Below are 142632 nucleotides of genomic sequence, written 5' to 3'. Positions count from 1 at the left end.
TGCCAACGGGGCGTTGGTTCCTGGGGACCTTCACAATACAATGGGAGCGTGGAGAAAAGGCCTGGAGGGGCAGGATCATAGCCGCATGGTCTAGAGGGCAGGATCTGCACAAGGGGCCCGGGTTCTACCCCTGCCTCCCTGGGCACTGCCAGGGATGAGCCCTGAGCCATACTGGGGCCAAGCCCCTTCCCAGAGAAGAACAACCAAATGCTTGAAGGCATTTGTGACTCAGAGAGGCAGTTAAGGGCTGGAGGATCGGCATGGGGCAGCACCCAGCCCTGAATGTCCTCATGAGGCAGGTCGAGCACCCCAGAACCAGCAGGAGACAGGCGCGCTGGGAGCCAGAGGGGTAGAACAGCGGGGAGGGCATTTGCCATGTACCTGGGCTCGATCCCCCAGGTCCCACGGGGTCCCCCTGAACCCTGCCTGGAGTGATCCCTGAGCACAGAGCCAGGAGTAAGCTCTGAGCTGCGCCAAGAGAGTCCCCCTCCCCACCCCACCCCTCAAAAAAGACAAACCCCAGAAAGGCGTGCAGCTCTGTTTTCCTGTATTGCAGCTGTGCGCGGAGACTTGAAGCCCGCTACTGCCTGTACCCAGCTGTAGTCTCAGCAGCGTATCCCTGGCTGCACGGGCTCTGGCACACGGCATGGGGCCTGGACGCCCCACAAAGGGCGAGTCCCAGCAGTGACAGCAACACTGCCCAGGAACTTGGCTGCCCGTGGGAGGAGACGGCCAGCCTATTTCCGACGCCTGATGGGCGCCCGGGGCATCCTGGGCCCTGGCAAAGACGAGGCCAGCGGGGCGCCAGTGCCCAGCGGAAGGGGCAGCCTCTGTCCCCCCGTGCGGGGCCTCAGTTCCTGCTGGGCCGCTGAACGGTCTCATACGGCACCGACCCAGCCCCACAGCCCTCGGGTGCCCAGGGCTCCTCCCGGCTCTCTGCTTGGGCTCCCTCCCCTCCCGGGTATGTCCAGAGGGTGTCCTGGGGGCCAGGGATGGAGTCTGCGCACTTGCCCCCAGCAGAGTGCAGCTCAGCCATGGAGTGTCCACCCTGCTGGGCATCCCCATCTGCACCGCAGCAGGGAAGCATATGCCCCCCCCCCCAAGGTGTCCCAGACCCCGTGGGAGCCTGTCCCTGTTTCCCGTCCCACCTACCCCTCACCCCTCCGAAACCACACACAGACTCAATCCTGTTGTCTAGTAAAGATGTTGGTGAAGTTTTTCCACCTACTTTTCAGGAAACAGCCCACAGCACTCAGCGCCCTAGGGACCTACAGGGTCTTCCTACCCGGCCCTCGGCAGGGCCCTGGCAGCCGTGACACTTGGCTAACCGAGGGCACAGTGAAGACTTCACGTTCGGCTGGGGACCCTCCCGCGACATCCCCATGACCAGCCTGTTCTGTCTTGTCTGACAGGAGTGAAGAAGCCTGGGGTCGCAAGCAGTGGACTCCCGGAGGGAGTTTCTGAGTTTCAGGAGCCCAGCGCTGGCACGAGCTGCCTGAGGTAGGAGCACTGTGTCTCAGAGCTGGGGCCAGGGGCGTGGTGGCACTCGGTGCCCTCTGACGGGCAGGACATGGGAGCTTGGCCACCTGAGGCCCGTGTGTGAGCCCGGGCACGACCAAGGAATCATCGCCATCCCCGTCCCTGTCCCCGTCCCCACCCGTGGGACAGATGCTGCCGCCTACGTGTCCCTGACTCCTTCCCTTTGTGGAAAGCTCCGTCGTCATTAGACCCACATGGCTGCCATGTATATGTAGGGTCTTCCGTGTGCCCTGTGCATACCAAGCATTAGGACATGTGGCATCCATCCAGAGTGCACTTGCAGATCAATGGAGGGGGTCCCAAATGCTTGCAGAGAAGGAGGCCACGGATGGGTGGGCCCCACTCTACCCTCATGGCGCCATGGCTGCTGGCATGGAGAAACGAGGTAGGCATGTACCCGGATAGAGCAAGAACAGAGGCTCCTGGCACACACCCTGCTCTGTTCCCAAAGGGGATGAGGACAGGCTCTGTGGACCGTTGCTCCCGAAATCCCTGCCATGGTCCGTCACCCCTGAAGCCCCTTCCGTGGCTGTCTCTCCCTGACACCGCGCCCCCATTCCCGCCACTGCTAGTCCCAGCACTGAGGGCTCGTAGGCTGGGGAGGCACAGACCCTGTGCAGGGTCGCTGGAGCCGCGGCAGGCGGGCGGACGGCTATGTGTGCGCCGTGGGTGACCTCGGCCCCATGTCACCGCCAGATCCGAGGGTGGTGTTGACACAGATTAAGCCTAATTCTGCTCCGTTTTTCCTGATCCAACCTCAAACGTTTGCAGCCCAGACAGGCCCAGCGGCACAGGGCTGAGTTACACAACACAAATGTGCTGGCCGTGCGCCTGGAGGCCTCCCAGGAGCAAGGGCGGCTGCTGCGCTGCCTTGCCTGCCCAGGGCTGTCCCTGCAAGGCAGCGTCTCCCCGCCTCCTCCGTACAGAGCACAGCTCGACCCCCGGCCCTTGTGTCTGCTCTGGCCCCGTTTCCCACAGGTTCCGTGTCCACTGTCTGTGCTTTTGCGCAGTGACTGCCCTTCCCAATGCGCTCAGTAATGGCGTCGGGAGCGTCCTCAGACAGGAAGGCTGGAGGCGCCGTCGGCAGAGGTGCCGGCCAGGGCATCTGCATCCTCCGGAGCCACCGCCTCTCAGGGTGGCCGAGTTCACACATGTGCTCAGACAAGCACCTCCTAAGGCGGCTTCGCGCTAAGGACATTGAGAGTCCACTGTAGGACCTTGTGTGCATGGGCGTGCTGCTGTACGTGCCTAAGTGTGTGCACGTACAGCCATGTGCATTGTGTAAGTACACATGCGGATGTGTCATGTCCACTTGTGCATGTTATCTGCATAGGTGTAAATATGCATGTGCCCATGCGTGTAAAATATGTGTCCATGCAATGTGTATGTACGCCCCGAGATGCACGATTGTCCAAGTGTGCACAGACATGCACACGTATGCATGTGCTGCACATGTTTGTATAACATGTATTTGCACACATGTGCTACCATGGCCCAGGGATTCTGACTGTCAACGCTCTGTCTGCCTGCCCCGCATGTGCTACGCTGAGTTCCCGGCTTGCTCTGGGGACCACAGCATCCTGGAGCCTGGCCCCTGTGGCTGCTGAGGAGGTGCCCATGGCGCCCCCTGTGGAGGGAGGTCAGTACTGCATCGGGCCCAGTTCCGGTGGCCTGGGCATGTATGTTCTGGGGGCATTCCCGGACCAGGCCGCCTCCCCGTGGTTTGCAAAGTCATCTTGCCATATGCAGATATTTCACATGTATTCGCGTATAGTTTTACATGGCTGTTCGCAGAGTCATTGCAAAGGGAAGGAATCCCATTCCACATGGGCAGAGCCGTGTCCGTGGTCCACACAGACAGGAAGCGCCTCTCCCCGGGCGGGGGGGTGGGGTGGTGACGGGACGGGGGAGCGAGCTGGGAAACGGCAGGCCCACCCCCAGTTCCATGTAACCTCTCCCCCTAAGTGCTCCTCAAATGGAGTCGGCTTAGGGCACAGGTTGAGTGTGTGTTAGTGTCGGGCTGGGGGATAGTCTGGCAGGGAAGGTGCTAGCCTCCTACACGCCAACCCAGGACCGATACCCGACATCCCACAGGGTTCCTGAGCACCGCCAGGAGACATTCCTGAGTGCAGAGCCAGGAGGAAGCCCCGAGTGCCACCGGGGGTCGGGGGATCCCAAAGAAATAAAAAGCAAAAAAGAAAAGAAGAAATAAAATCTGAGGAGATACATTGGGGCAGGGCCGTGGAGCGGGCAGGAGTAAGTCGTGATGCGTCCTCCAGGTGCTTTGGGGGGCTGTGTGTGGTGTAGAGATGAACCTGGAGCAGTCGTGTACAGGCAAACACCCTACTATTTCCCTGCACCTACCCCCACCCCGGTATGTTTATATTTTTATTTTTTTAACCTGTTGCCTTGGCAAGGATTTCAGCAAAGTGTGACTCGTGTCTGTTTCTTAAGAGTGGTTACAGAGTGTACAACTATTCTTGGCAGAATTACAGATTTATGAAGGATACACTGTGATTTGTATTATGTGTTTTTTTTTTTAACTGTATTTCAAACTTGACAGAGCCAGTGCTTTTTGGCTTTGTGATTTGCTTCAGTACATGTTGCAAAAGTAGGCAGAGCAGGCCCTGTAGAAACGAGGGGTCGAGCTGGTGTGTACAGAGTAAGAACGAGTGATACGTGAGGCCGAGCCACAGGACAGCAGGGAGGGCATTGACCTTGCCCGCTGAACCTTGCGGGTTCCATCCTTGGCACCCCACAGGGTGCCCTGAGCACAGAGCTAGAAGTCTGCCCAGAGCGCTGCAGGCGTGGCCCCAAAACAAACCAGAGCAAGCATGCGTGAGCGCTTCACTGTCCTTCCGTGCACGTAGCGAGGGGCCTTTGCAACTGGGTGCCACCACGGTGGGGGGGTGGGGGGGAATGCTATGTCACTCGCAGGTACGACCCGCCCTCTGCAGGTTTGCATCCCCCAGTGTCTGGAAATCTGGAAGCTGGGCTTAGTCTGGGCAGCCACACCAGATGCGGTGGGGGGCGGAGGGGGGGCTTCAGATCTGCCCCAGCCGGTTTGAGAAAAAGAACGTAGTAGTAGCAGACCACCGGGAGGTGACAAGTTACTGCCTTGCACGGGGCCAACCCCAACTCAACCCCGGGCACCGCACAGGGGTCCCTGAGCCCCACTAGGGGTGATCCCTGCCAAGCCCAGAGCCAGGAGTCGGCCCCGAGGTCCCACCATACCACATGGGAAGGAAAGGAGGAAAGGAGGGAAGGGACTAAAAGGTAACCTCTAAGTACCTGTATTGCAAACTATAATATCCCAAGACGAGGGGAAGAAGGAGATCGAGAGAGGGACAGGGAGAGGGACAGAGGGAGGGAGAGACGGAGGAAAGAGAAAGTGCCTGCCATAGAGACAGGCTGGGGCGTGAGAGGGGGGTGGTGGGAGGGAAACTTGGGGACATTGGTGGTGGGAAATGTGCACTGTGAAGGGATGGATGTTGGAGCAGTGTATGCCTGAAACCCGATCGTGAATAGCTTTGTAACTGCATCTCACTGGGATTCAATTTTTAAAAAAGGAAAAGAAAAGATTCCAGGATGGACCAGCTTTTAAAAACTTCTCCCCTGACTCAATGCTGTGTCACGTTCAGCGTCTTCACAGTCATCTTGGGACAGTGCATGACGGCGCCACGGAGACCACCTCTGAGACGGGCCCCAGTTTATTTTCCCCCTGCTCTTGGAAAGCCCAGCTGAGTCTGGAATGAGCGTCTGAGTTCTGGCCTGCAGCCCCCGCTGGAACCACAGTAGAGACTCAGGGCTCAGGCCTTGTGGGGCGAATGGAATGGGAACTTGCGATGGGAAAGGGATGCCATTGTCCCTGCAGAAGCTGGGTGTGGGGGGCGGGGGGGGCGCTCAGCAGGGAGAGGGGCCTTGGCGGGAGATGGTAAACGCGTCGACCCATGACCCTGATGCACACACAGGTCTGCTTTGCCCACAGCCAGCTGGCGCTCTATGGGACCCGCAAAACTGAAAAAAAGCACAGACGTTAGTTTCCTCTGTGGGCTCGGAGCAAGGCTGAGGAGGCAGTGGGGGTTAGCGGCACGTGGCCAGGGGCCACGTGATCTGCCCTGTCATTGGACATCATCGGGGTTGGTTTCTCCAGGAAGGCCAGATGGCGCCCTAAGGGTTTGCCTTGGGGAGTCGCCAGCAGTGCCAGGTCAGCCCCGTAATTTGTCCATCCCTCGGTTACTTTGCTGCGTGATGTAGTCGAGGGCAGCATCACATGGCACCTTGTCACCACTGTGTGCGTGACCCCGTAGTCCTGTGCAGGAGGGGCCCAGGCCCTGGGTGCCCCATGGGGTGCTGCATGTTGGCCTCAGACCTGGTGGTCTGGCACAGGGAGTGAGGCATCGTCCTCTGCCTGGCTTTGTCTTCTGTCTGGCTACACCCTCTGCATGTGATTTGCCCTCTGCCTGGCTTTGTCCTTGGTTCGTGGCTTCGTCCTCTGCACATGGCATTGTTCTCTGCGCATGGTTTGCCCTCTGCGTGGCGTTGTCCTCTGCACGTGGCTTTGTCCTTTGCGTGGTTTGTCCTCTGCACGGCTTCATCCTCCATGTGGCTTTGTCCTCCACGTGATTTTGTGCTCCGCGTGGCTCCATGTCCCCTGTGTGTTTGCTAGCTGGGATCGGCGTCCCCCAGGGTCCCCCTTGGAACGGAAGCATGGGGTTGAACTGCACTAGCCCGGGCGGGTGCAAACACAGTGAGCGTCGGAAGCTGGGTTCAGAACCAGCACCGGGCCTCGCTGACTGCCAGAATGAGCCCCGGGAAGATACATGGCCTGGCAGTGCCGGTCCTGAAGGAAAGCGATCGTCACAGCTGGACGCGTTCATGCAGGTTCCTCAGCAGCGAGTTGCAAAACAGTTTTGCAGTTGTCCTGCCACTTACAGCCATTCTCCATGGTGGCCCTTTGCCTCGACTCTAATTACTTGTTGTTACATTTATCAAAATCTTCCCATTCTTTTTGCGTTGATGTGAATACTTCTGTGCCAAACGTTTCCATAACAGCTGTGTAATAAATGCCACGTTGTGTTTTCACTTACAAATATTCCTGGTTCTGAACTGTTTTCTTTTTTGCATTTTATTTTTTGACTACAGTTTTGACAAAACTTTCAGTATTCTTTACTCCTATTAGGTAACTTGATTGTAAATTTTCCAGGATGCGTGGCCAAGGAAAGAGCCAGCCCACGGCACGATTCCCAGAGCCCGCCGAGTTACCACCCGCGCCCTGCTCACGCGCTCCAACATTCGGCAGCCAGAACTTGTCAGAGTTTTTGCCAAGAAGCGAACTCATACTCGGGTTTCCCTTTCTTCAGCCGTGGGCTTGCAGCCTCCTCATTTGTAAAAAATGAGAATAAGCATGTTTGTGCCTTGACGGAGCCATAGGTGTTGATGCAGTGAGTGAGACGTGGGCGCTGAGGAGCAGATACTCTGAGATGGATGCTCTGGGATGTGGGTGATCACAGTGGGATGTGGATACTGAGCCTGAGGTAGTTTTACTCTGAGATGGATACTCTGATAGGTGGGTACTCTGAGGAGTCGGTACTCAGAGCGAGATGTGGGTCCTCTGGCATGTGGCTGCTGGGAGTGAGACACTGGGAGCTGGACACTCGAGATGTGAATACTCTAGGCGATTCTCTGCGTGAGCCATGGAGGCTCAGAATGAGATCTGGCTAATGTGGCTGAGGGTCTCCCCGGCAGCCTGCAGGCTCCAGCAACCCACCAAGTGTGTGTGTGAGCCCACCTGCTCTGTGCATCCTGCAGCTGTCCACGGTGTGTGTACCACTGTGTGTGTGTGTGTGTGTGTGTGTGTGTGTGAATTCTACCTCTGTCTGTGAACCTGGTATGCAACCACATCCTGTGTGTTCCTCTCACCATGCTCACCTTTCTCCAGACCCATTCTGCTCTCCACAGGGGACGCGTCCTGTTCGTGCAAGCCCCCTGCCCCCCCATCCCAGGCCTGTGGGACCAACACTCACACACTCCTCCGCAGGAAGCGAGGTCGCCCTGTGGGCCCCCGGAGCCAGCTGTGCACACAGACGTGGGGGACACAGAGGGCAGAGCTAGGCCCCTTCCCCAGGGTGGTCGCTGCCCACCTGCTTCCTGCGGGCTGTAAACCCAGGACCACCGATGGAGCAGAGGGTGGCACAGGGGCAGCCCAGAGGGGGTGGTCGACACATGCTGCTGTGCAGCATGAGTGCCGGGGTTCCAAGCAGGTGCGGCCCACGGCCACGGCTCTGATTGTCTTCCCAGCTAGTAGCCGTTTGCACACAGGCAGTGGGGGGCTGTGACTGCATCCCTTCCCATCACAGAGACATGCCTTACCTCAACCCTGGCCTGGGCCCTCTGCCAGGAGCTATCAGCACCCATAGCCTCAGTGCCGCCACCGGCTTCTCTGTCTTGGTGCCGAGTGTGACTGAGTGCAGGCCCCTTGCCGGGAAGCCCGGCTTTTCCCTCACTGATTCATCTCACAGGTAGACGTTCATCGGTGCTGGGAAACAAGTGCACCATCAGCCGCTTTGATTATTCATGCCTTTTCATTTTTTAAGTGGATGGACATGCCTGCATCATTGCTGAGAACGGTTCCCCATGGACGTGGCCAGTCTCTGAGCAGCCGGGCCAGTGTGCTGGGTGTAGGGGGAGCAGCAAGGGCTCTCGGGACCTCTTGCTGGCATCGGCTCTGGAACCATTCCTTGCAGAGACACCCCTGCCTCCTCCCCATTCTGCACATCCCTGGGCTGGTGTCAGGGGCTCCTGGAGGGGCCTCCTGCCCCAGGCCACAGCCGGAGTCTGCGTCTCTGTGAAACCTCACCCCACCCAGGGGCTGGTTTCTGTGCCGGGGAGGAATGCACACGGGAAACCCAATCTTGCCCAGACGTAAAATCATTTTCCGGCCCAAGCTTTAGTGCGTGGGCCACAGAGAGGAACAGCCCGGCCGAGGCAGGAGTAGGAGGAGGGACGGGATGGAAGGGGTGAGATGGAGCCAGAGGGAGAGGAGACGGGAGGTGGGGCTGGGGCTGAGGGCAGCTGCGGGCCCAGATGTGGGTGATCTGTCATAGCGCCGCCTCTGACCTCGAGTCAGGACCAACCTGCTGTGCGGCTCCCACACCCTTCCTATGAATGCGTGCTGCTTTTTATTATTGTCACTGTCACTGTCCTCCCATTGTTCATCGATTTGCTCGAGCGGGCCCAGTAACGTCTCCATTGTGAGACTTGTGACTGTGTTTTGGCATATTGACTATGTCACACGGAGCTTGCCAGGCTTTGCCGTGCAGCTGAGAAACTCTCGGTAGCTTGCCGGGCTCTCTGAAAGGGGCAGAGGAATCGAACCCGGATCTGCCAGGCTGGCTGTGCACAACTCAAATGCCCTACCGCTGTGCTGTCGCTCCACCCTTATTATTATTTATTTTTCAATAAGTATTTTATAAAATACTTAAAAATATTGTATAAAATGTTAATGTAAATGTTTTATTTCATAAAATATTTTATAAAATATTTAAAACTTTTACTTTAAAAGTATTTTTAATACAATTTTTTTCATTTATTTTTATTTCTTTGGTTACTGATTTTTTTTTACTTGCTTGGACGGCCAAACAGTGCGCAGGGCTTCCTCCTGGCTCTGTACTCAGGAATCACTCCTGGCAGGGCTCAGGGCACCTTGCACGGTGCCGAGGACCCAACCCAGGTCTGTCGTGTCCAAGGCAGGCGTCCCTCCCCATGTCCAATCTGCAGCCCTTGGGCAGATTTCCTTATAGATCTATTCTTGGGAGGACGGGGCTTGGTCCTGTGGAGATCTGCGATGACTCTCTCCTCCTCGATCTCTTCATTTTTTTAATGTCCCTCGGCGCTCTCTTTGGATATAGCAACACTTTTATTGCCGTTTGACACACCTCGCTTATTTTGCCTGCCCGGGGTCCTGTGCTCTGTCTCTGGAACGTGAGTTTGCCGCTTGCTTCTGTGCTGCTGGGTGGGGCGGGGCGTAGGCCACGCTTGGGTGAGAGCCCCGCATGAGTCGCTGTGCTTGGGGGTCCGTCCTGGGGCTCAGCCTTTGGTTATGTCCCTGTCTTCGTCTTGTTCTCAGAGTTTCCCCCGACCGTCAGGGTTTCCGGCTTGCATGGTCCAGCTGTGCCGCTTCTCCAGCTGCGTCTGCTTCTTCCATTACCACTTGCTCAAGTTGTTCTGTGGTTTGGGGTTTTTTTCAAACATCTACTTGGCGCACAGTGGGCCGCCTGCAGAGCGGACCTCCGGTGAGAGCGCTGTGGGCTGCGGAGTCGGTTTTCAGAGCCCCGATGGAACGTGGGGCTGGGTGGACACTTGCTCCAGCTGAGACAGCTCGGCCCAGTCGGTCCAGGTTTATCTCTCCCAACTTTTGCACAGAGCATGGGGACATTCTGGGGAGCCCAGGGTGGGGCTCATCAGAGATGCAGACAAAGGGGTGAAGAAGCCTCCAGTGACACCCCCCCACCCCCCGCTTCCCCAGCCAAGGAGAGAGGCTGGTGTCAGAGCTGCCCTCAAGAGGAGAGCAGAGGGCACCATCTCACAGGCTCCTGGCTGTCTCCTCCCGCCCCGCCCCTTCTTGCAGGCTACATTCCCCCACACCCTGGGGCAGCCTCAAGAGGAGAGAGTGGACCAAGAGCAGAACAGGATGAAGGGAGATGGGGGTGCCCATCCCACAGCCCTGAGCACGTCAGGGGACCCTGGACGTCTCCGGCACTCCCCCACCGCCTATACCTGCTCTGCAGATGGCCTTGGCTGGGCCATGTGGCTGGAAACAGCCAGTGTGTCAGTTGGGCCGTCTGCGAGAGAGCAGGGGGCAGGCGTGAAGAGTCAGTGAATGGGATGAGGAGAGCAGAGCCCAGGCCCAGGGTCAGGGCACCCACGGATGGTCACGGTGTTGTTTGAGAACTTGCTCGGCTGGCCACATGGCTCACGAGTCCGAGGGAGGGACTCCACCATGCACTGGCAGGGCTGCGTGTGGGTGCAGACACCCAGGACTTGCCCCAGAGCCCACAAGTCGAGTGCTCAGAAAGTCCATCCCCAAAGGAGCTGGGCTTCTGGACACACACTGGCCCACTGGCCCCGTCCTCCAGTGCCCTGTAGACTGGGGTCAGCTCCCGCCTGAAGCCCAGGCTTGGGAGCATAAGCTCAAGCAGCTCATGAAACGGACGCTCAGCGGAGCTCACTGGGCAAGCGTTTCCCGCTGCACACTGGGTACCACAGCCCTCAGCCCCTCACAACGCCACTGGCAGCTCCCCACCCCCCCGCCGTGGTCCCTGGTTGACATCTAAGCGGCGCTTGCAGTCTTGCACCTGGCCTGGAGGTTTTGCCACCCCCTGGGAGGAGGCGGGGCTGAGGCTTGCTGGTGCCCGTTTGCCCGGCTCTGTCCCATCTCTCCCAGCCGCAGCGGGTTCTGTGCGAATGGGTCCTGGCACGTAGGAGTCTCTGAAGGGGCTTTTATGTTTCTTTTTCGGGGGTCTGGCCCTTCCTGGGGGTGTGTAGCGCTGCATCCTATTTGCACTCAGGGGACTCTGCTCACCCAGTTCTGGGGATCCCACGGGGAACTGGGGATCCATCCAGGGCAGCCGATGCAGCAAAGGTGCCTGGGTGCTTAGGGGCGGTACAGCCCCTTCCAGAATGGACCCCGTGTGCCCTGCAGGGCCAGAACAGCTCCTGATGGAAACACCGCAGCTTGGCCTCTCCCTGGAACCAGCGAACATCAGCTCAGCCCATAGTGGCCAGCCCACTTCTGCCCAGACTGGGACGCCAAGCAGACCTTTGAGCCTGGCACAGATGTGCTCTTTTACAATGCGGCTGTCGTAGGGCAGAGTGCCTCATGGCAGCAGTCTGGGAAAGTTTGGGGGTCCCGTATGAGCGCCTAAGGGGCATCTGTCTTCCTGAAGGAAGCCTGCCCTCTCCCGGGGGCGTCTCTGTCACCTTGTGTGCTAATGAACGGAACCAGGAGGATTCGGGGACTTGATTGAAAGGGGCCCAACTCATGCTTGGAAAGTTGACGACCCAGGTTTGACCCTGCCACTGCGCATCAGCCCCCAGACATGAAGCCAGGAGTCCTCCGACACCCCCTTCCACAGATGCCACCAGGGAGAGTCCTAAAAGTGGAAGGAAAAGGCAGGCAGGGAACACGGTCTGGACCAGGCTCGCTCTCTGGGACAGGACTGAGCCCATTTTCTCTTTCATCTTCTTTTTCTTTCATTTTTTAAATTTGTCTTTTGGGGTCACACCCAGTGATGCAAGGGGTTCCTCCTGGCTCTGCACTCAGCAATCACTCCTGGCGGTGCTCAGGGGACTCAATGGGATGCCAAGAATCGAACCCGGGTTGTGTACGTGCAAGGCAGATGCCCTCCCCACTGGGCTATGCCTGTGGCCCGAACCAGTTTCTGTGAGAGTAAGTCCAGTGACCCTGGATGGCCACTCTGGCTGGCAGAACAGCCCCTAGTTGTCGTGGCGGTACATACACACGTGTGAATAGCGTGAGTAGCATGTGGGACCCTGGGGAGCATGCAGCTTCAGGTCCTGGTCCAGCAAGAGCCTGTCACGAATGCAGAAGTCAGCGTGACAGCACGGCCTGAGCTTCAGCACTAATGAAAACACAGACATAAATATGGTGTGTGTGTGTATGTGTGTGTGTGTGTGTCGTACTTGATCATTCGCGCTTGTACCATCAGGTCCTCGATGGATGCATCTGATGCTAGCATACGTGCATTGAAAGTACAGACGATCATTTTTGTCTTCCTTCGTTGTGGCAGCCTAGGTCGGCCTTGAGATTTTGTCAGCCTCTCCTTTCTCATCCTTCTCAGTGTTGCCATGTCGGTGAAGCCTTCAGGGTCAGGTGAATGAGACCAGTTGTAGTTACTGGTTTTGGCATATCGAATACACAACAGATAGCTTGCCAGGCTCTTCCGTGCGGGCGGAATACTCTCGGTAGCTTGCCAGTCTTCCCGAGAGGGATAGAGGCTTTTGGGGCGACCTCTAATCACCCTTGTAGGTGTTACCATATTTGAATCCTATCAAATATGGTATGAAAATTCCAGAAGATGGGTATTTAGTGTCTTATGATGTGTCGCGCAGCCGCGAACCGGGTCCGGAAAGCGTCCTGGAGTGTGGCGACGGCTGGGTAGTGGAAGTAGTGTCAAAAGACCACGTGGCCACCCACCTACCAGATGGTCAGACTTCTTCGTCAAGATCATGAATGATCGGTTTGAGGCCCTTCATGTTCCCGGAGCGAACAGATGCCACTGGGCTACACTAGCACGCGACAGGGACAAATGGAGACGTTACTGGCGCCCGCTCGAGCAAATCGACGACTAACGGGAAGTTAAGTGATTAAGTGAAGTGTGTGTGTGTGTGTGTGTGTGTGTGTTGGGGTGCAGGGCAAAACCAAAGTGAAAATGAAACCCCCCTTGCTGTATCAACTTGACACGGCTCCAGCCTTGCCGTCAGCTGTGTGAGGAAGTCTCCATTCCTATAAGGAGGGGGTAGCAGGCCAGGAAAGGTGTCTGCCAACCCCCACCCCCAAGGGCCCTCACCGTCAGCCTGGAAGCTGCTCTGAATGCTTGACAGCATGGAACGGTGGAACGGCCAGTGTTCATGCCACGTGATTCTCAGGCACGCTGGAGGAGAGAGAGACAGACAGAAACACACAGAGAGACAAACAGAAACAAGAACCTCATTCTCTTCCAGCTTCTGCGCCGCTAACATATTCAGTGCTCTCACCCTCCCTCCGCGCGTTATTAAATTTCGTTTTAAGTGGAAGACGTTAATATTTTAACTCGGCCCACTTGAAGGCCAGGAATGCTAATGGTGTCTTTGTGCTGTGCAGGGCGTGGGGGTGGGGGAAACACTTCCTGGAGCACAGTTTGGAATCGCCTTGCTTTCTGCCCTGTGCCCAGAGACGCCCGTGAGTGTTTCCATTGCAATGAGGGAGGGGTGAGAGGCAGTGGGGACAGAGAAGGGACCACCAGGACAAAGACAGCTGGAGATGGTGACTCTGGACAAGAGCTGTGTGCTGAAAGGAGGCAAAGGGACAAACAGGATAACTCTCAGTACCTGTATTGCAAACCACAATGCCCAAAGGGGGAAGAGACAGAGACAGAGACAGAGAGGGTGCCTGCCACAATTCAGTAAATAAGAAAGAACATTCAATAAACATTTTTTTTTAAATCTCCAGAGCAATAGAGCAGTGGAGAGGGCATTTGCCTCCCACACAGCCCCGCCAGAATTGATCTCCAAGCACAGAGCCAGGAGTAAGCCCTGAGCATCCCTGGGTATGTCTGCAAAAGACCATCCGGAAAAATCCGAAATAGGAATCCAGATAAAAATGGAATCACTGTATCACTGTCATCCCGTTGATTGGCAAATTACTCAAGCGGGTGCCATTAATGTCTACTCCTCCCAGCCCTGAAATTATAGCAGCCTTTTATGACTGGTCTTTTCCCAACGATTGGAGGCTCTTTCAGGGTCAGGGGAATGAGACCTGTTGTCGTTACTGTATTTGGCATATCGAATATGCCACGGGGAGCTTGCCAGGCTCTGCAGTGCGGGCGGAATACTCTCAGTAGCTTGCCGGGCTCTCCAAGAGGCATAGATTTATATTTTTTTCTATGATTTGTTACCTACTGTCTGAACCCCATCAGATATGGTGTAGTAATTGTGGAAAATGGGTAGGAAGTGTCTTATAATATATTGCGTGGATGCAAAGCGCCCGCACGGTCTGGAAAGCAGCCTGGAGCGTGGTGGTGGTTGGGTAGTAGAGGTCGGCTGCCGGGGCTGGATCCCTTGGGGTAGGGAGGACTCTCACCCGCCCCACAGCCTGGCACGGAGCCCAGTGGCATGATTCTGGGAGTCTTCTTTTATACTCGTGTCTGGGAGGAGCATCCTGAGTTCTGGAGGGTGGCCGATGAGGAGAATATCTGGTGCCAGCAGGATGTGGCTTATGGGTGTGATCCTTGAGTCATCGGAAACTGGGGGAAGCAGGCAGAGAATCTCTGTTCCGGGGTGCCATTGAGTCCAGAGTCCAAGGTCATGAAGTTCCGCATTATCTGGGTTCCGTGGGACTTCATGCGTGAGGCTTGGCTTGAGCGTCCAGAAAGTGTCCAGCCTTCCCTGAATAGAGACGGATCCGTCTTCGGTTGAGGGTATCTGAGTAGCTGCACTCCCCTGCTAGAACCTCCAAACAAGTGCTCTCAAAAATGGAAATTACTAAAAATGTATAAGTATTGTTTATATACGGGCATTTCTTTGAAATGATACGTGGTGGGGTTTTTTAATGATATATTTCTCGCAGAAGGCTTGAAGAGGGGCAGTAAGAGGAAGACAAACATGACCATGATTAATGCTGGAAACAGCAGCATGGTGAGATACCAGAAAGACCGAAGAACTGTATGCACCTTGGTGGGGACATACGTAAGCAAATACCGGAGACAACAGCAGATTTTCTTGGTGGGGTGTGGGGGGGGCAGGGGACAGGCTGATGGCTGCCCCTGTGGGCATTGCCTGAATGTAGAATCAGTGGAGGCATTGAAGGGCAGTGTAGGAGATGCTGTGTTAAAAAATCATGTAAGGCTGGTTAGGAGGGTTACAGCTGGGCCCTGTTTGTGCCTTCAGGGATGGATCATTTCTGTGACAGGTGAACTCTCCCTGGCAACGGGAACTACTGGGACACTGCCCAAGTTTATGAGCTTTGCACATGAACTCATTATAGAGCAGAACCATTGCAAGACACTTGAGAAGTCCGCTATGATTATTGTGTATCGTGAGGCATCAGAGTTCCAGGTGGAGGCCAGGAGACTTGGACCTAGGGCATTTGCTCTACACACAGATTCCACCCCCAGCACCCCCTAGGGTCCCCTGAGTCGTGCCTGGAACACTGCCGATCTAGAGCTCTGCCCCACCCCCGGAAATAAAACAAAACAGGAAAAAACAAATAAATCACAAAAGTTCCAAATAGATGATGAAGCTATAAAATCTTTTTAAAAAATGCAAGAAAACCCGTGGTTTTTAATGCATATGAAAGATCACTGAAGATGTTTGATTATAATGATGTGTTCGCGGACAAAACTTCTTTTAACTATAGATGGTTCCTAATTGTGAGAGATTTTAGGGTAATTAAAAGGAATACTCCAAAAATAATATACACACACACACACACACACACACACACTCACCCCCTCTCCCTCTTTCTCACCCTTTCTCCCTCTTTCTCCCTCCCACTCACTCCCCTCCCTCTCTATCCCGCCTCCCTGACAGTATCTCCCCTTTCTTCCTTTCCCTCTCTGTCTCTCTCCCCCTCCCTCTCCCTTTCCCTCTCCCTCTCTCCACACACACAGCAGTCCTTTTAATCATCCTAATTTATGTGTTGTTTAGACTCATTTTTCTCCAACTGCTTATTTTCCCCTACAACCTTGTTTTGCATCTGCTCATCCTGTCACTTTGGGCCGAGAGAGCTGTTTTCGCACTGAAGGGGGGACAGGGACTATGAGTGGGAGGCGCAGCCGTCAGATCGTCTCTTGGGGACCGCGCAGTGTCCCACCATGGCAGGGTGGCCCGTTGTTCCGCGGGCAGAGGCATAGACCTTCTGGCTGAAGCTGGTGTCAGGCCCGTTTGCTCGCCCAATGGCTTTTCTTCAAATGTTCTGCATCTTGGAAGTCTGCGAAGCTTCACTTCAGGGGACCTGGGGAGTGCTTAGGGCACAGTTGGCCCACCCCCACTGCATCTCTGGCTCCTCAGGGGGCCCCCCAGCCTCACATCCAGCTGGAGCACTGACCACCAGCCACTGGCCTGAGCATTGCAGGGCATCTCCTCCCAGCCTAGCCACTGAGTGCGGACGTTGCTTAATGCAATACAGACTCCTCAGAAGCACTGGAGGAATTGGCCCTTGGGGTGCTGGGTACCTGCACGGAAGTCCGCACCATGAAACCCCAGGTTCTTTGTTCCCCACCGCCCACCACCCCCTGGGGCGGCTGCACCCTGACGCCTAGTGAGCCGTGCGGCAGAGGCGCAGCGCAGGACCCGCAGGGCAGGTGGGCGCAGAAGCCTCCGCTGCCCAGGGTAGCCCACGGCAGTGATTTCCAAGGACCCGGAGCTCACAGGTGCAGAGTGGCGTGCACATGTGCACGCATCTGTGTGAACTATGTGCATGCGGGCATCCTGCGTGCCTGCTGCTTTCCCTGCGTCTGTCGGGTGTGCATCTCTGTGTTAGTGCGTTTTTTCCACGTGTGTCCCTGAGCATGTGCTTCTGAGCGTGCATGCACATGACCGTGCATCTGTGTATCAGGTGTGTGTGTGTGTGTGTGTGTGTCCATGATCGAGTGTAGGTCCTCACTGGTCAACATACATGCGTCTGTTCCTGCATCCGTGTGCAGTTGCCTCAGTGCGTGTCTCTGTGAGTCTCTATGTGCGTGCGTTCGTGTGCGCATGCGTGTATCGAGGCATGCATTTTTCCGTGCATCCCCACACGCTAACGTCAGTGTGTACACGCATCTGTCCTTACATCACTTTGTGCATTGGTGCGAACGTGCAGTCCCTTGCAGGTCTTTGTTCTTGCATGTGTCCTCAAGTCAGCGTGTGCCAGAGTGGGAGTGTGTGCATCTCTGCGTGCATCAGTGTGTGCGTATGTCTGTCCGTGTGTCCTTCAGCGCATGTGTCCATCCATGTGTGCATGCGCCTCTATCGGTGCGGTTGCACATCTGGCCGTGTAGCAGTGTGTGCGTGCATCTGTGCGTCTGTGCATCTGTCTGTATAGTAATGTGTACGCGCAAGTGTCCATGCGTCCACACATCTGTCCACGTAGCAGTGCGTGTGTCTGTCCGTATAGCAGTTTGTGCGCACATGTGTCCATGTATCCATGCGTGTGTGTCTGCCCACATAGCAGTGCATACGTGCAGACCCTCGCAGCCATGGCACCAGGCCAGGCCCCGGGCTGCTTTCAGCCGGTCTGTGCACGGCGTCGGCCCTGACATGGCAGACTCAGATGCCCACTCCATTTCTTTGGTTTTGTGCGGCCGCATGGGAGTGTCGAAGATGGGGTAAGTGCGGGTTGGGTTTTCCGTAGGAAGGTTTCCTGGGGTTCCCTTAGCACCCTGAGGCGGGGGGGGGAACCCTATCAAATCATCTTTATTTGTTTTGGGGGTTGATCTGTCTCAGTAGAATCTGCTTGTTCCTAGGAGCAGGAAACTTAAGCGTCAGTTCTGGAAGGGAGGGAATCCCACTGCACCCCCGACAGCCCAACGTGACCAGACACCCGTGAGAAACAGGATTCAGCACCCAAAGTAAAGGATCCACTTGTGCAATGTTGGGCTGGCTGGATAGGGTGGACCTTGCCCTTTGGTTTCAGAGGATGCTACCAAGGGTTCCCCCAATGAGGTGTGGGCCAAATAGCCACCCCCAACCCTCAGCCAAGAAGCCGAGCCCTGTCAAAGCTCTGTGGAATCTTCCCTGTCCCTTCCTGCAGTAACCACAGCAGCCAGTCCTGTGGCTACCCCCATGCCTCTGGCAGGGTGACCTTGGGTATCCTTGATTCCCTGAGGAAGGTGGGCTTCTGCAGGGTGGGGGCACACATCCAGGAGTCTCCCTTTGCACCCTGACGCAATGAGCCTTACTTAATGTTCTTCCTGCCAACCAGGCATTGGCCTGTGTGCTGCAGGGCGCCAATAGCTTGAGAAGCCACGGAGCGGTGCCACGGGAGCTCGCCCCGCCCACAGATGCAGCCAACATCGGGTTGCCCTGCCAACAGACAGCCCAGGGGGACCCCTACGGAAGCCTGGCTTCCTGCTCCTACGACATTGGTGCTTCCACACAGATCCAACCGCAGCTGATCCCTCTCCTTTTCTCGCTCTCGCTCTCTCTCTCTCTCTCTCTCACACACACACACACACACACATGAAAACACAGTCACAGTCATACACACATTCACACAGTCATACAGTAACACATATACATAGGCACACTAAGCACACACATACACGTCGACACTTTACCTCTACAGTCACACTGACATAAACACACTTATACGTACACTCGCAGCTTACACACTCACACAGGCAGACTCAAAATCACAGACATACACACACCTTCACACTGAATCATACATATGTACACACAGTCACACATACCACTGTATGTGTATTTACATGCAACACATTCACAATCACACTCAGATACACACTTCCTCATACACAACACGCAGACACAGCGACCCAACCAGATACTCATACAGTGCACAGTATCACACACACAATCACAAACACAGGTATACACCATCAATGCCTCACAATCACACGCTCAAACACACGATTCCTCAGTCATAAACCACCTCACACACACAAGACCTCACACTCCATCACACACAAACTCTCACAACAATCACAGACAAACTCAAACACACATAGAATCACAAAGTCACACACAGACACACACATACATGTGGTCCTCAGACCATTGCGGCAGGTGCGAGCATCAGCCCCGAAGGGGCGCACCATTCATGAGGGGCCCCTTTGAGCCCCCACACCTAGGGAGAGTGATATGAGACATCTCAGTGACATGACCCCCTGGGTGGCAGGATCGGAGAGAGTGGCCTTTAGTGTGGCAGGACCACAGCAAACATGAGGGCGTGTCCTGACTCTGGATGTCCCTTTCCCCCCGTGACATTCTGTCCACTCTAAAGAGCTGGGCCCATGCCACTCCCAGGGGTGACTGAGGGGGCATTTGCCCACCACCTGCCAGTCTGACACCCAGATTAGGCGTCCAGGGTCCCCGCTGTGGGACGGCGAGAGCGGGGAGCTTGGCTGAGCTTTAACTCCTGCTGGGGCACGGGGAGCTGGACAGTGGCCACTCGACCCATCCCTTCTGGAAGGTGTGTGTGTGTGCGTGTGTGTGTGTGTGTGTGGTCTGGGACCTGCAGAGAGCCGCAGTCTGAGCACGAGGTGGGGAATGAAGTCAAGTTCTGCTTTCCATGGCCCACAGTGAGGGTTCATTGGCAGTGTTAGAGAAGGCGTCAGTGTCTCACACGCAAACAATAGCCGTGAAGACTGTGGTTTTAACTGTATGCCTTTATTAAGGAACGTAAGGGGCTTCTTTTTCTTTTTAAATACGGGGGTGGGGGGTAAAAAAGGATCTTTGTTCCTCTGAATATTATTGCGGATTATTGAGATTCGTCAAGGGTAAAGCCTGGGTTTCTTTTGTTATTACCTAATATATTCATCAGTGTCTTCTTCCAGTCATAGAAATTAAATTTAAATGACTATGATAGCAAAATTTAGAGATTAAATTTAAATGACTATGATAGCAAAATTTAGAGATTAAATTTAAATGACTATGATAGCAAAATTAGCCGCTCGTAGGAGCTGTTTTACTTTTAAGGGTCCGCATTAGAACATTTAGCCAAACTAGAACTAAGCTTGCTCCGCCTTTGTTCTCTTAAACTTCTGAAACTGTGGGCCAGGAAACATTTGGCAGCTGTTAAGGTTCATGGAGATCCAAAGGGCTCATAAATCCGAGCTGTTTCTGGCAGCACCCCTCCCCCCCCCCGCCCCACGAACTTTCTCGGGCGACAAGGGCGTCACAGGCGGAAAGGGTTTAAGAAACCTCGATCCAGACAAGAGTAGTAAATTTTATAGAATTCAAAGCATAGAATAATTTAATCGGATGGTGTGCCTAGCTGTTGACGCCTGCATTTGAAACTGTGCAGAACATCTCCAGCCTCAAATGGCCCGGCTGCAAGTTCAGCTCGCGGGGTTGCAGATACACACGGTCTACTTTCCTGCACTCCTGGTCACTTCCGACAGGGAGGACACAGCTGGCCAGAGGGAACGTGTGGTTGGTTTCAGAGGACCGCTCCAGGGTGGGGGCTTTGAATAAGAAGCGGTCTCGTGCTCTGCACCCCAAAGGTGCAGTTCCAGGGAGGGGGAACAAGGTGGCCCTCAGCAGCAGCTGGTGTCCGTCCCCTTCGCAAAGCCCGGGTTTCTCTCAGCACCACCCGGCCTGAAGGCTCCGAGCCTACCTCCCACCCTCCCCCGGAATCCCACATGACTTGTGCTGGTATCTCCGCCGTGCACACCCTGCAGCCCTCCCCGGCACTAACGGCAGTGAGAGTAATGGAGCGTGCAGGCGAGTCGCTTCCGTGGGGGCTGGGGGGGGGGGGGGGCGGGCAGAAAGCAGACGCCAGCCAAGACTGGGATTCGCACTGCTTGGGATTCTTCTGTTTCCCGCGGGTTGTGTCAAATTTCTCAGCGTGAAATGGTCATTTCCACTTGGAGGGGGAAACTAGGGAGAGGGGAGGTCGATAAATAAGAGAGCAGGGGGTCACTCCTGTCAGCGGCCGCAGTGCCCAAGGAGACTCCAGGAAAAAGCGTCTGCCCCCGCTGGGAGACTGTAGCCGCCACTTCGCTCGGCCATCGGGGTGCACGGATTTACCCGCTGGTCTCTTGACGGCGTCCACAGGGAGAATTCTCGGACATGGCCCGGATGGGTCCGTCATTGGTGACCTGCTTCGAGCTTCCAGTCACACACGCGTGATCAGAGCCACGGCCTGGGAGGGTCGACTGCCGAGAAAGGGCAGCTGGCCCCCTCACAGCCTGTTTGCCGACAAGGGCCAAAGGCATCTTTCTAAGTTCAGTTTGATGAAGTCAATGTGGCCCGGTGGTGTCGAGGGGTGTCGGGGTGGAGGGGCCGCTGCCTCCTGCTCTCAAGCCGCCAAGTCCCATGCACGTGGACGCCGACTTCGGCGACTCGGGATGGCCGTCTCCTGCCCTCGGTCTTCCCACGAAGTCACGTCGCTGCTGCGGATGCGCTAGTACCTCTCGGGAGGAGGCTTGTAGGGGTGTGGCGGGCGGTGCTTGACATGGTGCCCTGCGGAGAAGGACAGCAGCCTCAGGAGACAGGGGCGGGAGGGCAGCCGAGCAGAGGGGCCCTGCTAGCGTGAGGGCCATCACTCACTCCTCCCTGCCATTCATTCTCCCATCCGTGCGTGTTGTTCCCATTCACGCCTTCCCATTGTCCTTCACGCTCCTCCACTGACTCTCTGTCCCATGTCTTTTCCTTCATCCATTTCATCCTTTTATCCCATCCCCTGCTCGTTCGTTCTCTCATGCATGCCCTTCCCGGTGGATCCGCTTTCACTTATTCTCGCCCCTGTCCTCTGTCACTGTTCCTTCGCATGCGTCTCCCCTCCATTCTTTCCGTCTGCCTCTCCTCGGACCCCTTGCCCATGTGCCCCCCTTCCCTTCGTAAGGCTGCGGCTCATCAGAAACATCCCTGAACCTCCTGGGGTTGACAGGTGGGCTCAGCGCGCACACCAGGCTCCACTCCCTGGCACGCCCTGCGGGGGCTGCCTGACCATGGCACACAGAATGAGCGTGCATGTGTGCGTGCGTGGATGTGTGTGACTCACTGTGTGCTGATGGCGGCAGTGGGTCAGGCGTCCGGAAGGTGCGCACGGTGGCTGGGCCTTCGGCCCCTGTCGTCAGTGCCTGTACCTCCAGGCGGTAGAGGGTGGCTGGCCTTAGATTGGGCACGGTCAGCATGGAGTGGTCCTGGGGAGGTCAAGGAGAGAGGGGGCCACTTCCTGTGAAGAGCAGCCCGCTGCTTCTCGTCAAGGACCCACACTCCCATGTACACCCTGAACTCCCCCCACAGTGGCCTCTGTCTTGGATGCTGGGCACTGCTCTCATGGTATGTGTCACCCCTGGGGTCCCTCGGCCTTCCTGTGGCTTGACATGCTCATCCATACACTGTGTGACATGAGTCAGCAGTGCTGAGGGCCTCCTCATGGCTTTGCACTCAGGAATCACTCCTGCCAGGGCTCAGGGGACCATTTAGACACCAGGGACCAAACCCAGGTCAGCTATGCTCAAAGGCAATGCTTTCGTTTTCTCTCTTTTTTTTTTTTTTTTGCTTTCTTGGTTCATAACCTGACAGTGCTCTGGAGCCACTCCTGACTTTGCACTCAGGAATCACCCCTGGGGGTCCTTGGGGAACCATAAGGGATGCCGGGGATTGAACCCAGGTTGGTACATGCAAGGCAAATGCCCACCCCATCGTCCTGTCACTCCAACCCCACAATATGAATTCTTGAGGAATCCCAGTGCAAGGAACAAACCACCACCAGTGGCCACACCCCCAACTCTCACATCACCCTAGCCCAACAGTGCTCAAGCCAACACAGGGTGGCCACTTGCTGTCCCAGCTCGTGGGCTCCCGTGGGCCTGCAGCACTGGTTCTCTTCCCTCAGGACCCAGCTCGACCAGCCTGTGAGGGCATCTGCAGAGGGTCCAGGCCCTCACGTGGCAAAGTGAAGTCTGCCACCCCAAGCCACGGAATTCAGTGGCCCAACAGCAGACTGGCTACACATGCAGGGTGAGGGGAAGGGGAACAGCAAGGCCTTGAGCTCTTCTCCACCCCCTACCCCCTCCCCTGGAGCTCCAGCCTTCAAATGGGCTCAGTGGTCGGGTGCCACGACTGTGGTGGGGTGTCACGCACCGAAGGCAGGATCTGTGACTGTGAGATGAGGCTGTTGGGTAGGCTGTTGTGCCGGCTCTCTGGGGCTGCCTCAGCCCACGTCACCTGGAAGCCACTGAGGGGCGGGTAGAGGTTGGCTTTGGCCACCTGCCAGGAGAAGTGGCCTGTGACGTTGGCGTCCTGGAGCAGGAAGGACGCAGAGAGGTTCTCAGGCTTGGCGAGCACCTTGGCGAGTGCTGGACCTGGGGGATGCGGGGGGAGACAGGAAACAGGGTTCAGTCTCAGGGCTGCGACTCCCTCCTGCTCAGCTGCGGGAGATGGGTGCTGGCCAGGGAGAGGCCCAGTGGGCTGCAGGGTGCCCAGAGCGGGCTTCGGATTGCAGTCAAGAGGGGTGGCACTCAGAGTGCTGGTCTGGGTGCTAGCGGGAGAGCTGCACGCGCCACACCAAAGGGGTCTACAGCGGGACTACAGCTTACGTGTCAGTGGCTCGTGGAGTGGTGGCCAGTGTCCCCTGGTGGCTACTCTGGTCGCTTGTATGGATCAGCTATATGGTGGTGATTCACGTCAGTGGCCCGTGTGGACTGCAACTCACGTGGCAATGGCCTGTGTGGTCTGGGACTCGTGGCAGTGGCCTGTGTGGACTGTGGCTCACATGGCAATGGCCCGTGTGGACTGGTGGCTCACGTGGCAGTGGCCCGTGTGAACTGGTGGCTCCTTTGTGATCGCTGAAGGGGACTGTTGCCACACATGGCAGGGACGCGCCAGAGCCACACTGGGCTGCAGGTCTGAAGGGGACGCACAGCCAGGCTGGGGCAGGACTCTTGGGGAATGTATCAGCCCCCATCTGGCCACCACAGCCCCGTGGGAGATATGGGAGCCTTTGGCTCTGTGGACACATGGTCCTGGCGCCCGCTGAGTCTGCCCTGTCCTGAGTAACCCACCTGACTCCCCGGGGCAGCGAACAAGTTTGTGGCTCTTGCCCCTGAGTGCAGAGCAGGGTGGGGTGCTGAAGAACACGGTCTCCGGCTTCAGGCGGCCCCAGGCCCGCACGGGCTGCACCGTCACCTTGTACTTGCAGGAAAACGCCAGGTCTGGAAGGATGAGGTAGTTTTCCTAGGGCCAGAGGGCGGCAAACGCAGGCTCCAGGAGCAGCCCCCAGAGAGAGCAAGGGAGAGAGGAGGGCACCCCTTCCCTTCATGAGCCGCCCTGGGACCCCACCCCACACCCAGATGCTCAGGACTCCACACAGCAGGAGCCACTGATTGGCTGTAACCCGGGCCACGCCACAGAGCCTGGGACAGAGCTGTTTGTCTTTCCGTGGGAAGCCCGAGCTGGCCTCGGGCAGTGTGTGTGTGTGTGTGTGTGTGTGTGTGTGTGTGTGTGTGTGTTGCGGGGGCACAGAGACAGGACAGTGAGAAGGGGCTCGCCTTGCTCAGGGCTGACCCGGGTTCCATCTCCCGCTCTCTGTATCCCTGGAGCCCTCCAGGAGGGAGACCTGAGCACAGAAGCAGGAGTAAGGCCTGAGCCCTGCACATGTGGCCCAAACTGCACACAGATGTCTCTGAGAAAGAGCCTGGTCTCCAGAGGAAACCCACCTTTTCTGTCCCCTGCTCTTGGCGTGTCAGGGATCAAGCCTTGGGTGGACCCATAGTTTTCTGAGAAAACGTCAGCCTTACGCTGTGTGGTATGGCCAGCTCGGGTGAGCCCCGGGGACTCTGCACTGTGTCTTGGTCTGGCAAAAGCCCCGAAAAGAAGCCGAGTTGCATCCCACCAGGCTGAGCCCGCACCCGCCACTATGCCCTGAGGTGCCCCGAGCTCTGCCCCTCCCTCCAAAAACTGGCCTAGACACTTTTCACAAAATGGGCTGCATTATTCCAGATTTTTCTGTGGGGGGTCACGGGAGAGTGGCCGCACCTGGCGATGCTCAGAGGCTCCTCCCAGCGGGGTCAGGCACCCAGGGCATGGGGTGGGCGCTCACTCATCACCCTGTCTGCTGTTTTTCCCATGATCCAACTGTGTCATTTCTGGGCAGTGATTCCAGGTTTTGAACAATTTGTAAGTGTTCTGTTTCTACGCAAGTTTATCACCCACGAAGAATTAAAAAAAAAATTCCATTCTCCATTCAGCTGTTAACACTGGGATTCATATTTAGTTTCATCAGCTTTTCCCTGTGTGTAGTCTGTTTGGGTTTGGGCTCATGAAATTTTATTTCTGCGTGTCAGTAAGAAATGTCAGAATGGAACGTGAATAAATTTCAGTTTAGTTCTGTGATCTCAAAATTTAAAAAAAAAAAAACAGTTTCTAAGTCCAGGGTGCTGAGTGAGCACCCCGGCCACGTGTTGTTGCTCTAGCCGTGTTTTATAGACCCGTCAGCCCTCGCTCTTGGGATGGACCCCAAACACTGAATACACCACTTGCTTGTGTCCCAGAACAGGGCACACCAACTGGTCTGTCATCAGGAGCTGTCAGAACGAGCTGACAGCAGAGACTGCTGTGGCCCCGGCAGTGTCCTGTTTCCTGCCCAGGGTGGGACGGAGCAGGCAGCTCACTCTTGACCCCATGTCACTGGCCTCAGTGCACACGGCACTCTGGAGCATGCCTGGTCGTTGGGGAGCTGGAGGGCAGCCACTGACCCGGGTTCAATCCCAGGTGACACAGTCAATCCCCTGAGCACAGAGCCAGAAATAGTTCCTGAGCACCACCAGGTGTGGCCCCAAAGCTCGCTGCCCCGCTCCGCAAAAACAACAGCAAAAGAAAACCAAGACCGGACACATTGTCCTGGCTGATGTAGAATCATTCCCAAGACCAGTGTGGGCGCACAGCGGACACGTCGGGGCCTGTCTTCATGCCCGCCATCCTGGGGGCGTTCTGTGACCTCTGCCTGGCCATGAAATCCCCTCGGCAGGCACTGCAACGTAATGCACTGTGCCCAGAACTTGTCCTGCTAATATGAGGAGTAAAGGGCCACCTGGGTCTGGCCACAGGTCTCAGCTTATGCTGCTTCCTGCTGTGTGTGTGTGTGTGTGTGTGTGTGTGTGTGTGTGTTGGGGATTAGGTGCACAGACACGATGTTGCAGCTGCTCCTCCTGCTTCGGGCCAAGCAGGGACCCTGCGGCTCACCTGGGTGGTCCCGGATGACATCTCGGGCCCCGTGGTCTCATTGTGGGTGCAGACCTCTGGCTGCCACTGCACATGGTAGCGGGTGACACCAGGCTCTGCAAAAGCGGGTGTGGTCAGATCCCAATGGGCACAGCCATGGGTGCCCACCCAGCTCGCAGGAGTGGGGCAGGAGGGGAGAGGAGGGCAGGAGGAAACTGTGTTGAGATGAAGGTCGAGAGACAGACGGGTGGGGGTGCAGATGGAGGTTTGGAAGAGAAGTTGGGCCTTGCCAGTAGAGAGCAGACAACCCTGAGTGGCTGATGCCCCTCACCCTAGCGCCGGTGCCTGCCGACAGCAAGCGTCCCCTCTGCAACTCCATCTGGGTGGCACAGGCTGCCCCCCTGTACACAGCGCCCTGCTCGGGAGTCGCTTTGTGCCCGCATGCATCTCCAAAATTGATCTGAGCCAGCTCTTGCTCCTGTATCTCCAAGCCACGAGCAGGCTGGGAGCGACGCCTCCGGCTGGGCCCTGTCCTCAGGTGGCAGGATGGAGCTTAGCCGTCTCAGACGGGCTCTGGGCAGAGGCTGCAAAGGCAGGGCTGTGGCCGAGAGCCTCTCCATGTCCCCAGGGACAGCCACAGACGGCTGAGGGAATGACTATGAATTAACATGCAAAGCCACACAAGGGGCCACCCGAGCACTGCTGCTTAGAAAGGGGGAAAAAGTTTGTGGGCCAGAACAATAGTCTGGCAGGGAGGATGCTTGCCTTGCACCCAGCCAACCTGGGTTTGATCCCCAGCATCCAATAGGTGTCCCCTGAGAACCACCAAGAGCGATCCCTGAATGCAGCACCAATAGTAAGACCTGAGCATCACCGGGTGTGACCTCAAACCAAGCAAATGAAAAGAAATTGGCAAAAAATATTTTAAAAACAAATTAGAGTACAGCAGGCTGCCTTGCATGCGCCCAACTGGGTTGCATCCCATAGGGTCCCCCGAGTACCACCAGGCGTAATTCCTGAGTGCAGAGCCAGGAGGAACCCCAGAGCATTGCCGGGGGTGACCCAAAAAGAAACATTTGGAAAAAATTGGGGGGGCTGACTCCACAGTATGGCACATACAGCTCTTGCCTTGTACACGGCTGACCCTGGTTCCATCCGTGGCACCCCATAGAGCCCCCCAGGAGCCTTCCCTGAGCACAGCAGTGCGCTCATGTCTTCCCGATCCCCGTGTGTCGGCAGCTTTGGGGAATGTGGCCCCCAGTTTGGAGTCTAAGTTTTCTCTGGGGCTCCGGACCAGAGTCTCACGTTCATTGTTCACTGTGTTCATTTCCTTCTAGATGCCTCGGCAGGCTCACAGCTGCCCAGCTACTGTGGCAGGGGGACAGGAGCTGCTGGTGTCACTCACAGAGCAGGGCCGAGGCGGCTGTGAAGCAGCCACGTGGCCTCCACTACAGTCCCAGCGGTGGGCACCGTGTACAGGGACTATGAAGCCTTACCCAAGGTAGGCGAGTGCCTCTCTTTCATGGCACTGACCCGAGTCTGATTCTGGGTCAGGGATCCACCTGGTGAGTCACCATGGGGGCGACGGGTCACTCGCGAGCACAGAGCCAGGAGCAGCCCTAGAGCACTGCAGGGTGAGCCTCAGACACACCCCCAATAATGAAGGTTGCGAAGATGTACGTTTTCTTGGGGTTGGGGAAGCTGGGGATTCACTTGGTTGTGTGGTCCCTGCATACGAGGCCACTGGAGGAGAGGACGGCATTGGCACCAGGACGTGGCACTCTGAAGCCCCACTGACCAATCGTCTGTGGGCTGTGCTGTGACTACACGCTCCCTCTGTGCTGTCGCCATTTGCGTTTGCCAGAAACTATAGAAAGGGCACTGTGCCGGCCCTTGGGAAAGGCTGCACAGGGAGAAGTGGCTGGTCCATGGCACTGCGTGGCTGGCTCGCAGCGGCCTCAGACACTCCTGGAGGGCAGCTCAGGCTCTCCTCGTCTCTGCAGGGCCCCACACGGGCAGAGCCAGGCACATGGGCCATGGGGTGTGCATGTTCATCAAGACAGAACTCGGACCCCAGGATGCCCCCATGACACGTGACCCGGGGCTTGTCTCTGTGGCGGACCTGGTTGGCTTCTCCTGTTCCCCTCATCACTTGTGTAACGGCCCCTTGGACTCTTAACTCTATGTTCCCCCCTCCTGTGGAACCCCAGATGTACCACCTGCAGCCCCCTGACCTCTACCTAGGCGGCGCCTCAGAAACCAACCCACAAGGCTGACAGCAAGAAATTCCATGTGTTTTAGACAGAAGACCAGCCTGCCACAGAAGGCAGTGGTCATGCCGCATCCCTTCTGGGGCCCTCACAGCGCTGATGGGGCCCCCCACACCCGGGAAGGCGGGACAAGCTTTGGGATTCGGAACAGCAGGATGGGTAAGGGGGTCCCACCCTCCTCCGTACCCTGACTTTACCCAGGAGCCCGAGACCATGAGTGTGCGTGCATGCCCACTGAAGCCAACGCAAAGCCGGCACCCACGAACCTTCAGCCTTTTTCCAGTAGATCTTCACTTGCAGCTGGTGGTCCTGGTAGAAGGGGGCCCCGATCTCCAGCGGCCGCGAGGGGCGCCGGGCGTGGAAGGGCAGCTGCTTCACGGCCGCGCCTTTACGGCCCTTCCCTGGAGTCTCATCTGCGACAAAGCGGCAGCGTCAGTCCCCCACGGGCAGGTCACCTCCCCACGCTCTGGGGCCACGGACACTGGGGGCGGGAGGCATCACGCCGAGGGACACTGGTGAAGGGGTGCTTGCACACTGTGTGCCTAAATTCTGTCTTGAACATCTTTGTATCTAACGTTGATTCAATTTTTAAAAATGTATTGGGGAAAAAGAGGGGCACTGAGCCTCTGACTCCCCACAGACACCTCAGACCTCGTCGATGGACACCCTCAGTTGAAAAGGCAGCCACACCAACAGCTATACAATCAGAACCCTCAGCGCCAAGTCACACCATGCTGGTTGGCGGCTCCCCTCGTTTGCCCCAAAGTTGCTGCTTTCCCAAGAGCAAGGAAGCCATGGGCGAGAGAGGAGAAAGGCAGCAACAGCTGTCCCCGGCAAGGTCACCCGGGGCCCAGCTGCACACACGACCATCCTCCCGGCTCCTCCCAGCTGGCACAGAGCCCCAGAAACGTGGCCTGCGTTGGAAGCCTCAGTGCGAGCAGCGCCACAGCGTCGAGGCCCTGAGATGAGTGAGTGCAGGAGGCACCTCTGTGGGGTGGCTCGGTGCAGGCACGCTCGCCCACACAGAAACAACGCGCAGGGCCCCCTTGGCTGGCTATGGGACGGCAGGACCTCGGAGGCAGCCACACAACCACCATTAAGTGCAGTGGCTCTTGGCGGTGCCACATGGCACAGTGGACAGCTCAACGCCATCTCCACCCGAGATGATCTCATCCCCGAGCAGGTACTGTGCACAGACGGCCCACGGGGGTGACCAGAATGAGATTGGAGGTTCCTGTGAAATCTGTAAAGTGATAGCTAGCCATGTAGGGGCAGGGTGCTAATAAAGACTCCAGAAATCAAAGTGCAGCATGCAGAGTTCATTGCTCCCTCACCACTGTAGGGAGACCCGCCCCCCTGCCCCAGGTGCCCTGGACACTCACGGGGGCTGGCGGCGGCTGTGAAGTGCAGGCCCACCTTGGGGCTCTTGAGGCGCTTCTGTCCCCAGTAGGCCACGGCCTGCAGCTCCACGCTATACTCACAGTCGGGCTGCAGGTGCTCAAGGCTCACGGCGTGCTGCGACTTGGGGGCAAACACACACACACACAGACACATCAATGAGAGGTCCACGGTCCTACCAACAACAAAGCAATCCCTTTAATGACCGACCATGCTGTGGCAGGCACAAGACACGCCAGCACAGAATCTCGCCACAGGGAGGGGCCGGCTGAAGGTCATATCGTAGAGGTGAAAGGCTAAAGCCTGTGTGGAAAGGAACCCACTCACAAGCCTACACAGGCTGTCGGGATTTGAATCCAGATCGGCGTGTGCAGAGCAAGAGATTTAGCCTGCTATACATCACCCCAGCCCCACAGACGCTCAAATCTCTTTCTAACATCTACATGGGATGGACACATGAACTGTCTCAGCTATTGCACATTCTGTCTCTCTGAGTTCTGGAGCTATGGCTGGTGATCACACACGAGGGGGGACGTGCAACATGTTGGCTGTTTCCTGGTGTGTGTGTGTGTGTGTGTGTTCCCTCTGTGTCTCGCCTTGCATGCTCAGGGCTTCCTGGCTCTGCTCCCAGGGATCAGTCTTGGTGGTGCTCAGGGGACCCTGTGGGCTACCGGAATTCAAACCCAGCTTGGCTGTGTGCAAGGCAAGTGTCTTAACTCTTAAGCTATCCCTCTAGCTCCCGAAACCAGCCAGTGTCTTTCTGTGACCTAAATAGGACAGACACAGTGAAGCCTCAGCTGCTGCTCATTCTGATACTGTCTCTGATATTTGGAGCTACAGCTGGTGATTGGACATGAGGGGCTATATTTAACTGCAGAGAGAGAGAGAGAGAGAGAGAGAGAGAGACAGACTTCATTTCTCCCGGTTTCTACTTCAACACTGCTAAAGAGAGAGAGAGAGAGAGAGAGAGAGAGAGAGAGAGAGAGAGCGATGGGTCATGCCTGGCAATGTTCAGGGTTCCTCCTGGCTCTGCCTTCCAGGATCACTCCTGGCGGGCTCAGAGAACCCAGTGGGATGAGTGGATTCGAACCTAGGTTGGGTGTATGTAAGGCACATGTCTTAAGTGTGTGTGTTGGGGGACCCACCCGGAAATGCTCGGGGCTTCCTTCTGGCTTGGCACACAAGGATCACTCCTGGCAGCCTCAGAGGACCCTATGTATGGAATGGAACCCAGGCAGCTTCATGCAAGGCCAGCACCCTCCCTCCCGTCCTAGCCTTTCAACCCTTTGTGGAACCATTCCCACTCCCTATGTTGCCAGTGCACTGCTGGGGTCCTGCGGCCACTTTCTCTGCACATCGGGGCCAGCTCCAGGCGCCGGCTCTCCCTGCCACTCACCCCGCCTGCAGTCTTCCTCCGCTTCTTCCTGGTGGGCACGGCAGACTTGCTACTGCTCGTGGCCCAGCTCCAGAACACTTTATAGTGGTGGACAGGTGTGTCCGGCTCCTCGGGGACGTCCCAGGCAATGGTCACGCTCACAGTGCCGTCATTGTGGCCCGTGGAGTTGACCAGCCGCAGGTTGGCGGGGGCAGGGGGTGCACCCGGATCTGGAAGCATCCGAGAAGGCAAGGACGTAGAGGAGCAGCAGAGCTGGGAGCTGAGCACCGACCCCCGCCCCCGGCTGTGTGATCGTCCCACTTCCATGGCATCCTGAGTGTCTTGAGCATCCCGCGACCATGAGTTTCTGGGGACCCTCCCCCACGGGTGTGTGGCCACACCCACCACGGTGGGCTGACAGTGCTGCTGCATGGACCTGTCATTCACAACCACGAGCTATCAGCAGGGCTGGGCAGGGGGGCTGCCCGCAGGGAAGAGCCTGGTGGGGACGACTTTGGGAAACTCTTCACAAGCCCCTTGCCCACGTGGATTCCTGGACATGCTGCATCCAGGCGGACCCCACGGGACCAGCAAAGTGCTTATCCCTGTGTCCAGGCAGGGCCCAGGGCACAGGCTAAGCAAGAGTCTTGGCCCCGACATTCTTTGTTTTCTGTAAACCCCGGTGGGGATGTGCCCTAGCCCCCGTCCTCCAAAGGCCCTGGATGCACGTGGCCTTTGTCCCCCTCACTATCCACACTCACCCCTGGAGGAGCGGAAGTGCTTGCTGGGTGCTGTGAAGCCACGTGTGCCATGCACGTTGACGGCAGCCACACGAAACTGGTACCATCGGCTGGGCCGCAGGTCCGTCAGCAGCAGCCGCTCATCTGTGGTCTGCGGGGATGGACAGCCCTGAGCCTTGCATGATGCCAGGTCCCCCCAACTCACAACCACGCAACCCACGCCTCTCCCTGCACTGGGCTCCCTGTGGCCACACCCTTACAGGCGGCCCAGTCCCTGGCACCATCCTGGCCAGTATTTGCGGGGGGGGGGGGGGCGCTCCTAACACGGGGAGGGCTGAGACGTGGCAGTAGGAAGAGAGTGTTTCTGGCCGCGTGCACCGTGGGGTATGGACGCTGTGAGGGAGTGCTCCCCAGACCTGAGCAAGGAAGCTCAGGAGTTTCTGGGAGCTCACAGCACCTGAGATGCTCCCTTCTCCCTGGAGTACAGGTGGACATCTGCCAGATGTCCCCACACACAGCTAGACTTGGTCCAGAGTACAGCGAGAACACACACAGCACTGGATGGTTCCCAGTTCTTTTGGACAGTCCTCGGTGTTAAGGAACTGGCCGTCCAGCTGTCACCAGGCTGAGGGGTCGCTACCTGCTTCCGATGCAGCCCTTGGCACAGGGGCAGGTGCCAGCCCCAGCGTCCATGGAGGAAGTGCAGCACCCCCAGATGAGGACGCCTCGTCTCTGCCCACGGCTGCCTCTCATCATGGCTGTGATTGGCCACGGGGTCCCAGGAGGACCAGAAGCCCACCCAGAGCCCAGCCTGCACCTGCCAGCTACAAGCGAAAGCTGATGGTCACACCATACCCATGACAGCACATCATCCAAGAAGGAACCACGGTGTCAACCTGGTAAGGTGCCGCTCACGTCCAGATATATGCTCCCCAAAAAAGGGAAGGATGAGAGAGATGGCCCCAGGTTGGGTGGCGCCTGGGTATATGAATACCACCCACATGTATGAGTCTGTGGATTCCATCTCTGGCACTCTGTTATCCCCCCCAGAGCCCGTGCACAAGCAGTGAGTGTCCCCGGGGGGTGGCCCTAAAGCAAACGTGAGCTCTGGTGGGGAGAGGGGGTGGTTCATGTCTCGGCCAAGAATCTGGAGTCATCACTCTATGCCCTCTGCGGGTGATCCCCTGAAATCTATGGCACGGAAGCAGGTTTGCTTGCGAAAACTAGCCTCAGAGGGGCCAGCGCCCGCTTCCGAGTTCTTGAGATGAAAGGAAATACGTTGTTTTTCTCATCGAGGCCAGTAGAGAGCCAGCAACAGCGCTGAGCTCAGCTCCAGGCCCTCTCCTGCCACTCGTCCCTTTATCTCCAGATGCCTGAACTAATGGGGGGACTCTGGAATGCTTCGATAGTCAAGGATTATGATGCGGTTCCAGAGCCCAGAGTGTCTGGGAGCCTCAGTCTATTCCCCGCAACCACCCCTTCCTCGGCAGGATTATTGCACGGGTACTGAACAGCTGGCCTTCCTGGGGAGCAGGGGCCATGCTGCCTGCCTTCCCTGTTGGCACTCACCTGGGTCACCAGCTGCCAGTGTGTGGCATCATCCTCGCTCGGGTGGATCCCCAGGTTCCACCTCCTCTGAACCACGTAGATGACCGGTTCGATGGACACGTTGAATTTGGAGGACCACCTGACCTCCAGCTGACCTGACGGCAGCTCCGTGAAGCGCAGCTCCTTCCGTGGTTTCAAGGGTACGCCTGCAACAGGACAAACGCCATCGTGAGCTGAGGCCGTGCCAGAAGCCACTTGCTCTGGCTGTCGAGACACCAAGACGGGCCTGGTCTGCCCCTGGCCCCAGAGATAGTCTCACCGAATTCCTAAGTCAAAGCCTGAATCCCTCTCTGTGGCAGTTCCTCTTGTTGGACTGAATTGTAAACGTGGATAGGCCACAGCCCCGAGGTCTGACGGAATTTACACAGGGACCCATCCTGATGAGAGTGGGGCCCCTTCTGCTGAGCATGCCACCCCCTTCTCCAGCCACTGTCCCCTCCCAACGGCCCCGTGTCCACCCACATGCCCCTGCTGCCCTTTCTGGCTCTGTGTGTGGCTGACAACTCACTAGCTGCATCCCGCACAGCCCTCTGGATTCAGCGTCCACACTGCACACCAAGAGAAGTCCCGTGGACACAGAATGAAGAAACAGCAGTGTTCCCGGGCCTGGGTAGCCCCTGCACTGCAATTGTTAGGCCATGCTTGTGATCTTGCAGGAACCCAACGGCCAGGCTGCCCAACGTGACCTTCCGTGCCCGAACCCGCACCCACCACTTCACTGCCCACTCAGGCAGGGATGCCCTCAGGCCTCAGGGACACCCCAAGTGTGGCCTGAGGGCTCGAGCAGGGCAGCTTCCAGCCAAACGCCCAGTGCCCAGTAAGCAGTACCCTCGCCCAAGCCCTGCATGTTGGCCCACCCCGGGACAGGCCAGCCCACAGCAGCTCTGCAGCAAAGGTGATGGAACTGCAAACAGCCCAGCCCCTCCTCCCAAGCTCTCCTTCTTGAACATTCACATCTCAGCGCTCTCCAGGGGACGCCAGCAGCGAGGCCTGGCCGATCAGAGCAGGGGATTCAAGAGTCGTTTGAGTGATGAGGACGCATCTTCTGGTGATTGGCCTGTGACGCTAAGGGCCTGTTTTGCATTAGGGTGCATGGGGGCCCCCCTCAAGCAGGGGTCGGTGCTGTGCCCCATCTCTCACTGGCTCCTAATTGTCTGCAGATGTGCTCAGCCCCCTAACGCAGGCCTCTCTCCCGGCCTTCCACCAGCTCTCTGATGGCAGAACCAGATGTGCCGGCCGGGACCTCCCGGCCGACCTATGCTATGTGAAGCTTTGCCTTTGTGATGGTTTTTGAACAGATCGGTCATCTAAAATCTCAGCTGCGCTGGTACCAGAGAAATGCAGAACTGCTTGGCTGACTGAAACGGCTGCTGTCCCCACTGCCTGCTACTCGTAGAGCCCCCACACCCTACCCAGGCACATGCAGCACCAGACTCTGGGTGACATCAAAGGGGTGCAAAACCAAACAAGAAGGTCGAAAAGAGGCCGGTGAAGTGCTGGCGATGGCCATGCAGAGATGGGCATCCCTTGGTCACTGACTGACCCTGGGAGCTGAGAGAGAGGCCACGTCCCCTGCATCCCTGAGAAGCGGCCCGTGCTCCTGTCCAACTTGGCACCCGGTCCCAGGAAAGCTGTGGAACCATGCCCAGACCCTCAGCGATTGATTTGTGGGGTCAGAGGGTAAGTGCAAGCACTAACACATTGCCTGGCACTCAGCTGACCCAGGTTCAATCCTGGGCACCCCAGAAGGTCTCCAGAGCCCCGCCAGCAGAGAGCACAGGGAAGCCCTGAGACCACCGGATGTAGCCCCAGTAACAAAGAATCGCTTATACAAGGCGGTGACTCTAATCCACCTCTAAAGGCCTAAAATGCCAGAGTTCCCGGAAAGAGGTACCCACCGGAGCCAGTTGGTGAAGGTAAGCCCGGATGAGAATGTTCTGGAAAGAACCAGAGGCAGACAGACTGGATGTGAGTACTTGGCTGAGGGACCCTCGGAAATGTCCAGTGTCTGCAGAACTGTCCCGCACTGTGCTGTGCTCTCTGCTGTGCTCAGGGGGTGGGGAGGCTATAGAAAGAGGCAGGAGGGGAGCACCCCCAGAGCAGAGCTGAAGCCCTGCATGCATGCAGGGAGCGGACCAGGGGCCCCACGTCCTTGAGAAGGGACAGGCTGTGGGACACCAGCTTCTGGCTCTGCGGGGCAGTGGGCTCTGTCCCCAGGGCCCAGCGGCCTGAGGTCTCAGCTCTGGGGGAATGTCACTTTCCTCAGGAAACAGTAATCAGGGTGTTCTGTTCTGCCTTGCGCCTTGCTCACGCTTCTCCCAAAAAGTTTCCTCAGGCTTCTGCTTGGGACAGCTGTTGGGGTGTCACTCGGATTCCGTGCTCACGAACGACCACATGCTTCTGAGAAACTGTTTGCATCACACACATGCTTGGGAAGAGCCAGCGCACGCAGCTTCCCCGGGCAGGCAACCAGGACACTAACCCCAGGTAGGCCAGGGAGCTGTTGTGAGAAGTGGGGTCGAGGTGCAGGCATGGAGGGGCTGAGGCGGGAGAGCTCAGTTCACACTGAGTGGCTCTGTGTGTGGGGGAGTGTGTGAACACATGTGACAGCATGTGTGTAGGATCATGCACGCATGAGAGAATGTGTATGTGCATACGTCTGAGTATGTGAGCATGGGAGCGTGTGTGGGCATGAGTGAGTGTATGTGTGCATTGCGAGAGTATGTCTGAGTGCTTGGGCATGGGTACTTGTGTGAACAGAGTATGTGTGAGCATTATAAGAGTACGTCTGAGTGTGTGAGCATGGGAACATGTGTGGGCATGGGTACTTGTGTGGACATGAGTGTGTGAGAATTGTGAGAGTATGTCTGAGTGTGTGGGCATCAGTGTGTTGAGCACTGTGCAAGTACGTTTGAATGTGTGAGCATGGGTACTTTTGTGGAACCTGAGTATGTGGGAGCAATGTGAGAGTATGTCTGAGTATGTGGGCATGGGTACTTGCCCATGAGTGTGGACATGAGTGTCTGTGAGAGAGCATGGGAGTGTGGCCATGAGAGTGTGTGAGAGTTTGAGCATTGTGAGAATATAAGAGTAGCTGTCCACATAAGCGTGTGAGTATGTATATGTGAGTATTTTTTGAGTGTGATAATGAGAGCATGTGTGGGCATGAGTGTGTGTATGTGAATAGTATAAGACTCTAAGTTTGGAAGCATGTGTGGGCATGAATGTGAGCATGTGTATATGTGAGCATGCATGTGAGAGCGTGTGTGAACATGAGAGCATGTGCAAACATGATCATGTGTTTGTGTGAGCCTGTCGGCATGTGTGTATGAGGATGTCAGTGTGTTGTACATGACCATGTGTGATCCTGTGTCTGAGTGTGTATGAGCATGTCTGTGTGTGTGTGAGCACACGCATGCAGGCGGGCCAGGTGTGAGTCAGCTGGTGGGAGCAGCCACTGTCCGCACCCTAGCCGGAGCTGCCCCTGTGCTCCCAGACCAAGGGCAAGGTGCCCACAGAATTCCTCAGGGGCACAGAGTGGTGCAGACTCAGGCATTTTCAAAGCAAATCCAGCCCGTCCCTATCTTTGTGTAAGGAATCTATGCCACGGACCTCCTTAAACAGTTTCTTTTTTCCCTCCGCCTACTTGAAATGCATCCCAACAGGCTTTTGCATAAAAGACCTATTTTAATTTCTGTTCCCTCTGTAAAATGCCCTACATTTAAGACACAAAGGTTTTACTAATGGGTTTTCAACCTTCATTCTAAAAGCATCCTTAAGGGTAAAATTATCTTCTTTTTTTTCCCTAACAGTAAAAGAGCAAATGGTTCTTAATAACACAAAAGAATTCATCATCTTACTCTTACCAACTCGGTGGCTTTCTATTTTGCAAGTGATTTTATGAGGTTGGTAATAAGAGACAGGAGAACAATGACACTATAAATCCATCATAGGAGCAGTAGTCACCAGAGGGGAGCCCGACTTCTCCTGGAGAGCTACACTGAAGCCAGCTTTGCCAGCGCCCACCTGAGACATCAGGCAGGCACCACATATGGCTTCCCGGGCCACAATGCCAGAAGCCGGACGGGGGTCCGCACTGAGTGAGGGACTCCACACTGACCTGAGACACAGCCCTCCTGGGATGTGGCCTTACGTGTGATCACGACACTGGCCTCGAGGGTTGTGAGCATGTCAGAGTGTGTGTGACTGTGTGTAGGCACTTGTGAGCAGATGTGTGGGAGCATGTGAGTGTGTGAACATAGTTGTGGAGTGTATCAAGCCTGTTTTGAGTGTGTGGGCACGTATATGAGCAGAAGCACGTGTGAGCATGAGTGTGTGAGCAGAAGTCTGTGAACATGTTTGAGTGTATATGTGTGAGAGAATATATGAGCATGTGTGAGTATGTGAGCATGTGTATGTGAGCATGTGTATGACTACGAGCATCTGGGAGCATGACTGTAAGCAAACTATGAGTGTGTGTGGATATGAGTGAATGTGTGTGAGGATATGTGGAGAATGGGATCATATGTATGTGATCATGAGTATGTGAGTGCACAATCATGAGTGTGACTGTGCAAGGGTATATGTGAGCGAGTGTGTGAGAGGAAGTGAACATGAGCGTGAGTATGAATGTCAGCGTGTGTTTGGGTGTGAGTGCATGAATGTGTATGAGCATGCATGTGTGACTATAGTGTCAGCATGACTGTGTGACTAAGCACGTGCGTGAGAGGGTGTGTGAGTGTGTTTATGAGTGTGTGACTGTGCATGACAGTAAAAGCACCTGTGTGGAGTATCTGATGATGCATGTGAGTGAGAGCATGAGTTCATGAGCACGTGTGTGAATATGAACAAGTGTGCAGGTACAAGCATGTGCATATGTGCATGTATGATTATATGAGGGTATGTGAGCATGTTGTATTTGATTGACCTTGTGTGAGAGCATGTGTATGAGTGCAAGCAGGTGTGGGCTTGAGTGTGAGATAATGTTATTAGTCTGTGAGCATATGGAATGGAAGAATGTGTGTGTGAGTGTGAGCATATGTGTATGCCTGAGTGTGTGTGCATGTGAAAGCGAGTGCTCAGCAGGAGAGAGAGAAGCATGTCTTCCCTTCCCCCTGCCAGCCCAGCCCCAAACAGTGGCCGCACAACCTGGCTGGAGCGTCTGGTTCTCACAGAATGAGAGAATGGGGTGTATCAAGGGGATGCTGCACCACCCCCCACACACACACACGCTCACTCCATAACAGCACAATGCCAGGAAACTGCCACAGCTTCCCCAGTGCCAGAGGACAGGGTTCCAGCAGGAGAGGGGAGGTGAAATTCAGGCCTCAAGCTACTCATCAGAATGCCTCGTCTCCCCAGAGCTCTCCCTGGGCCCCAGAGGCCTGCCCCCCTGGGCCTTCAGGGTGCATTTCAACTGCAGCACCAGCCCCTTCCTTCCCAGGCTTTGCACCCACACTTCCACGCAAATCCGGGGACCGAATGAGTCACCAAAGGACATTGTGCACAGTCAGCCCTGGCGGTGCTCTATAACATTCCCCAGGGAATGATGCACTCAGCTCTGCACAACAGGCCCCTACCCTATATGACTTGAATGAGGCTAAATTGCAGCCCTCCCCATCTCTATCCTGGCCTTTCCTGACACTCGACACCCTGGGTTCTCCTTTGTACCTTTGTAGAGAGTCTTGGGCACCTGGCAGGTATGGCCACAACCGTTGAAGCAACATTTCTTCACGCCTGAGCACTCGCCATCTACCTCACAGCTCTCCACGCAGGCAGCCGCGAAGCCACTGGCCTTCTCAGGAGCCGGACAGCCACCCTGCTTCACCGTCAGGATGGACTGCAGGAATGCACAGCTGATCAGGCACTCGTAATTCTTCTTGGGGAACAGAGACTAGGAGAAATCACAGGGAAACATTCCACTCCCAGCTGATAAGCATGTAGAGGGGATCTTAGTCCCCCCCCCATACCCCCCATTCCACCTTCTTAGCAAGGGTCACGATCGAACACCCGTGCCACCTTTGCAACCTAAACCAGCGCAGTCCTGGGGGGAAAAAAACCGGTTGCAGGTAGATAAGGACTACAGACTTGCTCTCATAAACACACACTAAAGCACACTCATGACTACCTGTATGAATTTTGAGAACGCAACACAGTTTGATACCAAACCATCATACCCTAGGAACATGGGGGAAGTCAAAAGAAGAGGATATGGGTTAGGGAAAAAGGTAGAAACTAAGAGAGAAGGAAGGAAAGGAGGAGATGATGAATGAAAAGGATGGAGCAATGTAACAGAAAATGGAAATGGACAAAACACAAAGGACTTAGCAATGGAAGAGAAGAGTAGATGATGAAAAGACGCAGAGGAGAGGGTGGTGGAGGGAAGAAAAGAGGATGATTTCGAGGAGACGTGAGTAGAAGAAAAGAAGACAACACAGAGAAGGTGAGGCAGTGAAAAAGAACCCATCAAGGAAGAGGAGGACCAGGAGGTACCGAGCAGAAAGACTGAAGAGGAAGAGGACGGGGAGGAAGAGAACCGACGGTGGAGGAGGGAACAAGAGATAAGAGGACGATGCAGTTGAGACTGAGAGGTAAGTTGAAGAACTAAAGAGCAGGAGACAATGGAGGCAGAGTGGTGTAAGAGAGAAAAGGACAACGTCAGAACAAGAGGAGGATTTGGAGGCACAGAGCCAAAAGGAGGAGTTGGAGGAAGGGGAGGGAGAAAACAGGCGGAGGAGGAGGTGGTGGCAGGAAGAATAAAAGACAGGGAGTATGAGTTCGTGGACAAGAGGTAAGTAGAAGAATAAGGAGCAGCAGACCGTGCAGGCAGAGTGGTGAAAAAGAAAGGAGGCAACAAGAACAAGAACAAGAAGCGGAATTGGAGGCAAGGAGCCAAAAGGAGGAGTTGGAAGAGGAGGAGGGAGAAAACAGGTGGAGGAGGAGGTGGTGTCAGGAGAAGAAAAGAAGAGGAGGAGGAGTTCGAGAACAAGATGAAATGAGAAGAACTGAAGGGCAGGAGACTCCAGAGGCTAGAGTTAAAAATGGAACACGGACGACATCAGAACAAGAGGAATTTGAGGTACTGAGAAAAGAGAAGGAGATAAAGGAGAAAGAGGAGGAGGGAAGAAGAAGAAAACAGGCGGAGGAGGTGGCAGAGGGGAGAAGCAAAGAAGAGCAGGATGATGACGAGGAGAAAAATGTCAGGAGAAGATAAAGGGGACCTAGAAGAAAGTGTGGGAGTGGATGATTTTCTGAATTTGTGAATGGAATTTGTAAGGGGAGGTACAGGGATGTGTGGCCAGAAGGAGACCCTGGAGGAATAAAAGGCAATGCAGGAGTAGAAGAGGAGATGGAAATGGAGGAAACTCAAATGAGCTAGCATCGGAGAAGGCAAAGGAGCAGAGTAGATGAAGGAAGGAAGCGAGGACGGGGTGATGGAGAGAAGAAGAGTATTCTTTAGAGGAGGTAAGTAGACAAAAAGATGACACAGAGGAGGCGAAGCAGTGAAAACCCACAAGGAAGAGGAAGACTAGGAGGTACTGAGCCAAATGGAGGAGGAAGAGCACAGGGAGGAAAAGGACCAATGGTGAAGGAGGTAGTAGAGGAAGAAAAGAGACGAGGACCATGCATTGGAGAACGAGAGTTAAGTTGAAGAACTGAAGAGCAGGAGACAGTGAAGGCGGAGTGGTGTAAGAGAGAAAAGGATAACGTCAGACAAGAGGAGGATACAGAACCAAAAGGAGGATTTGGAGAAGGAGGAGGGAGAAAAGAGGCAGAAGGGGAGGTAGTGGCAGGAAGAAGAAAAGAAAGGGAGGATGAGTTTGCGAATGAGAGTTAAGTAGAAGTTGAGGGACAGCAGACAGTGGATGCAGAGTGGTGGGGGAAAAAAATGAAGCAACATCCGAACAAGAGACGGAATTGGAGGTACGGAGCCAAAAGGAGGAGTTGGAGGAGGAGGAGGTAGAAAACAGACGGAGGAGGAGGAGGTAGAAAACAGACGGAGGAGGAGGAGGTAGAAAACAGACGGAGGAGGAGGTGGTAGCGGGAGAAGAAAAGAAAAGGGGGACGAGTTTGAGGACCAGTGGTAATGAGAAGAACTGAAGGGCAGGAGACTCCGGAGGCTGGAGTTGAAAATGGAACATGGATGACATCAGAACAAGAGGAATACAAGGTACGAAAAAGAGGAGGAGATGGAGGAGAAAAATGAGGAGGTGTGGCAGGGAGAAGAAAAGAAGAGCAGGGTAACAACAAGGATAAAAATGTCAGAAGATGAAGGGGACCTCAGAAGAAGGTGTGGGTGTGGGAGTAGGTGAATTTGTAAATGGAATATGTTAGGGGAGGGACAAGGAGGTGTGGCCAGAAGGGGGAAAAAGGCAATGCGGGAGTAGAAGAGGAGACGGAAATGGAGGAAACTCAAAGGAGTTAGCATCAAAGAAGGTGGAGGAGCAGAGTAGATGAAGAAAGGAGGTGGAGGACGGGGTGGTGGAGAGAAGAAGAGGATTCTTTAGAGGAGGTAAGTAGAAGAAAAGACGACACAGAGGAGGTGAGGTGAAAAAGAACCCATTAAGGAAGAGGAGGACCAGGAGGTATGTAGCAGAAAGAAGAGTAAGAGGATGGGTAGGAAGAGAACGATGGCAGAGGAGGGGGTGGAGGAAAGAATAGAGAAGAGGATGATACGTTTGAGAATGAGAGGTAACTTCAAGGACTGAAAAACATGAGACAACGGAGGCAGAGTGGTGAAAAAGAAAGGAGGCAACATCTGAACATGAGGAGGAATTGGAAGCTCGGAGCCAAATGGAGGAGTTGGAGGAGGAAGAGGGAGAAAGCAGGCGGAGGAGGAGGTGGTGGCGGGAAGAAGAAAAGAAGGGGAGGAGGAGTTCGTGGACAAGAGGTAAGTAGAAGAATGAGGAGCAGCAGACAGTGCAGGCAGAGTGGTGAAAAAGAAAGGAGGCAACATCCAAACAAGATGCAGAATTGGAGGCAAGGAGCCAAAAGGAGGAGTTGGAAGAGGAGGAGGGAGAAAACAGGTGGAGGAGGAGGTGGTGGTGGGAGAAGAAAAGAAGAGGAGGAGGAGTTCGAGAACAAGAGGAAATGAGAAGAACTGAAGGGCAGGAGACTCCAGAGGCTGGAGTTGAAAATGGAACTTGAAGGATTTCAGAACAAGAGGAATTCGAGGTACGGAGAAAAGAGGAGATGGAGGAGGAGGAAGGGAAGAAGAAAACAGGTATTGGAGGAGGTGGTGGCAGGGAAAAGAAAAGAGCAGGACAATGACGAGGAGAAAAATGTTAGGAGAAGATAAAGGGGACCTCAGAAGTAGTTGTGGGACTGGGTAAATTTGTGAATTTGTGAGGGGGAGTGTCAGGGAGGTATGGCCAGAGGGAGACCCTGGAGGAAAACAAAGCAATGCAGGAGTAGAAGAGACAGAAATGGAGGAAACTCAAAGGAGTTAGCATCGCAGAAGGTGGAGGAGCAGAGCAGATGAAGAAAGGAGGTAGAGGACAGGGTGGTGTAAGGAAGAAGAAAAGAAGATGATTTCAAGCATAGGTAAGTAGAAAAAAAGAAGACCACACAGAGGAGGCGACACAGTTAAAAGGAACCCGTCGAGGAAGACAGTACAACGTGGTACCAAGCTGAAAGGAGGAGGAGGAGGAGGAGAACAGGGAGAAAGAGAACTGGTGGAGGAAGTGGTGGAGGAAAGAAGAGAGATGAGGATGATACGTTTGAGAACAAGAGTAAAGTTGAAGAACTGAAGAGCAGGAGACAATGGAGGCAGTGTGGTGTAAGAAAAAAAGGAACATGTCAGACAAGAGGAGAATTTTGAGGTATGGAGCTAAAAGGAGGAATTGGAGGAGGGAGAAAAGATGCAGAGGAAGAGGAGGTGACAGGAAGAAGAAAAGACGGGGGGATGAGTTCGTGGACGAGAGGTAAGTAGAAGAATGAGGAGCAACAGACAGTGGAGGCAGAGTGGTGAAAAAGAAGAAGCAACATCCAAACAAGATGCAGAATTGGAGGCAAGGAGCCAAAAGGAGGAGTTGGTGGAGGAGGAGGTAGAAAACAGGTTGAGGAGGAGGTGGTAGCGAGAGAAAAATAGAAGAGGAGGAGGAGTTCCAGGACGAGTGGAAATGAGAAGAACTGAAAGGTGGCAGACTCCGGAGGCTGGATTTGTAAATGGACATGGATGATATCAGAACAAGAGGAAATCGAGGTACAGAGAAAAGAGAAGAAGGAGGAGGAGAAGGGAAGAAGAAGTAAACAGGCGGAGCAGGAGAAGGAAAGAAGAGCGGGGTGACTACAAGGAGAAAAATGTCAGAAGAAGATGAAGGGGACCTCAGAAGATGGTGTGGGAGTGAATTTGTGAATGGAATTTGTGAGGGGGGAGGGACAAGATAGCACAGCTGTAGGGCGTTTGCCTTGCACGCAGCCAACCCAGGTTCGATTCCTCTGCCCCTCTTGGAGAGCCCGGCAAGCTGAGAGTATCTCGCCTGCACGGCAGAATCTGGCAAGCTACCCGTGATATATTCAATATGCCAAACACAGTAACAACAAGTCTCAAAATGGAGACGCTACTGGGCCCGCTCGAGCAAATCGATGAATAACGGGAGGACCGTGACCGTGAGGGGGAGGGACAGGGAGGTGTGGCCAGAGGGAGACCCTGGAGGAAAAAAGGTGATGCAGGAGTAGAAGAGGAGATGGAAATGGAGAAACTCAAAGGAGTTAGCATCGAAGAAGGTGGAGGAACAGAGTAGATGAAGAAAGTAGGTCGAGGACAGGGTGGTGGAGGGAAGAAGAAAAAAAGAGGATTCTTTGAGGAGGTAAGTAGAAGAAGACGGCACAGAGGAAGCGAGGCAGTGAAAAAGAACCCATTGAGGAAGAGGAGGACCAGGAGGTACCGAGCAGAAAGAAGAGCAAGAGGATGGGTAGGAAGAAAATGATGGCGGAGGAGGGGGTGGAGGAAAGAATAGAGAAGAGGACGATGCGTTTGAGAATGAGAGGTACGTTTAAGAACTGAAGAGCAGTAGACAATGGAGGCAGAGTGGTGAAAAAGAAAGGCAACATCCGAACACAAGGAGGCTCAGAGCCAAGAGGAAGAGGCAGGAGAAAACAGGCGAAGGAGGAGGTGGTGGTGGAAAGAAGAAAAGAAGGGAAGGATGAGTTCGTGGAAGAGAGGTAAGTAGAAGAATGAGGAGCAGGAGACAGTGGAGGCAGAGTGATAAAAATGAAAGGAGGAATACACGAGCAATGCAGAATTGGAGGTACGGATCCGAAAGGGGGAGGTGGAGGAGAAGAGGGAGAAAACAGGGAGGAGGAGGAGGAGGTGGTGGTGGTGAGAGAAGAAAAGAAGAGGAGGAGTTCAAGGCTGAGAGGAAATGAGAAGAACTGAAAGTTAGGAGTCTCCAGAGGCTGGAATTGAAAATGGAACTCGGACGACACCAGAATAAGAGGAATTTGAAGTACGAAGAAAAGAGGAGGAGATGATGGAGGATGAGGAGTAGGACGAGGAGGAGGGAAGAAGAAAACAGGTGGCCATGGAGGTGGTGGTGGGGAAAGGAAAAGAGCAGGACAACGACGAGGAGAAAAATGTCAGAAAAAGATGAAGGACCTCAGAAAAAGTTGTGTGTGTGGGAGTGGGTAAATTTGTGAATGGAATTTGTGAGGGGAGGGGACAGGGAGGTGTGGACAGAGGGAGACCTTGGAGGGGTAAAGGGCAATCCAGGAGTAGAAGAGGAGACGGAAATGGAGGAAACTCAAAGGAAAGGAGTTAAATCAGAGAAGGTGGAGGATCAGAGTAGTTGAAGAAAAGAGGCAGACGATGGGGTTTTGGAGGGAAGAAGAAAAGAAGAGGATAATTTCTATCAGACATAAGTAGAAGAAAAGAAGATGACACAGAGGAGGTGACACAGTGAAATAGAACCTGTCAAGGAAGAGGACGACCAGGAGATACTAAGCCGAAAGGAGGAGGAGGAGGACAGGGAGAAAGAGAACCAACAGTGGAGGAGTTGATGGAGGAAAGAAGAGAGATGAGGACAATGCGTTTGAGAACAAGAGTTAACTTGAAGATCTGATGAGCAGGAGACAATGGAGGTGGGGTAGTGTAAGAGAGAAAAGGATGACGTCACAACAAGGAGGATTTGGAGGTATGGAGCCAAAAGGAGGAGTTGGAGGAGAAGGAAGGAGAAAACAGAGGACGAGTGGTGGCGGGAAGAAGAAAAGAAGGGGAGGATGATTTCTGGATGAGAGGTAAATAGAAGAACGAGGAGCAGCAGACAGTGGAGGCAAAGTAATGAAAACGGAGGCAACATCTGAACAAGAGACAGAATTGGAGGCATGTAGCCAAAAGGAGGAGTTGGAGGGGGAGGAGGGAGAAAGTAGGGGAAAGAGGAGTTGGCCGCAGGAGAAGAAAAGAGGAAGAGGAGGAGGAGGAGTTTGAGGACGCGGGAAAATGAGAAGAACTGAAAATCAGGAGACTCTGGAGGCTGTATTTGAAAATGGAACATGGATGACATCAGAACAAGAGGAATTTGAGGTATGGAGAAAACAGGAGGAGATGGAGGAAGTCGAGGAGGAGGGAATAAGAAGAAAACAGGCGGAGAAGTATTTGGTCAAGGAAAGAAAAAAGATGAGGACGATGCGTTTTAGAACAAGAGGTAAGTAGAAGAACTGAAGATCAGCAGACAATTTAGGCAGAGTGGTGTAAGAAAAGGACAACTTCAGAAAAAGAGGAGGTATTGGAGATTTGGAGCCAAAAGGAGGAGTTGGAGGAGAAGGAGAAAACAGGAGGAGGAGGTGGTAGCGGGAAGAAGAAAAGGGGAGGATGAGTTTGTGGACAAGAGATGAGTAGAAGAATGCGGAGCAGCAGACAATGGATGCAGAGTGGTGGTGGTGGGGGGGAGGCAACATCCAAACAAGAGGCGGAATTGGAGGCAAGGAGCCAATAGAGGAGAAAGGATAAAACAGAAGGAGAAGGACGAATTCGAGGAAGAGTGGATATGAGATGAACTGACGGGCGTGAGACTTCGGAAGCTGTATTTTGAAATGAAACATGGATGACATCAAAACAAGAGCAATTAGAGGTACTGAGAAAAGAGGAGATGGAGGAGGAGGAGGAGAATGAAAGAAGAAAGCAGGCAGAAGAGGAGGTGGTAGCGGGGAGAAGAAAAGAGCAGGACAAGGACGAGGAGAAAATTGTCAGAAGAAGATGAGGGGGACCTCAGAAGGTGTTGGTGTGGGAGTGGATGAATTTGTGAGTGAGAGGGACAAGGAGGTATGGCCAGAGGGAGACCATGGAGGAAAAAAGGTGATGCGGCAGTAGAAGAGGAGACAGAAATGGAGGGAACTCAAAGGAGTTAACAAGGCAGAAGGTGAAGGAGCAGAGTAGATGAAGAAAGGAGGTGGAGGACGGGATAGTGGAGGGAGAAGAAGAGAAGATGATCCAGAGGAGGCAAGGCAATGAAAAAGAACTATCATGGAAGAGGAGGACCAGGAGGAACAGAGATGAGGAGGAGGAGGAAGAAAACAGTGGCAGTGAAGGTGGTGGAGGAAAGAAGAGAGACGAGGAATATGCATTGGAAAACCAGAGGTAAGTTGAAGAACTGAAGAGCAAGGCAGAGTGGTGTAAGAGAGAAAAGGAAGACGTAAGAACAAGAGGAAGATTTTGAGGTACGGAGCCAAAAGCGGGAGTTGGAGAAGGAGGGCAAAAATAGTCGGAGGAGGAGGTGTCTGGAGAGAGAAGAAAAGATGGGGAGGAGGAGTTCGAGGACGAGAGGTGAGTAGCAGAATGAGGAGCTGCAGACAGTGAAGGCAGAGTGGTGAAAAAGAAAGAAGGCAACATCTGAACAAGAGGCGGAATTGGAGGCATGGAGCCAAAAGCATGAGTTAGAGGAGGTGCTGGAAGAAAAGAGGCAAAGGAGAAGGTAGTGATGGGAGAAGAAAAGAAGAGGAGGAGTTCAAGGATGAGTGGAAATGAGAACTGAAGAGCCGGAGACATCAGAGGCTGGATTTGAAAATGGAACACAGATGACATCAGAACAAGAGGAATTAGAGGTACAGAAAAAAGAGGAGATGAAGGAAGGAGGGGGAGGATGGAAGAAGAAGCAAATAGGCAGAGGAGGAGGTGATGGAGGAGGAAAGAAGAGAGGAGAACGATGCGTTTGCGAACGAGAGTTAAGTTGAAGAACTGAAGAGCAGCAGACAATGGAGGCGCAGTGGTGTAAGAAAAGGACAACGTCAGAAGAAGAGGAGGATTTGGAGGTATGGAGCCAAAAGGAGGAGTTGGAGGAATAGGAAGGAGAAAACAGGCGGAGGAGGAGGTGGTGGCATGAAGAAAAAGAAGAGAAGGATGACTTCGTGGACAAGAGTTAAGTAGAAGAATGAGGAGCAGCAGACAGTGCAGGCAGAGTGGTGAAAAAGAAAGGAAGCAACATCCGAACAAGATGCAGAATTGGAAGCAAGGAGCCAAAAGGAGGAGTTGGAGGAGGAGGAGGTGGTGACGGGAAGAAGAAAAGAAGAACAGGATGACGACGAGGAGAAAAATAGAAGAGAGTGTGGGTGAATTTGTGAGGGAGAGGGACATGGAGGTGTGGCCACAGAGGGAGACCTTGGAGGAAAAAAAGGTCATATGGGAGTAGAAGAGGAGACGGAAATGGAGGAAATTCAAAGGAGCTAGCATTGCAGAAGGTGGAGGAACAAAGTAGTTGAAGAAAGGAGGCGGAGGATGGGGTTGTGGAGGGAAGAAGAAAAGAAGAGAATGATATTGAGGAGGTAAGTAGAAGAAAAAAAGACAACACAGGAGGCGAAGCAGTGAAAACCCGTCAAGGAAGGGGGGGTGAGAAGGTACCGAGCAGAAAGGAGGAGGAGGACGAGGATGGAGAATAACACAACTGCGGTGGAGGAGAGTGTGGAAGAAAGAAGAGATGAGACAATGCCTTTGAGAACGAGAGGTAAATAGAAGAATGAGGAGCAGCAGACAATGGAGGCGGAGTGGTGTAAGAGAGAAAAGGACAAAGTCAGAACAATAGGAGAATTGGGAGGCTCAGTGCCAAAAGGAGGACTTGGAGTAAAAGAGGCCTGGATGGAGATGGCTGCGGAGAGAAGAAAAGAAGGGGAGGAGGAGTTTGAGGACAAGAGGTAAGTAGAACAATGAGGAGCAGCAGAGAGTAGAGGCAGAGTGGTGAAAAAGAAAGCAGGCAACATCTGAACAAGAGGCAGAATTGGAGGCACGGAGCCAAAAGGAGAAGTTAGAGGAGGAGGAGGGAGAAAACAGGAGGAGGTGGTGGCGGGAGAAGAAAAGAAGAGGAGTAGAAGTTCACTGACGAGTGGAAATTAGTAGAACTGAAGAGCAGGAGACTCTGGAGGCTGTATTTGAAAATGGAACATGGATGACATCAGAACAAGCAGTATTCGAGGTATGGAGAGAAAGAGATGGAGGAGGAGGGAAGAAGAAAACAGGCGGCGGAGGAGGTGGTGGCGGGGAAAAGAAAAGGACGACGACGAAAAAAATGTCAAGAAGATGAAGAGGACCTCAAGGTGTGGGGGTGATGGGTGAATTTGTGAATGGAATTTGTGAGGGGGAGGGTAGGGAGGTTTGTCTAGAGGTAGACCCTGGAGGAAAAAAATGCGATGTGGGAGTAGAAGAGATGGAAATGGAGGTAAATCAAAGGAGTTAGCATCCCAGAGGTAGAGGAGCAGAGTAGATGAAGAAAGGAGGTGGAGGACGGGGTGGTGGAGGGAATAAAAAAAGAAGAGAATGATACTGAGTAGGTTAGTAGAAGAAAAAAAGAAAACGCAGAGGAGGCGAAGCAGTGAAAAAGAACCCGTCAAGGAAGAGGAGGATGAGAAGGTACCAAGCAGTAAAAGGAAGAGGAGGAGGATGGGGAGAAAGAGAACGGCAGTCTAGGAGGTGGTAGAGGAAAGAATAGAGAAGAGGATGATACGTTTGAGAATGAGAGGTACCTTGAAGAACTGAAGAGCAGGAGACAATATCGGCAGAGTGCTGAAAAAGAAAGGAGGCAACATCCAAACAAGAGGCAGAACTGGAGGCATGGAGATAAAAAGAGGAGGAGGAGGGAGAAAACAGGCGAAGGAGGTGGTGGCAGGAAGAAGAAAAGAAGGGGAGGATGAGTTCGTGGACGAAAGTAGAAGAATGAGGAGCAGCAGACAGTGGGGGCAGAGTGGTGAAAAAGAAAGCAGGCAATGTCCAAACAAGATGCAGACTATGAGGCAAAGAGCCAAAAGGAGGAGTTGGAGGAGGAGGGAGAAAACAGGGGGAGGAGGAGGTGGTGGCGGGAGGGAGAAGAAAAGTGGAGGAAGAGTTCGAGGACGAGAGGAAATGAGAACTGAAGGGCAGGAAACTCCGGAGACTGGATTTGGAAATGGAACACGGATGACATCAGAATACGAGGAACTCAAGGTACAGAGAAAAGAGGAGGAGGGAAGAAGAAAACAGGGAGATGAGGGGGTGTGGCAGTGAGAAGAAAAGAAGCGTAGGGTAATGACAAGGAGAAAAATGTCAGAATAAGATGAAGGGGACCTAAGTAGGAGGTGTGGAAGTGGGTAAATTTGTGAATTTGTGAATGGAATTTATTAGGGGGAGGGACAGGGAGGTGTGGCCAGAGGGAGACCCTGGAGAGAAAAAAGATGATGCAGGAGTAGAAGAGGACCTGGAAATGGAGGAAACTCAAAGGAGTTAGCATTGCAGAAGGTGGAGGAGAATAGTAGATGAAGAAAGGAGGTGGAGGATGGGATGGTGGAGGGAAGAAGTAAAGAAGAGGATAATTTCGAGCAGAGATAAGTAGAAGAAAAGAAGACACAGGAGGCGACATGGTGGAAAAGAACCCACCAAAGAAGAGGAGGACCAGGAGGTACTGAGCAAAAAGGAGGAGGAGGAGGATGGGGAGAAAGAACCGACAGTGGAGGAGGTGAAGGAGGAAAGAAGACGAGGGTGATGCGTTTGAGAACGAGAGTAAAGTTGAACTGAAGAGCAGGAGACAATGGAGGCGGAGTGGTGTAAGAGAAAAGGAACACGTCAGACGAGGGGAAATTGGATGTACGGAGCTAAAAGGAGGAGGAGAAGGAGGGAGAAAATAGGCGGAGGAAGAGGAGGTGGCGGGAAGAAGAATAGCAGGGGAGGATGAGTTCGTGGACGAGAGGTAGAAGAATGAGGAGCAGCAGACAGTGGAGGCAGAGTGGTGAAAAAGGAATCAGGCAGCATCTGAACAAGAGGTGGAATTGGAGGCATGGAGCCAGAAGGAGGAGGTGGTGGTAGGAGAAGAAGGGGAGGAGGAGTTCGTTGACTAGTGGAAATTAGTAGAACTGAAGTGCAGGAGACTCCGAGGCTGGATTTGAAAATGAAACACGGATGACATCAGAACAAGCGGTATTGGAGGTACGGAGAAAGGAGGAAGAGGTGATGGCAGGGAGAAGAAAAGAAGAGCAGGACGACTATGAGGAGAAAAAAGTCAGAAGAAGATGAAGGGGATCTCAGAAGAAGGTGCTGGTGAAATTCTGAATGGAATTTGTGAGGGGGGTAGGGAGTAGAAGAGGGGACGGAAATGGAGAAACTCAAAGGAGTTAGCATCGCAGAAGGTGGCGGAGCAGAGTAGATGAAGAAAGGAGGACGGTGTGATTGAGGGAAGAAGGAAAAAAGAGGATTCTTTCAAGGAGGTAAGTAGAAGAAAAGAAGCCAGCACAGGGGAGGCGAGGCAGTGATAAAGAACCCATTAAGGAAGAGGAGGACCAGGAGGTACGTAGCAGAAAGTAGAGATAGAGAAAAGAATAGAGAAGACAACGATGCATTTGAAAATGAGAGGTAAGTTGAAGAACTGAAGAGCAGGAGACAATGGAGGCAGAGTGGTGAAACAGAAAGGAGGCAATATCCTAACAAGAGGCAGAATTGTATCTATGGAGCATAAAGGAGGCTTTCGAGGTAGAAGTGAAGAAAATAGAGAAGGAGGTGGTGAAGCGTAGAAGAAAAGAAAGCAGGATGATGATCAGGAGATGTTAGAAGAAGATGAAGTGGATGTCAGAAGAAGACCTGCATGGGGTATGAGGAGGTACATGGTATGTTTGAGGGGGAGGGACAGTGAGTTGTGGCGAGAGGGAGACCCTTTGAGGGAAAAAAAGATGATGCAGTATTATAAGTGGAGACGGAAATGGAGGAGTTGGAGGAGGATGAAACTCAAAAGAAGTTGAGTCGAAGCAGTTGAAATTTAATAGTATTAGGATAAAATCAGGTGGATATCAGGGTAGTGAATGGGGAAAAAAAAGCCAGGGTGATTTTTCCGTGGTTATATTAAGTACAAGATATAAAGAGTACACATAACAGGTGGAGCACTGCAAAACAAAGAACTCGTCAAAGAAGAGTAGGATGATGAAGTATTGTGTAAAAAGGAGGAAGAGAAGATGAAAACAGGTGGATGAGAATATGTTGGTGGGAAGAAGAGAATACGAGGAGGATGATTTCATGGACAAGAGGTAAATAGAAGAACAGGAAACAGTGGAGGTGGAGTGGTGTAACAGAAAGGTAACATCAGAACAGAAGAGAAAGTTTGAGGTGATAATGATAAATGATAAAATGATAATTTGGAGGAGGGATGAGAACAGACAGAGGAATAGGTGGTGGAGGTAAGAAGAAAAGAAGAGGAAGATGAATTCCAAGAGGAGTTGTAAGTAGAAGAAATTAGCAGGACACAGAGTAAGCAGACTTTTGAAACAAAATAACTCATCAAAAGAAGAATAGTACGAGGAGGTACCGAGAACCAGTTGGAGATGAGGGAAGAAGTAAAGAAGAGCAGGAGGAGTTTTCGAGGAGTAAGACATAAATAGCAAAAATGAAGAGCAGGAGTTAAGGGTGAAGACTGGTAAAAAGGAAAAGTGAAGTACAACATCAGAAGAATAGGATGACTTGGAGGCACAAAGAAGAGAGTAGTTGGCGGAGGTGCAAGAAGGTATAAAAAGAGTTTAGTATTTAAGAACAAGAAAATAGGTAGATGAATTCAAGGAAGGTAGAAGAATAAAAGGAGGATGATGAAGAATAGGAGTAGAAAAGAAGAAGAAAGGATAGAAGAGTATTGGATGGGGAGGCATTATGAAAGCAGGAAGAGGATAAGGAACTTTAGTAGGAGAAGTAGGTGGTATGAAGAAGAAAAGATGAGTAAGAGGGATGCAAGATGATGAGGTAGTGGAGGGAGAAGAAAAGTCGAGAAAGTAAGAGGAGGTAGAGAAGGAATTGGAAGAGGGAAGAAGAAAAGAAGTGGACAGGAGGATAAGTTAAGGAGGATAGAAAACGAGGTTGAGGACGAGATGAAGAAGGGAAGAAAGAAACTTGACAGCCATGCAAAGTATCGTGAATGCTCAAGCTTAATTTCACAGTTCATTTGCTGGGAGCTGCTCGATGCCATTTCCTTCACTGGCTTTTGAAGCTCTAATTTTAGATCCAAACCTACATTAGTCATCGCAGAAGTATGTGAGGGGATCTGGGAGGATTAGGCAATGTCTGCCAACTCTCTTCTTTAGACAAAATGTATACATTTCAGGCAACGAAAGCAAATACTGCCTTCCCAGGGGCCAGAGTGATCATACAGTGGGGAGGGCACATACCTTCCACTGGGCCAGCCTGGGTTCAACCCATGGCATCCCATAGGATCCGCTGAGCACCACCGACTCTGTTTCTGAGTGCAGAGCTAGGAGCCAGCCCTTAGCATTACTGATACTCAAGGTGTTCCCTTGCTCACACTGGGGTAGAAGCAAATCCACTCAAACTTCCTCCTCTTGGAGCACAAGGGATGTCTCAGCATCCGCTGGGTCAGAAGGGCCATCACACACAACAAAGGCTATGGATCTCCCTCCATGCCCAGTGCCACCCACCCAGACCCGGAGGAGCTAGAAGACACAGACAGATTCTCTGCATCTAAATAACACAGCCCATTAACGGGCAGAGCTAAACACTGGCACTCAGGTGGGGAGTGTTTGTGGTCAACCAACCAGTCAGAAGCTGGGGCCCTAATGAGCCCCCTCATTCATATCGTCACAGAGGTAAGTGTGGCTGGTGCATGCGCTCAGCAACTCTGGCTTGGGGGGAATGATGAAGGATGTATTTTTTTAAAACGTGATGGAGAGGCTAGAGTAATAGCACAGCATGGACGGCAGTTGCCTTGCACGTGGCTGATGTAGGTTCAATCTGTCGCATCCATAAGGTCACCCCGAGCACCACCAGGAGTAATTCCTGAGTGCAGAGCCAGGAATAACCCCTGAGCATCACCGGGTGTGGTCCAGAAATAGAACAAAAAACAGATCCCTCCAGGACAACTCTGGAGAAAGCAGACAGCACAAGCCCGCAGTACTAGGGCAACTGAAGAGAGAAGACAGTGGGGAGGGTGCTCACCTGGCCCAGGGCCAAGCTGGGCTCAGTCCCAAGCATCCACAAGTGATACCTTAGTGCAGAGCCAGGAATAATCCCGAAGCATAGTTGGGTGTGTCCCTCAAAATATTCTAAACTGGACATGGCTGGAGACAGACATTCGTCCTGACCCCTATGCAGTGTCCAGGGCCAGCGACTCACCAGGAAGACTTGAGGAACACAGTGTAAAGTAGGAACGGTGAGAGAACACAGGTCAGCAGACAAGAAAGGTGCATACTGCAGGAGTAGGGGTAGGGGAGCCCACCACAATTCACACAACAGGCTGCACATTCCCGCCAGGATGGGGAAATCTTAGAGCACTGTCGGTCCCGGAAATCCAGTGGTCCCACAGAAACTGTAGACTTTCAGAAGCTTCTAGAGCCTGGAGGAGGGAGAGCAGGCATGCCATGCCATCTCGCCATGCCCTCCCCATCTCCTGCACAGTACCTGGCACACGGGGGAAAGGATTAGCCCACATAGTCATTTCTAATCAGCTCCTAAGCAAGAAACCGGTCTTATGGATATGGGGGTGCCTGCCGAGGCATGGGGCAGATTAGGGGCCCTTCGTGCCAGCACAAACTGCTCTGCTCCCTTGACCAAGGTGTGGAAGGTCATGACGTATACATGAGTGCAGGCTCAGGAGGGAAGGAAGGCAAATGGAGTCAAGAAAGGAGAAAGTGAGTTTCCGAGAGAGGCCATCAGCACCCCAAAAGGAGAGGTGGATAACAGTGATGATGTGGAGGGCAGGGAATATTCCAGAAAGAATATTCTTTGTGTGGACAGGGCAGGGAACTGGAACCTACACAGCCCGCCTATCTGGACATGACCAATGCATCAGCCAGGGGAGAGCAACAGGTTTTGGTGGCAAGTAACCTCCCCCGCAGCTTGCAGGTGACTCTCGATTCATCAAAAGGAAAGGAAAGCTAGTAATTAGGATTTTTGCTAAACATAACCCAAAGCATTAACTCTATAAAACAGCTGGCACAAAATAAGGTGAGTTCTGTGCCCGACAAGAATATCTCTATCAGAAAGGCTGTGCCAGAAATACTACATAAAATAGAACAATGCAGATTCATTTTAAATGTCTAAGACCCTTAAAGCGCACCTTTTGTTTTGTTTTCCAGGCCAGACCCAACTGTGCTCCTGACGCTTACTCCTGGTGCTGTGCTCAGGGATCACTCCTGGTGGTCTCAGGGGACCTATTGGGTGCCGGGAATAGAACCCGGGCTGGCCTTGTGGAAAGCAAATGCTCTCCCCACTGTCCTATCATTCCAGCCCCACAATTTCTTTTCAAGCGAGTCATGCTCCAATTTTTCAGTACCTGTATTGCGAACCAGAGTGCTCAAGGGGAAGGGAGAGAGAGAGAATGAGAGAGAGAGAGGTGCCTGCCATAGAGGCAGGCTGGGAGGGGGGGTGATGGGAGGGAAACTGGGGACATTGGTGCTAGGAAATGTACACTGGTGGAGGGATGGATGTTGGAACACTGTATGTCTGAAAGCTAATCATGAATAGCTCTGTAAGGGTCTGTCTCATAATGATTCAATAAAAAGAGAGACAGAGAAAAGCACCCGCCATTGAGGCAGGCTGTCGGGGATGAGGGGCTGATGGGAGGGAAACTGGAGACATTGGTGCTGGGAAATGCACACTGGTGGAGGGATGGGTGTTGGATTACTCTATGACTGAATCCTAATCAATCACATAAAACTTTGTAACTGTGTACCTCACTGTGATTCAATTTAAAAAAAAAAATCAACCTGTGAAAAGTAAGGCAAGGAGATAAGCAGACAGACCAATGGCTCAAAGACTTATGTGGCCATTGTGTCTTGGTCTCAGGGAATGTCAACCTGAATAAGCACGAGAGTATGTCATGGGCCACTGGCAGGTGTCACGAAGGCTGGCAACAAGCCAGGCTGTGGGGGGCTGCAGCAGACAAGGAGCCCTCTCTCTCCCTGTGACTGGAATGCCATCTGGTCCAACCTCAATGGAAGAGGCACAGAGGCATCAAATCAGCAATACAGCGGCCACGGGAACCACGAAGGCCAGTTCTCTGCATCTCCCCCCAAGAACATGAACTTGCACTTCGTGGCCATGCCAAGGACAGCAGGCAGGCTATGCCCAAAATTCAAATGTCACATGACAGATGAGTGGATCAAGCAGCTGTGATGAGCGGGATCCATAGTACAGCTGAGCAGGCTCACACTTATCCTACCCAGGTTCGATCCCGGCATCCCTGAGTGCCAAGCCAGGAGGAAGCTCTGAGCGTCACTGGGTGCAACCAAAAATAATAATAAAAGACCGTGCAAAGTTTCCCTAGGGTACTGCTCTGGGGACAAAACCCGGGTCGCCTGCTCACAAAGCCTTGAAGAACCATCAGGGTTTATATTCTGTATTGTATTTTTAAATCTCTTTTTTCTTCCTATCTCTGTTGCTTCTGCTTCTGTCGTGCACATCCATGAATACGCACACGTGCACATGCGCATGTCCCCACGTCCCAAGGCCACGTGAGATGGGACAGTCGAGGCCATAGCACTTACCTCGCAGAAGCTCTGGCACTGCTGCTTGGTCAGATCCCATGAATCCCTGCATGGCTCCAGGCACTGTGGGTGAGAACCACGACACACCAATGAGTCACACCCCAGAAACGAGCCCCAGCCTGGACACAGAGGCAGACACTGCAGAGCTTGGGCAGGAGGGGTCAGGGCCCACACATCCAGGAAAACACTCTGAGTTTTCTGGTCCGGTTTTGGGGCACCCAGGGGTCCGGGATACCATGTGAACCACAAGGTCAATTCCAGGTCAGTTGCATTTGAAGCAACTGCCTTACCTTGGTTCTTTATCTTGCACCCCTAAATGCCACTTCTCTTTCAACAATATTTCCAGAAAATTCTGAGATTCAAGAACTTAAAAAAAAAGACATGTTTTCTGTGGGAAACATTTTGGGAAGAGTGGGATCACTCTTGGTGGTACTCAGCAGTTGCTCAGTGCTCTGGGCTCACTTCTGGCCATGCTCTGTGGACCAGACACCGTGCTGGCGATGGAAGTGTGGTTGGCTGCGTGTGAAACGAGCATCTCACCGCTGTGGCAAGCACCAAGCAGTAGATGAGTGCGTGTGTTAGATCCTCACACAGTCCATTGTCAAGATGCAGTGCCTGCTACATGGGTTTTATTGAATTTGGTGGCAGCAAAGAGCAAGAAAGGAACGGGGTGCATGCAAGATATTTTTTGGCGGGGGCATTGTTTCTTGCTTTATCTACATCCCCGTTTCTCTTTCATAGGACAGCTTTGAGGTGGCATGCTCCAGTTTCGCTTTCACTGCTTTTAAAAGCGGGAGCTCTCCAAATGTTTCGTTTTGCTGCAGCCGGCATGACACTGTGGCCAGTTTACTAGCATGTATTTCTCTCAAGCACGTTTTGAAAAAAATCTCACAAGATATGGGTCCCGATGGCTCCCTCACACCTGTGCTCTCCAATACTGCTTCTGTGATTTCTCCCTCTGTGCATGGGAATGCAACGGTAAACAACCACGGCTCAAGAACCTTGTCCGTCACATATCCTGGGCAATTTCTGAAGTAGCAGAGTCCCACCCTTTCACATCAGTGCGCTGGAGAAAAATAAATAACTCTGCCTGATGCTAAGGCAGAATAGAGAGGCCGTGGGGCAGGGTTTCAAGTCGCATGGCACAAAACACAAGTGAGTTGCTTAGAAAACCATGTATGCTGGACAGACACACATATGTGATGGCAGTGGAGTGGCAGCTACTAGGGATAGTGGCAACTACTAGGGGTGAGGGTTGGCCAGGAAGCCGTGGGCCACAGGGACTGGCACTGGGGCTTACACTTTCTTACAGACCAGCCACTTAGCTACTTTGAAGTGTGACCCTCGTGTCCTAAACCAAAGCTGACCCCTTTCAAGTCCTCCAGTGTTGGCTATTAGCTCCTCAAAGGCGCAGTAGACAGCACGGCAGGCCTGATTTACCTTCTCCAGGCCAAAGCAAGAGCTCAACAGCACTCCTTCCTTGCAGGGCCCAGCACAGTGGCACAACTGGACAAGCTGGAGAAACTGGCCTTTGGGTATTGGGAAAACACTCCTGAGATCTGAGATGGGAGTGTGGCTCATGTCCCCATACCCCCAGTTCAGCCCCAACATCATGCATGAAACATGTATTTCTCCAAAGTGAAACAACCTGTCATGTACCTTGCAGCACCTCAGAATCCAGAAGAAGTTCTTGCAGACTGTCCCTGCAAGCAGTGCCCACTTTGAACATAGGCTGACACAAAGCCCTCAGTGCTTGAACTAGCCCCACCTAAGGCCACGGGGACTGAGCCTGAACAGTTCCTGGAATAAATGCCATTGACGACACAATGGGCCTCTTGCCAAAGTGGGCACATTTCTGCAACGCTAATGAAAGCAATCCATAACCCACCTGTCCACGTTCTTCACCAGACTTTTCCATGTCAGGCATTGGCGTCATTCCTACAAGGCTCCAGCTAAGTGCACATCGGCCCCATTTCCAGGAACAACTCATCAGCAATGTCTAAACATACATCCGGAGACCTTCCTACTGGCGGCAACATTCTCTGCAGACTCCTCTGTGGAGTCTGTCTGGCACTCAACTAAACTCAGCTTCTCTGAGGAACGCAGCATAGCTCAGTATGCCAACCCTCAAGGGTGTTTGAGCAGGGCGAATGGTTTTGGCACAACTGAAAGAGGAAACTAAAAAATGGAAGTCACTGGCACAGATCAAGCAATGAGGAAGAAAGAAAGAAAGAGCAGGAGGAAGAGAGGAAGGAAGGAACGAAAGAAAGAAGAGTTTTTTTCCCCAGCTGGGGTGGGGGAGGGAGTTGGGGATGGCGGGAGGGAAAGTGGGGACATTGATGGTGGGAAATGTGCACTGGTGAAGGGACAGGTGTTGGAACACTGTATGACTGAAACCCAATTATGAACAGCTTTGTAATTGTATCTTATGATGATTCAATTAAAAATTTTTTAAAAATACAAATGACAGTATTGTCGGTGGGTGGGAATCATTTCCTCCAGGCGATGCCATTAAATGTGATGAAGAAGTGGGGTATGTGGCTGCCGACAGATCAACCTGTATCTGTTGGGCGAGTGCTTCAGCAGCCTGATGGTGCCTTCAGGTTTCCTGATACCCCAAAATTGCCGCTGTGCCTTTGGCTAGAGCCCAACAACTTGGACCAAGTTTACCAAGAAATTAAACGGCCAAAAGTTAGGTATGTGGAGGGCACACCCACAAACCACCTCCAGTTCAACTATACAAGCTCATTTAGTGGCTTTATTTCAGAAACCCATAGATAAATCTCGGAAAAGATTAAAAGCCACAGTTAATCTCAGACCCATGCATGGCTGAACAGACATGGATAAATGGGAGGGGGGCGGGTTGGCTTGGTGGCCTTCCCAAGCAGAGCCCCCAGCAGTCACTTGCTTCCATAAACCAAAATCACTGCCATACTTCCATCCTGATGGACCTCACCAAGATATAATCTGCTGAAAATTTTGTAATGTGGATCTTTAGCGCACCAACAGCCCTGGCCCAGAGACACAGAGTCAAGTCCCGGAAGACACCACAGCGCCAGAGATCTCTCTGGGCCCCATACTGAGCCAATTTCACTGGGGCACCCCAGATGGAGCAGGTGCAGTCTCCCCGCCTACTCCAGATGGAATCCTGGTGACCAAGAGCTTCTATAAGCAAGGCCCAGGTATGCGGGTTCCAGAACTAAATATCCCGGCCACATGGCGGCAGAGGACCCAACCTGTGCCTCCCTGGGTCCCTGCCCACCCAGAAGACTGGCTATTACTCCCACAATTTGCCTCTGGGCGCCATCTTGGCACACCAACTCCTCTGGCCCAGAGACACAGCAGCAAGTCCCAGATGACACCACAGTGCCGGAGATCTCTCTGGGCCCCATACCGAGCCGATATCACCAGGGCACCCCAGATGGAGCAGGTGCAGTCTCCCCGCCTACTCCAGATAGAATTCCAGTGATCAAGAGCTTCTACAAGCAAGGCCCAGGTATGCGGGTTCCAGGACAAAATCTCCAGGTCGCATGGTGGCAGAGGATCCCCACAATTTGCCTCTGGGCACCATCTTAGCACTCCAACAGCCCTGGCTCAGAGGCTCCCAATTGAATCCCAAAATGGATTAGTGCCATACAGAGATGTCTCTGGAACCAAACCATTTACAATCTAGAAATTTACATTTACAATTGAGGCCACACGAGCTCTCATGATACTCAAAATGCGCAATGAAAAATAAATTATCTAGCGTCTGCCCCTGGCAGGTAGGCTTGAATGGTTACTGTCACTGTCATCCCATTAATCTTTGATTTACTCGAGCGGGTGCCAGTAACATCTCTATTCCTCCCAGCCCTGAGATTTTAGCAGTCTCTTCTTACTCTTTTCCCAACGACTGGAGGCTCTTTCAGGGTCAGGGGAATTAGACCTATTGTTGTTACTGTATTTGGCATACTGAATATGCCATGGGGAGCTTACCAGGCTCTGCCCGTGCAGGCGGGATACTCTCAGTAGCTTGCCGGGCTCTCCGAGAGGCATAAATGGGTAGGAAGTATTTTATAATCTGTTGGCTGCACAATCCGGAAAGTGGCCGGGAGCATGGCGGTGGTTGGGCAGTGGAGGTCGGCTGCCAGGGCGGGATCCCTTGGGGTAGAGAGGGCTCTCACCTGTCCCACAGCCTAGTGCAGAGTTCCTTGAATGATAGGCTTGAGTGGCAGTGGGGAAATCTGAGCAAAATATAATGCCCCAAATTAGAGAGAAATGGGGGAAATTGTCTGTCATAGAGGTAGGGTGAGGACTGGGATGTCGGGGGGGCAGGGATACTTGGGACATCGGTGGCAGAAAATGTGCACTGGTAGAGGGATGGGATTCCATCATTGTATGGCTGAATCTCAAACTTGAAAGCTTTGTAACTATCTCATGATGATACAATAAAACAAAAGGTAATGTGGAATTTTTTTTCTTTTCTTGCCTTTTGGGTCACACCTGGCGATGCACAGGGGTTACTCCTGGTTCATGCACTTAGGTATTACTCCTGGCGGTGCTCAAAGGGACCATATGGGATGCTGGGAATTGAACCTAGGTTGGCCGCATGCAAGACAAACACCCTACCCGCTGTGCTATCACTCCAGCCCGAAAAAGAAATTTTTTTTTTAAATAAATGTGATGAAGAAAAACTTCCAGTTTCAGAGAAACGGACGTTTTGGCACGGAGTTACACTGAGAAACTCCGAACTGCCTACAGCTCACGAGACTGCATTGGCACCAGAGCGTTTTCGTTTCACCAGCCCTGCTTCAACCTCCTGCTCCTCAAGGTCCCGCCAAGCACAGAATCAGGAGAGCCCCTGAGCACGGCAAACTGAAAAGGCTGAGCATGCACCATGCACAGAGGGGGCTGTAGAGTGCAGGGAGGGAGTTCCTCCATTGCTGCTGGAACCAGAGGTCTAGAAAATCCATGTGCACTATCCCTTGCCTTGATGAGCACTGTATACCAACCTCCTGTCTCCACGGGCACCGTCTGTTCACAACGCGGATGGTGAGAGATGGCGCTGCCTCTTGGGTGTGTGCAAGAGCACGCTCCTGGCACCCAGCACCAGCTACTTAAACACGCCCCCATGCACTTGTTGGAAGCATCAATGACCATGCAACCACCACCCACTAAGGGTGGCGTCTCCTGACTTCTGGGGGCACGGCAAGGAAGTCCCCAGGTTTGGGTTAGCTGGAGGGAATGAAGGCTGGATGAAGTGGCCAAGGGTGGACACAGCTGCTTGTCTGTGCCTCCCACTGGGGCACAGAATTCTTGGGCAGCATGGACTTCCCAGGGAAACCAGGACGGTGGACTTGAAGGCAAGCCTGCCTGCATTCAGCAGCACCCACAGGCCCCTGCAAACACACATACACACACACACACACACACACACACACACACACACACACACAGAGTCCCTCACTGACACACCCTAAAGAAGAGGCTCTGAATGGGCTTTGTTCTGCATCCAGTCCCCCAAGAAAATTCTGGAGATTTTCAGACTTGGGGACACAGACAGAGCCTGGGCTGTTGGGGTGGGAGCAGGTCTCCATCATTCTCTGCCCTTCTGCATGGCAGAAGTGGTGCACCTCACCCACCTGGCTCTAGGTGGGCAAAAGAATCCAAACACATTCTTTCACGGAGATGAAATGACAAAATTCTCATGGTCTCAGGACCAGTAGCCCTGATCCACTGAGGCTGGGCATGTCGTCTGTGTCCGCCTCTCTGTAAAGCAACCTGAAAATCTCTCCAAAAGATAAGAACGGATCTCCCATACAACTCAGTGAGATGGCCACTGAACATTGATTCCCAAACACAAAGACACAAATTGGAAAGGCCACGGGCACACTTCTGTCCATCACTGAATCGAGTCTGAGAGCCGGGAGAGGGGGACAGCCCAAATGCCCAACTGTGGATGAATGAAGCAAGAAGGTGGGGTCCCAGCTGGAAGCTTGCCACCAGGGTGTGGGGTGGGGGGCAGAGGGTAGTTAGGATAGAGAAGGGATCACTGGGACAATGGGAGTTGGAAATGATCACTCTGGACAAGAAGAACTGAGTGCTTAAAGAAGGGAGAGACAGACAGACAGACAGAGTGAGAGAAAGAGACAGGGGGAGAGGGAGAGAGACAGAGAAAAGGAAAGTGCCTGCCATACAGACAGCTGGGAAGAGGAGGGAGGGAAACTGGTGATTGGTGATGGGAACTGTATACACTGGTGAAGGGCTGGGTGCTGGAACAATGTATGACTAAAACCCAATCAGGAACAGTTTTATAACTGAAAAAGGAATAAAGATAATTGAAGTTAAAAAAAGAAAGAGGAGGTATAGTGTATAGACACCACGGAATCCGACGCAGCTCTGAGAAAGAACCAAATCTTGTGCTTTGCAGCCACATGGAGGGAAGCAGAAGGGAGGATGGCGAGTGGGGTCAGGCAGAGGGAGAGGGGCAGACAGAAGGAGCTTGCATAGCTGGGGCTTCAAGATACACAGCCTGGGAGCAACCAAGACAACAAAGCGGGAGAAATGATGCATACCACTGAGCTGCCGTGGGGGCAGTCTTCAAAAGGACAAGCACTGGGTTCTTGAGGGAGAGAGTGGGTATACCCATGATGGGCTTGGTGCTGGGATCATTATCCATGTGAAGCCATCATGAGCAGGACTATTAATCACAGAAGCTCAGTCTATTTTTTTTAAGTTAAAGAAATAGAAAATAAACAAGCAGACTCAGAGATAATCCAGGGGTTAGGACACAGGTCTTGCACATGACCTGGCTTCCATCCCAGCACCCCATATGGTCCCCCCGAGCCCTGCCAGGAGGGATCCCTGAGCACAGAGCCAGGGTGTGGCCCCCAAACAACGCAAAAGCAAAAATAAAAGGAATCTCAAAGAAAAACACTCTTACTTGGGACCAGGGAAGCTCACATCGGGGTCCCAATGGGCATTCAGCATTCCTGAGAGTGGGCATAAGGCCAAGAGAAGGGAAATAACTTTTCTCCTCCGTGGGTGAGTGTGTGAAGAGAAAGGAAATGTATGTGCATTGTTGCTGTCACCTAGATGGGGAACTGTTTGGACTTTTTTTTTTTTTCGCTTTTTTGGGTCATACCCGGTGATGCACAGGGGTTACCCCTGGATCATGCACTCAGGAATCACTCCTGGCAGTGCTCAGAGGACCATATGGGATGCTGGGAGTCGAATCTGGGTCAGCTGCATGCAAGGCAAATGCCCTACCTGCTGTGCTATCACTCCAGCCCCATGGACATTTATTCTTAAAAAAACGTTTTTAAATGGAAATTCCAGGTGGGCCCGCAGCCTTTCCCCATAAGACAGGGAAATACTCCGGTTACCTACAGCTCAGTGCAGGCGAGACAATTAGGAACCAAACCATAAGGAAAGCTGACTGCCTACCAAGAGAGGGCTGGGGGGGAGAAGCAGGGCCAGAATATTCAGAAGATCCAACAGAAAATGATTCTGCCACAAAGAAAACTAAAGTTATGAAATCCTGCTTTTGAGGGCAAAAATAAACTTGAGGCAATTATGGAGAGTAAGATCATTACAATCCAATGCCACCTTGGATGGGAATGAGAGCTGGCAAGGAAAACAAGAGCAACAACGTGGAGTTCATGCCCAATTCAATCAGCCTAATCAGTGGCTGAGTAAATAGCAGTACTCCTACATTTAAAAAAAAAAAAACAGCGCAACAACAACAAAACTGAATCCAAAGCTCAGTGAAAGGTAGGGTGGATCCCGGGAAACCTAGAAAACTAGGGCAGAGATGAAAGTAAGGGGCCATGGTGTGGGGGGGGGGGGGGGGGGGAGAAGGGTGTTGGGGTAAGGTGCGAGGACATGGATATGTTGCTGATGAGAGGGGTGACAACTACACAGAGATAGACATAACAGAAACCATCCATCGGTGATAAGTCAACATGTTTTCAATGCTGTGGATTCGCTTCACCTCCATCCCTGTGAAACAGGACTTTTTTAAGCCAAGGTCTCCCCAATCAGATCGGCTGTGATGATCATAAAGCTGAAAGTGTTTTGGCTGTAGCCTGAAAACATCTGGTCGCTAAGCCGCCCATAGAGACCCACAGGCACCACTTGTGGAGAAGCAATCATTTCCTTGGTGTTTGCACAAAAACAAGCTCTGTTGACTTGCACTGTTCTAAGTATGTCCATTAAAGAGAAGAGCCTGACCTCCTCTTTCAGTTCTGCACCCGAACAATCAACAGGTCAGTGGAGCGGAAATCACCGAGCATCCCTCTCAGACGCCAGGCAAGAATGTTCCCACTTGGTGCCGGAGTGATAGTACTGCACGTGGGGAATTTGCCTTGCATGCATCCAACCCAAGTTTAATCCCCGGCATCCCATAGGGTCCCCCAAGCACTGCCAAGAGTAATCCCTGAGTGCAGAGCCAGGAGTAGCCACTGAGCACCACTGGGTATGCCCCAAAATAAGAGAGAGAGCATTCCCACTTCACCTTGACTCACTGAAATGACTCCTGCAGATGGGACATGCCCAAGAACCTTCCCGAAACCCTGTGGAATGAGCTGGGGTGTGCAGGCAGCTATGAGAAGATGACAGGGCAAGGCTGTGGTCTCTGGGGCACCGCAGCCAGCACAGGAAGGACGGAGATCCTGGGTCTCAGCCCCAACTCTGCCAGGGAGTGATTCCCCTCACAAGGGAGCGGGGGAGAATGCAGAAGAAGAATCCTGCACCTCACTTGGCACTTTCCAAGCGTGCCAGACCACCCCTTTGCAGGTTATCTCTAGGTGTGAAAGGGAGCCAGAGCTCTAAGAGATCTGAGCAGTGCTGGAAAAGAGCCCACACACGCAACCTGGGAGTGAAGCGTCCACAGGGGTAGGGGTGGGGGGTGAGGATGTTGACGGTTGTTTTCTCTGCATCTTAGCATGTGCGGGGGTGGGGTGGGGGTTGTGGCTGAGACCAGCTGTGAAATTCATGTGGCAGTGAGCAGGCTGCGGGCCTAAGTGTTGGCACGCTCACCCAAGTTTATTTCCCTCCACTCATTCTGTCCTCTTGATGCCCTGTGCTTACACGGCTTCTGAGATAACGCCGCGAAAGGGCATCTGGAGGCCTCAAAGTGCTCTGCAAATGGAGCAGATTAGGACGATGATCCAAAGCAGAAAATATTCAGGTCACCCAGAATGCGCCAGACGGCTCAGATTCCAAGGTATTCATGTCATCCCCACTGATAGCGCTCAGGCTTTTACATCGCCCACAAAGGCATCCAACACATTTTGAGCCAAAGGATAAAGAAAGAGGGGAAATTACTGATACAGCTTTGCCGGGCTACCATCTGGACAGAGGAGCAGAAAATTCCATGCCCTACATTTCACCACTTTCATTAAGGCATGTAAGGGGAACAGTGCCTCAAGAGGAATGCCAATGAAGTCAGAAGGAAATACAGATATATTTATACATATACAGTTATGCTACATCTATGTATATGTACACATACCTTTATACATACACATGTCAAGTTTATATGTACATATACACATACTTGCCATGTCTATACACATTTATACACATTTATACACATACACATTTATACATACACATAGGTCATGTTTAAGTGTACATATATTTGCCATGTCTACCTGCATATATACATTTATGTACACAAATGTACATTCAAGGAGGTGCTGAGTTGCAGACTAGCTGCAGCCTGACTCTGAGGGGGCGGGGGCAAGGGTGGGAAAGGCACCTCTGATTTCAGCCACGTGGAAGGAACCAAGGCTGCGTGCTGGGCCACAGGGAACCCCGACTCTCCCCTCCTCCACCCCACGCATGGCCTCTCCGGGTTCTTCTGAGGCTGGACAAGCAAATCAATCACCACCTGGCACAGACCAGTGGGAGAGAAAAGACGCCATTGCACACAGATGAGGGGAGGAGAGACATGGCCAGGAACAGCAATGGGAACTTTTATTTCCTGTGTGCAGGGGCCCCCAACAGGGGGACAGCAGGACAAGGAAGGGAGTCTCATGTGGATGCCATGGAACCTGATCAGCACTGTGGGCGTCGGCTCTGCCTGGAGACCCAATCGCTGGTGAGAAGCTTCTCTCTGCGCACGGCAGTCACCCTGGGACGCCCTCACTCTGGGTGTCTGTGGACATGGCCCCTGATTCTTAGCCACCTTCACAGGCCACGTTCTCCCAAGGCTCCCGCAGTCGCTGTGGACCCAGCCACTGCAGGCATGGTGAGGGTGGCCGGGCTGTGCATTCTGGGGAAACAGCACAGAGGCAAGACACACTGAATCGACGCCTTGGAGCCTCATGCCACCCTGGTTCTGACACGAGGGCACACGGGCTGTCTCGTGGCTGCTAAGAAAGGGCAGCTGCTCCCCAGACCATCTGCACCGCTGAACACTGCTCCCGGGAGCGCCTCGAGGGTCTTGGCCCTTTTCCGCTGAGTCACCCACGTGTTCACTTCCCAGAGCTTCAGTCATTCACTCCTTCTGGCAGCAGTTTCCTCAGCTCACCCTGAGCGAGGAGCAGGCTGGTCTATGAACCTCACGAAAACCTACTTCAAGACTGTGTGGACCAGAAAGGCGTCACCCGTGAACTCCAGAAGACTAGGGCAGACAATGGAGTGATCGTGCAGCAGGGAGGGCACCTGCCTGGTATGTGGCTGACCCAGCTTGGATACCCGGCACCACATCAGGTCCCCCTGAGAGCCACAAGGAGTGACCCCTGAGCACAGGTGTCAGCCCAGAGCACAGCCAAGCGTGGTCCCCAAAATAATAATGACGGGGGATTCACAGAAGAGGAAGCACAGATACAAGGTGGAAAATGATGCATCCATCCTAGCAGCTCTTTTCGGGGTTCCTGCTTACCAACACAATGCGAGATGTCACCAATTCAGCAGTGAGCCCTGAGAGCTGTCACAGCTCAGGAAAACGGCTTGCCCTTGAGAGCTTGGCCTCGCTTTCTGTCCTCCCTCCCGAGGGCACTGCCAGGCACAAATTCAGGGAACAAGATGCCATCCCAAAGCGGGGAGTGTGGGCTGGCCAAAGGGAGCAGATGAGAGACGCAGGAGACTTGGGGGAGCTTCCATTCACCAACGTCACGGACAATATGATGGGGTGATGCACAGAGGCTGCAAGCTAGAGAGAGCTGAGGAAAGGACATGCCCGGCTAAGCTCTAACCCCACTTGGAAGCTAAAATGTCTTCCTGGTGGGGCAGTCAGACTCCAGGGTGTCACCTGTGGCTGGACATCAAGGGCCTTGTGACTTAGCTGTCTGGCTTACAGGGAGTTGGGTGTGAATGTGGTGAGAATGAGCCACTGAGTGGACAAGGAAGCTTCTGTTTGCAATTCTGGTGGCTTGGGAGGTCTTGAGGGGACACAAGATGGATCAGAAGGGGCCCGAACCATAGGAAAGCAGGGAGGGCACTTGCCTTGCATACAGCCAACCTGGGTTCTATCCCTAGTATCTCACAGGGGCAATGCAAGCACCACCAGGAGTGATGTCTAACTGCAGAGTCAGGAGTAACCCCTGAGCATCGCTGGGTGTGACCCAAAAACCAAAAAAAAAAAAAAAAGGATGGGTGAGAGATGCAAGAAATGTCAGCATGTGACCCCAGCTGGGTCAAGGTACAAGAGAAAAGACACGGAAAGCCGTGCCCATTCTCCACCCCCAGGGTTCTGGTTCATCAGAGATTTGCAATTTTTTAAATATCTTCGATTTGAGGACCATATCAAGTGGTGCTCAGGACTGACTTCTGGCTCTGCACTCAGGGATCACTTCTGGTAGGGTGCAGGTGACAATATGGGGAGCGGGGATCGAACCCATGTCAACTGTGTGCAAGGCAAGCTCCCTACCCTCTATACTATGACTCGGCCCCTGCGGAACTTTATTGCCCAGGAGGATTCTCTTGGCATGAGAACAGCCAAAGAGGAAAGATGCAGAGTGGATGCCCTGAGATTCCGTTTTCCTTCCTTTTCTCTCCAGGATGCCAGTCAGGAGAATTCATCTGAACTCTTCCCTATTTATTCGGTGCCGACTTTTTTTTCCATTTCACTGGAGAAGAAAGCAGACTTTTTTAAAGCCCCACCCCCCTTTAGTTCCAGTCTCTCAAGCAGATGCCAATAAAGGCTTGCAAAGTGTCAGGTCACTGCCAGATTCCCAGGGCGCTGGGCAGGCGCGGCCGAGTCTTTCCTGTGTGAGGCCACAAGAGGCCATGGAGAGAGCGACACCCACGTCCAGGAGTGTGGGCAGCCTCAGGCACAGCTGTGCTTTCACAGGTTTCCGTGGAATCATTTTTATTTTATTCTTTTTTTTTTTAAATCCAAGTCATGGCTTTTATGTAATTTTTGTTTCAATTGCTGCCTGGGTGTTGAGAATCAGGCTGGGGGTCCTTGGTGGGTAAAACCAACCAGTCAACCCCTCCACCCAGCTTTTCTTTCAGTCAGATCTCTACCCTGAGCACGGAACACTAGTGCTTGAAATCTCTGAGCCATCCACATCTGCGCTGTCCAGGCAGGCAGCAAGTGTTGCCAGGAAACCACCCAGCTTTGTTTGTGACGACATGGGGTTCGGTTTGTAGCACGCTTCCAATGCAACGTGCACCCAACTGTGTTTGGAGGCATTCCTGGAAACCTCCTCCCCCCCCCCACCGCCCCCTCCAGCCTTAAATCGGTGTAGAAACAGTTACGACCCTGGGTGTCGAAAAGTGCGCCGTGTCCTGCCAAAAGAATGAAATCTCTTGGCTGCCGGCCTGTGCAACTACAGCTGCACAATCCTCGGGGTCGGCCACAAAGGATCAGCGTGCCAGTGCCGTCCAGTGGTGTCACGCCTCCGACATTTCATATCGCAAATCCACTCCCTGTGAGGCCATCAGGGGATCATTACTCCCCACCGCGGGCTCGGCAAGAAAGCCGGGATGAGGGAAGCCGAAACGACAGTGGCTCTCTGCCGAGGTGGTTCCAACGAGGGTGTTTGGAAACAAACAGCATCACAACAGGGAGGAGGCCTGCCTCACACGTAGTCGACCCAGGATCAATCCCCGGCTCCCATGTGGCTCCCCTGACAACCCCCCCACCCAGTCCCACCATGCATAACAGCGGAGCCGAGAGTCTGGAGTAAACACTGAGCACTTCCACGTGTGGCTGCAGGACAAAAAAAAACAGAAACAAGCAAAGCCCCAAATGGGACAAGAACAGGGATGGAGGGACGTGGAGGGACGTGGAGGGGCCGGATTTCCGTGGCAACTGGCACTAGGGTGCAAGCTCGGGCCTTGGGCTCTCGTATCTCTGTAGAGGAACAGTCACAGATGGGAGCTTCCCCGGGCACCAATCCTGCCATCTCTGATGTGACTTCTCTCTGATGATCTCTCCCATCAAAAAGGGATTTGCTTCTGAGAGAGCAGCCAACTGTGGTCGAGAAGGACCCCGCCCCATGAAGGAGACAACACGCGGGGCGGGGGAAGCCCACCTCGTGGGAGCCCCATGACGTAGGCATGCAGTGAGTAGACAGAGTGCAGGGGTGGCCAGTCCAGCGTCACCGCCCCCCCCCCCCCGCCGAGAGCTGCCCCTGCAAGTCCAGCTGGAAGCCCCTTCCACTCTGATCCCCAATGCCAGCACTGTAGCACTGTCCTCCCATTGTTCATCGATTTGCTTGAGCAGGCACCAGTAACGTCTCCATTGTGAGACTTGTTATTACTGTTTTTGGCATATCGATCACACCACGGGGAGTTTGCCAGGCGGGATACTCTTGGTAGCTTGCCAGGCTCTCTGAGAGGGACAGAGAAATCAACCCTGGTTGCCTGTGTGCAAGGCAAATGCCCTACCAATAACGATAGCTATGTTATCGCTCCAGCCCAATGCCAGACTTACTTAAATATATATATATATATAAATATATATATATATATATATATATATCGCCATAGTGAGAAGCAGAACTGGGGAGGCGGGGATGGAGAGAATGAGAGCAAGGAGTCCGAGGCAAGCTGAGCTCTGTTCGTGCAGGTGTGCAGGAGCCGACAGCCTGACCTCAGCACATTCCACACCTGCTCTGACATCCGCGGTAAGCCCCGAGGCTGGGATCCCACATGGGGCCGAGATGCGCAGGGAAACGGTTCCGGGAGGGGGGGATCTCTCTCTTTGTCATCTTCTTTTTAAGTCTACTTGCCCTGGGTGTTTTTGGGGGCTGCTTCTGGCCCTGTGCTCTGGGGCTCACTCCAGGTGGTGTTCAGGGCACTGGGCGATGCCAGGAACAGATTCCAAGTTTCTTCCTCCCACCCCTGAAGATGACTTTTACTTATTCAAACTTTGCCATCAGCATGATGGTAGAGTAGGCAGAACACGTGCCTTGTGCGCGGCTGACACAGGGTCCAACTGTAGCACCCCCTGTGGTCCCCTAGGAGGGATCCCTGAACACAGAGCTAGGAGTAATACCTGAGCACCACCACAGGGTGTAGCCACAAAGCCCAGCAACACAAAAAGGGAGGGTGGACAGAGAACTGTGGGCAAAGAGATGACCAGCAAAGCCTCGGTGGCAATGAGTCTTCAGGAAGCAGTGGAGATTTGTGGGGGGGGGGGGGGCACATTGTCAGGCATGTGCCCACAACAGGACTGTGTGGACTGTGGTGTATGGAGTTGCCCAGCCAGCAGGAAGCCTGGAGAACAGCTGTGTGTCATGTAGCCGTTGACAGCTGTTTGTAGCTGTAACATCCCTCTTCCCAACCCAGGCATCTGCCAAAACGAGCACTGTTCTGTGCCCACTCAACCTCCCTTCTCAAGAGACAGGGTTTTGCAAGATCCTCCAGGGACAAAGGATGCGAGGGATCGAACCCCAAGCCTCCTGCTCACACCACATTCTCCTGAGCAAGCTGTGAGGCTCCCAGCACAACTGTCGAGTGTGCCAGGGCCAAGAGCTGATGCAGGGAACTCCCAGTGTGAATCACTCCCTCATGGACTGCATGAGAGGGGGTATTCGCTGTTCTCCGACAGTAGTCATGAATACCAAGTTCTCTAGAGTTGGATAGATGCCCCCAATCTCGTGCTCTGGATGTCTGCAGTGGCCGTTTGGGCCCCTCAAGGAAATGATAGCAGCCATGGGTGCTCTTGTGGGTCCCAACTCTCGTGGCCATATATATATGACACTATCACGTGGCCGCATTCCCAAACAAACCAATTCCTCCCGGTATCTTGGTGCAGTCATGACGGTCCCTATGTCCCAGGTGCTGGGAAGAACTGTCCCATGTTCTGGGGTGGGGCTGTTCTGAGAGAACCTGTTCCTCTACTGCAAACACAAAACTCACTTGGGAGGGATGTCACTTCTTCAGACTTCACCCACAAAAAGTGATAGTGATGCTCGAGTGGCCACTAGGATGGTGGGATAGTAGCCAGTGACTCAAGCAATGTTTGACCACTCCCCTACATCCCGCATTCCCTGCCCTTTGAGGTAAGAATAAAGCCGTATTCCATGATTCTGTCTCTCCAGGTCTCAAGACGCCCAGGGCACCAGTGCAGACACAGGTATGTGGCAGGGCCCTCCCTCTCTCCCCATGGCCTCAAACACACAAGGAACAACCAGTCAGAGACATCCTTCACTAGACATCCTTCACTACATTTCCCAGAAGACTTTGCCACAGGAGTCATGTTTCCCAAAAGACCTTGCCACTAGACCCATGTTCCCAGTAGACCTTGCCACAAGAGCCTCATTTCCCAAAAGACCTTGCCACAAGAACCATGTTTCTCCAAAAAGTCCTTGCCATGAGAGCCACATTTCCCAGTAGATGCCACAACAGTCACATTTCCCAGATGATCTTGCCAAAAGAGTCACAATTCCCAGTAGATCTTGTCATGAGAGTCACATTTCCCAATAGACCTGCCACAGAGCCACATTTCCCAGAAGACCTTGCCACAATAACCATGTTCCAAATCGACTTTGATATAAGAGCCACATTTCAAAATAAAGTCCCTGCCACAAGAGCCACAATTTCCAGTAGACCTTGCCACATGAGCCACATTTCCCAGTAGACCTGCCACAATAGCCGTATTTCCCAGATGACCTTGCCACAAGAGCCATATTCCCAGTAGACCTTGCCATAAGCATCTCATTTCCCAAGATACCTTGCCACGAGAGCCACATTTCCCAGTAGACCTGCCACAGCAGCCACATTTCCCAGTAGACCTGCCACAGCAGCCACATTTCCCAGATGACCTTGCCACAAGAGCCATATTCCCAGTAGACCTACCACAAGAGGCACATTTCCCAGCTGACCTTGCCACAAGAGCCACATTTCCCAGCAGATCTTGCTTCCAATGGCTGACAATGACAAGCACCTCAGTAGCTCACTCTTAGCTGCACCTTAATTGCCACAGATCGCAGCACCAGTATCTACATATTCATGAATATGTGCTACATTTCAAGGCAGGAAGGAAGCCGAGAACATCTCCTATCCCATCCCCTGTTTGTGGCTGCTTCCAAGTGCAGGAAGCATCATGCAGCTTTTGGTGGGAAGTTTCAGAGGCAGCGCAGACAGACCGCACTGCCACACTTAACAGCACAGCCGGCAGAGCAAGCATGCAAGGAAAAGCCCAGAGCATTTCTTCACTCACGGTCTTCTCAAATCATTCAACTGCAGACTGCAAGTCAAGCGGTGAAGAGTGACCTCTCCCCCCATCCCCGAATTCTCCCACCCTTGCCCCGCCGCCTGAATCCACAGAATTAAGGCACTCTGTTGATGGTTGTGAAGGTAGCCATGAGGCAGAGCCTTCATTCTTCCAGTCGCACCATGCTGGGGTCTGGGGAAAGAAATGCTTCTCTACTCAGTCCTTAATGCATTAAAGCTACTTCCACCTGACACCTCTATGAGAAACACTTCCCTTGAGCTTTGGGCTGTTAGAGACGCTTACAACTCTGCAAAAGTTTTGCATTTATGAGGACACTTGGCCACAGAGAAGTGCTAAGAGGGACACTTGGCCATGGATAAGTGTCTCTGTGATAGTTTTGGCTTTGGTACATCCTGTCCTTCCCCTGGCTCTCCTGCTTCTCAGGGGAGGCCTACTTGCCTGGTAGTTTGCTAATGAAGCGAAACCAAAGCCCAAACCAAAGCCCCCCGCCAAGATCCCCCCTGTGGCGGCCATCTCCTCCCCACCCACCCAGAGAAACAGGCAACACACCAGGCCAACAAAATGCTCTTGTGACTGGCCAGGCAGAGTTTTCTAGACCACCTAACAATCAAAGGTGGGGGGGGGGGGGGTTGCTGGGACTTTGTCCTCCTGGGCTCTTCGCTTTCCTCCCACTGTCCCCAGCCCTGTCTCCTGCATGGCTAAACAGCCCCTGGCCAGGCCTTTTCACTGGGAATTTCACGGCAGGATGAAATGCAGGCCCGGCTCCCAGAGGACCTGAAAGCCGGCCTTTGTGAGCCCCAGGGTCGGGTTAAGTCCTGAATTCTGGCAGCACGCATGTGTTTGTCTTCATGCTGGGCTCTCCTGGCTGAGGGAGGGGGCACAAAGAGGGGGAGGGAGAGGGAGAGAGAGAGAGGGAGGGAGAGAGAGAGGAAGAGAAATGAGGGGGAGAGGTGGAGAGTGAGGGGAGAGAAAGAGGGAGAGGGAGACATGGAGAGGGGGAGAAAGAGAGGAGAGAGAGGTAACAGAGAGAGGGAGGAGGGAGGAAGAAAGAAAGGGAGAGGGAGTGAGAGAAGGAGGGGAGAGAGAAAGAAAGACAGAGAGAGGAAGAGAGAGGGAGAAAGAGAGAGGGAGAGAGATGAAAAGAAAAAGGAAGAGAGCAGAGAGGGAGAGAGAGGGGGAAGGAGGGAGAGAGGTAGGAAAGGAGAAAGAGAGAAACAGAGGGAGTGAGAGAGGGAGGGGAGAGAGAAAGAAGAAGAGAGAGGAAGAGAATGAGAGGGAGAGAGAAGGAGAGACGGAGAGAGACGGAGAGAGAGGAAGAGAAAGAGGAAGAGAGGAGAGAGGGAGAAGAAGAGAGAGGAGAGAGAGGGAAAGGAATAAAAAAGGGAGGGAAGGAGGGAGGGAGGGAGGAGCTGTTAACTTTTTCCCTGGCAGCTCCAAGCTCTCACTTGCTCTAAGCAGAAAGCCTTTGGCTAGGTCCTTCCGGTAGCAGGAAGAAGCTAGCCAAGCCTGGCAGTGCTGGAACCCTTGACCCTGTGGGCATTGCGCCTTCTTTTACTGCGAGCAAGTTCCTCACTGATCCGCTTGATGAGCCTAAATCTCGTCAGGGGCCAAGCAGTGAATAGAATCTGCTCCCTGGCGCTCAGAAATGTGTCCCCTGCCTGGTGGCCAGTGTCCACAAAGGACAATATTGCTCCTGATGACAACACCGATGAGCTCTACTGTGTCAGGGGCACGACTTCCACTGCAGAAAGAACACGATGCCGAGAAGCGTGTTTCCCCAAAACCTGCAAGTTCAAAGAAACAATCACAGGAGCTGGAGTGGGAGTAAGATGGGAAGGCTCTTGCCTTGTTGTGACTGACCCAGGGGCATCTCCACCACCCCAGAGGCCCCCAGTCTGCCAGGAGCGATCCCTGAGTCCAGAGTCAGCCCTGAGCGCTGCAGGCAGCAGCTCAAAGCTCATAATGAACCCTGCAGTGCCGTCTCCGGGTGACAGCCTCTCTGAGCTCAGAGACGTGCTGCCAATGTCTGGACCACACACGCGGCCACGGGAACACGTGGAGATTACAGAAAGCCTGAGGGCTATGTTGGTTAGTGCGGAATGTCCCAGGGAGCTACAGGGCTGGGGCGGGTCATGTAGGAAAGAAGAAATATTCGAGGAGCTCAGAGTGTCCTTAGGCACATCATGGGAACGTGATCAGACATACGTGTATGCACACGTTATCCTCCACTCAGAGACAGAAGGCAAGAGAACTGCCCCATCAGTCATGCCCATCGCTGGGAATGAGGGAAGGGCCCGTGCCCCCTCCCCCAGCCTCTTCTCCTTAAACTCCCAGTCTCTTCTTTATTTATTTTTTCTCACCACAGGATGAATTGGATTCTCCCCCCACCTCCTGCACCCTCCCTGCTCTAGACTGTCTCTATGGCAGACACTTTCCTTCTCTGTCTCTCTGTCTCTGTCTCTCTTGTTGCTGTTGTTGCTCGAGGCCAAACCCATCATCACGTGCAGCTCGTCAGCAACTGCTCACCTGGGAGCCTCGGAGCGTTACAAGGAGACTGGGCTGCCTGGGAAAGTCAGGACACACGCAAGCTCATGGCCTGCATCCTTTTTTTTTTTTTAAATGTAAGAGCACTGCTATTTATTCAGCCACTGATTAGGCTGATTGAATTGGACATGAACTTCACCTTACTTTTTTTTTCATTTTTTATAACTTTATTGAATCACCATGAGAGCAGTTACAAAGCTTTCGGGTTTAAGTCTCGGTCTTACAATGAAACACCTGTACCTTCACCAGTGCCCATTCTCCACCCCCCAAAACCCAAGTATACCCCCATCCGATACCCTCTACCTGTGGGGCAGATGATTTCCACATTACTCTCTCTCTACTTGGATTACATTCAATATTTTGACACCAGACCCACCACCATTATTTGGGATTTTACCCCAACACTCAGATCTGCCGAAAAGCAACAGTATAGAATTTGTTTTCTATTGCTGGTTATGAATAAAATATGATGTCGCACAGCTGCAGTAGTGGCTGCGCAATTTTGAAATTCCTAAATTTTAACAATTAAATCTGGAGGGATTTCTGCCAAAACCTGCTGGGTTCCAAGATTTGTTTCTGAGTCTCTGGGATTATGGCCATAAAGTGGCTTGATCAGGAGCCAGAGAGGCCATTCATGGGTGGCGACTTGGGGTCTCACTGGGACTGAGAGGAAAGGACCGGCTCCACCCCCATCCCATGAGGCCCCACATGTCTTGTCACTGTGGGCCCAAACCTGACTGTCCAATGGCCTCTGGAGAATGATGGCAGCTACCAAGGGGGAGCAGGTGAAAGGACAGCACCCTTTCCCCCCTGAGGTGGCCTGGTGACAGTAATCTACTGCACGGTCTGGATGCATTTCTGCCAAAAGCTGCTGGGTTTCGAGATTTGTTTCTGAGTCTCTGGGATCAAGGCCGTTAAGCAGCTTGATCAGGAGCCAAAGAGGCTGTTTGTGGGCAACGACTCTGGCTCTCGTTGAGACGAGGAGGAAAGGGCCGGCTCCCCACCCATCCTGTGTGAGACCCCATATGTCTCGTCACTGAGGGTCCAAACCTGACTATCCAGTAGTTTCTGGAGGATGACGGCCACCGGGTACCAGGAGAAACAGGCTAAGGCACGAAACCTATTCCCACCTGGGGTGGCCTGGCGCTGGTAACCTATTGCAGGGACTGGACGCATTTCTGCCAAAAGCTGTTAGGTTTCAAGATTTGTTTCTGAGTCTCTGGGATCATGGCTGTTAAGCAGTTCGATCAGGAACCAGAGAGGCCATACCTCCACTTATATAGCTGAGATGAAGGTGGTTGGTGGGTGTGTCTCCCACATACCTAACTTTTGGCCATTTACTTTCTTGGTAAACTTTGCCCCAAGTTTTTGGGATCTGGCCAAAGGCACAGCAGCAATTTGGGGGTATCTGGAAGTCTAAAGGTGCCATCAGGCTGCTGATGCACTCGCCTCACAGTTACAGATTGACCTGCTGGCGGCACCATATCCCCTAGCCTGCATCCTCCCTGGAGTGCAGGCCTGCAAAGGGCTAGGCTGGCATGCTCACTGGGGCCTCCTCTACGGATGTTCCTTCCCTCAGGGGCCCAATGGAGCCCACAGACAACCGCCCCTGTGTGTCCCAGTGAGCGACGGACCACAGCGGGAGCCAGCAGCAGGAGAGGAGCTGGTGGCTTGAAGTTTGGAAGGGCCCAGCACCAGCACCCCCACCCCCACCCCCAGCACCAGGAGAGATCTCTGAGTGCAGAGCCAGGAGGAAGTCAGAACTCAGTCCACACACGGCGGGGGAAGGGGGACCCAGACCCCAAGAGAAAAGCAAACCCGTGCCCGGATTCACAGGATTCCACCCTCACACCAAACACCAAACCTCGGGGTTGCCACGGCAGCCTTGGGACCCAGAACGTGCATGCAAGGTCCGTGACTGCATTTTTCCCATAGTGGTTTCCGAGGCACTGGTGAAGTGCCAGCCGGTGAGGAAGCCACGTGGGATTCAAAGCACCAGGGAACAGGATGTGACCCAAGAGGAGAGCGGGAGAAGCGTGTGCGGGTCCTGATGTGTGAAAAAAGCAGAGCTTGGTAAGGTCAGAGACCCACCAAAGTCACCTGCTTTTGAGCGGAAAAGCTTACAACGTGGCAGCACACAGGGGCAGGACAGCAAAGGACAGAGGACTGGAGCAACAGGTCAGGAGCCAGACGGCAGCTGGGCTGAAGATGTTCCCCAGGGGCTGGAAAGAGAGACAAGCAGCCTTGCGTGCAGGGACCCCATGGACACACCTCTGAGAGCGAAAGTGTGGGGCTGTGAGCCGCAGCTCATGGGGTGAACGTGGAAAATACCCCCTTCCCCAGCTCCTCCCTGATTCTACCACAATGCTAAATGCAAGGCATGCATATGAGCAACAGTGCCCACAAGCAACGGGGCTGACCGTGCGGTCCCCAGTCTCTAGCACAGAGCTGAATGTCCTTCTGGCCACCCCCTGGCACTGGGTTACACAAACTCAGGAAAACACACCGGCATCAATCATGGTGACGCCCGACATCTTAGGGTCAGGATACCAATGACGTGTTTGCATCTGTGCATTTCTGCATGCCTATGTCCACATCCATGCAGATGTGCACCTGTGTGTGTTCAGAGGGGAGCATGCACGCATGCTGGGCAGGACACCATTTGTGGGTCAGGGGGAGGACTGGGTGGAAATCCCGCCCAGAAGGAGTCCAGCTTCCAGCACTAGTTCATCAATGAAAGGCACTTTCAAAGCCCTGAGGGAAAGAAAGGAAGAAATCATCACAGCCCACCATGAATGAATGGCCTGTGGATTCTCATGCAAATGCTCCCTGGGTGGCTTTGAGAAGCACTGACAGCTGAAGGAATGCAGTGTCTCCCCCACCCCCACTGGAGAGGACGGAAGAAGGACAAGGCCAGCCTGCCTGCCTGATCCACACTGGAGCAAAGGCCTAGGCCAGGGATAACCCAGAGACTGCTGAGCCAGCGCTGGGTGGCACCACCCTTCCAAACTTCAACACCACCCCCCCAACCCCAGCCCTGCGTACACACAGCCTCCCAGAACTCAGGAAAAGACGGGGACAGCCTCCAAGGGCTAACCCAAAGAGGCAGGGTGGGATGGGGGGGATAGAGGGGTGGGAGGGATACTGGGATCCATGGTGGTGAAAAATGAGCACTGGTGGAGGGATGGATATTTGATCATTGTATAACTGAAATCCAAGCACAAAAATTTGTAAGTCTACAAATGTACCTCATGGTGTTTCACTAATAAAAAATTTTTTTAAAAAGTGTGAGAGGGACGCATAGAGCAGCCACACTCCATGGCACTCATCAACTGTGGGGTGGAAGGACGAGGATGTTCAGAGCTATTGTCTCGCCCCAGGGAACAAAGCTTCCCCCCAGTCACGGGGGAAAGCCTGTGAGGACTCAGCTGCTAACTGGGCTGAGTGCCAGGGACAGACATTAGCAGGGATATGCTCAAGGAGCTTTGATGCAGCATCAAATGGAGAAACTGAGGCATCCCTGCGGGAGAGTACAAGGAGGAGGTAGGCAGCTTCCCTCTGAATCTGTGCATCAAGCTCGCCTACATCTGGGTCCCCAAGCTCAGACCTCACCGTGGCCCCAAAGTCTCCTCTGTCCCGCACTGGCCTGTGCATGCAGTTTCCACAGTGTGGTACATTTCACAGGGCCACACGGGGAGTGTGGACACACCTGCCCACAGCACGCCACATCTTTGGGTTTTGTTTGGAGGAGGGACCATAAAGGACAGACATCAGAAAGTCGACCAACCGGAGTGCCTAGCACCAATGGTTGGCAGCAATGCCTCCCTAGGGATAAAAGCCCTCTCAGCTCCATTCACCACCAAGGTGACCAGAGCATGGGATCTGTGGCAGCATACACGAATGGCCAGCAAATATCTGTGGGTAGCAGTTAGCCCCAATGCAAGGCCAAGCAAGAATTTTCCATGCAAGGTCAGAGAGCACCTGTTCGAGTGAGCCATGGGAGATGTGGGCTTTCAGCCATGTGACAAGTGTGACTTCAGCCATGGGAGAAGCATGCTTCCAGCCACCTGAGAAGTGTTGCTCCAGCCATGGTCACAGTCACGGTCATGGTCCTCCTGTTGTTCATCGATTTGCTCGAGTGGGCCCAGTAACGTCTCCATCATGAGACTTCTTGTTACTGTGTTTGGCATATCGAATACATCACGGGTAACTTGCCAGGCTCTGCTGTGTGGGCGAGATACTCTCGGTAGCTTGCCGGGCTCTCCAAGAGGGGCGGAGGAATCGAACTCGGGTCGGCCATGTTGGCTGCGTGCAAGGCAAACGCCCTACCGCTGTTCTATCACTCCAGCCACAAGGATGGGATAGAAGAATGGAGGGTGGGAGGGATATTGGGACCCGTGGTGGTGGAAAATGGGCACTGGTGGAGGGTTGGGTATTTGATCATTGTATAATTGAAACCCAAGCGCAGAGATTTGTAGGTCTACAACTGTACCTCATGGTGTTTCACTAATAAAAATTAAAAAAAAAAAAAAGAAGAAGCATGCTTTCAACCACCTGACAAGTGTGGTTTTAGCCACGGGAGGATGCTTTCTACCATGTGACGCATGTGGCATCAGCCATGGGAGAAGCTGGCTTTCATCCACATAACAAGTGTGGCTTCAGTCACAGGAGACATGTTCTTTCAGCCACGTGGCAAGCATGACTGTAGCCATGGGAGAAGCTTTCTCCCAACCACACCGTCGAGGGGCCTGTTTCCAGGCATGTCTCCCCAGAGGCCAGAATTCCACCAGCCAAAGTCCACTCCACGGTCTCCGTGACTCTGTGGGGAGTCACAATGCTGATCCCTGGGCCACAGCTTTGGAACTGTCCTCTGTCCCCAACCCTTCCCCCAGCCACTCAGGTTTGCCCCTGGGTAGTGCCCTGCACAGTGCCAATGGGCTGTCCCCTGGGCCAGGAGTCCAGGGCAGACAGGAGCCTGCACTCTGGCCTTGCTTGAGGGGCTGCTCGCCCCTGCATGGAGCGCTGGGTGTACCCCTCCCACTCTCCATGGACACCTGGCCCCTGCGCAGTACCTTCGTGCCACCTCACCTCCACCTGCACCCTGAGAAGTACCCCTGCACCCTGGGGTGCTGTAACTGGCAGGAGGGCCTGGGCCATTCCTGCAGGGTTCCAGGACCTCATGTGTGATGAGCCCAGGGACTAACAGGGGGATCCAGGGGGCATGTGAGCTGGGCACAAGAGGGAGGTGTCCCGGAACTGGCACGTGTCCTCTCCACCACATGCAGGGAAACTGGAACGTCTTTGGATGCCGAGGGGCATTTTCATGACATGGGGTAAGCAGACATGGGCGCGCGAGGACTGTGAGGAGGCCTCGCAGACCCCCATCCCCAGAGTCCCTTCCCTATACTGCCCCTTTAGTGGAGCAAGACTGTGTCCATGCCACAGCTTCTGCCTTCTGGGGAACAACGAACCCTGACGTCCATGGCTTCTCCCTTCTGGTGAGCAATGAAGCTTGAAACCCACAACACCTGATTTCAGGGAGTGACAGAACCCAAAGTCCACAGCTGGTCTTCTGGGGGGTGATGGACCATGAGCCCAGGACTTGCAGCTTCTGAGAAACGATGCAGCCCGTCACTTCACTAACCCTGGGATTCAGCCAAGCATCCCTCGACCCTCTCATCTCGCTTGCCTGCATAGGCACTTCCGACCTTTCTTCCTGCTCCTACCGCCCCACCCCCGCCACTCCAGCCCTGTCTTAGACCCATGCCTTGCCCACACGTGGATGCTATTTTCCCCTGAGGCCACTATGAAGCATCCGGGAAACTCTGTGTGGGGGAGTGAGAGTCCCCAGCTGAGAACCGCCACCTTCAGCTCACCCTGGGCACAGCTGTCAGTGTGTCCTGAGACGCCCATCCCTGGGGGCAGGGAGGTGGGGGGCAGAGGGAGGGGAGGGGTGTACATTTGCACTGGAGGTCTGAAGGTCACCCCCCCCCAGAGTCCGTGCTCCAAGATCCAAGACGCGGGGACCCCTGGACACGGCTCCTCCAACAGATGGCAGGGAAACCAGGCAGCCCTGCCCATCTCCCAGCCCAGCTGCAGGGGCTACTGCAGGGCATAGAATCCAGCCTCCTGGCCTTCCCTGCACTGAGGCTCCCCCCACAGGGCCAGGTTTCCTGAGTGTGGGCAGAGCCAGCAGGGGTTCCCTCTCCTCCAGCATGAATAAAGACTATTGTAGAGCGAGTTTCCGAGGACTGGGTGGCTGCTTTGTGGGCAGAAGGCCTGGGTTTGCTCCTGCATTGTATGCACCCCCACCCCAACAGTCCTGGGAATGAATTCCCACTGAGAACATAGTGGGAGAAGCGCCTAAGAACCAGCAGCATGGCCCCCCGAATCCAAAACTATCAAATGTCAGCAATAAATTGCACTGGCACTCAAGTGACGCCCCCAGTGGCAAGGATAGGCACCTGCATGGCCATATACACACATACACACACACACACACACACACACACACACACACACACACGCATGCACTCACGCACACACACATATGCACACACACACACACACACACACACACACACACACACACACCCCTGCAAAATGCTGCTGTTCCTGTTCTGTTGGTGGGAATGCCCATTAGTCCAGCCTTTCTGGAAAACAATATGGACAGTCCTTCAAAAACTAGAAATTGAGCTTCCATATGACCCTGCAATACCACTCTGGGAATATATCCCGAGGATGCAAAAAAGCACAGTAGAGGGCTGGAGCAATAGCACAGCAGGTAGGGCATTTGCCTTGCACGCAGCCAACCCGGGTTGATTCCCAGCATCCCGTATGGTCCCCTGAGCACTGCCAGGGGTTAATTCCTGAGTGCAGAGCCAGGAGTAACCCCTGTGCATCACCAGGTGTGACCCAAAAAGCAAAAAAAAAAAACCAGCAGAAATAACATCTGTACCTATATGTTCATTGCAGCACTGTTCACAGTCGCGGTCACGGTCCTCCCATTGTTCATCGATTTGCTCGAGCGGGCCCAGTAACATCTCCATCATGAGACTTGTTACTGTGTTTGGCATATCGAGTACGTCATGGGTAGCTTTCCAGGCTCTGCCAACACTGTTCATAATAGCTAAAATCTGGAAACAACCCAAGTGCCCTAGAACAGAAGACTGGTTAAAGAAACTTTGGTACTTCTACACAATGGAATACTATGCAGCTGTCAGGAGAGATGAAGTCATGAACTTTGCTTATAAATGGATAGACATGGAAAGTATCATGATAAGTGAAATGAGTCAGAAAGAGAGGGACAGACATAGAAGGATTGCACTCATTGGTGGAGTATAAAACAACATAACATGAGGCTGACATCTAAGGATAGTAGATACACTGGACAGGAAGATTGCTTCATAGCTGGAAGCCTGCTTCAAGGGCAAAGGGGAGAAGGCAGCTGGAATAGAGAAGGAATCACTAAGAAAATGATGGCTTGAGAAACCGGTTGGGATGGGAGATGTGTGCTGAAAGTAGATAATGGATCAAACATGATAACATCTCAGTATCTGCATTGCAAACCATAATGCCCAAAAGTAAAGAGAGATTATGGGGAATCGTGTCTGCCATAGAGGCAGGGGGAGGGTGGGAAAGGGGGGGGGGTATACCAGGGATATTGGTGGTGGGGAATGTGCACTGGTGGAGGGATGGGTGTTTGATCATTGTGTGATTGTAACCCAAACATGAAAGCCTGTAACTATCTCATGGTGATTCAATAAAATTTAAAAAAAATGCTGCTGTTCTCTGGGCCAAGGTGCTGAGGTGTTGTGTGGGTGTTGCTCCACGTTGGGGCAGGAGGAATGTGCGAGATGGGGCTGGAATGGGCATTGGGTGCTCCTAAGGGCAAATCCTCCACATTCCTGGGACTGGCCAGGAGGCGGGAGGTGCTCGGCTGGATTCTGTGCAGAGCTGGCCACTGATGGCCTGGACGGGATGGCCCTGGCAGGCACTGAGACATGCAAAACCCAACTGATGGCGGGAACAAGCACCACGAAGACCCTGTGGCCCATGACGTCCCCGAAGGCTGGGGGCAGCCGCTCTCTGTGGGTGAGTGGAGAAGCCTGCATGCTGAAGGCCAGCAGGGCAGGAGGTGAGGGAAAGCAGAGCCCCCAGGGGCGTGCCGGGAGCCAGGCCTCGGGGCCTGTGGGGCACTCTGAGAAGGGGCCGCTGTCCATCCTACAAAGGCAGAGTACCAGGTCTCTCCATGGCCACAAAGGAAAGGCTGAACCACAGTGTGGCAGGGAAATCAAAGGCCCAATGCACTGGGAGGTGACAGAGATCCTCGACAGAACCCCCGGGGGAAGGCAGAAGGGCAGTGGCCGAGGACGCCAGGGACACAGCAGGCACCATGGGCTGCCAGGAAGGGTGAAGATGTGTGGTGACAGAATCAGGAACTGGCCTACAGTCACGGCCTTCCACCATGACAGAGGCAGCTCAGAAATGGTGCTACAGGCGCCCGGTATACAATGGAGGGAAGTGGTTGTGGGGAGGGAGTGAACGGTGCTCCCTGATTCTGCTCAATTCTCATTCTTCTGTTTTGTGTGGGACCCTCTGCAGCCTTATTAGAATGGCCTCAAGGCCGCAAAGCTACCTCAATGAGCTGTCCACATTAGCTTCAACCTACAGCACCACCGGGGCACCAAAGTACCACTGGGATTGACCCCTTAGCACCCAAGCCAGAAAGAACCCCAGAACACAGCTGGTGTGGCCCCCAAACAAAAACAAATAAAGGACCAATTTTTGGACAAAGGAAACAAACTTCATGAGCCTTGATGGTGTTCCAGTGGATACACACACACACACACACACACACACACACACACACACACACACACCATTCTAGGTTGCATGTAGGAGAGCATGAATGCAAAGAAATCCAGTGACACAAATTTTCTCAAGGCATTTAAAAAATTAGCCCCCCTCCAAGAAAGAAGATGTAAATGCACAGGTGCACACGTGCGCACATGCACACACATACACACGCAGTCTAGTACACAGCTCCCTTAATGACACAGAACGAAGGCTTGAGCTGTACGCGCCACACCTGGGAAAATCTACAAACAGCCTACGTGTGGGGAAAATGCGGCCAGGTTCTCTGGGCCATCTGTCAAGTGTCTGTAGAATCTTCCAGAGAGCCAGCCTACTACTCCCGCATGCCCTGGTCACCCCCATCTGCCACAGGAGCCTGACTAAGTCTGAGCAGGAGGTAGTGCGGAGCTGATCTCAGCCAGCCCATCTGGATCAGTGGGCCAGAGGCTGCTGTTCTAATCCTTGTGGAGGCCTGGGGGTTCTGGGGGCGGCGTGTTCCCCACTAACAAGATCCGTATCTGTGTCTGAGTGAACGGCACACAGGGTGATCTCCCCAGCGAGGAAAGTGCACTGACCACCTCTCCATCTGCAGCTTGGAGAGTGAGTTTATTCACCGCAGGGAGTCTTCATTCTGCAAGCCGCGGCTGATTCCCATCCATGGGAGATCATGGACCCACAGGCTGGCAGAGCAGCAGCACATTATGTCCTCCTTCAGAGAAACCAAATGCATCCCCAAGAAAGAGGCCTTTCTGAACCCCACAGGAGAAAAGCACCCAGTCAGGGAAGGTCCCCACTCAGGGATTATTTTGCATAGGGACAGTTCCACGCAGGCACTGCACTCTGCTGCACGAATGCGACCCCCACATACAGGCCCCATGCCATGTGTCACTCCGTTCTGGCCCGGGTGCAGTCCATGAGGATGCAGAGAGACATGCTATTTTGTCCTGAACATCAGTAGCTACTCAAGGCATCTTCTACTTAAAAATAAACACTAACCAAATAAAATATGGTTTTCATAAGAGATGCACACTTTCAAAGGCCGACTATGCCTTTGTCGGCCATCCACCTTTAGGCATTCATTTGGCAACCGCAGAGGGAATAATGTTCCAAGCCCATGGTTCCTGAAAGGCTACACTATCACTAATTGCCCATCTTTTAGAAAGTATGAGACTAACACACAAGGACAGTAGAGACAAGGGCCAAGAGGCCTGACATAAGCACTGGGGGAGGACACACAAACAAATCTCGGACCTGAACAACTTGCTGCATAGATGGATTTGGACTTTGCAATAGGCCTTTGTGCTGGGCCACTCCAGTTGGGGGCAGGTGCTGTCCTTCCACCTTCCCTCTAGGAACCCTGGAGGCCACCATCTTCTAGAACTCAGCAAAAAGTTCCAGGTACCAGTGGCGGTGACAGGAAATGCCAGGCTTCACTGGATAAGGGAGGAATCGGTCCTTCCCCTTTTCCCCTGGCCCCATGAGACTCTGAGAATACGCCCACACATGGCCACCATCTACTTAAACTCCCACACGGCCATGATCCAGAGACACACAAATGATTCTCAGACCCAAGCAACTCACTGCAGTGATCTCTCCAGACCCTAATTATTAAAATTTTAGAATTGCTAGAGTGTGCGGCCACAATAGCGGCCATGCGACATTATACTGTATCCATAACAAGCAATACAAAACACAGTGTCTAGCATTGCATTTTCGGCAGGTATGAGTGGTGGTGGGACGACTGGACACAAATATCGAAGGTAACCAAAGTAGAGAAAGAGAGTTTTGTGCAAATTGTCGCATACCCCACACAGGCAGGGGTAGGTGTGGAAGGGGGGGTGTTGGTGGGGGGATACTGGGAACTTTGGTACTGGAAAACGTGCACTGGTGAAGGGATGGGTGTTTGATGATTGTATGATCGAAGCTCAAACATGAAAGCTTTGTTACTGTACCTCACGGTGAATCAATAAAGAAAAAAAAGAGAGGAAGAGGGCAGCTGGGTTAGAGAAGGAACCTCTATGGCAAGGATAGTTGGAGGAATTGCTCGGGATGGGAGATGTGTGCTGAAAGGGGGTAAAGGACCCAACGTGATGACTCTCGGTGTCTGTATTGCAAACCATAATGCCCATAGGGGAGGTGGGGAGAGACGGACAGACAGAGACAGACAGAGAGACAGAGAAGAAAAGTGCCTGCCATAGAGGCAGGCTGGGGCAGAGTGGGGGTGGCAGGAGGGAAGGAAGCTGAGGACACTGGTGAAGGGACGGGTGTTGGAGAACGGTATGACTGAAACCTGATCATGAACAGCTTTGTAACTGTACCTCATGGTGATTCAACCAAACAATAAAAAAATTTAAAATAAAACACAATGACATTGGGCCTGGAGCAACAGTCCAGCAGGGATAACAATTGCCATGCGTGTGGCTGCTCTGGGTTTAATTCCCAGCACCCAGCAAGTTTCCCCAATCCTCGCCCACAGTGGCCCCTGAGTGTAGAACCAGGAGTAAACCCTGAACAACACCGGGTGTGGCCTCCAGCAAAACTGGCATGTTGGGGCCGAGAGGGACGGTGCAGGGCCTAAAGCGGACACCCTGCCCATGGATGCCTCCCGATTCAGTCTCGGGCTTCTCGTGGTCCCCGAGCATCACAGCGACTCTGTTCCACGCTTCAATGCCAGGGCTGGTACCCTCTTGGCTCCCACGGGAGTATGAAACACAAATCACAGCACCGGCGTCACATGCTTAGGACGAACACAGCTGCAAAGCTGGTAGCGAGAGGCACTCTCTGCTCCCACCAAATCCCGAGCCATACCCAGATGCCCCCCCGCCCCCCCCCCAAAGCGCGAGAGCCCCAGCAGCCATGACGCAGCCGCGGCACATGAGACCTTCCGTGCTTCCCTGTCTGTCTCCCCACACAGATAAGAAAGGTGCGGGTGTGCCCCAAGGGATGCTGAGAAGTAGAGTCCTGTGGCCTGGTCGCCACCGCCTGGCACAGACATGTCTGGAAGAGCCGAGCCCGGCTGTGTCCAGACGCAGGCTCCTTTCCAGAAGGGCAGCAGGCACAAGCGAGCTGCCATGTCCCCTGCCTGGATGCAGCCTGTGCTTGGCCAGCGCCGTGTGTGCCTGCTCCCGGGACAGGGCATTGTGGGCCACAGTGTGCTGCTTGCCACTGTCTGGGCAAAGGTGTGCCTCTCCAAGATTGCCCACTGGAAGTCAGTATCAGCAGCTGTGCCTGAGAGGACAGCTACGCAACAGCCGGGTCAGTGCGGAAGGAGGGCGGGGGGCAGGCCTGACCCGAGGCGCTCCCAGCTCAGCGCCCTGCGACCTCCTGGCTCTCTGCACACTTCTCGGCCTGCTCAGTGACTTACTTTCAGCTTTGGGCCCACATCTGGACGTGCTCAGGGCTTCTTTCTGGCTCTGCACTCAGGGATCCCTCCTGGCTGGGCTTGGGGGACCCTCCAGTGGCAGGGATCAAACCCAAATGGGCTGCATGCAAGGCAAGCGCCCGCCCCACTGTGCTAATATTTCTCTGGTCCTGTGTGTGTTTAGAAACAGCCAAGGAGGTTCTCAACAGTCCGCCTTGCTCAGCTCGCCAAAGGCTGGACTGACGGGTTTGATCTTTCTCTGTTTAACTCAAACGGCAGAGAAGCCGGTGTGGAAAGCCCCCCTCATTGGATCTGCTAGAACGTATAGATTTGCTTTCCTCTGCACAGTCGCGATAAGCAGCAGCCACGAGCACAGCAGTGAGCTCTGACTGACGTCTGAGCTAAAGGTCGCTAAAGCACACGTGCTTCTCGGGCCTGGGCCTGGGTCTGCACGAGTAGGACTGCTTGGGATATCCTCGAGACATGCCGCTTTCTGGGAGGGGCGGGTGGGGCACGCGAGCAATGCTCAGGCTCGACCCCAAGAATCCTGCAGGGAAACAAATGCAGGAACGTGTGGGTGTGAGCCATGCCTGCCACGCTCATGTGACCTCTTCTGTGCTTTGGAAGTGGGGGTTCGGGGGTGAGGAGGAGTCTCTTCCAAAAGGTGTTCCAGCAAAAATGCACTTTCTGAGAATCTGCTCTGGCGTTTGGGGAGGTGCACCATCTCCCTCTGGCTGACCTATGACACATTGGTGAGAAAAGAGAGCCCCATTTTCTCTGGCCCCTCATTTCCTTCCCAGACGTGGGCATGGAAGATGGGAGGGGGAGGCCACTTGCACTGTGATGAGCTGGCCAGCCCGTCACAGCCGCAACTCGGGTCACGACTGTGACACTGCCAGGAACCCTCACATGTGCTGTGGGACTAAGAGCATGGCCACTCACAGCAAGGCAGAAGAAAAGGACAAAAGTCCTCTCCCAAGGGGCACATCTATGGGGCTAGAGATAGTCCAGTGGATAGGGCCCTGGGCCAGCACACGGTCAACCAGAGTTATACCCCCAGTCCCCCACTGGGTCCCTCAAGCCCTGTTAGGAAGAATCTCTGAGCACAGAGACTGGAGCAATGCTGGATGTGACCCAAAACCAAAAATAAATCCATAAAGAGGCACAGCAGTGTGTGTGCATCTGCGTGAGTGTGAGAGCGAGTGTGCATGCATGCATGTGAGCACACCTGTGTGTGCATGCCTGTTTGCAGCTCTGTGTGGAGACTGCACATTGAGCAAGTGTGACTGTCTGTGTGTGAGCTTGTGTGCATGTGAGTTGACATGAGTGCATGGCTGAGCAAGTGTGTGCATGTGTGAATGTGGGTGTGTGAGTGTGTGTGTCTGTGTGAGCATGTGTGCATGTGAGTTGGTGTATGTATGCATGTGTGAACATGTGAATGTGTGTGTGTCTGGGAGTGTGTAGCTGTGTCTGTTTGTGCATGTGTTTCTATATGTGTGTGACAGTCCATATGAGCATGTGTGAATGTGTGTGTGCATATGTGTGACTGACTGTATGTGAGCACATCTGTCTGTGTGTAAGTGCATGCATGAACATGCATGAATTCATGTGAGTTTGAGTGTGTGTGCGTGTGGGTGTCTGTGTTTGTGCATGTGTGTGTGTATATGCATGCATGTGCGTGAGAATGTGTGTTTCTGTGTGTACGTTTGTGCATGTGTATATGCATGCCTGTGTGAGCATGTGAATGTGTGTGAGTGTGTGGGTGGGGTTGTGTGTCTGTGCGTGTGTGTCTCTCTGTGTAATAATCCATGTGAGCATGTGTGAGTGTCTGGGAGCATGTGTGTTTGTGTGTGCACACATGTGTATACCCTGGGAGCTGAAACAAAACCCATCGACCGTGACATCCAGTAGCAAAGAGACAGCCCAGGGAACCATCCTGGCTGCTTCTGTGGGGTCCACCTGCCCACCACCTCTCTGGCACTGCAGATCATTCCTGGGCAGCCCCCCCACCCCGTTGCACTCATTCCCCCAACGCCCCCCCCCCCAGGTAAGGGATCCCCCAGTGCCCGGGCAATCAGGACAGACTGCTGTTCCATGCGGGGGGACAAAGGCTTCTCTGTCCCAGGGAGGCGCCATGCCAAGGGAGGAAGTGCAGGAAATGACTCCAGCGGCCCGGGTCAGCGGGGACACGGCATTGCACAGCTGAGCGCCCTGGGAACTGCCCAGTGATGGGAGCCCAAGTGCCCCCGGGAGCCTGAGACTGTCTTCCTCTGCAGATGTGCATCTGGAGAGAAGCAGGCGGGCCCAGTGCCTGTGAGAAACAAAGCTGGGATGCATCAGAGAAATCATCAGAGTCTGTCTCGGCCGGCAGGGATGCATGAGGCCCGACAAGGACACAAAGAAGAAGAATGCAGATACCAGGACCTGAGCATCCTGTGGCCAGAAGCCAGAGCTGTAACTTACTGCGCATAAGCTTTCTCCATAAGGAAACATTTTCTTGGCTTCCTGAAAACAACCAGGAACGTTCTAGCACCTTCCCTGAGTTTCTACCCCAAGCCAGGCTCAGAGGCTTGGACTGGAAGCCTGGGATGGGGACCTGTGTCTATCAGCTCCAGGGCACGCTCATCACTAGCAGAAACAGACAGAGAAACGTGGGTGCCGGGCAATCCCACTCCTGGAAATGTACCCCAAAGCCCCAAAGCACACACAGAAAAGATGCCTGCACAGTGGTCCCCACTGAGATACGACTCAGAGAAGGCAAGATATGGAAACAGCCCAAGTGCCCACGAACTTGCTGGGTGCAGAAGCTCAGGCCCACACAGTGGACAATGACTCGGCCATCAGGAAAGATGAAGTCATCGATTTGCTGCTCCGTGGATGGCTCTGGGGAGCTAAGTGTTGTCGTCAGATGGAGAGGGACAGACAGAACTCGGATGTGGGGTAGAAAGAAGGTGTAAGGGAACAACGAATGCCTGGAATAGAAATGCAGAACAGAACTGGTCTTCTAGAGGCAACTTGCCACGGGGTGGGGGTAGGAGGGGCTCAGTTAGGGAAGGGGACTCAGGACAACGGTCAGTCCCTAACACAGAGGCAGCCTGCGGGGTGGGGAAGGCAGAGTGACACTGGGGACATGGGTGGAGGGTCGTGGACCCTGGCGACAGGACGGGTGTTGGAACAGAGCATGCTTCAAGCTTAACCGTGAATACCGTGGAAACAAGGCAGTTCATGGTGAGTCAATGAAATAAAAGCAAAGCAAAGAAACGCGGGTCCAAAGCCAGAGAGAGGAAAGACTCCCCTGGAGGGGAAATAAAGCAGAACACGCCACTTAGGGAACGAGCAACCAAGGGAGATGGAGCGGCTGAGAGACAGCCACAAGCTCCCCTTCATCCCCAGCAGGTGACGAAGCTGGTGGGGCTCCATCCCTGCGGGTAGGGATGAGAGGATGCTTCAGCCCCCGCTGCCCACCCACCCTGCCTGCTTTCAGGTCATGGAGAATGAGGGACACAATCCACAAGGGGGAGACACGCAAAAGTGTCCCTTGCAGGAGCCACAAGCCGAGGGCACTCAAACCCAGACACAGAACATCTGTCTGAAGGCTGGGTGGAGGTAGTGTGGTTCAGGGGACAGTTCCCGCAGGGAGCAGGAGGCTGTGCTGGAGGAAGACCATGGGGTGGCCCAGACAGGGACCTGCCAAGAGATAGCCCGGTGGTGGGAAGGAAACGCCACCATCCTCTATATCACCGGGCTCCGTGATGCTGTCTACCATTCGCTATCCACCCCTGGTCCTTGCCACCCTCAGTGCTTTTGGGAATTCCAGATGGGCTGGAGCACAGCGAGCACCCTGCCTGCACAGTGGGAAGGGTGTGTGCCCGGTGTGGTGCTGACTCCGGGGCCATGCCCAGCATCCTATAGTGTCCCGAGCACTGCTGTAGGATAACACTGGTATGTCCTTTCTCCCTTGCCATAGGGAGCTCAAGTTTGTTGGCTTACACCCATCATAGTGCTCCCGAGACACTCCCATTTCTTTGTTTACTGGAATATGGCTCTGAATATTTTTAGGTTTAACATTGGTTTGTCCTTTCTCCCTGGCCACAGGGAGTTTAGGTTTACTGAGTAATACTCATCACAGTGCTCCCGAGGCACTCCCATCCCTCTATGTTTATCTGTAACCTCTTTCTGTGTGCTCTGCTTCCCCAACTGGTCAACCACCTGTATTCCCTAATCAGACTCTGTTAACTCGTAAGGTCAGATCCTTCTAAGGACTCTGGATTTGTATTTGTAAGTGAAACACTGCTTTTCTCTTCTCCTTGGTCGAAGATGCCATTGTTGACAACATTGACGAGGAATACGATAGACTGGTTCAGCACCTCCATGATTGTGCGAGGAACGCCAAGAGAGAGATAGCCACAAAAAAACGCCTGTCTTCGAAAACTCTTGAGCTTATTCGCCAACGTGGTTTGGCGCATGCCTCAGGCAACCGCAAGCTAACGCCCGAGCTCGCAAAGCAGTGCAGAGATGCGATCAAGGAAGACCTCAAAGAGAGAAGAGCAGAAGTGCAGGTAGATGCGGCAGAAGCCGGGAAAAGTATTCGTAACGCCAGCCTGTCCTTCGCCAACTACAAGACCAAGATGACTGCCCTCCGACATCCTGATGGATCCATCACATCCTCCAGAACGGCAATGGAGATTATCCATGACTTCTACTCAAATCTCTTCAATAGCCATGTCCACTTGCCAACATACCAAATTCCACAGGATGAATATGTCGTTCCCAATGTTCTCCCTTCCAAAATCCGACACGCCATTTCGTCGGTAAAGAAACAAACAGCACCCGGCCCAGACAAGGTCAGACCTGAATACCTGAAGAACCTGCTGTCAGTACTCATCAATACACTGGCTCGGCTCTTCACATGCTACCTGTCTGAATGCAAGGTTCCGTCCCAATGGAAAACCAGCAGGACCGTACTACTGTTCAAGAAGGGAGACATCCATGACATTGGCAACTCTCGCCCAATCTGCCTATTGTCTGTCATCTACAAGTTGTTCACTCGAGTCGCAGAACACTAGATGAAGGACAACCATGCGAGCAAGCCGGGTTCCACAAAGGATTCAGCACCATCGACCTTATCCACACGATAAACAAGCTCATTGAGGTTTCTCGGGAGTTCAAGATGCCACTCTGTTTAACGTTCATTGATTTAAAGAAGGCCTTTGATTCTGTTGAGACAGAAGTGGCCATTGAAGCCCTAGCCAATGAGGGCATTCAAGCCCAATACATCAAGATCCTCCGTGAGCTGTATTGCGGATTCACTACCAGGATCTCACCATTCTACAAAGAAGTAATCATTGATGTCAAGAGAGGGGTTCGGCAGGGTGCTACCATTTCACCAAAACTCTTCAGTGCCACCCTCGAGAACATCATGCGACGACTGCAATGGGAAGGAATGGGAGTGAAGATAGATGGTCGGCAACTACACCACCTCCGCTTTGCTGATGACATTGTTTTAATAACACCAAACATCAGCCAAGCAGCACAAATGCTGGCCGACTTTGACCGTGAGTGTGGAAAGGTAGGACTACAGCTGAATCTTACGAAGACAATGTTTATGAGAAACAGCCTCGTTCCTGATGCCCCATTCGCTCTCAACGGAACGACCATCTCCGAATGCAACAGCTATGTGTACCTAGGTCGAGAAGTCAACATGACAAATGACCTGGCACCCGAGCTGCGCAGGAGGAAGAGAGCGGCTTGGAACGCCTTCAAGAACATCAAAGAAATAGCTAAGAGGACGAAGAACCTCCGGCTCCGGGCACAACTCTTTGATTCCACTGTTCTTCCTGCATTAACATATGCCTCAGAGACCTGGGCCCTACGTAAACAGGATGAGAATGCTATTCAGGTCTCCCAAAGAGGAATTGAAAGAGCTATGCTTGGAATATCACGTTTCACTCAAATGAGAGAAAGAATCCGGAGTTCTGTCATCCATCGACGATCAAGAATCAGGGACGCTGTCTCGTTTGCCAAGGTGTCAAAAATCAGATGGGATAGTCACGTAATGAGATTTAAAGACGACCGCTGGACTAGAGCTGTTACCGACTGGATCCCACGGGATGTCAAAAGACCGCGTGGCCGCCCACCTACCAGATGGTCAGACTTCTTTGTCAAGATCATGAACGATCGGTTTGAGGCTCTTCATGTTCCCAGAGCAAACAGATGCCATTGGGCTACACTGGCACGCGACAGGGACGAATGGAGACGTTACTGGCGCCCGCTCGAGCAAATCAACAACTAACGGGAAGTTAAGTGATTAAGTGATTAAGTCTCTTCTCCTTATGTCCTTTTGCATAGTTTATTTTAGAGCAATGTCCTTTTTGTATAGACACAGGAAGACAGTCAATGCTACGCTTTTGTAACTTGAGAGTTAATTGACTCCAAATGCTATTCACTCCTGGCCATCTGTTTTCTTGATTTAAACCTCAGCTGCCCTTAGCTCCTAACACCCCAAAATCAGGGTCCTGATGAGGGGTTGGGTGACCCCAGGGCAAGCTGTGAGCTACCCTGGCATCGAAATGGGCCAGGCCAAATGCCATAATACTTAACTCTAAGTTAAGAGCATGGTCATGGACAAATTCTGTTATAATCCAAAAAGTAACAACTAGGTTAAGACCTTGCTAGTATGAGATCTATAGCAAGATGCCCCCCAGGAAAGCCATCCTATAAGCTTAATGTATCTCTTACTGTGTCCGCACAATATGACTAATACTATTAAGGAGTAGAATTAAGATGAATGCTACACTAAGGAAAGGAGAACCACACCCATTGATGGCATTTTGCCCGTAGGCGGGTCATCTTGCTGAATGAGAATTTGTCCTAGAAGAAGCTGCCCCTGAGGGAAGAACTTTACCTCTGTTGATGGCATGACTTCACCTATGCGTAATTATTACCCCAACCCCTCATGATTTGGGATATAACTAAGGCTGTGAGAATGGGCAGAGGGAGGAGGAAGAGGAATGCAGAGGAGATTAAAAGAAACTGCAATTGGTACCAACCAGTCTGACCCTCGTTCCCTCTTCGTTGGCCCATCACCACCGGCCATCCCAGAGTGGGAGAAACAGCCCAAAACCACCGAACATAGCCGGCAAGACAGAATGCTCAGCCTTCCGTATTTATTTTTTGAATACACACACTGAGTGAAGACCCAGGAGTGATCCCTGAGCAGTGCCAGGTGTGTTCCTGAGATAAAAGAAAGGAACATCCTCCCTGGTGGGCCGGAAGGCAGCAGGAGTGAGTGCTGGCCAGAGACGGATGCCGGCAGAGGGCAGGGGCTGGGTGTGTCCCTCACACAGCACGGGGACCTGGTCCTTCCTGCAGATGCGAGGTTCACAGGATCCTCAGGGGATGCCAGGGATCCAATTTAGGTTGGCGGAGCGCAAGGCAAGGGCCTATCTCTCTAACCCCCGGAAGACACTATTTGATACCCCTAAAAATGAAAAATATGTTAGGTCCCTAGGGACCCTGAGGGAGATTCCAGAGTTAAAACTCTATAGATTAGTAACTCTCCCTTTCCTGCCCCCTCCCTAGCAGAGCTTTAGAGAGAAACTCTTCCCTGTTGGAATGTAAATTCAGGAACCATTTGTTGGGCCCTCCTTATCTGTTACCTCCCTTAGGAACTCTTCCCTTATCCACCTCCACCTGAATGCAGGGCTGAGAATCAAAGGAAGCCAGGTGATAACCAAATGTCCCAGTTACCAGATACCCACTAGCCACAATGCCTATGTACGTAAATGCTGATCTTCGAATCTATAGTCTAAGGAGTGATGAACTTTTAAATGGATTGGTTAAGAAAGTATATGTTGTTACAAATCTATTGGCTATGAAATGTGCGGGCTTTGCTGTAATGGCCAGTGAAGGCCTATATAAGCGCCCCTTTGAAGAAGTTCGGGGTCTTGCCTCACCTAACTGACCTGCGTGTCTGTGTAGGCGGCTTGACCCTGGCTAGCCAGTCTTACAATAAACCTTGCTTGCTGTTTGCAGTCTCTGGAGTTTCTTTGTCATTAAAGGGAGATCACGATCCGCGCCTTAACAGATAAAGAGCATAGTGCCATCCCTGGTAGAGACCTCAAGAGCAGTCTCGAAATGGGGGGGATAGGTTCCTACCTCCTGAAGTCCCAGAAGCCGCACTCACATCCCAACAGTGGCCACCCATGACCAGACGCCACCAACTCATGACTGAGCTCCACAGAGATGCCAAGATGCCCACAATTTCAGGTCCACTGGTTGTTATTCTGGGGGTTGGGGCTGAAATCTCTGCGATTTCTCAGACGGGGGGAGGTGCCCTTCCTGCCACTTGCCCCAGTACTTCTGAAAGCCCTGGTAGCCACACCCACACCCTGACAGCCACACCACACCCCACCATCATTGCCATGCCAGCTCCCTGCCCAGGTCAGTGGTTGGCACTCCCTCCAGTGCACGCCATCTCCACAATCTGCAAAACTGACATCCCTGGAGAAGCACATCAGACAGGATGGGAATGTCACACAGAAGCCAAGGAAGCGAAACTAAACGTCAACACAGAAGCTCATAAGGCAAAAAGCTCAACAGCAGCTTAGTGGGCCCTCAGACCAGTACCTACCTGCCCCGCGATGAGAAGCAACCATTCTCACAAATGTTCTCTCACGGAAGTATTTTTTGATCCTTCAGCCATAACAAGCACGAACATAAATGACAGTGGGGCTGTTGTGGCGGCCGGCTCCAAAGGCGGTTGTGAAAATGTGGGCAAGAGCAGAGGGAAGGGGACAGCAGTGGGGGGGACTGGGGCAGGAGTATTGAACCCCGGTACAAATCATCACCAACAACTCTGTCAAGCACTGTGTTTAAATAACGTGGGGGATATAGTGTGCCACTAGGTCTGTCCCACAGGCGCCTGCCTCCACCCCGTGCATGCACAGCGTCCACACCCTTGCACAAATGCACAGGGCAACACAGCCCACCTCCCTCATCTTCCCTCACAGGCAGGCCAACCCCAAGTGATGCACAGGGCCAAGACCCCGACCTGGCTGAGGAGGAGAGTGTGCCCTGATGAGAGGCAGGCGGAGGTTCCACTGCTGGGCAGTCGAGCGCACAATCCCCTCTCAGCTCCGCACACACCTGCCAATATGGAAGAAACCTCCACTGGAGAGCAGTGTCCCCCTCTGTCTGTTGTCTGTCGTGCCTAATGGTGCTCTGGGAGCCAACGGGGTGCCCAGAGGGAAAGCTGTGCACAGGCCCTGGCCCGCTGACAACTCCCTCAAGCAGGATCCAAATGCAAACTTGTGGCGTGCAGACACTAATTCCCACCAGCAACGACATTTCCGCCCACCCAGCACAACAGCCAGCCCCGGGCCTCAGCTGCCAGCTGCTCCCAGCACACTTCCTTCTGTTCCGGGGCTTGCTGTCTGCAGTGCAGTGGGGGCACCAACTTCCTGCCTCACACCACTTCCTCCTGGTATGACTCTCAGGGAGGAATCGGGGCAAGCTGGCCCTCGCCTGCGTATCCACACAAAGGACATTCCCACTGCGCACACAGGGTCCAGACAGCATGCACACAGCTGGGCTCACACTCCCCGAGGGCAGGTCCCACAATCCCTCAAGTGCAGGGGTGCAGAGCAAGCACCCGCCTTGCAAGCGTGTGGTCATGAGTTCAGAACCCAGCTCCCCCACGTGCTGGAAAGTTCCAAGGCCTGCCCATCCAGAGCCAGAGGTCATTCCTGGGTATACCAGAGACCAGGGTGGCTAAGCAGGATGGGTGCAGCCGTGGGCAGGTCCTGCAATGGAAAGAGGGTGTTTTCAGGCTCTGGGTTCTACAAGGGGAACAGAAAAGGAAACAGGGCAGGGAGAGAGCACAAGTGTCCACATGTGTATATACACATTTATCAGCATATCAACCATAAGTATCATACAGATACATACATGTCCACAAATACATATATATATGCATTGATAATACATGCACATACATATACACGTGTGTATATACCAACACACCAACATATACACGTATACATACCTATGGTGCATATATACATCACTGTCATCCCATTGTTCATCGATTTCCTCGAGCAGGCACCAGGAATGTCTCCATTCATCCTAACCCTGAGATTTTAGCAAGTGCCACATTGGAAGCTCTTTCAGGGTCAGGGGAATGAGACCCATCATTGTTACTGGGTTTTGGCATATTGAATACACCACGGGGAGCTTGCCAGACTGCTGTGTGGGAAGGATACTCACGGTAGCCTGCTGGGTTCTCTGAGAGTGAGAACTAGACAATAAGCTTGAACTAGACAAGTTTCCGGGAGCTTGGTTTTATAGTCTCTGGATCTTGGCCATTGATGGGATTGCACGGCGCCAGGGGAAGTTGGTGGGTGTAATCCCTAGCTACTGGAAAATGGGGGATCTGGGTGGAGAAGGCCCAGTCCTGATCCAAGGAGCCTTGGAGATCTCAGCCCCGGGTGCCACACACCTGGGTTCCTTTGCCAGTTCCTTCATGCATGAGGCTCATCTGAGCATGTGGAGAGTGGTCTTAAGCAAGGCTATGGCTGGGTTCTGGAGGTCTTCAGCTGCCAGGGCTCTGCTCAGGGCGGGGAGGGAAACTCAACCCGCCCCCATCCAAGGGGCTCTGGTGAGGGCAGCCAGGCGGGAGCAAGAGATTCTGCCTGAGGGTGATCACTATATCACTGTAATCCCATTGTTCCTGGATTTTCTTGAGCGGGTGCCAGTAATGTCTCTATTCATCCCAGTCCTGATATTTTACCAGCCTCTCCGAACTTGTCTTTCCCAAGGATTGGAGGCTCTTTCAGGGCCAGGGGAATGAGACCTGTTATAGTTACTGCTTTTGGCACACTGAACACGCCACAGGGAGCTTGCCAGTCTCTATGCAGGCGGGACACTAGAGAGTGTAGCCTGCCGGACTCTCCGAGAGGCATATATATTTTTTCTCTAAATTTCTCTCATATATACGTAAGCATGCATATATACATATGCACGCATGCAGACACACACACACACACACACACACACACACACACACATGCACATTACACACATTCAAGGTTCCCTGACTTTGAAAGGAATGTGGGACAGCAGACGAGATATTTCTGCCTGGCTACACCTCGGGCATGACGCCAACAAACCAAGCAGAATAACAGGCAAAATGACTTAAAATTGTAATAGCTAAGAAGGCGATCTTGAGCAGAGCATTAAGGAACGCATCTACGGGTGGTGAATAAAAGTCATGGAAAGAAGCTGCCCTGAAGGACCCACATCAAAGTGCCTTGAGTGTCTGGCGCAGTGCAGTTGGCAAGGGCCAGGCTCGCCCCAGAGTGGTTTCCTGGTACCCAATCCCCCAGGGCACCAAGGCCCCAGGGCTGGGCACAGGAGGATGGCCATGGTAGCTCTCCCCAGCTACGGCCCTTGTTCAATCCCTGTCCCTACAATGCCACAAGCAAGCACCTGGCTTCAGCCAACAGTGGGGACAGGACAGGTCATGAGGTCGGCTCAGGGGGTGGTGGATACCGCGGAGTCGGGGCAAGTTAACCTGTTTGCTCAAAGAAAACATCCACAGCCCTCTCTCTGCCTCTCACAGCGCTACTTTCAGCAAATTAAGCCGTGCAAAGGGCACAGAAAGCGTTTGCTTCTCATCTAAAATTCTGCTGTACCTAAGTAGCAGATGAAGAGTCTCTGGTTGCTTACGGACCTTGATGGGGAGCAAAAATATGCACCCCAAAACATATATCTGGTAGGGAAAATGGTGGTTTCATGACAGGAGGCTGGAAGTGTCCCTTAAGAGAATCTCCTGGGGCAGAGGGGGAGATGAACTCAATGCAGAAGAAAAGAACACCACAGACAGGAAGAGAGAAGTATCAAGTCCACAGGTAACTGCAAACCAAGTGCAAGGAAATGTCAGAGGCGTGCCCTGCATCTTAGTCAGCAGGGAAATGCCAGTCAGAACAACTGGGCAATCACCTCACCCCATGAGTTCCACACATCACAATCACTGGAAACTGTCCTAGCCAGCAGGGACAGAGATATGGGGAGAAAGGACCCCTCAATTGCTGAGGGTGGGAACTACAGAAAACAGCATGTAGACATGGCAAACAAGCATCCAGCCACCCTATACCTCGGCAATTCTACTTCTAGCTTTTGATCACAAAAGACCCCAAATAATGCTTTGAAAATACCTGCGCTCCCCTGATCACTGCAGCACCGTAGCTAAGGTCTGGCAACAACCCCAGTACCCATGAACAGATGAGCGGATAAAGGAAATCGGATGCTGTATACAGAAATGCTATTTCCTGCCTGGCTCTAAGGAATCATGCAATTTGTTACAGTATGGATGCAGCACAAGTGACAATTACCCCACCAGTGCAAGCCAGCATTCAGAAATCAATTCAGAGGGCCAGGAAGGTGGCCCAATGGGTAGAGCACATGCTCAGCAAGTTTGAGACCCCCTAATTTGAGAGCCGGTACCACACAGTCCCCCCACCCCCACGTACTTCCAGGATTAACTCTGGTGGTCCTGAGCACTGCTGGGAGTGGAGCCTATAAAAATAATCAGTTAAGGATGCCCAGGGATGTGGCTCAGAGGCAAAGCAGCTTTCTTGAAGGCATGCATTTATTTTCTGGCACACTCTTTGTGACCCCAGGAGCTCCGAGCAAGCTATATATACACCCCACCATATATGCAAGACACTCCACCAAGTCTCCAGGGCCCGTACACTGCAGCACCAATCAGAACAAGGCGGACGCAGAGGAGAATCTCAGTTTACTATCTCCTAGCAGCAGGGCGCTGGAAGGAGAGCTCTCCAGAGACGCGCCATAAAAAGCATTTCATGGAAAGCAGTACTCATTCATACTAGAACCCTGAAAGCTGACAGCAAGTCTCTGCACCCACAAGTACCTACCAAAAATAAACCAACCAAAACCCCTGTAGAGCCACGATGCTGTATTTTATGTGGGGACGTGGAGCTGATTATGGAAATGTCTGTGAGTCAGCCAGCTGCGGACACTGGCCAATACGCTCATGGTGCTGCGAATTGCTGTCCTAGGAGTCAAGAGCTGGGGGGGAAAAAAAAAGCTGAGACAAGGGAGTGGGGCACCGAGGGCGGCAGGGCTGGGGGCTAATCCAGGTCAGGGCTGCCGATCATGAATCCTGGCAGTGTGCAGTGACTAGTTCCTCAGAGGTAAACGTGATACTTCTGCAGAGGCAGGGAGACGAGAGCATGCATGTGGACTGTCAGCAGACTCGCCCAGGGGACTGCATGGTCCTGGTTTTAATTAAGGTGAAGAATCCAGAAGGAGAGAAGGGTGGGGGTGAGGAAGAAAGGGGTTGGGTGGGGGTCAGACAGAGAAGCCAAGGCAGCCAATGGTGCTCACACACACTTCTGATGGCAAGAGCCAAAGAAACGGGTTTGGATCAGAGCACAGGGGGCTGGGGGAACAGTGCAGCGGGGAAAGTGCTTGCCTTGCAGTGGCTGGCCAGAGTTTGGTCACCAACACCCCATAGGGTCCCCCAAGCTTCACTAGTAGGGATCCATGAACACAGCTCCAGGAGCAAGACCTGAGCACCCCTAGGTATGGCTTAAAAAAACAGAAAGAAAGCGTGAAAAAAACCCAAAGTAGTGCGACTGCAAGGGTAGAACTGGGTCACATGCAGAAACTAGCACCCACGAACCAGGTCTAAAGGGCAAGACCCAAACGCCATGGACGCATACACGTCCCTGTGCTTCTCTGCGTGCGTGAGTGCCTGCACGTGTCTGTGCATCCCTGGGTGGGCATGCACGTACGTGCCCTTGCATCCCCCTGCGAGCTCATCTATGCGTCCCGTGGGTACGTGCGTGCCCTTGTGTCCCTGCACACATGCAGCTGGGTTGCCCTGCATGCATCCCTGCCCCTGCAGCCTCGGTTCTGTGTCCCTCATGTGCTTGTGCATGAATGCATTCAGGGCCCTGTGTGCACACGCTGTGCACTTGTGTCCCTGCATAAATGCATCCATGCGTCCCACATGCGCTTGCACATGAATGCTCACATCCCTGCATACATGCATCGTGCGCTCCTGTGTGCGTGGGCATCACTTATGCCCCGGCCTCATATCCGTGTGCCCCTGCGATTCATGCACATCCTTGCCTCCATGGATTCACTTCCGTGAATTCCTGAGTATGTGCACATCCCTGCCCCCACGCTCTCGCAGCTATGTGTCCCTACATTCGTGCACATGAGTGCACGCACACGTATGCATCCCCGCCCCAGTGGCCTCACTTCCGTTCCACCCCAGTCCCTGCCCCCACGGTCTAGCATACGTGTGTTCCTGCGTCCTTGCATGCTGCGTGCACATCCCTGCCCCCAGGATCTTCATTCGTGCACCCCTGCATGCGTGCTGATCCCGCCCCCACAGCCTCATATCTGTGCAATGCTGCGTGCATGCACATCCCCTACCCTGCGTGCGTGTACATCCATGCATCCCTGTGCATGTGCGTGCATGCATCGTGTGTGTGCATACCCCTGTCCTTGCAACCTCGCATTCGTGCACCCCTGCGTGCATGCACATCCCTGCCCCTGCATGCGTGAGCATCCCTGCCCCTGAGTGTGTGCACATCCCTGCCCCTGCATGCGTGCACATCCCTGCCCCCCAGCCTCACTTTCTTGCATTCATGCGTGTATGAACACCCCTGCCCCCACAGTCCCGCATCCGTGCCTCCCTGTGTGTGTGCGGGCCTAGGCATTCCTGCCCCAGCAGCCTCACTTCCATTCTCCGCATCCCTGCCCCAACTGTCTCGCATCTGTGCGTCCCTGCGTGCTGCGTGTGCATCCCTACCACCTTGACCTCGCATCCATGCACCCCTGCGTGCGTGCGGATCCCTGCTCCCACAGAGTCGCATCTGTGTGTCCCTTTGTGTGCACGCATCCCTGCGCCCGAGGCCTCGCACCTGAGCATCCTACGTGCGAAAAAATGTCTGTGGTAGTGTGTCCACACAGGAAACGACACCCAAAAGAAGAAAGAGACCAAGAGGAAGAGACATTTCGCCATCATCCAGCGAGTTCTATTTGTAACCATCCAAGGATCAATGTACACGTGTTCCATGCCACTTGCACTAGATTCGCTGGGTGTTAATGGTGAGGCATCAAGTGCATGGGTCAGGGATCTCCGAGCCCCATGGATGGGGCTGTGGGTGAGAGGCTCCCCACTTCTCGCATGCACAGAGAAGGCAGTAGGCAGGCATGGGATGGGGGGTCCCAGTAGGAGGAGCAGTGGGACCTGCAGCAGGCATGGAGCCACAGCACTGCCCACTCCAGCCAGGAATTCTCTGGGTGCCAGAGAGCGGCGGCTGTGGCCGGCCCGGGCAGACCCGCATGGAACTGAGCGGGAGAGGCTCAAAATGCACTCACTGGGCCATGCGTGCATTCCCAGTGCCTGTGCCTTAACATTCTGCTGGCGTGCGCGCCTCCTCATAATGTTCTCCATTACCAGTTGGAAAACAAAAGTTCTAAGGGGTATGGTCGTCTTTTTGTCTTAGAGTGACAAAGAAACAAAACAGGGAAACAAACACGGGGTGTGTGGGATGGAGAGCAGAGGGTGGGTGGAGAAGAAGGCAGGTCTAGGAGCTTGCTTGCAAAGAGCGCAAATGCGCCGGCCGGTCCCAGATGGCCACGGCCCCTGGAAAGCCGTCTGCGCGAGCGGGGACTCGAGCCACGGAGGTGCGGCCATGCAACCCCATGCAATATTTCCGAGATGTGGAGGTGTGCAGTTAATTAGCCTGCAGAGTTGCGTGGCTCTCTCAAAAGATTCTAGCAAGGGATTATTTCTGCACCCAGAGCGGAGGAGAATAGAGGCGGCCGCGCTGGCCCGTAATGGGAATTCCGCGGACACCGTGCTCAGTGAACCAGAGAAAGCGAAGTTAAAGAAGCATTTAGGGTTTCAGAATGCCAGCCCTGGCAAGGATCTTTTTTGTAGAAGGATTTAGGAGGAGGGGAAGGGTGAGCCTCAGTGCAGGCATTATTTCCTCATACAAAAAGGGAAAATGTGCATACAGTTGGTTGTAAAAAGGCAAAACTCCCCAGTCCCCTCGCCCCGCCCTCAGGACAGGCGGCTGAAACACTCGGCAGCATGAATCTTCCCGGCTGCAGACCCCCGAGATCATTGTGTGCCTCCTCTTGGGAACAGCCCCTACCCTCTTCATCGGCTCATTCATGTGCGTCCCCCACCCCCTAAGTTCAACCTCAAGGCTGTGAGAACCAGGAAGGGGAGGGGGCGGTACCCGGCCATCCCAAGGCCACCTCCAGCAGGCGCAGACCTGGGGGGGAGGCATAGGGGTGAGCTGCCGGCCCCTTTTTCTGCCAGCCATACCCTCCCCCTCACGAGGGCCCGAGAGCAGAGCCTGCTGAAGATGCACTCGGTGCTCACAGCCGGACCAGACACTCAGTGGTAGGTGAGGCCAGCACAGATCTCCACACTGCAGGCCTGCTGGGAACCGCTTTGGCCCTGCTCACAGAGGAATGCGCACATCAGCTCCTAAGGCCAGCCCACACGGGCCCAGGTTCCCACTTCTGCCCTACCATGCCCCCCAACTTGCCCTCAGGCACGCACCTGCGTTGACCTGCAATCCTCCCGGGAAAATCAGCTGCTCCCCAGTTTCGAAAAAGCACAAAACCACCTCTGTGGCCCAGAAGATGCATGCTGGTTGGTTTGGGGGTGCCTGCAATGTCTCTTAATCCAGGTGGAGATGGGTAAAGGCATTTCCATGTGGCTGGCCACAGATTAATCCCTGCCACTACATGTGGCTCATACATGCACAAACACATACACACACATACACACACATGCACACACAGGCACACACACATGTACACACATGCATATACATATGCACACACAGGCACATGCAGGCACATGCACAGACAGGCACAAACAGGAACACATAGGCACACACATGCACACACTCATGCACACACACACATGCAAACATAGGCACACACAGGCACAACACAGTCACACACAGGCACATACAGGCACATGCACACACATGCACGCACACGTACACACAGGTACACACATGCACAAATGGGCACACACAGGCACAACACAGCTACACAACACAGCCACATACACATGCACACACATGCACACACACATGCATACACACTAGCACCAACAACAACCCTTGCAGGAGTCACCCACGATGTCCCCCAATTTTTATTGTACGTGCAGATCCGCATCACCGAAGGGGGCCTGAGAGTTCCCTTGGTACACATCAGCACAAATGTGGCACAAGGGATCATGGGGGGTGGGGAGTGAGATTGGCCTCTGCACCCCGGCCAGGCGCGCGCTCATTCTCCACCACAACAAACCGCAAATGAACTCATCCAATGAACTCATCCACACTTCACACTTCGCTCTGAAAAGGCGCAGTGGAGAGCCGGCCTCCTTCATTGTGTCGCTTCCAGACTATTCTTTGACCTCTGCTCTTTGTGACGTAAGGGCAAAACCCCTTTGGCTGCGTGGCTTCTGTGTCCACGTCTGCCCCCCTCCCACACTCCTTCCCTCATTTCCCATCGGGACCAGGACTGGCTGCATTGGAAGCACCCCACATCTTTCTACCCACTCTGTGGCCACAGCTTCCTGGACTGGGGGTCAGTTTGGCTCCTTCCAACCATGCTGGGGCAGTGGCCTCACTGGCCCGGGCTCCTGCACCATGCACCGCTGCTTCCTCTCAGAGTGGCAGGAAACAGTGAACAAAACACACGTGGCCATTGGCAGCCACAGCACTCTTGCTTAATGATTGTACTTATCTCCCCCCAACCTTTTTTTTCTAACATACATGCCTCTGTCTGGAGGCTTTGACACTAATAAAAACATGGACACAGAAAACAAGCTTGTTCCCACATCTGTGTGACAAAAAAAAAAAAAAAGATGACCAGGTGACCTGACATGCTGTTCTTTCTTTTCTTCCTTGTGACATTCCACTACTCGGGGTCCCCTTCCAACCATACTCCCCTGGTTATGTGGTGATTTTCCCTGGCAATATAATGCTGCTAAAGGCTGGAGACACGCTCCACTCCTCGGGGTCAACTCCTGCAGTGCTCAGGGTGCTAAGTGAGTGTTAAGGATGGAACCCAAGACCTTTCACAGCTACTTGATTTGAATCTAAATGAGCATATATTCTAGTGGTCTTTATGGCCACTTCTAAGTCCAGGAGACATTAGTTTCCAATGCCCATGGAGTCCATAGACTAAGAAGCTCTCCAACAGACCAACACCCAAGGACAGTAGAGACAAGGGCTAGGAGGATTGGACCACGGTTTGGAAGCCAGACTCACATGCTGGGGGTCAAGGCTGCTGGGATAGAGAAGGGACCACTAAGTAAATGAGGTTGGAGGGATCGCTTGGGAAGGGAGATGCATGCTGAAAGTAGACTAAGGACCAAACATAATAGCCTCTTAGTACATGTATTTCAAATCATAACACCCAAAGGGAGAGAAAGAGTAGGAGGAAATGTGCCTGCCACAGAGGCAGGGGTTGGGAAGGGGTGGGGGATCACTGGGGGTGGAAAATGGGCACTGGTGGAGGGATGAGTACTAGAACATTGTATGACCGAAACGTAATCATGAAAGTTTGTAAGTCTGTACCTATATCTCACGGTGATTAGATTAAAAAAAAAGAAAAAGACGGTCTCAACACCTAAGAGAATAACAACTGTAATGGAACACAGAAATAAATCAGAAAAAAAAGGCAAAACACTGTGCACTGTGTACCCAGGTCCAGGGGGCCAGGGGAGAGGGAGAGGGAGAGAGAGATGGAGAGGGAGAGGGAGAGAAGGAGTGCCTGTCACAGAGGCAGAGTAGGGGGTGGCAGGCAGGAGGCAAACTGGGGACACTGAAATGTGCCCTGGTGGAGGGATGGGAGTTGGAACACTGTATGACTGAAACCCAATCATGAACAACTTTGTGAGGGTCCATCTCACAGTGATTCAATAAAAAAAGATTGTAAAAATAAAATGATGTTGGTTAGGGCTGGAATGAAAGCCCAAGGGGTAAGAGGTGTCCTAGACTCCCCTCTAAATTCCTGAATTTTGTACCCGAGCATTGCCAGGAGAGATATCTGAGCAGTGCTAAGCCGGCCTAGGCACAGCCGCTTGTGGCCCTCAAGCCCCGTCATAAAAGCAGGTGACATGTTCACACTGCATTATTGTTTTCACAGGTTCTCCATTGGGAACCAGCTCACCATTTGAATGTCTGGTGTGTGTAAACTGGACCCGGGCAAGCCAACCGTGCAAGCAGTTGGGTCATGACTAACCATTATTTAATACATCCATGTTTGTCCAAATGATACCCACACTGTCCTCCCTTCATACTAGGGACAATAACAGAGTGGGCTGACCTTGTTGCCAATAAATACAAATAGGGTCAACTCGTATTATTCGACGGGAGGGACCCCAACTGGATGCAAACAAAACTCCCAGGCCCATGCGGTGCACCCTTCAGCAGCATCTCAGGCCTGGAGTCCCTGCCTGGTCCCCACCTCCCCCGATGCACCCCGAGTCTCCATTGCGCCCCGTTCCCATTGGGCCTCACCCACACCCCGACCTCCGAGCGGGTGGGGCGCTCTAGGGAGGCTCGATTCTGCGGGACCCTGTGCCCGGGCGTTCCATGGACGCGCACAAGCCCACGCGCCCTCCACTCCCTGCACCCGACAGTTCCATGCGCGCACATGGGGGAACGCAGGGAGGTTCCACCGCACGGGACCCCCAAACCCCGAGTTATGAGGCCACACGCCACGTCACTAAGGGTATCCTGGAAAGAATGCTGGTTCCTAAGGATGCGTTACACCGTCACACTCCCGCTGGGACGCTAGTCGCCAGCACAGGACATGAATTCCTGCGGCAGACCAGGCCCAGCTTGGTGCCCAGCACCTAGCATTGCCTGATGGCTGTTTCGCCTCAGACCCGCCACCCACCCGCAGCTTGATCACTCCCTTTCCAACCCCTCCGCCCACGGTGAGTGCCCACGAGGGGGTGGCAGAGATCTGCTGCAGCGGGAATGGGGACCCCAGGATACAGGGAGGGGGACCAGGGGTCAGGGAAACGGGGTGAGCTGGAGGGAGGGAGGGAGGAAGGAAGGGAGGGAGGGAGGGAGGGAGGGAGGGAGGGAGGGAGGGAGGGAGGGAGGAAGGGAGGCCCAAGGGGGGCGTGGCAGCCCAGGGGAGGGGGTGTGGCAGCCCCAGGACAGAAAGAGGGGGACATTAAACCATATCAGGACCCACAGAGATCCCTCTATGCTGCGGTCCCCTGAGTATCTCCGCTCAAACCCAGCCCCAAATCCTAAGAGGGAATCCAAGGGACCTTACTTCGAGGACTAGTGTCTTAAATACACACATCCCTTGGGCGCACCCTGCATTGCTCGGAGGATGCCCAAGAGTGCGCAGAGGCAGCCGCAGAGCGCCAGGGCACAAAGTTCTGAGTTGGGGGGGTGGTTAGGGGTGAAGGCCCGGCACGTGCAGGATCAACGGGACAAAGCCTGACCCGGTACCAGGCGCGTGAGGCTACCGGGGAGCTTCAAATTCTGCAGGACCCCACGCCCAGGCACTCCTTGGATGCACCCAAGCCCACACGCCCTCCACTCTGTGCTCCCGACGGTCCCATGCACGCACATGGGGGGGCACGGGGAAGTTCCAACACGCGGGACCCCCAAACTCCGAGTTCTGAGGCCACGGACCACGTCACTAAGGGTATCCCGGAAGGAACGCTGGTTCCTAGGGACGCACCCTACCAGCACACTCCCACTGGGATGCTGGTCGCCAACACGGGAAGTGAATTCCCACGACAGACTAGGCCCAGCTTGGTGCCCAGCACCTGGGCCTGCCCGCTGACTGTTCCGCAATAGACCCGCACCTGCCCACAGCTCGATCACCCCCTTTGTGACCCTTCTGCCCACAGTGAGTGCCCAACAGGGGGACAGAGACTTGGGGCTGCGGGGATGGGGGACCAGGGGTCAGGGAAACGGGGCCAGCCCAAGGGAGGGAAGCCCCAGGGGAGGGTGTGTGGCAGCCCCTGGACAGGAGGGGGGACCCCAAGGGAGGAGGGTGGGGAGCCACAAGGGAGGAGGGTGGGAAGCCCCTAGGAAAATGATGGGACTCCCCAGGGAGAATGGGGAATAGCTAGGGAAGAGGTTAAGAGTCTCCAGGGAGTAGTGTGGGGAGCACCTAGGGAGGAGGGTGAGAGTCACTAGGAAGGAGGGTGGGAATCCCCAGGGAAGACGGCTGGGAGTCGCTAGGGAGGAGAGTGGGAGTCCTAAGGGAGGAGGGAGGGGAGCCCCTAGAGTGGGATGGGAGTCCCCAGAGAGGAGGTTGGGAGTCCAGATGGAGGTGTCCAGGGAGCCCCTAGGGAACAGGGAGGGAGTCGCCAGGGAGGAGGGTGGGAGACCAGAGGGAGGACTCCAAGGAGTCCCTAGGGAGGAGAGTGGGAGTCTCGAGGGAGAAGGGAGGGAAACCCCAGGGTAGGAAGGTGGGAGTCCAGAGGGGAGAGTCCAAGGAGCCGCTAGGAAGGAGGTTGAGAGTCCGAGGGAGGAGGGAGTGAAGCCCCTAGGAAGGAGGGCGGGAGTCCAGAGGGAAGACTCCAAGGAGTCCCTAGGGAGGAGGGTGGGAGTCTAAGAGGGGGGTAGAGAAGCCTGTGGGGAGGAGAGTGGGAGTCCCCAGGGAGGAGGGAGGGAAATCCCAAGGGAGGAGGGTGGGAGCCCAGAGGGAGGAGTCCAGGGAGCACCTAGGGAGGAGGATGGGAGTCCCCGCATAGGAGGTCTCTTCTGGATTGACAGTACTTGACTTGCATGACCCAAACTCGCTCCCGGGCTCCAGAGATGGGCCCCCAGACACACCAGGAGGGACCCCTGAGGCTGTCCTGGAGTCAGCCCTGGGCACCATGGGGCATAGCCCCAAAGTCGACCAAAAAATAAAATGGTTTTTATGTGACCCCCGGGGAACCCAAAGGTGGAGGAAGGGCCCGACTGGCAGGGAAGGGGTGTGCGTCTCTGGGCTGCGAGGGTCTGAGTGTGGCCTCTGATCTGCAGAGCCCTGACCCAGGATGACGCGGAGACAGTCCGACATGTGGTTCCACCAGGACCTGGGGACGCTGCGACCAGCCCAGGCGCCATGCACACGGGGCTACTGTGGGCCCAGCTCTCCGGGGCAGCCTCAGCCCCATGCCCCTTATCACTACAACCCGGGGCCTTACCTCCACGGCCCACCAACTTTCTACCCACAGACGGGGCCCAGTGGCCAGCCCACGGGGGCCTATGGGCAGGGGCCTGTCTCCCATAGCCAGCTAGGCCTGTGCTCTGGCCAGGGCCACTATGGCCAGCGGGCTCGCCCCCAGGCTCCGCAGTCAGTCCCCTCTGACCAGCACGGATGGCCCATTCGCCAGGAGGAGGACTGGGGCGAGGCAGTGGTCTACTGTCCACGGAAAGCCCCCTGCTTCCAGAGGGGCACGCATCACTGTCAGGCCCTGCTAGGCCAGAAGACCCCTCATGGCCAGGCGGTGACCCCCGCCCCAGCCCAGAAGGGGGCCCCAGCGCCCCAGAAGGAGGCCCCTCTGCCTCCACCCCCAGCGGCAGTGCCCGCCCCAGCTGCACCCGCAGCCATAGGGGGGCCACAAGCCCCTGACGATGGCCAGGTTGTGTCCATCAAGGACACGCAGGCCTGTCTTAGTGATGTGGAATCAATGGAGGTTGTGTCCTGTGGGAGCAGCATTCAGTCCATGGATGCTGAACCCCAAGGGGAACCACTCAGCGACATGGAGGTGGATCCACCCAGTGTCCCCATGACCCAGCCATACGCCGTGGTGGCTGCACCCTAGGGCCAGGCGACCTGCGTCCAGGCTGCAGGGATATCGCGGCAGTCCTCGAAGAGGAAGAGAAACAACCATGCGAAGCTGCAAGGCCCACAAAGTAAGAGACACCAGCTGGGCGCTGGACCAGGCCCAAATGGCACCCAGGGCGCCCCTGTGCATGTGCCTGCCATGCAGCTCCCTTCGGCGCCGCAGCCCGTGCCCCCCAATGTGCCGGGACCAAGTGGCACCCAAGGTGCCCCTGTGCCCATGCCAGACTTTCAATTCGCACCTCCGCGGCAGCTCGGGCCTCCCAACATGCTGGGGCTAAGTGGTCCCCAGGGCGGGCCAGCCTTCCAGTTTGCACCCCCGAGGCAGCTCGTGCCTCCCAAGGCACCAGGGCCAAGCGGTACCCAGTGGGCACCTGTGCCTGCACCAGCCACCCAGATTCCACAGTTGCCGCACCCTGTGCCCTGCCATGTGCCTGCACCGCAGCAGGGCTTGAAAAGTGGTGCCACCCAGCAGGGCAGGTACCAGCGGCCACTTGTGGTTCCTGCTACTCTGAAGCAGCCTGTGCCCGCAGCCCAGCAGGGCTCAGCCAGTGGTGCCACCCGGCTGATGTGGTACCAGCAGCCACTTGTGGCTGCCCCCAACCAGGTCCCACCTGCATGGCATCCTGTCCCCCCTATGTGCCCGCAACCCTACAGGGTTCGACAAGGAGTGCCACCCAACACGCATTGTACCAGCAGCCACTTATCAAGCATGCCAACCAGGTCCCACCTGCGTGGCACCGTGTGCCCCCACACGTGACCCAGCAGGGCTCGAGTGGTGGTGCCACCCAGCTGGTGTGGCACCAGAGGGCATTTATTGCCCCCTATGGGCAGCAGGGTCAGGGTGCCCCAGCCCGGAAGTTTAGGCGCTAGGGGGCCCAGGGCTCAGGGGCTGCTGTCCTATGGGGCCCTTCTGGCCCGAGGCATCACGGTCAGACACCCGCACTCGGACACCCTGGGCCCCCCCAATCTGAAAGGTTTCTCAGCACCTCCCTTTTTTCCATTCATATTGATCCAGAAATGTCTCCCCATGACCATCTAGTACCTATCCATGTTGCCCACCATGGACATGTGCTTTGCCCAACACCATCTGGGCACCCACCCTGCCCTCCCGACACACCTCCCCGCTGCCCCAGAGTTTTCTCCCCTGGTTAACATTGGAACATTGGTCCTACAGTCACCAGAAGGGTGCTGGGACTGTCATCACCATAAGGTCAATAGCTGATGATACCCAGTTACCTTAGATCAACTCCTCTGTATGATTCACACGATGAAATGTTTGCCAATAGTTTAACTTAGAAAATATGATAGCATAATGTTTGTTCTATACTAAAGTTGTTGCAACCTGCGTGGAGCCTGCACGGTGCTTTTCTCTCCAAGCAGGTGAGCGGGCATGGCCCCGTCGGGGTTAGGGAGGGCAGGGAGGAGCCGGGTGCTCTGCAGTGCTCCCCATGCTGAGCGCTGAGATGCTCGGTGTGGCTCCCCTCCCCTCCATGCTGAGGGCCCTTGCCCATCGGTGGAACCCTCAGCTCCACTCAGCCCAGTCTCAGGCCAGGCCCCTCCCCCATCCGAAGCACCACTGTGCCCTCCAGCCAAACAGCAGAATGGCTGAGGACCAGGGGAATAGATGGGGCAGGGGGCTCGGCGGGGACCACCGCATGACAGAGACAGCCCTGGGCTCGCTCCCCGTGAGGCCAAACTCCAAACACCTCCAACACTGGGATTGAGACATCAGGGTGCGGGGGCAGACCCCGAGGACAGTCAGTGGGCATTGGCCTAGCAAAGGCCCACCCGGGTTCCATCTGCGGCATCCCGTACCTGCTCCCAGCCCCCAGGAGTAACTCCCGAGAGCAGAGTCAAATGTGACCCTGAGAACCACCGGGGTTGGTGCCAAACTTGAAAGTACTTCGATCAACTCATATGGGAGGGGGTGGAGGGATCAGTAGCTGTTTTAAAGCCTCTAGGCCACAGGCAGCAGACCCCAGGGCTGCCTGCCTCTCCCTGAGGACTGCACAGATTATTGCCCGTTGGTCAGCAGCCCACACTGCAGGAGCCGGGCTGACTGGGACCCAGGGGCCAGGGGCTGGAGTCGGTGTGGAGAAATCAAACCCAGGTGCTGGGAGGGACTCAAGGGGGTGATTGTGAGCGTGGCACAGCCACAGCTCATCCTGACCCCGACGGAACAGTCGCCTCCTCCTGATGCGGTCTGCTGCTCCGGGACAAGCAGCCAGTGGACCACGGTCCTGCCCTCTGGAACCCAGGCAGGGACACGGCTCTGAGGTGGGGTCACACGGGAAGTGACATGGACTCAGACATGGAGTCACACAGGCAGGAACACAGCACTCTGAGCAGGTGTCGCACAGGGAGGAACACCGCACTCTGAGGTGTGGTCACACATCCAGCTGAGGTGGGATCACACAGGCAGAGACACAGGACTATGAGGTGGGGTCACAGAGGCAGTGGGGTCACACGGAAAGGGACATAGGACTCTGAGGTGGAGTCACAAAGGCAGGAATATGGGCTCTATCAAGGTATCAAGGGGTCACACAATTAGGGACATGGGCCTCTGAGGTGGAATCACACAGGCAGAGACATGGGCTCTGTCATGGGGTCACACAAACAGGGACACAGGGTTCTGAGGTGGGGATCACACAGGCAGGAAGACAGGACTCTGAGGTGGAGTCACACAGAGACACAGCTCTGAAGTAGGATCACACAAGTAGAGACACAAGACTCAGGTGGAGTCACAGAGGCAGGGAAAGGGCTCTGAGGTGGGGTAACACAAACAGGAGCACAGAACTCTGAGGTGGGGTCACACAGGCAGGGACACGGATGCTGAGGTTAGGTCACAGAAGAGGTGAGTCACTTAAGCTGGGACATGGGATTGTGAGGTGGGGACCTTTGGATAGGGCAGAATGGTTCCTGAGGCCTTGCAACGAATTGGAAAGGTCTTCTCCAGGGTCACACAAGTAGAAACAAGGGCACTGAGGTGGGTCACACAAGCAGGGACAGGTGTCTGAGGTGGGTCTCATGGACAGAGATGGAGTTCTCTGTGGAATCACGCAGGCAGAGATGGGGCTGTGAGGTGGCATCACACAGATAGAGACCAGCAGCTGTAAAGAAGCTCTGAAGAGGCTGGGACAGGAAGCGCCAGGCAGAAGTCACAAAGGGAGGACAGGGGCTCTCCGCTGAGGTCACACAGGGACCACAGGGGCTGTGAGCTGAGGTCACAGAGGCAGGGATGGGGCTGTGGGGTGAGGACACACGGGGCTCTGTGGTGAATCAAACGGTGAGGAAGAGGGGCCCCTGACTTGAGGTCATAAAAAGATATAAGGTCCCTGAGGTGACGTCATAATGGCCAGAAGCTGGGCTCCTTGAAGAGAGTCCCACAGGCAGGGATAGGGTCCTCGAGAGTCACACAGTCAGGTACAGAGCACCTGAGGAGAGGTCACACAGGCAGGTATAGGGGTCCCTGAGGTGGGGTCACACAGGCAGTATAGAGATCCCTGAGGTGAGGTTACACAGGCAGGTGCAGAGCTCCTGAGGAGAGGTCACACAGACAGGTATTGGGGTCTCTGAGGTGAGGTCACACAAGCAGGTATAAGGATCTCTGAGGTGGGTCACACAGAGAAGTATAGAGCACCTGAGGTGAGGTCACACAGGCAGGTATAAGGATCTCTGAGGTGAGGTCACACAGAGATGTATAGAGCACCTGAGGTGAGGTCACACAGGCAGGTATAGGGATCTCTGAGGCGAGGTCACACAGGCAGGTATAGGGGTCCCTGAGGTGAGGTCACACAGGCAGCTTTAGGGATCTCCGAGGTGAGGTCACACAGGCAGGTATAGGGATCTCTGAGGTGAGGTCACATAGGCAGGTATAGGGATCCCTGAGGTGAGGTCACACAAGCAGTACAGGGGTCCCTAAGGAGAGCCATACAGGCTGGTCTAGGGGTCCCTGAGGTGAGTCGCACAGGCACATATAGGGTCCCCTGAGGTGAATCACACTGGCAGGTAGAGAGGTACTAGCATTTGGCACCCTCACGGCCAGTGAGTTCTGTTTCCCTTTACAGCCAGTACCACGTGGATCCTAGGAAGCGTAGAACACAAACCAGAAACCTTCCACGCTCCATTTGGTTGTGTTTCAGAGGGTTGACCCTCATCCAACAAATTTCACAGATGTCAAATGAAGATGGCCAGATGTTCACACAAACAAAACCAATTTTCCTCACCTCTAAATTTGGCTCTGAATACACCCAGAAAATGAGGAAGAATTCATAGCCATAGCCCTCCTAATACCCAGACGCCCACTGAGATCAAAGCAGCATGCAAGGCCAAGATAGGCCCCGAATCACCCCCGTTCCCACACGCAGCCTCGAGACCAAATGGGAAACAAGTGTCCAGGGAGGGAGTTCTCACACCCAGAGGCGGAAGGGCAAGTGTCCTGAGGGCGGTTGCTTCACAGAGACATGCTGGGGAAGGTAATGGGATGCGGGTCTCTCTGAGGGGCAACGCACAGCTCACACACAAATGTACTTAGTCAGGCACCAGAAGGAAGAAGCTCAAAGACAACAGACACAGGGAGATACTGAAAGCAGGGGACGGGGAAGACAACGGACATGCAGAGTCTTCCTTCCCCTGAGCGGACCTCATTTCATTTTGACCAGCTCTAATCATCAGATTTTTAACTTTCAGAAATGAACGGTGACTGCGGTGATATTTTTCTCATCAATGTCAACCATTCATTCATTCAGAACATCTTCCCAAGACAGTGCAGAGCATACAGTAAAGGTAAGGTAAAGGCCCTCCCGTTGATCGTCGATTTGCTCGAGCGGGCCCAGTAACGTCTCCATTGGAGACTTTGTTGTTACTGTGTCTGGCATATCAAATACTCTCGGTAGCTTGCTGGGCTCTCCGAGAGGGGCGGACGAATCGAACTCGGGTTGGCCATGTTGGCCGCTTGTAAGGCGAACGCCCTACCGCTGTGCTATCGCTCCAGCCCAGCGGCAGTTTCCGTAGTGTAGAGCATACAGTAAGGGAGGAAAACTATCTGGTTTTTTGTGGGGGAGGGTCACAACTAGCGGTTCTGCACTCAGGAATTACCCCTGGCGGTGCTCAGGGGACCATATGAGATGCTGGGAATCGAACCCGGGTCAGCCGTGTGCAAGGCAAACACCCTACACACTGTGCTATTGCTCCAGCCCCACCATCCGGTTTTGAGCACATGGAAAGGGCTGTTTCTTTGGACAGAAGAATGCAAAGGAATAGTTGGAATTTAGGTTGGTTTTGCATACGTGAGTGTCACGGCGTAGACAAGAGATTCACAAAGGACCACAGAGAATTCCACCTGGAAACTCTCTTGCTAGATCTGGGAAGCTAAGAATGATTCTGACTTCATTTTTTAAGAGTTGGGGGGGAAAATAGAATTTATGAAAGGAAGATGATGTCATGGACCCATATTAGTGACCATAAAAAAGTTTCCTTACAATGATGGAAAGGCTTATATGTTGTCTATCACTGACTCGGTGGGAGCTGGGGATCCGATGGGTGACAGGAAAATATCCACTCTCAGGCCTTGGTGAGAAATTGCCAGCTGGCCCCTCATTTACAAGGGCCGTGCTAACGGAAAGGCAAAGTGAAAAGGACCCCCACTCAGAAAAGGGATCTCTGTCAAAAACTATCCTTCATGAAAAAGAACTCAACGCTGGCCACAAGCTCTATAAACTGCTTTGGTGGCATAAACTCAATGTAAAATTTGATGCCATTCTGAAGGTAGAGTACTGTGTGTGTGTGTGTGTGTGTGTGTGTGTGTATTTTGTTGGAGATTTGGACAAACACATAATGTAGTCCAATCTACACAAGATGCATAGGACACGTGTGATGTCTGGAATACGTGCATCAGAAAAGGCATGACTTGTTTGAAAATCAAATTACTGGGATGGAGAGATAGTACAGTGGGTGGGACACCTGCCTGGCACACGGCTGACCCCAGTTCTATCCACGGAATCCACAGAGTCTCCTGGGCACTGCCAGGAGTCATTCCTGAGTGCGGACCCAGGAGTGATCCCTGAGCATCACCAGTGTGGCCTCAAAACCAAAGGAAACAAGAATTCCTCTGCAGATAGAGCTCCTACTCTATACACGTCAGTTCCAGGGTAGAGCGCTAGTAGAGCACACGGGGCGTCTGCCTGCCACACAGCTGACCGGGGTTGATCCCCAGCACCCCACAGACTCCCCAGAGCCCCGCAGGAGCGATTCCTGAGCACAGAGCCAGGAGTCAGGCCCAAACACTGCTGAGTGTGGACACAAAAGAAACCAATCAACCTGTATCGATGAGAAGGCCAGGGCATGGCATCAGGGTGGTGGCTGGGGGCCAACCAGTAGGACAAAGAGCCACAGGACAGAAACAAGATGCCAAAGGGACGTGAAACCCTGGCTAGAGCGAGAGACTGTGTGTCATCACTGCGGATGTGACCCCACATGTATGTGACAACACAGCGCCGTCTCCACAGCTGACCCCAGGGGCTCACAACACACATGCTCCCAGACGGGCCAGAGCAGCACCAGGGACTGCGTCCAGCCCTCCTCCCTCCTCCCTCCTCCCTCCCTCCCTCCCTCCCTCCCTCCCGCTCTCCCTCCTTCTCTCTCCTCTCCTCTCCCTCTCTTCCTCTCTGTCTCTCCTCTCTCTCCCCTTCCCTCTCTCCTTTCTCTCTCCCTCTCTCTCTTGTCTCTCCTCCCATCTTTCCCATCTCTCCCTTCTCTCTCCACCTCTCTCTTTCCTCTCTCTCTTCTCTCTCCCCCACCCCCCCATTATCCCACACTTTTAGGAACCTGCATGCAGTATGAGGCCACGTACCTTAGAACACTGCTTGTGATTCTGGCACCACACCAGGGAGCTGTTGTTCTGCAAGAAAAAACAAACAGGGGCTCAGCACACCATCCACCCTGGGGAACACAGGGTCAGGACACCCTTCGCTTGGGGAACACGGGGTCAGAGCACCCCCCCCGCCCCAGAAACACAGGGTTAGCACCCCCCACCCCGAGAACACGGTGTCAGGACACCCCCTAACCAGGGAACACGGGGTCAGGACACCCCCAACACTGGGAACACGGGGTCAGAACACCCCCACCTGGGGGACATGGGGTCAGGACAACTTCCCACCCGAGGGGCACGAAGTCAAGACACCCCCACCAGGGGGACATAGGGTCAGGACACCCCCCCGCCCAGGGGACACAGGATCAGGACACCCCCACCCGGGGAACAGTGGCCCTGGGCCTTCTCAGAGCATTGAGAGGGGGCAGGGACAGGGTGCAGAGTGGGCATCTGGACACTTCACACCAACACCGACTAAGCACTATGGCCATGGGCGTCCATCTCACGGGCAAGCCCTGCTCAGTCCCTTTCACTGGATGTGATGGACAAGGGCAGGGGAGGGGGGGATTAGCCACCCCAGGCCTCAGTTTACCCGTAGAAGAAACCTCATGGGGAGGGGGCATGCCCAGAACCCTTTGGAAGGGCTGGACGGCCAGTGCCCATGGAGAGCACATGGGTCTGGGAGTGACCGCCTGCCGCCTGGAGGCCTCGTATCACAGGACGGCCCCGAGCATGACCCTTGATGGCCCTGCTAGGCCTAGACAGATGCCACTGCCCAAACCCCTGCACGTGGACACTGAATTCTCTGCAGTCCACAGCTGGGGTAGGAAGCAGCTGGACCCAGCTGCCCTCGGAATGATACCCCCAGCTACCCCCAGCTCCCCTCGCAGCTCTGGGCCAGGACCCGTCCTCCGGTGCAGGACCCTGTGCTCTGAGGGTAGGGATCGGGCTGGGGAGCCCAAGCTGCCCTTCTTGGCCGAGTCTGTGTTCCCAGTGTCCGGAGTGGCGCAATTTCCCTGCCCTTCCTACTCTGGCTGGCCCGGGCACCACTGGGCATCATCTGTCACGTCGACCCCAGCTGCCACCAGACTCCACAGGCTGTGGAGAAGTTCTGGGGCATTACGGTTGGTCTTTGGGAATCACACACGGACTCACGTTCATAGAAAGCTTCTGAGATGTCCCAGACACGAGCATGGACACGCCCAGCAGCACAGAGATGCTCCCCCCACCCGCCCACCCCCCAAAAGTGTCTATTTCCACTTGGCTTTGGGGTTTCCTGTTTGTCTTAAAACAAATCTCCCCCATCAAAGCTTTCCAGCCGCCCCTCCGCGCTTCGGCCTGCATCCATTGGCGTCTGACGTCTGATTTATTGCCACAAAGAGCTTCTAAGAAACTTGGCTGCTGCCATGAGGGAGTCTTGGGTGGGGAGAAGGGCAGGGGGCATCCTCAGCTGCAGCCCCACCCCTGAGTCTCGGCCAGGTGTGCGCTGCTGCTCTGCCAGATGCTGCCTGGTCCCGCGAACCCCGAGCGCTGCAAAGCCTCTGAGAAACCAGCCCGTCCGTCTCGGCGTCCTGCCTGGGGGAGGTCTCGGCACTGACAATAGCCTTCACCGTTGAGGCGCACAACAGAAGTGAAGTCGGGCGTTTGTCCCGAGCCTGCTGCTGGCGCCCTGCCAGCTGAGATAAAGCCTCAAGTCATCAGAGCAAAGACGCCCTTTCCTCGCGCGGATCACGGACCTAACCTGCAGGCAGGTTCAGGCACCAGGACTCTGGTAATTACGAAAGATTACATCCTGTATTTTATTGGGTTAACCAGATCAAACACAAGCCGAGGTTCAAAGAGTATATACGTTCGACCCGCTACACCCACATGTTCTTTCAATGGCATGTTCAAAGTCTGTCCATTTCCAATCTTTTGATTCTTTTTTTCTCCTTTGAGAAAAAAAAAATTCTTCAAAAGCCTCGAGTAAAGAAAACACATCATTCATTCCGAGACAAGCCACCCACGGGAAGGATAAAGACGAATGACCGTCTATTTCTATTATTTAAAGAAATAAGAGATTGGAAACACAACGTGTGCGTGTGTGTGTGTGTGTGTGTGTGTGTGTGTGTGTGTGCCCACGCGTGCATTAATATAGCCAGGTGTCGTGAGGGGTGACTACACAAAGAGGAGTAAGTTCCCTGTTTGCTGCTGCATCTCCCAGAAACACTGGGGGCCGTGAAGCACCAGGAATAGCACCCAGATCCCCAAGCGGCCCTTGGCGCCTTCTCCCCAGCCCCTCCATGGGCGGTGTGGAGACACAACACCAAACACACAGAAGCTCCCTCCAAACCCACCACAGCCCTAAACATTCCCGTCATCCCCGGAACAGAGACAAAACAAACTCTATATGACACTCAAGGGAGCACGTGCCTTCCTGTGACAAGTCTTTATGGGTCGTTTGGGCTGTGCTCGGGACTTACTCCTGGCTCTGTGCTCAGGGGACCAAGTGTGCGGGGCGCAAGTGCCCTGCGTGCTGTACTATCTGTCCAAGTACATCCTGTGAAGTGCTTTATACCCAAAGATGTAGTGATTCATTTGCATCCTATTTCCCAAGTACTTGGGAACCTGGGAGTCCAGGTGACTTCACTACTACCTATAGCCATGAATGCATGTAAGTGCATACATACATAATGCATAATGCATTTAATGCATACCCAAACCAACACTAACCCTAACCCCAAACCCTAACACTAACCCTAACCCCACTCTAACCCTAACCCTACTCTAACCCAACCCTAACCCTAACTCCTAACCCCTAACCTATACCCTAACCCAACCTAACCTAACCCAACCCTAAGCCTAACCCTAATACTCCCCTAAACCAACCAACACAATCCAACCTTAATCCTAACCCTAGCCTACCCTAACGCAACCCCTAACCACTAACCTCTAACCCTACCCCTACCCGAGCAGCTCCAATCCCCAAATGGTGGCAGCTAGCAGAGCTGCAAAATTCTCTCTGTCCCTCAGCAGAGCTCCCTGAGACATCTCCCTGCAGGGAGGGAGGATGCCGAGAGTGACATGGGCAAGACGCAGCCCCAGATTACAAAGAGAAGCCTGGGAAAGCCACGCAGAGCGCCGCCACGGGCAGTGGGCAAAGACTGAAGTCCTGAAGACCCGGACAGAACCCCAAACAGAGCGTGTTTAACGTGTTTAACCGGCCCAGGGAAACCGTGGAACGGACCAGCAACAGAACACAAGAGAATATGAAAGCAGAAATGGGAAAACAGCACACAGAAAAGTCAGAATGGAAAAACAAACCCTGGTGGGCGAAACGGAAAACCAGAGTAACGGCTGCTGAGGGCAGAATCTGGGAGATCCAGGATGAGGTGCAGAAAACCTCAGACGACAGCAGAAGATCGGGGGAAGAGCCTGAAAAGAAGCAAAGAGGCGAGAAGAGAACTTGGGGGCTGCGTTCAAGAGGGGCAGCGTAAGAATCAGCGGGGTCCCAGAGGGCCGGGCAGGCAACGCTGATGAAGAAGCAACGGTCAAGAATCACCAGGCGCTGGAACCAGCATCTGGATGGGATGCTGAAACTGGCAGGAAGTGAATATCTGCTTGACGCTGCTGAGACCACAGCTCCATGCACAGGGCCCCGATCCGGGAGAGAGTGGACGGCAGCATCTGTGGGATGAGGCTGGTGTGGATGGGTGTAAGGGGAAGTGGGATGATGGGGTCCGAGCCAGCCACAGTCTGCACAGTGCCAGGTGGCGAGTCCCAAGGGGAGCCAGGAGGGGGGCACATGTGGTCCCAAGGGCAGGAACAGTGTGTGTTCGGTTTGTCCCCGGTCACCCACACCCCCGACCCAAACCAGCTTCCCTGCAGCATCTGAGGGGACTGAGAGCAGACACCGCGAATGTGGACCTGCAGAGTGCGGGGAGCCACGGGCCACTAGGTCTGGGAAGACACTCAGCAACAGTGATGGTGGGCACTGAGGCACCTGGGACCAAGCCCTGTCAGGTTAAGGCTCGGGGGTCTCTGAAGGTCTGTGGGGTGCGGGCTCTGGCACCCCAACTGCTGCTCCCACTAGCCCCCAAGAGCCCCCCTGACACAACAGCACGACAACCCGCAAGAACCACCTGCTGGCATTCACGCTCAGCACAACGCACCCCCTCAGCACCATGCCAGTGTCCTGGGACGTCCCAGGGACACAATACAGATCCTTGGGACCCAAGGTCCCCACACTACAGAGCCGGCAGGGACCACCCATCGGGTTCGACACTCAGTGCAAGGCAACGAGCTCCTCCCGCTGAGACAGCGTTTCCGTGGTGGGCAGCTGCCCTGGGGCCTGGGACGTGGGGAGCATGATGGAGCGAGCTGGGTAAACTCAGCAGTGCTGCCACTGTGAAGGCGGGCAGAGGTGGCCTCTGCACCGAGAGGTGGGGCGGATGGGGGCGCCATTCCGACTCCACTGGGAACGCAGCAAGGCTCGGCCACGCCCGGACAGGCTACCCAGTGCACGTGGAAAGTTCCGTCCACGGCCAGGCACATAGGAGCGTCAGGCGCCCAACTGGAAGCTACGAGAAGCTGTGCTCAGAGGCTGCGTCCAAGGACTCGCCTCTGTTTCAACTTGCTCTGTGAGGCAAGTTTCCCTCCGGCCTTGGAAAGGAAACTAGAGAGGGAGTCTGCTTCGGCCCAGCAAGGGAAAGGAACAATAGATGTGTTTCGGGGGTTGGTTTTTTGTTTTTTTGTTTTTTTTTTTTTTTGGTAAAAATGTGTCAGCGCCTTTGTAAAGTTCCTGTGAAAACTCCATTATCAAAGGAGGAAAAAATGCAAGACCCACGGAGGGGGCGGTGGTGAGGGGAGAAAAGTACTTTGAAAACAAACTTTACAGGGCTCTTAATTACATCCCCTGCGGGAACAGCAAAGGGGCGACCTGCGCAGACATATGTGTGGCTCCGGCTCGGTCGGTGGCTGAGCTCCGGCTGGCTGCCGCTGCACTTCTAGCACCTTGTTGGGTCTTTTGTTTTGTTTCACTGTTTTCTGTGGTTTCATTTCATTTTATGAACGAGTCAGGAAAAATCTTCACAATGATCCAAGGCGCAAGGCTCCCTCCAGAGACTGAATCAACGACTCACTGCTGCACCTTGCTGCAGAAGGGACTGGAACCGCTTCCTTGCTTCCTGTTCTTTCTTTTATTTTTTTAGGGGCCAGGGGTGGCATGATGCAGCCCCTCCTGCCGGGACTCAGTACAAAGTCTAGATCTGGGGGTCTGCAGGCTGGACCGAGGGCCTCCTGCATACAAACCACGCGCTCAGCCCTTTCCACCTCCCTCTGGCCCTGAAGCCCTTTGGGTCCTGAGGGAGTCAGCAGGAGGCTCTCCAGACTCCACCCTCCCTCCGGGGCAGCACTGAGAATGAGTCCTGGTCACAGCCCCCTCGGCATGAAGCCTCTGCCTCCCGGAGCACTTCTGTACCTCGTGTCCCCCAGGAGGTCTAAGCAGAGAGGGCTCGCTCACAGCAGATAACCAGACAAGGAAGGGGGCCAGGATGCCAGGCAGGAGGCAGCCACCATGTTCGAATGTGGGGGATTTCCACGTCAGACGATACCCGGTTATTTGCAGTCAAAGAAGATGCGCCAGGACCCACATCATCCCAATTTCTTGCTGAAAACAAAGGAAACGGCACTCACGAATGACATGCAATAGCCTTGCAGTTCGGGGTGGGAGAGGCAACTTTCCAAAGGAAACTGTGACGCGCCCCAGGAGCTCTCTTCTGCCCGCGGAATCCACTCTGCAGAAAGGCCGGTTTCACCCAGGAAGAAACCAACAGGCCCGGGCCGACATTCAGAGTTCCTGCCTCCTGCTACTGCGTCCTCTCGTGAAGCAAATTCGCTATCACTGTGTGCAAAGTGTGTGGAAAAGGGCAAGTGCAAGGTTGGAGAAATGGACCAGACGGCTGAGCGCAGAGTCTGCAGGCATGAGGCGTGGTGGACGCTGGTAATTATAAGAGTAGCCGCTAAGCACCACTTGGGGTGACCAAAAACAATTTTAAAAAGAGGACAGAAGTCTGGGACAAGATGAGAAAGGCAGCACACAGGACGTATTCTACCTCCAGAGTCCACAAGAAGCTTCATCAGGACAAACACCAAAAATCAAACATCCCGTGACACCCAAGAGAGCAGATCAGGAAGGCAGAGACGCACGAGCCCGAGACAGGCGTGGCAGGAGGAGGCAGGAGACCAGCTCCCCGGAGCTGGGCAAGAGAGGGGACGAGAAGCAGCCTGCGACCAGGACGCCCCCCAGGGGATGGAGCCACACAGTCTACGCTCTGTCACATACGTGGACTCCGGACAGCCACCAGCAGCGCTGGCAGTACAAGACCTAAGCAAAGTTTTGGAGGAGCGTTTCCCCGAGGACACGGGAGCTGCTTAGGGTCCATGAGCACAGCTGGGGGGAGCCGGAGGCTGAGCTGAGAGGAAACGCCAGCATCGAGACACGAGGGACGCAGACAGCCTCCCCAGCGGCCAGCCAACGTCTGCGCATGCCTTCCTCCCTCTCCAGACCCGGCATGCCCAGTTTCTCTGGGAGCCACACCCAGCGGTGCTCAGGGCTTCCTCCTGGCTCTGCACTCAGGGATCATTCCGAGAGGTGCTCGGGGGACCCTACGGAATGGAGGGGTCGACCCGAGTTGCAGGACCGAGGTCAATGCCCTCCCCGCCATCCTGTCGCTCCCTACCATCCCCTTCTGTCCCGCACCTCCCCTGCTGCCGGGCTGACCACTGACCCCTCCTGCTTTGTAAGTTTTCAGGCGTGGACGCTGTCCCCAGGAGCCAGACGAGCAGAATGTGCCTGCACAGAGGAAGGGGGGCTCTGACCACCCACCCGTGCGCCAGGCGGATCAGGTGCCCTCAGTGATGTGCGGGCACAGAGCTACTGAATGAGTTAAACCTCAACACACGGCACGGACCCCGGCCGGAAAGGAGTCAAGGGAGGTACTTGGGGGGAATGTGGGCACCTGGGGGATGGGGCGGTGGCACAGTGGGTAGGGGCACTGCACACAGGGGACCTGGGTTCCATCCCCGGCACCCCGAGCCTTGCCAGGAGTGATTCCTGAGTGCAGCGCCAGGAGTCAGCCCTGAGCACCTTCAGGTGTGACCCCAAACCAAAAAGCAACAACAGTGAAGCGGCTCCAGGACGTGGTGACTGGCTGGGTGGGCTCGGCGGGGAGTGCTCACGGCTCACCCCTTCCTCTGCTCACCGCTGGGAAGGTGCTCTCTGCTGTTAAAGCACTAAAGAGTGACAGTAACTGCAGGGACACTTGGAACCTGTTGCTCATACCATGTCAACCATTCAAGACACGTGTGTAGATTCCCTTGAGGGCCGTGGGGAGAGCTCGGAGGGCAGGTACAGTGGGAGCAGCCCTTGGCACCACCAGCTGTGGCTCAAAACCCAAAGGAGAGAAACATTCTAGCAAGACAGGGGAGCTGACAACAAGCCAGGGGCCTGGATTTCATCCCCAGCACCACACAGTTCCCGGGGCACGAGCCAGGGAAAGCCTCACCCTGCATCAAGCCTGGCCCCGACCAAACAAAACTTCATAAAAATACACAGTGACCCCGTCAATAAAACCCATCGCTCTGGCTGCGTCCTGACAGGGTACTTGAAGCCGACGCACTTTGGAACACTCTATAAATCCAGGGTCACCTCGTCTGAGGCTTGAAGCTCAATCTATCACCTTTCCATCCAGAGAGGTTGGCAGAAAGGGGATGAGGTGAACTGAGCTCTATTTGTAGAGGGGGAAAAAAGGAAGGGAGGGAAAAAAAGGATGAGTAGCAATAAAGGCTCTCATCTTTGCAACATTGTTTTCCTGCGGTCTAGGCTCTCCATTGTAATGGTTCTTACGTGCTACTTCTGAGAGAGTGCAGGATTCATCATCTCACAAAGACAGCCTGCCAGTCTACCCACCCAGACTTAAGGAGAAGAAGCCAGTTCACCAGGCTTCCGGGATGCTCAATTCTGAGCTCCAGAAGGTGGCATGCTCGCAGGAGAGATGCGGGAACAAGTGGAATGCCGGAGGAATGGCCATCACCCCTGGGGGAAAAGAAACACCTCACTTAAAAAGGGGGGGAGGCTGGAGTGATAGCACAGCGGGTAGGGCGTTTGCCCTGCACACAGCCGAGCCAGGTTCGAATCCCAGCATCCCATATGGTCCCCTGAGCACCACCAGAATTAATTCCTGAGTGCAAAGCCAGGACTAACCCCAGAACATCTCTGGGTAGGATCCAAAAAGCAAAAAAAAAAAAAAAAAAAAAAAAAAAGAGAGAGAGAGAGAGATTAATCCCCAGATAAATGTGTTCTCTGCAGAATTTTAACCCCTGGGAGCCCGGGAGAGAGAGACATGTGTTTTCTGAAGCAGATGACCCCGAATTCACAGGTCCCTTCTCCTCTCCATCCAGGAATTAATCTTCATTAAAGCTTTGATGAAGCTGTTCCTGTGGCATCAGAGGGTCCTCCTTAACATTTTGGATAATTTGAGGCTGGAGAGAGAGTAGAGCAGGAAGGACACTTATGTTGCACGCAGTGGACCTGGGTTCCAGCCCCAGCATCCCACAGAGTTCCCTGAGGCTTGCCAGGAGCCATTCCTGATGGCAGAGGCAGGAATAAGCCCTGAGCATCGCTGAGGGTAGCCCACAAACAAATCCAAAAGCCGGACGATTTTGTTCATGGAGGGCATGCTCAGCAGTGCCCTGGGCCTGGCGAGGCATTTGGGACTCACCAGGGCCACGCCCAGAGGACTCGAGCCCACAGGGAGCACAGTGGGGGGCTCACAAGTCCCGCTCCAACCCAGAAGCCAAGGCGTTTCCGAGACACAAAGAGAACACACTCATTCTACACCTCCAACACGGTCCCCGAAAAGCAGCTGCGACGGGAAGCTCTTATGGGAAAGAAACCGAGGCCCCTTCGAGAGCACTGCCAGGCAATGTTTGTTTTTCCCACCAACCGGTGTGGACAGGTGTGTGGACCATGGCCGGCGGCTCCTCGTCACCACCAGGGACCACTCAGGGGTGCAGACGGATGGCCTCACCATCACCCCACAGGGCTGAATCGGAGCTTCCCCCAGTGCAGGGCCCACCCACACCCGAACCCAGGGCCACTGCTCACCTGCTCGCACCACTGCTGGTCTTTCCAGAACAGTCCGTGGGCTTCTCTCCCTCTCCCTCTCTTCCTCTCCCTCTCCCCTCTCTCCCCCACCCCCCTCTCTCCCCCTCTCCCTCATCTTTTCCAGAACATCTCACTCTCACTCTCTACTCTTGCTCTCTGCTCTGACTCTTTTCCTCTCCTTTTTCTTTCTCATTGTTTCCAGAACAATAATGGTCTCTCTTTTGCCCTCCTTTGTTTATTTAAGAACATTTCATATACACACACACTCTCTTTCCCCCTCCCCCCCGTCTTTTCCAGAACATTACATGGCAGATCTGTGTGTGTGTGTGTGTGCATGTGTGTGTGTGTGCATGTGTGTGTGAGTGTGGGTGGGTGGGTGGGTGGGTGTCGCTCCCACCAGCCCCCATCACATCTCCCATCTTTTCCCGAACATCCCATGGTCTCTGTCTCTGTCTCTGTGTGTCTCTCTCCCCCTCCTTCCCTCCATCTCCCCTCCCCTTCCCCTCCCTCTCTCATCTTTTCCAGAACATCCCATACCTGAACTCTGCCCTTCTCTCTGTCTGTCTGTCTGTCTGTCTGTCTGTCTGTCTGTCTCTCTCTCTCTCACACACACACACACACACACACACACACACACACACACATCCCGATGGCTGTGGCCAGAGCAGCCACTGGTGTGAGCACAGGGAGAGGCCACGATCTACCCACCCTGGCTCTCAGTGTGAGCCCCGCTCTCTCCCAAGCGGCTCCATCCTCCTGCACCCCCACCTCAAGGCAGCATCAGTCCTGGTCCCTCACGTTCTCACAGGTGCTGTGCTGTCCCGGGAGGCTCTCCCGTGCTGGTGTCCACGGAGGGAGGCCACGGCCCCAGGGCGCCCAGCACAGCTCTCCCTGCTGGCTTCGCTCTCAGCCGCCTTGCCTGTTGCTATCCTGGGTCCATGTTTCAGTGTGACCCTAGGTCTGACCTGTGGAAAAGCGCTCAGGACCCTTGACCCCACTTCTCCCTCATCCTGAGAGGTCCAGCTTTGGGCACTTAGGCTACAGGACCCGCTATGCTCGGGGGACCCTCCCAGGGCACCCCACAAAGTACCTGCACTACCTCTCGTGTGTGTGGAAAACAGCATGTGCAAAGAACACTTTCCCATCCCGCCAGCCACCGCCACAAAACAATAGCTCAGATTCAGTCAAAAGGGACAGCAGTGTGTTTGCAAGAAGTTCCACAGAAATCAGACGCCAGCACCCACCCACCAAATTCTGTTTGCAAGAAGCCACGGCAGCCGCAGAACCAACTTCCCACCCTATGGGCCTGGAGGCAGTTGCTGCAGTCCCGGGAAGCCGTCCACAGACGTTGAGGCTGCTTGGAAACCCGTCCTGCCAAGGGCACGGCACCCCTCTCGCTTCCCTCCTGGGCACAAACAATGCGCTTTCCCAACTGCACAGCCTAGAGACTGAAGCCTCATTCTTTCCGACATTCGCCAATGGAGACGGACGCGGACACCTTTTCCCCAGCCCGGAGCTGCCCGTGAGAGGGGACACTGTGGGTCCAGGCCGGCTCAGGGCTCACGTGGATGGCTCTTCCTTCAGCGGGGAGAATCAGGCAGGTCACAAGGGAATTGGACATGTGCACGCATGCCATCGCGGACACCAGCACAGCCCACCATGGCCCCACAGCCCCTCCCTGGGCCCTCAGCATATGCCAAGGGAACAGGTGCCAATCACAGCAGCGAGGGGCTTGGGCTGAGACAGGGGTCCCAGATGGGAAGGGGTGGTGGGACACAGGAAGGAAACAAGATCACCAGGGTCCACAGCTGAGAAACACGGATGGACACAACAGATAACTCTGAAGATGTGTGTGTATGCATCCGTGTGCGCATGTGTTTCGGTGTGTACATATGTCTGTGTGCATGTGTGTGTGTCTGTGTACATGTGTCATGGATGTGTGTGGCTTGTGTGTATGTGCATGTGTATTTGTGTATGATGTATGTCTGTCTGTGTGTGCATGTGCATGCATGAATACGTGTGTCTGTATGTGTGTTTTTATGAGTACATGTGTCTGTGTATTTCTGTATGTTTGTGTGCATGCATGTGTGTGCATCGGTATGTATCTGTGTATCTGCACGTCTGTATGTGCATGGCGTCTGTGTATGTGTGTCTGCATGTGTGCGGATGCATGCGCATGTCTGTGTGTCTGTATGTGCATGTGTACACATGCCTGTGTATATGTATCTGAGTATGTGTGTGCATGTGTGCATGCATATGTGTGCATGTCTGCGTGTGTGCATGTATGTCTGGGTGTCTGTGTGTATGTGCATGTCATGTGTGCCATACAGTGTGTAGGCAAACCAAAAAGACCCAGAGTGTACAGACAACTTAAGACCAGTCGAAGCATGGGTCTCCTCAACAGTTGTCCCTGATGTCAATGGCGATGACTGGAGCCAGCTGGGGAGGAGGAGGTGTGGGAAGGGAGGACACAGCTGGAAGCAGCGTGAGGAGGCCAAAGATGCTCCCCCCATGGGCACACGTGCGCGCATGCACACAGACAGACACAAAGACACACACACACACACACACACACACACACACACGGTGCCTGAGCACTCAGCCCACGACCAGCACAGAGAAAACTCCAGCCCAAACGCCAATTGTGCGGCCACCACACAAGGCTCAAGCAGGTGCATCAGTCCCTGTGGGCAGGGCCCAGAGAAACCCACGGAACTGGACGTCAGCTAGAAGCTCCCGCAGTTTCTCGTGCTCTGCCTCTCCTCTTTCTCAAACGTGAGGTGATCCACAGATGCGGGCACCCTGGCCCAGTGCCAGACGCCGCCCAAACCTACCTTCTGGAAAAGAGCGAGACCCACCTTCGCCGTGCACATGGCCCGCTCCTCTCCAACTCCAGACACGCCTCGCTACACTCGGGATGACCCTGAGCATGGGAACAGACCCTGTCCAGGACTTCCCTGTCTTTGCAGCTGTGAGGACAATTATCTCATAACTGCGGATGCAGAAACAAAAAAAGGAAAAGAACAAATGTTGTCTACTTAAAAAATAAAATTCTGTGCCAATGGGAAAAGAATTTGACAGATGCAGAACATGTCTGGTGTGCTCACTGCTGCCTTTGCAATGGTGGCGAGCCAAAGGGGCAGATAGAGGCGGGCACCGGGGGAGGGAGGAGAAAGGGGCAGAGGGTGAGAGAGAGGCGGAGGGGAATGGGGTGACAGGGCGCCAGGAAACTGCCAAAAAGGCTGGGGCTGGGGAGTACAGTGGGCAGAGCACTTCCCTTGCACACGGCCCGGGTTCTGCCCTTGACCCCACATGTAACCATCCTCCCACCCCGTCAGGAGGGACCCCTGAGCACAGGCCCAGCAGGAAGCCCTGAGCCCTGTCCAGCGCAATCCCTGAAAACCAAGCAACCACCCAAGTCAAAGGGAACGAGCCAGGACATCTGTGCCGAGATCGACGGAGATTCAGAGAAGGAGGACGCCTGGGGCGCGTGGATGGGGTTCCCCTGTCACGGCCAGGGCACATCCGGGCCCCCATTGACCCCGGGATGTGCCAAGGAGCTCACAGGTGGAAATCGTGCCAGACGGGGGACTGAAGCAGGGGTCACTCAGTAGGAGGCGGCAGGCCCAGCAAGGAAACAAGGTCAGAATGGGCTCAGGGTCGGGAAAAGGCCAAGGAGCACTGATGTATGAGCAGGAGTTTCTTGGTCAAGGATCTAGGGCCGGAGAGATACGATAGTGCAGTGGGGAGGGCGCTGGCCTTGCACTGACTCGGGTTTGATCCCCGGCTCTGTGTAGGGTCCTCCCAGCCCTGCCAGGGGTGATCCCTGAGCACAGAGCCAGGAGTCAGCCCTGAGCACTGCCAGGTGTGGCTCCAAAACCAAGAGGGGAAAAAAACAAACCGAGGATAATGCCGAGACATGAGAGCTTCTCTCCCCATTTCAGTTCCTTGCAGGTGTTCCCCGGCAGACCTCCAGGGTGAAGAGTAGCCTGAGCCCCGGCCCCCACTAGTGTCCTTGCCTCCAAACCCAGAGGGTCTCGCTACTTCCTCTCAGCCTCAGTAGCGAGAGACGCCTTTGGCATAAACATCGGGACTCAAACACACAGAGCTGGCCTCCGCGAGTGCCGTCTCCTAACCAGGACCGAGGCTTCCTGATGTCTCAGAGAGAAACATCACCGTCAGCCCCATGCGTGCTCTGAAGGCCCAGGAGGGCAGTAGGTGGAGAGTGTGCGTCAGCCTGCCAGCCCCCACGGACCACGGATTCCATCCACCCCGGGACCAGCTCATGGGCCCCTGGCATTCAGTTCACCCCGTCAAACTCCGGAGGAGGGGGCTTCTGAGGCCCAGTGGAGGGGGCAGGAGAGGCTGCATCTGAACTCATTTGGGCAGCTTCTAGGGGTGCTGTCGGGAGCCCCTGGGACAACGGGAAAGGGATCATTTCCACCAGGAGCCTCTGGAGACCCGCCACAGAGGGCAGTTTTGCAGCGTGCACGTGCTGGAGGCTGGAATACTCTGGCTCTCACGGAGTCCCCAGGATCCTCAACCCGAGGGCACAATTCCTGCACCGAGAAGCCGCAGGGGCTGAGATCCCAAACCACTGACTCAGACCCAGTCCCAGAGCCTGGATTGATCCCAGCCCCCCACCGCGTGGACTCGATCCCAAACCCGCTGTGTGGACTCGATCCTAGCCCCCACTGTGTGGACTCTATCCCAGCCCTGAGCCAGCACGGAGGAGCTGTGACGTGGGCAGCAATGAGCCAGGAAAGCCGCGTGGCTATTTCCCAGGGATCCACCTCTGACTGGGAGTGGGACAGATAATATAAAGTTATATGAGTTTTAATACATAAGTTCTTTTTACTATATACACTAAAATGCTGTGTATTTCTATTTTATGCACCTGTACAAGTAAATATATATACATATGTCCACATATCTAGCTTCTAAAGGCATATAAAAACACACCAGCCACCAAACGTTTCTCCTGACATGCTTCTTAAATACTGGGTGTACGTCCAGGCAGACAGGCTGTGGGTCCTAGCCCCAGGTAAGCTCTGACAGCCAGGAAAGCAGAGGGTGGGGACCATGGAATGCACAGCTCACTCGCAGGACACCTGAGCGTGCCCGTCCCTGCATGTTCCCGACCACTGCCAGCTGGCCCCCAGAATAGACCTGTGAAGATGTTCCCTGCTGGGGCAGCCCAAGGGTCCAGACCAAACTCCTTAGCAGCGAGGCCGTCTGCGCCAGCACAGACCCAGCAACCAGTACCCACAGGCTCCCTGCAGGAGGGACCCTGCCAGCAAGGGCGCCCAGCACAAAGTGCCCTGCAGACTGCAACGCAGGGGCTGAGCAGGAAGGAGCATCCCCCTGTGGTGCAGGCACTGACCCTGCAGCCTTGAGCACAACTAGATACCCCATCTCCCCCCTCACCCTCCAATAAAAACCCACAAGGACTCTGCCCAGAGCCTGACAGCCCGGGGCTGCTTTGAGGGCTGGGAGTCACTAATTGTTTGTTGACTTTTTCCCAGAGGAGAGGCTGGCTCTCAGAGCAGTGAGCTAATCACCAGCTTACTGCTCTCCTTGCCAAAACAAACATCTTCCAGTGAGTGCTGGGGGGTCTCTGATCCCTGAGGGCTACCTAAAGGAGCCTGGCCCCCTGCTTGAGATGGTGACAAATGTCCCCTCTGGCTGTGCTCTCAGCAGAGCACTCTGGAGCCAGCTGCCTGTGGAGCATGCCACCCCCTAGCCCCCTGTCCACGCAGCGCCTCAATGCCGGCAGAGGCACCTTCTCTCTCTTGCATTCACCCCACTCATGACCGGCTCTGCAGACCCCGTTCTCTGGCACATCCTCAGAGGAGACGCAGGTCCAGAGCAGACTCTGGGGCCCGTGAGGTGTGGAATCATTCTTCTGACTGTTGGAGTACAAGGAGCTTAGGTTTATCAGGTTGCACCCATCACAGTGCTCCCAAGTCACTCCCATTACTTTGTAACCACTTCTATGCTCTCTTCCCCAACCAATTTGTAAGGTCTCATCCTTCTAGGACACTGAACTTGCACTGCAAGTTAATATTGCCTTTCTCCTCTCCTTATGTCTTTTGAATAGTTTAATGCAATGTCCTTTTTGTATAGATACAGGCAGACAATTAATATTATATGTTGGTCAGACAGGGAGAAGATAAACACACCCAGGGAATCCTGTTCCTAGTGTGGGCTGATCTGCTAAATGAGATCTGTCCTAGAAGCAGCCTTCCCATGTGTCCTGACTAGCTTGGATGAGACTGAGCATTTCTCCCCTTCATCTGCCTTCAGTCAGTAAGAGGCAACTTCCCTTATCTCACAGATTCCTTACTGTGGAGAGGCAGCTTCCCTCCTCTCACAGAAACCTTCCTGTAAGAGGCAGGCTAGTCTTTGAGATGTAGATTCCAAGCTCTAGCAGGCTGGTCTTCAATATGCTCTCCAAGTGCCTGCAGCTTGTGTAAGGTGAGGCCAAGATTACTGGCCTGCAGATGTATAGAAGCAATGTATGTTCTGTCATCTCATTGTTCTTTCTGTAACTCCTTTTGATGACATCACTGTAGTGCACCCTTAGAGGGACCATGATCTTTATAGGGGAGATTTCAGGGCTCTCGGGGGAACACATGCATTAGAGAACCTGGGAAGATGGGGCTGAGGACAGAAGCTGAGAGAAAAAGGGAGCACGTGCTTGAGAGATCCTGGGGTCTCCATGACATACACTTCTTCCATGTAATAAACTGCTGCTAAGACCAACCAGCCTGGCCCTCATTTCCTTTCTTCGCCTGACCATTGCCATCGACCTCCCTGGAGTGGGGAAACGGCCTGAGACGACCGAACGCAGGCAGCAGGAGATTTAGGCCGCTGTCGTCCCACTGACAGCTCTGACTCCATCCTGTACCATCATCCGGGCCTGGAGCACAAGAAGGGGGATGGGTGGCAGAGATGTCTCCGGGATCCGCATCCCAATAAGCACAAGAGAGAGTCACTCTAGTACAAAGACGCACATCCCCGTAAGCAAGAGAGAAAGAGAGACAGAGACAGAGAGACAGAGACAGAGTCGGTCTCCATACAAAGATGCACATTACAGTAAGTGAGAGAGAGAGAGAGTCGCTCTCAGTGCAAAGAGGCACATCCCAGTAAGCAAGAGAGAAAGAGAGAAAGTGAGAGAAAGAAAGTGAGAGAGAGTTACTCTCAGTACAAGGACGCGCACATCCCAGTAATACAGAGAGAGAGTCACTCTCAGTTCAAAGATGCACATCTCAGTAAGTGAGAGTGTGTGTGCGTGTTGCTCTCAGTACAAGGACACACATTCCAGTGAGAAAGAGAGAGAGGGAAAGAGTTGCTCTCAGTATAAGAATGCACATCCCAGTAAGCACGAGAGAGAGAGAGAGAGAGTCGCTCTCAGTATAAGGATGCACATCCCAGTAAGCGAGGGTGAGTGGGGGGGAGAGAGAGAGAGAGTCACTCTCAGTACAAGTTAACATTCCTGACAACACAGAGCACTGACTTCTGCTCAGCATCCTACTCTCCTCTCTCTCTCTTCTGCTTTTTGGGTAACACTCAGAGATACTCAGGGGTTACTCCTGGCTCATGCACTCAGGAATTACTACTGGCGGTGCTTAGAGGACCAATGGGATGCTGGGAATTGAACCCAGCGCAAGGCAAATGCCCTACTCACTGTGCTATCACTCCAGCACCTCTCCTTCTCTTTTTGAAGCTTAATGTGAGGCGAAGAAAGACTCCTGGGCGCGGGAGGGAGAGTACAGCAAATGGGGCACTTGTCTTGCATGCAGCTGACCTGGGTTTGACCTCCAGCACCCCATACATTCCAAGCCCTGAGCACTGCCCAATGTGGCCCCAAAACCAAATCAATAAAATAAAAAGATGCACACACACACACACACACACACACACACACATGCACACGCACACAGCACCCACAAATGAACAAAGCAGAATATCAATCCCTGCAGCCGCTGGCAGACATACAGGGTCCTGTCGCTGGAAGTGGCACACACATGGCCAGCAGGGCCTGTGGAGGACCCCACGCACCCCTCAAAGCATCTGAGCGGGATGACTGCTGGGCATGGCCCACTGACCATTGGAGTAGGATGGGGCAGCTCTGCCTCCTTCCTCCACTTCCCAGGCCTGCCGGGTTCCCGTCTCTGCAGCAGTCCCAGGCTCGCTGGGGGACAGGCCAGGCGTGCAGCTTGGGGGATGTGGGCGGTGGGCACAGCAGAGAGACGTCTGTGCCGCAGCCATACTGCAGGGCATAGGCAGGGCAGCCAAATTTATGGTTGTTCGCCATAAATTTCTCTTAAATCAGAAAAGCGTCTGCAGAGTGTGGTGAAAACGCCATGGCCCGGCCAAAGGGCTCAATGGGAAAGCGGGAAGAGAAAAGCGTGTCTGTTTCCCTTCTTTCACAAAACCTGTTGGTGCTAGGGAGGCTACTGGTGGGGCTGGTTTCCAACCGTGGACCCCTGGGGGTCCCCCAAAGCACAGCCGGGGGTGGTCCTCCTGCTTCCCATTCAAGCCCCTAAGGTCTGCACAGTGCTCCCAAGCTGAAAAGTCACAGAAATAAATGAGAGATGAGTCAAATAAAGGGTCAGAGAGATAGTACAGGGGTGAAGGCACTGGCTTTGCATGCAAACAACCTAGGTTCAATTCCCTGCGCCCCATATGGCCCCTAGAACCTCACCAGGGGTCACTCCTGAGCACAGAGCCAAGAATTGCTGTACCCCTGGGGATGGCCGAAAATTGGGAAAATATACCAAAAAGGGGGTGAGGCAAATACACGTGCTCTCATTTCTTTCCGGCTATGTGACAGGCCTAAATGGGGGCACTGAGATCCGGGGGTCATTTCAGAAGCCCAGGACATTCTCACGGCGGGAACAACTCTGCCCCATCCCACAGGACCCAACGTGGGGAATGCCACCCCTGTGAGCCAGCCAAGGCCCCGCCTGCCCTCTTGCAGCTCTGTGTCCCTCGGGCCTGCTGGTCGCTGTCCACAGCATGGGAGTGTCCACACCTCCACTGTGTCCATGACAGCAGAAAGTTCGGGACCGACCCAGGCTAGCCGGACGCACAATGATAACTCAGAAGTGCCAAGCCAGTCAGGCCCATGGCCTGCCCTGCCTTCACCTGGCCTGTCCACCACCGGGTCCAGCCGGCATCAGCCTGCCCCGCCTTCCATTGCTACACCCATTCTGCCCATCCATCCACCCAGTCATCTGCCCACCCACTATCTACCCCGCCCATTCACTGTTCCACCAATCGAATCCAGCATCTGCCTGCCCCGCCTACCATTGCCTTACCCACCTTCTACCCAACCAATCACCTGCCCCATCCAACATTTGCCCACCCACCACAAGCCCCGCCCATCACCTGCTTCACCAAACAAATCCAACACCTGACTGCCCCGCCTGCCACTGCCACACCTAGATTCTGCCCAACCAATCATCTTCCCCATCCACCATTCGCCTGTCCACCTTAAGCCCCGCCCATCATCTGCTCCACCAATCAAATCCAACACCTGACTGCCCCGCCTGCCATTGCCACGCCTAGATTCTGCCCAACCAATCATCCACTACATCCACCATCTGCTGGCCCATCACAAGCCCCGCCCATCACCTACTCCACCAATCAAATCCAGCACCTGACTGCCCCGCCTGCCACTGCCACACCTAGATTCTGCCCAACCAATCATCTTCCCCATCCACCATTCGCCTGTCCACCTTAAGCCCCGCCCATCATCTGCTCCACCAATCAAATCCAACACCTGACTGCCCCGCCTGCCATTGCCACACCTAGATTCTGCCCAACCAATCATCTGCCCCATCCACCATTTGCCCACCCACCACAAGCCCCGCCTATCACCTGCTCCACCAATCAAATCCAACACCTGAATGGCCCGCCTGCATTGCCACGCCTAGATTCTGCCCAACCAATCATCCACTACATCCACCATCTGCTGGCCCACCACAAGCCCCGCCCATCACCTACTCCACCAATCAAATCCAGCACCTGACTGCCCCGCCTACCACTGCCACCACACCTTCTCCCCAACCAATCACCTGCCACATCCACCATCTGCCGTCCCATTATCGGCTCCGCCAATCACCAGCAGTTCCACACAGGTTCCACTCACCATATTCCATACCCGCCTTCTGGCCCCACCAATCATCTGCAGCCCACACATGCCCCACTCACCACAAGCCACGCCCACCGTGTGCCACACCCACCTCCTGCTCTACCAATCATCTGCTCACTGCCTGCCATGCTCACCGTGTGCTCCACCTTCGCCTCCCAGGCCCACTCCTCCAGGTAATGCTTTCTGCTGAGGACAGTGCCTCCTGACCTCGCCTGCTCCTGGACAACGGCCTCAACCAGGGCCGTTAGCAGAAGCTAAGGTCACGTGAGCCTGAAACAGGACGGAACTCCGGGAGCTCTCTCACCAGGGCCTATGCCAGGCGCCACCCCCTGCCCCCATAATCCTGGCACCTGTAGTCTGGATGACAGGTGCCGCGGTTGGAACCGTGCAGGGATGAAGGGGCCGTGTGACCCCCAGGCCTCGCCTGCAGTGCATGCAACAGAGAGAACGCGTCTGGGGGCTCCTTCCTGGGCAAGACCTGGCCCTGCTGTGCTCACCGGCCAGGAAGCCTGCGTTGGTCCTCGCTGAGAATCCCCGGCTGGCTGCTTGCTGCCCACAGCCTGCCAGGTCCACCCTGCGGCCCCACGCAGCGGGAGAACCCTGGGCCCTGCCTCCAAGCAGCAGCTGTGGCTACACCCAAGGAGGGCCCCCCGGCGGGCACAGGGCACCTGCTCCAAGAGCAGCTCTGGGGAGGGCTTATTTGCACAAGCTGGTGGGTGGGGCGGGTGACCTCCCGGCTCTCCCCGAGGTTTCCAGCAACACCGCTAATCAATACCACCTGCGGGTAAGGACTTGGCTGCAGCGCCAGGCCGCCACGTTCCTTCCAATTATTTAGAAAGCGGGAGGATCAGGGGGCGGGAGATTTTGATAGGGAGAGCTCAGGGCTGGCTGTCTTTACCAATCCCAAAGAAGCCTTAATCCCCGCAGACATTTGGATATGTCAGACAGAAATCACTAGGTCAGAATAAACCCCCAGGAAGGACTGCGCAATTCACTGCAAAAACAAAAACAAAAGGGGGGGAACCCCGAGCAAGTTATTAAGTCCTAACTGAGCAATTTGCAGTGCGCTTCACCTCCAGCTAATTAAAATGTAATCAGGGTTGTCTGGCAAGGCGGGTTCCCTCAGCAGTTTGTCTTCAGAAGAGAAATCATGCCAAGAGACCACAAGAAAAGGCTTTCACGGAAATTGGCTTGGTCTAAACTCCTGCTTTAGCCCGCAGAAACTGTAAAACAAATAAATTACAACAGCTGACAATTCAATAGAAAAAAAGGGGGGGGGGGGTGCAAAGATGCTTCAGCTCTGGTTGGGGGCGGGTGGGCCACCTAGCAGTGTGTGTGTGTGTGTGTGTGTGTGTGTGTGTGTAGGTGTGTGGGGGGGGGGGGCCTTGCAGCTGAAACCTGAGAGAGCCTTCACCCAGGTGCCCAGCCAGCCCAGGAGGACAAGCTCCCTGAGTCCTCTCCCTGGAGCCCAGGGTGGGGCAGACAGACACGGAGAGCTGCCAACTCCAGCCGCATGCCACGCCAGGCTTCTCAAGAACAAACAGAAGCGCACACAGGCAAACTTCGCGGAGCCTCCCTGGCCGGCCAGCGGGGCCACGGGGCCTCCGGGGGAGGCAGGCAAGAATGGGTAGGAGGCCAGGAACAGGGCCAGGGAGATGCGCCCCCACCAAGCGCTGCCCTGCCTGGAGACCAGGGAAGTGCCCCCTCGCTCCCCGTGCGGGAGGCACACCCAATTTATCCCGAAGGACTTGGTGGGAAGTGGGCGCCCCATCAGGGGGTCCTTGGCGCTTGGCGGTTCCCCAGGGTGAGAAGTTGGGGCTTAGAGCAGGTGAGGGCAGGAACAAGGCAGCCACCAACACGCCGCTTTCGGAGGAGGAGCGCGCAAAGGAGAGGCGCCGTAGGGGGCGACAGCAAAAGCCAGGGGCCCACCCTGGGGCCGCGGGGGGGGGGGGGGGCGACGGCAAAAGCCAGGGGCCCACTCTGGGGGTTCCCCGCCTTGCGCAGGCACCGCACCAGGCGCTGAGGCCACTGCGGGGGGTCCCTCGGCCCGCTCAGCTTCGACCCTGCGCACCCACCCCCAGCCACGCGCAACTCCAAGACCCCAGCAGGGCGCGCGGTCTTGGGGCCCCGGACGCTCGGCCGCCAGCGACACCCGCTCCAGGACGCGCCCACGGGGCCAGGGGCCGAGGCAGCCCGCGCTCCGGGACCAGAGCAAGGTGTGGGCGCCGCCACCTGCGACGAGCGCGCGGGGGCCGGGGGGTCCGGGGATCGCGGGACTCGCTCCGCCAAGGCGCCCCGCGCGCTCCAGCCGCGGGAAAGTCACCGACGCTCCCGCCGCGCCCGGGAAGTTCCCACCGCGTCTCCTCCCGGGAAGAAGGGAGCTCGGAACGCGCCCGGGCATCTCCAGGAGGGGGGCGCGGCAGGGGTTGCTAGGACGGCTCCTCGCCCCCGCCCCGTCCGCCCCCAGACCCGGGGGAGCCGGCAGGGAGTTTGGGGCGCGGGACCGCGTACCTGGGCGGGGATGCGCGTGAGGTGCAGGCTCAGGCACCTGGAGGCGCAGCGCGCGCGCTGCACGCCCCCGGCCCCCAGCGACTCGTCCGGCCGCCGCACCGCGCCGGGGCCCGCGGCCAGGCCGCCCCCGCAGGCCGCCAGCCAGAGGCAGAGGGTCAGGGAGGCGCCGGGCGCCGCGGCCACCATGGCTGCGGGTCCCCGCTCCGCGCTGCGGCCGCCGCGACTCGGCTGCAAAGTTGGACCGCGCGAGTCCCGGGCCCCGCGCGCGCCCCGCCTCCCCGCGCGCCCTCGACGGGCCGGGCCGAGGCGCAGGCGGCCGCCCCATTGGCTGCCGGCGGCCCGAGCTACAGGGCGGGCGCGTCCAAGGGGCGGCGCGAGCCGGGCGGGCCGGGCGACGCCCCCAGCCCCCCTCGCGGACCCCGGGTCTCCGCACGCAGGCTCCTCGCGCCCGCGCCTTCCCGGCCGCGCCCACGGCACCGTCAGGGTAGAGTCAGGTGTGAGCCCAGCTGGAGGGGACCCAGGGGAGCCCCATTCCCGCCCCTCACACCTTCCCTCCCGCCTGGTCCAAGAAGTCACGGGGTCTGGGGTCTGACTTCACCTCTGCTCCCCGTCCTCCTCCCTTCTCTTTCCCTGCACCCCAGCCCTCTGCCACCTTCCCCTCTGCCTCAGTTTCCCCTGGAAGCGACCCTTCCCCCAGGCAGCGTCTGCAAAGGCGGGCGCACACCCTCGCCAGAGCAGCCTCCCAGGTGTGGCCATCCGCGTCCTCACCTTCCTTCTGCAGAGCGCTCCTCCGGACCACAGAGCGCACGGAAGAAGACAGGAGACGGTGACCAGCCCACCGAGGCCTTTCTCACACACAGCGGCCTCCCCAGCCCACCCGCAATGGTGCTCTCCAGGCACGAGCCCCGCAGTGCATCCCCGGGAGCCAATCATCGAGCCCAATGTAGACGGCCCGGATGCTCCTGCCCTGGCCCAGGCGAGGCTGAGCAGGCCCAAGCGCAAGGGAGGAAGGGTGTCAGCATGGGGGTGTGACGGGGCCCCCACTGGAGGCCCATCACCACAGTCCCGATGACCACGGGAGGCCGCTGCTGTGGCTTCAGGGGTCAGCCAGCCCCTTCTGCAGATCTTCCCGTGGCAGGACAGCACCGGAACCCCAGAACCTCAGACCTAGGGCGTGAGCCCCCAAGGGCGCGTGTGGGCAAGACAGGCTTCTGAGCACGATCGTCTGCCACTCGGGGCGGTATCTCCCGAGGCTGCGTCCTCTCAGGGGCCCTGTCAGAGTTAGAAAGGGGACAGGGAAGGGACAGAAGCCGCCCACCCCCGCAGTCACCTTTACTATCTCATCATGCTATTGGGCAGAGTGAGGCTATCACACCCTTCCCTGCATGGCGGGGTTCCCCCCTCCTCGCGGTGCACATTCCCGCATCCCACCCCAAGCACCCTCATTTTGCTTGCGTGAAGAACCGGGTTTAGTAACCAAGCAGCAGAGAGCCCGCCTTCCAGGTGGCAGAGAGAGCCCAGGTGAAACGCCCGGGGACAGCTCGTGGTGCACCTATGAAGACCCTGGCAATGGGGACCCGGCTCTTCTCCACAGACACCCTCTCAGCGCCCCTGGCCCATTCTTCCTTTTCACGGCCCTGCAGAGTGGCCCTCACAGGCCAAGGTTTTAGCAATAGCAGAGCAGTCAGTGGCCCGTAGCCGGCTGTCGCCTGCGCTCTGACGCTGGCGCTGGAGCCAGGAAGACTGGCCTGTGCCCATGTCGGGTCCCTCACGCTCCCCGGGCGCTAGAGACCTCAGCCCAAACTCACCGGAGGGAAGTGGCCAGGCAGCTGGCACCCAGGGGCTTAGGGTCTTCCCTCAAAGCCACCTAGGACCACAGGGTCCAGATCCGTCTGGAGAGAAAATTCAGTATAGCGCAGGGAAGACGGTCACTCGGGAGGGCAAGGACAAGGCCCCGCATGGACGCCTGTCCAGCACAGCACAGCTGCGCCCAGGGTCCAGCCTGCTAAGGCCACCGCAGGGACACGCAGGGCAAGTCTCTTCACAGGCGGAACACCCCTCCAGATCCCGCTGCTCCTGCCTCTCCCCCTCGTCCACCATCCTCCCCACCTGAGGTCACTAGGAACCTCTGGGGGCCTTATAAAGAGCCGAGCCCGGCACCCACTCTCAGAGAGCCGGATTCAGTCTCTCTGTGGCAGGACACTGGGCTCTCAGTGTTCGTTTCCGTGGCTTGACTGTGCTCATGACTGCAGGGCTCAGTGCTCGGGGATGGCTCCTGACAGTGCTCCGAGGAGCAGGAGGTGACTGGGGCCGGGAAGCAAATGCTGCCTCTCACGCACCAAGCACCCTCCCAGCCTGTGAGCTGTCCCCATCGGGGTTCCGGCATCTCGAGGGCCAAAGGTGGGAAGTGAGGGAACAACTGGAGTTCGGAAAAGCCACAGCACAGGATCGGAGTGCGAGCTCGGGTACCAACTGTGGCAGCCTCCGAGCCAAGCCCCTTTCTCCAAGATGTGCCTTGGCAGATCCTGGGGCTTGGATGCGTCCGTCTCGTCATAAACACCCAGACCTCCTTGCTTTTTCCTCCATCCGTCTCCGGCCAGACTCACTTGGGCCCTTTCCAGACACGCAGTCTGTCTTTCTACGGCCTTCTGGGCAATCCTGGAAAACAAGAAGGCCCATAACTGGCCTCTGAGCTGTCTTTTTCAGAGGACAGATGGGCACCTGGCTCTCCAGAACTAGGGGAAATGCGCGCGCGTGCGCACACACACACATAACTTGGTGCCTCTGCTAACCCCTACAGTCAGGGCGTTACCGAGGCTTATGGGGCCCAGGAAGGAGACGGAGGGTGTCACATATGGAGTCTTACTCCAGGGCCACTGTCTTTGACTGATGATGCGATGAACTGGCGTGTTTTCTCAGAAGCAGAAATTCACGTCTGAGAAAGCCCTGGTGGGACGCAGCAGTGGCAGCAGGGACCCAGCCCACCCCCTGCACAGTCCCCCGTGAGGGCGCCCCAATGTCGGGGCAGAGCGTCCCTCAGTCTGCTCCTCCAAAAGTGTGCTCCAGCCCCATCTCCCCAGACATCCCGGAGAAGAAAAGGAACCGAGAAGCCAGGAGCACGAGAAGGAAGAGCCACGGGCCGTGGGCTCTTCCCTCCTGCCCTCTCTCCCGCCACGTCTGCAGGTGAGCACGAAGGTGAT

The 142632-nt window shown here is 54.5% G+C and overlaps 1 protein-coding gene across 2 annotated transcripts; it reads right to left on the bottom strand.

Annotated features, from left to right (window-relative positions):
- Positions 1-21337: 21337 nt before the first annotated feature.
- On the bottom strand, positions 21338-139704 carry ANOS1 (anosmin 1). Of its 2 annotated transcripts, XM_056113780.1 has the most exons (14): positions 139433-139703; positions 117597-117644; positions 56472-56534; positions 39216-39438; positions 33507-33691; positions 31959-32088; positions 31219-31427; positions 29807-29945; positions 28691-28837; positions 26176-26270; positions 23997-24168; positions 23077-23297; positions 21989-22130; positions 21338-21447 (listed from the first exon to the last, which is right to left on the bottom strand). In XM_056113780.1, the coding sequence occupies exons 1-14, from the start codon at positions 139616-139618 to the stop codon at positions 21389-21391; spliced, it is 2019 nt and encodes a 672-aa protein (XP_055969755.1). In that variant the 5' UTR covers positions 139619-139703; the 3' UTR covers positions 21338-21388. The 2 variants fall into 2 exon arrangements, with proteins under 2 accessions (XP_055969755.1, XP_055969756.1); XM_056113781.1 differs by lacking the exon at positions 117597-117644 and having other exon boundaries at positions 139433-139704.
- Between the last annotated feature and the right edge of the window lie 2928 nt (positions 139705-142632).

Source organism: Sorex fumeus, unplaced genomic scaffold, assembly GCF_029834395.1.
Source record: "Sorex fumeus unplaced genomic scaffold, SorFum_2.1 ptg000023l, whole genome shotgun sequence".
Classification (NCBI taxonomy): Eukaryota; Metazoa; Chordata; class Mammalia; order Eulipotyphla; family Soricidae; genus Sorex; species Sorex fumeus.
The sequence above is the reverse complement of the archived record's forward strand: the minus strand, read 5'-3'. Positions and strand labels throughout refer to the sequence as shown.

Bases quoted from the DNA above. Each gene is read 5' to 3' on its own strand.
- ANOS1 (XM_056113780.1), bottom strand. From the start codon at position 139,618: ATGGTGGCCGCGGCGCCCGGCGCCTCCCTGACCCTCTGCCTCTGGCTG. The intron at 56,535-117,596 runs GTACGTGGCCTC...TCTCACCCACAG, and splicing joins ATCACAAGCAGTGTTCTAAG to TGCCTGGAGCCATGCAGGGA. The intron at 29,946-31,218 runs GTGAGTGGCAGG...TTTGCCCCCAAG, and splicing joins GGAGGAAGACTGCAGGCGGG to TCGCAGCACGCCGTGAGCCT.